The 144,179-nt window shown below is 50.3% G+C and overlaps 2 protein-coding genes across 2 annotated transcripts; one reads left to right on the forward strand and one right to left on the reverse strand.

The window, feature by feature from the left end:
• Positions 1-22,198: 22,198 nt before the first annotated feature.
• Positions 22,199-59,214, forward strand: LOC142312537 (sterile alpha motif domain-containing protein 9-like). The gene is given in 5 exon segments (XM_075351513.1): positions 22,199-22,264; positions 45,868-47,081; positions 47,084-48,156; positions 56,015-56,278; positions 56,280-59,214. Coding segments are annotated over 5 exon segments (4,725 nt in total). The 5' UTR covers positions 22,199-22,260; the 3' UTR covers positions 58,450-59,214.
• A 72,397-nt stretch (positions 59,215-131,611) lies between these two features.
• ZNF207 (zinc finger protein 207) lies at positions 131,612-136,685 on the reverse strand. The gene is made up of 7 exons (XM_075351514.1): positions 136,608-136,685; positions 136,448-136,521; positions 136,216-136,370; positions 135,840-135,932; positions 133,268-133,510; positions 132,970-133,129; positions 131,612-132,248 (listed from the first exon to the last, which is right to left on the reverse strand). Exons 1-7 carry the CDS (start codon positions 136,679-136,681, stop codon positions 132,088-132,090), a joined length of 960 nt encoding a protein of 319 aa, XP_075207629.1. The 5' UTR covers positions 136,682-136,685; the 3' UTR covers positions 131,612-132,087.
• Between the last annotated feature and the right edge of the window lie 7,494 nt (positions 136,686-144,179).

Here is a 144,179-nt window from a genome sequence, read left to right on the forward strand (position 1 = left end):
GAGGAAGGAGGACAGAAGAGCCTGGAGGAAGGAGGACAGAAGAGTCTGGAGGAAGGAGGACAGAAGAGCCTGGAGGAAGGAGGACAGAAGAGCCTGGAGGAAGGGGGACAGAAGAGCCTGGAGGAAGGGGGACAGAAGAGTCTGGAGGAAGGAGGACAGAAGAGCCTGGAGGAAGGAGGACAGAAGAGCCTGGAGGGAGGAGGACAGAAGAGCCTGGAGGGAGGAGGACAGAAGAGTCTGGAGGGAGGAGGACAGAAGAGTCTGGAGGGAGGAGGACAGAAGAGTCTGGAGGAAGGAGGACAGAAGAGCCTGGAGGAAGGAGGACAGAAGAGCCTGGAGGAAGGAGGACAGAAGAGCCTGGAGGAAGGAGGACAGAAGAGCCTGGAGAAGGAGGACAGAAGAGCCTGGAGGGAGGAGGACAGAAGAGCCTGGAGGGAGGAGGACAGAAGAGCCTGGAGGAAGGGGGACAGAAGAGCCTGGAGGAAGGGGGACAGAAGAGCCTGGAGGGAGGAGGACAGAAGAGTCTGGAGGAAGGAGGACAGAAGAGCCTGGAGGAAGGAGGACAGAAGAGCCTGGAGGAAGGAGGACAGAAGAGCCTGGAGGAAGGAGGACAGAAGAGCCTGGAGGAAGGAGGACAGAAGAGCCTGGAGGAAGGAGGACAGAAGAGCCTGGAGGAAGGAGGACAGAAGAGCCTGGAGGAAGGAGGACAGAAGAGCCTGGAGGAAGGAGGACAGAAGAGCCTGGAGGAAGGAGGACAGAAGAGCCTGGAGGAAGGAGGACAGAAGAGCCTGGAGGAAGGAGGACAGAAGAGCCTGGAGGAAGGAGGACAGAAGAGCCTGGAGGAAGGAGGACAGAAGAGCCTGGAGGAAGGAGGACAGAAGAGCCTGGAGGAAGGAGGACAGAAGAGCCTGGAGGAAGGAGGACAGAAGAGCCTGGAGGAAGGAGGACAGAAGAGCCTGGAGGAAGGAGGACAGAAGAGCCTGGAGGAAGGGGGACAGAAGAGCCTGGAGGAAGGGGGACAGAAGAGTCTGGAGGAAGGAGGACAGAAGAGCCTGGAGGAAGGAGGACAGAAGAGCCTGGAGGAAGGAGGACAGAAGAGCCTGGAGGAAGGAGGACAGAAGAGTCTGGAGGAAGGAGGACAGAAGAGTCTGGAGGAAGGAGGACAGAAGAGCCTGGAGGAAGGAGGACAGAAGAGCCTGGAGGAAGGGGGACAGAAGAGTCTGGAGGAAGGAGGACAGAAGAGCCTGGAGGAAGGAGGACAGAAGAGCCTGGAGGAAGGAGGACAGAAGAGCCTGGAGGGAGGAGGACAGAAGAGTCTGGAGGAAGGAGGACAGAAGAGTCTGGAGGAAGGAGGACAGAAGAGCCTGGAGGAAGGAGGACAGAAGAGCCTGGAGGGAGGAGGACAGAAGAGTCTGGAGGAAGGAGGACAGAAGAGTCTGGAGGAAGGAGGACAGAAGAGTCTGGAGGAAGGAGGACAGAAGAGCCTAGAGGAAGGAGGACAGAAGAGCCTGGAGGAAGGAGGACAGAAGAGCCTGGAGGGAGGAGGACAGAAGAGCCTGGAGGAAGGAGGACAGAAGAGTCTGGAGGAAGGAGGACAGAAGAGTCTGGAGGAAGGAGGACAGAAGAGCCTGGAGGAAGGAGGACAGAAGAGCCTGGAGGGAGGAGGACAGAAGAGCCTGGAGAAGGAGGACAGAAGAGTCTGGAGGAAGGAGGACAGAAGAGCCTGGAGGAAGGAGGACAGAAGAGCCTGGAGGAAGGAGGACAGAAGAGCCTGGAGGAAGGAGGACAGAAGAGCCTGGAGAAGGAGGACAGAAGAGTCTGGAGGAAGGGGGACAGAAGAGCCTGGAGGAAGGGGGACAGAAGAGTCTGGAGGAAGGAGGACAGAAGAGCCTGGAGGAAGGAGGACAGAAGAGCCTGGAGGAAGGAGGACAGAAGAGCCTGGAGGAAGGAGGACAGAAGAGCCTGGAGAAGGAGGACAGAAGAGTCTGGAGGAAGGAGGACAGAAGAGCCTGGAGAAGGAGGACAGAAGAGTCTGGAGGAAGGAGGACAGAAGAGCCTGGAGAAGGAGGACAGAAGAGTCTGGAGGAAGGAGGACAGAGAAGCCTGGAGGAAGGAGGACAGAAGAGTCTGGAGGAAGGAGGACAGAAGAGCCTGGAGAAAGGAGGACAGAAGAGTCTGGAGGAAGGAGGACAGAAGAGCCTGGAGGAAGGAGGACAGAAGAGCCTGGAGGAAGGAGGACAGAAGAGCCTGGAGAAGGAGGACAGAAGAGTCTGGAGGAGGATGAATACTACTTTGCATGGGCACATAGCTCCATTCTCTGGACCCTCAGGAGACCCGACTGGTGCGGTCACTGTGGAGGCCACAAATGTTGCTCACTGGATGTTCTGTAACATGCTTCATGAATCCAGCAGAGGGCCACGTGCGGGGATCACGTCCTGCTGAGACCAGGGATCCTCCCTGTGATCTGTGATCCTCAGCCATTCTGTACACTGCTGAGGTAAAGTGAAAGCAGCTGACTGCGCACTGAGGTAACATGAAAGCTGAGCTCTGGTTGGTCACTGAGGTAACATGAACGCTCTGGTTGGTCGATGAGCTGAGCTCTGGTTGCTATGGGTAAGGAAGACAGTGTTCCTGTAGAATGTATTGAGAAGGCCTCCCATGGTGAATGCGGATTCATGTCTTCATGTCTGAACAGCGTCCTACCAGGAAGATGCCGGTTTGTGCAGATCTACAGTAGGTAATATCATATAATCTCATGAATTACTGTAATAGTCACTTTTTGATGATATTGTGATTTCCTGAGCTGTGTGCTGATGGGGGATTACTGTGTGTATGCTATTGTGTCATGTGCCTCGTTATATACCATCACTATGAGGAGCGGTAACGCTGAGGGTGGGCGGCCATATTGGCAGTAGATATACTTTGTCTATGAGTAAGAACCTTCGGCTGTGAAACGCGTCAGTGTATTTTTAACCTACTGGATGTCCTGACCACGTGGATAGGCTTTTTAACCTACTGGATGTCCTGACCACGTGGATAGGCTTTTTATCCTACTGGATGTCCTGATCACGTGGATAGGCTTTTTACCTACTGGATGTCCTGGTCACGTGGATAGGCTTTTTAACCTACTGGATGTCCTGACCACGTGGATAGGCTTTTTAACCTACTGGATGTCCTGACCACGTGGATAGGCTTTTTATCCTACTGGATGTCCTGATCACGTGGATAGGCTTTTTACCTACTGGATGTCCTGGTCACGTGGATAGGCTTTTTAATCTACTGGATGTCCTGATCACGTGGATAGGCTTTTTAACCTACTGGATGTCCTGGTCACGTGGATAGGCTTTTTAACCTACTGGATGTCCTGATCACGTGGATAGGCTTTCTAACCTACTGGATGTCCTGATCACGTGGATAGGCTTTTTAACCTACTGGATGTCCTGATCACGTGGATAGGCTTTTTAATCTACTGGATGTCCTGATCACGTGGATAGGCTTTCTAACCTACTGGATGTCCTGATCACGTGGATAGGCTTTTTAATCTACTGGATGTCCTGATCACGTGGATAGGCTTTTTAATCTACTGGATGTCCTGACCACGTGGATAGGCTTTTTAATCTACTGGATGTCCTGACCACGTGGATAGGCTTTTTAATCTACTGGATGTCCTGATCACGTGGATAGGCTTTTTAATCTACTGGATGTCCTGATCACGTGGATAGGCTTTTTAACCTACTGGATGTCCTGATCACATGGATAGGCTTTTTAACCTACTGGATGTCCTGATCACGTGGATAGGCTTTTTAACCTACTGGATGTCCTGAACGCGTAGATAGGCTTTTTAACCTACTGGATGTCCTGATCACGTGGATAGGCTTTTTAACCTACTGGATGTCCTGAACGCGTGGATAGGCTTTTTAACCTACTGGATGTCCTGAACGCGTGGATAGGCTTTTTAACCTACTGGATGTCCTGATCACGTGGATAGGCTTTTTAACCTACTGGATGTCCTGAACGCGTGGATAGGCTTTTTAACCTACTGGATGTCCTGAACGCGTGGATAGGCTTTTTAACCTACTGGATGTCCTGATCACGTGGATAGGCTTTTTAACCTACTGGATGTCCTGATCACGTGGATAGGCTTTTTAACCTACTGGATGTCCTGATCACGTGGATAGGCTTTTTAACCTACTGGATGTCCTGATCACGTGGATAGGCTTTTTAACCTACTGGATGTCCTGATCACGTGGATAGGCTTTTTAACCTACTGGCTGTCCTGAACGCGTGGATAGGCTTTTTAATCTACTGGATGTCCTGATCACGTGGATAGGCTTTTTAACCTACTGGATGTCCTGATCGCGTGGATAGGCTTTTTAACCTACTGGATGTCCTGAACGCGTGGATAGGCTTTTTAACCTACTGGATGTCCTGAACGCGTGGATAGGCTTTTTAACCTACTGGATGTCCTGAACGCGTGGATAGGCTTTTTAACCTACTGGATGTCCTGAACGCGTGGATAGGCTTTTTAACCTACTGGATGTCCTGAACGCGTGGATAGGCTTTTTAACCTACTGGATGTCTTGATCACGTGGATAGGCTTTTTAACCTACTGGATGTCCTGATCACGTGGATAAGCTTTTTAACCTACTGGATGTCCTGATCACGTGGATAGGCTTTTTAACCTACTGGATGTCCTGACCACGTGGATAGGCTTTTTAACCTACTGGATGTCCTGACCACGTGGATAGGCTTTTTAACCTACTGGATGTCCTGACCACTTGGATAGGCTTTTTAACCTACTGGATGTCCTGACCACGTGGATAGGCTTTTTGACCTACTGATGTCCTGATCACGTGGATAGGCTTTTTAACCTACTGGATGTCCTGATCACGAGGATAGGCTTTTTAACCTACTGGATGTCCTGATCACGTGGATAGGCTTTTTAACCTACTGGATGTCCTGTCCATGTGAAATTAAGGCTGGTTTTCTGAAGACGAGTTGCTGGAACCCCATTCACTTTAGCAGGACGGGATAGAGAACGGTCCAGGTGGGATGGAGGTTGTGAGAATGTCTCACCTTCCGGAAATCTTATACCAGGTGACGTCCTACACTGGAAAGGGCGAGGGGCAGTCCGAACAGAGCCGCCTATGGGCAGGAATGTCGGGCGTGGATGATAACACCTGAGTCAGGTGAGAGGGGGGTAAGTCCAGCCCCATCTCCTCTACTATCACAGGAGAAACGAAACTAAAGAGGGAGAGAAGCCTTCAGAGGAGAGGAGCAGCCACCCAGAGACCTGAGGACACTGACCGGTGAGTGCCACAGACTGTGCACCGACTCTGCAGTCACCCCACAGTGTACGCTGCAGCCTCATTCACCAGTCGGGGGCTAGAGGCCATTTATGGCTTCTGTCCACGTTTACCAGTTGTTGCAATGGGTCCCAGTGGTGGATAGTTGCCGGGACACCCATCCTGACGTGGTCTATCACACGTATATGGCTGCATCGGAGCTGCATACACTACACAGCAGCTGATTTACACCAACAGCACTGCATTTTCACTGTAAATATGAAGCAGTTGATGAAATGTCCATAAAGGTGTCATCGTCCCCCCCGAACCGCCCCCCTCCGCTGCCGCACGCACAAAATAGCAGACTATATTATGTAGGGAATAAGTGACATCACAGAGACAATGCTTAGAAAAGACTCAAAAATAAACCGAAGAAACTGCACCCCACAAGGACTAATTCACTGTACCCCACCACTCGTGCAAAAGGACAATACTCTGCAATATATTGTCTAAATAACGAAAATGTATCATGGATACAGTATATGGAGGCTCAGTGGTCAGCACTATACTGTATATATAGAGCAGCACTGGAGCTCAGTGCGTAGCACTGTACTATATATGACAGCACAGTGGCTCAGTGGTTAGCACTGTACTATATAGAGAGCAGCACGGTGTCTCAGTGATCAGCACTGTATTATATGTATAGAGCAGCACGAGAGCTCAGTGGTCAGCACTATACTATATATAAGGCAGTACAGTGGCTCATTGGTTAGCACTATACCAGGGGCGTAACGACCGTGGTCGCAGAGGCCACCATCGCGACCGGGTCCTGCAGGTTAGGGGCCTGGCACCCGCCCTGCAAATCAGCAGCCAGCTCCTCTCCAGCTTTCCTCCATGCTTCATCATTCAACCCCTGTGTCTGCGCTCAACATTTGACGTCACTTCTGTACGACTGCTGCGCTGAGACTGCAGAGCACAGGATGGGAGGACGCTCTGACCGGAGCAGCAGGGCAACAAGGAGAGGTGAGGACGGCGCATCGGGGGGAATGAGGAGAGGTGAGGATGGAGCAGCAAGGGAATGATGAGAGGTGAGGACAGCAGCGGGGGAACAAGGAGAGGTGAGGACGGCGCATCGGGGGAATGAGGAGAGGTGAGGACGGAGCAGCAAGGGAATGATGAGAGGTGAGGACAGCAGCGTGGGAACAAGGAGAGGTGAGGACGGAGCATCGGGGGAACGAGGAAAGGTGAGGACGGCGCATCAAGGGAACGAGGAAAGGTGAGGACAGAGCAGCGAGGGAACAAGAAGAGGTGAGGATGGAGCAGCGGGGGAACGAGGAGAGGTGAGGATGGAGCAGCAAGGGAATGATGAGAGGTGAGGACGGCGGTGGGGGAACAAGTCGAGGTGAGGACGGAGCATCGGGGGAACGAGGAAAGGTGAGGACGGAGCATCGGGGGAACGAGGAAAGGTGAGGACAGAGCATCGGGGGAACGAAGAGAGATGAGGACAGAGCAGCGAGGGAACAAGGAAAGGTGAGGATGGAGCAGCGGGGGAACGAGGAGAGGTGAGTATGGAGCAGCGGAGGAACAAGGTGAGGACGGAGCAGTGGGGGAACCGAGGAGAGGTGAGGAGGGAGCAGCGGGGGAACGAGGAGAGGTGAGGACAGAGCAGCGAGGGAACAAGGAGAGGTGAGGACGGAGCAGCGGGGGAACGAGAAGAGGTGAGGATGGAGCAGCGGGGGAACGAGAAGAGGTGATGACAGAGCAGCGGGGGAACGAGAAGAGGTGAGGATGGAGCAGCGGGGGAACGAGAAGAGGTGATGACAGAGCAGCGGGGGAACGAGAAGAGGTGAGAACGGAGCAGCGGTGGAACTGAGGAGAAGTGAGGATGGAGCAGCGGGGAAAAGAAAGGTGAGGACAGAGCAGCAGGGAATGAGGAGACGCGAGTACTTTTTATTTTTATTTTAAATCAGTGAGAACACAGTGGCCAGAGGTCTATGGGGCTGCATAATACATGGAGGTCTATGGGGCTGCATTATACATGGAGGTCTATGGGTCTGCATTATATGTGGAGGTCATGGGGCTGCATAATACAATATGAAGGACACCTTATACATGACCATAGAGGTGCATTATACATGGATTATAGGGGTTCATTATTCTTGGAGGTCTATGGAGCTGCATAATACAATATGAAGGATACCTTATACATGGTCTATAGAGGTTCATTATACATGGAGGACTAAGGTGTTACGAGGGGGACCCGGGGAAGCGTGCCAAGATGGGAAATGGACAGCTTCCGCCGGTCAAGGTCCACTGTGCGGTGTAAGGGACCGCCGCTATGGTGGGTGAAGAGTGAGCGGGTTGCTGCTAGCGATCGTCTGGAATGTCACAGACGATCTATGTACACCGATCTGCCCTAACCCGTGAGGGTTGTATGGCACAGATCTCACGTCTCGGTGTACCTGTTGCACGGGGAAGCACAGAGGTGCCCACGCACGTGTGCCAGTGGAAGTCACGAGAATATGGCACGAGGGTAGCACAGAGGTGCCCACGCACGTGTGCTTTCAATAACCAGGTGAGTCCAATGGAGACTTGAGGAGCTCACCTGGGACAGGAACACGGCCTGTTGAAGGGGATACTGCCGGAGCAGCAAGGCAGGAACACGGCCTGCAAACGAGGTACTGCCGGAGCAGCAAGGGCCAAGCCCACAAGAGACAGTAATGCCTGAGCAGTGGCGTGGCAGCACGCTGCCAGACATCCAAACATAGAAGGACGGTCGCGCGCCGCCATGATGGCAGGGGGAGCTTTTAAGGAGGTGCAGCTCCACCCGAGGGCGGGCGCGAGGCGGAGATGACGGACTTGACCCAATCAGCGTCCACAACGTCCCAGCCTGGCCAGTCAGGATTCACCACGTCACCAGCCTTGTCATCAAGCCGTGTGACGTCAGTGAGCGAATCAGGACCCACCACGCATTGCACATGCTCACCCTCCTGCCTCTGGGAAATAGAGGCGGGATCCTCGGTCTCACAATGTGCAGAGATAACGGGAGTCTCACTGCTTCCCTGAGCAGTAAACCTCTGCACATTGCGCAGCCTCGCAGACCTTCGGGGCCGCTGAGCAGGAGGAGCTGCGGCAGGCCAGGAATGGGAGACCGCTTCACTCCTTGTAACAGGAGAACTACTACCGTAGGTGTCACCCTTCTGCTGCCTCTCTGAGAAGGTATCTCCTGCACACTGCGCAGTCTGGCAGACCTTCGGCGCTGCTGAGCAGGAGTGCTCGTGGCAGGCAAGGAATGGGAGACTGCCTCAGGAGAGCCACGAGATGTAACACTAAGGGGCTGCATAATACAATATGAAAATCTATGGGGCTGCATTAGAATACATATAGGACTGTGGGGACTACATTTTATATGGACTATGCGAGTGCATTATAAAACATGGAGGACTATGGGGGTGCATTATAATATATGAAGGACTATGGCATGCAGGATACTATATGGAATACTATGGGGTGTATTATAATATATGAAGGACTATGGGGTGAATTGTAATACATGGAGGACTATGAGAGTTGTTTTATAATAATTGGAGGGCTACGAGGGCTACTTTATACATGGAGGACTATGGGGGTGCATTCTAATATATGAAGGGTTATGTGGGACCCTTTATACTATATAGAAGGCTATGCGAGGGCCATTATTGTCTTTGGAGAACTATATATGAGGAGGGACAAAGATACAAGCATGAGATGGGAAAGTTTTGTGCTGAGGGAAAAAGGCTCTTCCCTCAGCACCCAGCTTTCCCATGCTCTGCTATACATCTCTCAGCACCCAGCTTTCCCATGCTCTGCTGTACATCTCTCAGCACCCAGATTTCCCATGCTCTGCTATACATCTCTCAGCACCCAGCTTTCCCATGCTCTGCTATACATCTCTCAGTACCCAGCTTTCTCATGCTCTGCTATACATCTCTCAGCACCCAGATTTCCCATGCTCTGCTGTACATCTCTCAGCACCCAGCTTTCCCATGCTCTGCTATACATCTCTCAGCACCCAGCTTTCCCATGCTCTGCTATACATCTCTCAGCACCCAGCTTTCCCATGCTCTGCTGTGCATCTCTCAGCACCCAGCTTTCCCATGATCTGCTATACATCTCTCAGCACCCAGCTTTCTCATGCTCTGCTATACATCTCTCAGTACCCAGCTTTCCCATGCTCTGCTATACATCTCTCAGCACCCAGCTTTCCCATGCTCTGCTATACATCTCTCAGTACCCAGCTTCCCCATGCTCTGCTATACATCTCTCAGTACCCAGCTTTCCCATTATCTGCTATACATCTCTCAGCACCCAGCTTTCCCATTATCTGCTATACATCTCTCAGCACCCAGCTTTCCCATGCTCTGCTATACATCTCTCAGCACCCAGCTTTCCCATGATCTGCTATACATCTCTCAGCACCCAGCTTTCCCATGCTCTGCTATACATCTCTCAGTACCCAGCTTTCCCATGCTCTGCTATACATCTCTCAGCACCCAGCTTTCCCATGCTCTGCTATACATCTCTCAGCACCCAGCTTTCCCATGCTCTGCTATACATTTCTCAGCACCCAGCTTTCCCATGCTCTGCTGTACATCTCTCAGCACCCAGCTTTTCCATGCTCTGATATGGGAAAGCTGGGTGCTGAGGAAAAGATGTATAGCAGAGCATGGGAAAGCTGGGTGCTGAGGACAAGATGGATATCAGAACATAGAAAAGCTGGGTGCTGATAGAAAGAGGGATTTCAGATCATGGGAAACCTGGGTGTTGAGGGAACCAAGTGTCAGCGTCATTATCCCATACCCCGAGTGTCAGTGTACGTGGAGGGGGAGCCCAGGTACAAACTTTGCATCGGGGCCCATCAAACTCTAGTTACACCACTATGCTGTACTATATATAGAGCAGAAGGAGGTTCAGTGGTTAGTACACTACTTTATTTAGAGCAGCACAGTGACTCAGTGGTCAGCACTGTACTGTGTATATATATATATATATATAGCAGCACGGGAGCTCAGTGGTCTACTATACTATATATAGAGCAGCACGGTGGCTCAGTGGTCAGCACTGTACTGTATATACAAGTGCATCTCAATAAATTAGAGTATCAAAACGTTAGCACAGAGTAATGTAGAAGACAGGACGGGTCTAGGAGGAGGAGCACAGAGTAATGTAGAGGGCAGAGGACAGGTCTAGGAGGAGGAGCACAGAGTAATGTAGAGGGCAGAGGACAGGTCCAGGAGGAGGAGCACAGAGTAATGTAGAAGGCAGGGGACAGGTCTAGGAGGAGGAGCACAGAGTAATGTAGAAGGCAGAGGACAGGTCTAGGAGGAGGAGCACAGAGTAATGTAGAGGGCAGAGGACAGGTCTAGAAGGAGGAGCACAGAGTAATGTAGAAGGCAGAGGACAGGTCTAGGAGGAGGAGCACAGAGTAATGTAGAAGGCAGAGGACAGGTCCAGCAGGAGGAGGAGCACAGAGTAATGTAGAAGACAGAGGACAGGTCTAGGAGGAGGAGCACAGAGTAATGTAGAAGGCAGAGGACAGGTCTAGAAGGAGGAGCACAGAGTAATGTAGAAGGCAGAGGACAGGTCTAGGAGGAGGAGCACAGAGTAATGTAGAAGGCAGAGGACAGGTCTAGGAGGAGGAGCACAGAGTAATGTAGAGGGCAGAGGACAGGTCTAGAAGGAGGAGCACAGAGTAATGTAGAAGGCAGAGGACAGGTCTAGGAGGAGGAGCACAGAGTAATGTAGAAGGCAGAGGACAGGTCCAGCAGGAGGAGGAGCACAGAGTAATGTAGAAGACAGAGGACAGGTCTAGGAGGAGGAGCACAGAGTAATGTAGAAGGCAGAGGACAGGTCTAGAAGGAGGAGCACAGAGTAATGTAGAAGACAGAGGACAGGTCTAGGAGGAGGAGCACAGAGTAATGTAGAAGGCAGAGGACAGGTCTAGGAGGAGGAGCACAGAGTAATGTAGAAGGCAGAGGACAGGTCTAGGAGGAGGAGCACAGAGTAGTGTAGAAGACAGAGGACAGGTCTAGGAGGAGGAGCACAGAGTAATGTAGAGGGCAGAGGACAGGTCTAGGAGGAGGAGCACAGAGTAATGTAGAAGACAGAGGACAGGTCTAGGAGGAGGAGCACAGAGTAATGTAGAAGGCAGAGGACAGGACTAGGAGGAGGAGCACAGAGTAATGTAGAAGACAGAGGACAGGTCTAGGAGGAGGAGCACAGAGTAATGTAGAAGGCAGAGGACAGGTCTAGAAGGAGGAGCACAGAGTAATGTAGAAGACAGAGGATGGGTCTAGGAGGAGGAGCACAGAGTAATGTAGAAGGCAGAGGACAGGTCTAGGAGGAGGAGCACAGAGTAATGTAGAGGGCAGAGGACAGGTCTAGGAGGAGGAGCACAGAGTAATGTAGAAGGCAGAGGACAGGTCTAGGAGGAGGAGCACAGAGTAATGTAGAAGGCAGAGGACAGGACTAGGAGGAGGAGCACAGAGTAATGTAGAAGGCAGAGGACAGGTCTAGGAGGAGGAGCACAGAGTAATGTAGAAGGCAGAGGACAGGTCTAGGAGGAGGAGCACAGAGTAATGTAGAAGGCAGAGGACAGGTCTAGGAGGAGGAGCACAGAGTAATGTAGAAGGCAGAGGACAGGTCTAGGAGGAGGAGCACAGAGTAATGTAGAAGGCAGAGGACAGGTCTAGAAGGAGGAGCACAGAGTAATGTAGAAGGCAGAGGACAGGTCTAGAAGGAGTAGCACAGAGTAATGTAGAAGGCAGAGGACAGCTCTAGGAGGAGGAGCACAGAGTAATGTAGAAGGCAGAGGACAGGTCTAGAAGGAGGAGCACAGAGTAATGTAGAAGGTAGAGGACAGGTCTAGGAGGAGGAGCACAGAGTAATGTAGAAGGAAGAGGACAGGTCTAGGAGGAGGAGCACAGCGTAATATAGAAGGAAGAGGACAGGTCTAGGAGGAGGAGCACAGAGTAATGTAGAAGGAAGAGGACAGGTCTAGGAGGAGGAGCACAGAGTAATGTAGAAGGAAGAGGACAGGTCTAGGAGGAGGAGCACAGAGTAATGTAGAAGGAAGAGGACAGGTCTAGGAGGAGCAGCACAGAGTAATGTAGAAGGCAGAGGACAGGTCTAAGAGGAGGAGCACAGAGTAATGTAGAAGGCAGAGGACAGGTCTAAGAGGAGGAGCACAGAGTAATATAGAAGGCAGAGGACAGGTCTAGGAGGAGGAGGACAGAGTAATGTAGAAGGCAGAGGACAGGTCTAGAAGGAGGAGCACAGAGTAATGTAGAAGACAGAGGACAGGTCTAGGAGGAGGAGCACAGAGTAATGTAGAAGGCAGAGGACGGGTCTAGGAGGAGGAGCACAAAGTAATGTAGAAGGCAGAGGACAGGTCTAGGAGGAGGAGCACAGAGTAATGTAGAAGACAGAGGACAGGTCTAGGAGGAGGAGCACAGAGTAATGTAGAAGACAGAGGACAGGTCTAGGAGGAGGAGCACAGAGTAATGTAGAAGGCAGAGGACAGGTCTAGGAGGAGGAGCACAGAGTAATGTAGAAGGCAGAGGACAGGTCTAGGAGGAGGAGCACAGAGTAATGTAGAAGGCAGAGGACAGGTCTAGGAGGAGGAGCACAGAGTAATGTAGAAGGAAGAGGACAGGTCTAGGAGGAGGAGCACAGCGTAATGTAGAAGGCAGAGGACAGGTCTAGGAGGAGGAGCACAGAGCAATGTAGAAGGCAGAGGACAGGTCTAGGAGGAGGAGCACAGAGTAATGTAGAAGGAAGAGGACAGGTCTAGGAGGAGTAGCACAGAGTAATGTAGAAGGCAGAGGACAGGTCTAAGAGGAGGAGCACAGAGTAATGTAGAAGGCAGAGGACAGGTCTAGGAGGAGGAGCACAGAGTAATGTAGAAGGCAGAGGACAGGTCTAGGAGGAGTAGCACAGAGTAATGTAGAAGGCAGAGGACAGGTCTAAGAGGAGGAGCACAGAGTAATATAGAAGGCAGAGGACAGGTCTAGGAGGAGTAGCACAGAGTAATGTAGAAGGCAGAGGACAGGTCTAAGAGGAGGAGCACAGAGTAATATAGAAGGCAGAGGACAGGTCTAGGAGGAGGAGGACAGAATAATGTAGAAGGCAGAGGACAGGTCTAAGAGGAGGAGCACAGAGTAATATAGAAGGCAGAGGACAGGTCTAGGAGGAGTAGCACAGAGTAATGTAGAAGGCAGAGGACAGGTCTAAGAGGAGGAGCACAGAGTAATGTAGAAGGAAGAGGACAGGTCTAGGAGGAGTAGCACAGAGTAATGTAGAAGGCAGAGGACAGGTCTAAGAGGAGGAGCACAGAGTAATATAGAAGGCAGAGGACAGGTCTAGGAGGAGGAGGACAGAGTAATGTAGAAGGCAGAGGACAGGTCTAGAAGGAGGAGCACAGAGTAATGTAGAAGGCAGAGGACAGGTCTAGGAGGAGGAGCACAGAGTAATGTAGAAGGCAGAGGACGGGTCTAGGAGGAGGAGCACAAAGTAATGTAGAAGGCAGAGGACAGGTCTAGGAGGAGGAGCACAGAGTAATGTAGAAGACAGAGGACAGGTCTAGGAGGAGGAGCACAGAGTAATGTAGAAGGCAGAGGACAGGTCTAGGAGGAGGAGCACAGAGTAATGTAGAAGGCAGAGGACAGGTCTAGGAGGAGGAGCACAGAGTAATGTAGAAGGCAGAGGACAGGTCTAGGAGGAGGAGCACAGAGTAATGTAGAAGGAAGAGGACAGGTCTAGGAGGAGGAGCACAGCGTAATGTAGAAGGCAGAGGACAGGTCTAGGAGGAGGAGCACAGAGCAATGTAGAAGGCAGAGGACAGGTCTAGGAGGAGGAGCACAGAGTAATGTAGAAGGAAGAGGACAGGTCTAGGAGGAGTAGCACAGAGTAATGTAGAAGGCAGAGGACAGGTCTAAGAGGAGGAGCACAGAGTAATGTAGAAGACAGAGGACAGGTCTAGGAGGAGGAGCACAGAGTAATGTAGAAGGCAGAGGACAGGTCTAGGAGGAGGAGCACAGAGTAATGTAGAAGGCAGAAGACAGGTCTAGGAGGAGGAGCACAGAGTAATGTAGAAGGCAGAGGACAGGTCTAGGAGGAGGAGCACAGAGTAATGTAGAAGGAAGAGGACAGGTCTAGGAGGAGGAGCACAGCGTAATGTAGAAGGCAGAGGACAGGTCTAGGAGGAGGAGCACAGAGCAATGTAGAAGGCAGAGGACAGGTCTAGGAGGAGGAGCACAGAGTAATGTAGAAGGAAGAGGACAGGTCTAGGAGGAGTAGCACAGAGTAATGTAGAAGGCAGAGGACAGGTCTAAGAGGAGGAGCACAGAGTAATGTAGAAGGCAGAGGACAGGTCTAGGAGGAGGAGCACAGAGTAATGTAGAAGGAAGAGGACAGGTCTAGGAGGAGTAGCACAGAGTAATGTAGAAGGCAGAGGACAGGTCTAAGAGGAGGAGCACAGAGTAATGTAGAAGGCAGAGGACAGGTCTAGGAGGAGGAGCACAGAGTAATGTAGAAGGAAGAGGACAGGTCTAGGAGGAGGAGCACAGAGTAATGTAGAAGGCAGAGGACAGGTCTAAGAGGAGGAGCACAGAGTAATGTAGAAGGCAGAGGACAGGTCTAGGAGGAGGAGCACAGAGTAATGTAGAAGGAAGAGGACAGGTCTAGGAGGAGTAGCACAGAGTAATGTAGAAGGCAGAGGACAGGTCTAAGAGGAGGAGCACAGAGTAATGTAGAAGGCAGAGGACAGGTCTAGGAGGAGGAGCACAGAGTAATGTAGAAGGCAGAAGACAGGTCTAGGAGGAGGAGCACAGAGTAATGTAGAAGGCAGAGGACAGGTCTAGGAGGAGGAGCACAGAGTAATGTAGAAGGAAGAGGACAGGTCTAGGAGGAGTAGCACAGAGTAATGTAGAAGGCAGAGGACAGGTCTAAGAGGAGGAGCACAGAGTAATGTAGAAGGCAGAGGACAGGTCTAGGAGGAGGAGCACAGAGTAATGTAGAAGGAAGAGGACAGGTCTAGGAGGAGTAGCACAGAGTAATATAGAAGGCAGAGGACAGGTCTAGGAGGAGGAGGACAGAGTAATGTAGAAGGCAGAGGACAGGTCTAGGAGGAGGAGCATAGAGTAATGTAGAAGGCAGAGGACCGGTCTAGGAGGAGGAGGACAGAGTAATGTAGAAGGCAGAGGACAGGTCTAGAAGGAGGAGCACAGAGTAATGTAGAAGGCAGAGGACAGGTCTAGGAGGAGGAGCACAGAGTAATGTAGAAGGCAGAGGACAGGTCTAGAAGGAGGAGGACAGAGTAATGTAGAAGGCAGAGGACAGGTCTAGAAGGAGGAGCACAGAGTAATGTAGAAGGCAGAGGACAGGTCTAAGAGGAGGAGCACAGAGTAATGTAGAAGGCAGAGGACAGGTCTAGGAGGAGGAGCACAGAGTAATGTAGAAGGCAGAGGACAGGTCTAGAAGGAGGAGGACAGAGTAATGTAGAAGGCAGAGGACAGGTCTAGAAGGAGGAGCACAGAGTAATGTAGAAGGCAGAGGACAGGTCTAGGAGGAGGAGCACAGAGTAATGTAGAAGGAAGAGGACAGGTCTAGGAGGAGGAGCACAAAGTAATGTAGAAGGTAGAGGACAGGTCTAGGAGGAGGAGCACAGAGTAATGTAGAAGACAGAGGACAGGTCTAGGAGGAGGAGCACAAAGTAATGTAGAAGGTAGAGGACAGGTCTAGGAGGAGGAGCACAGAGTAATGTAGAAGACAGAGGACAGGTCTAGGAGGAGGAGCACAGAGTAATGTAGAAGGCAGAGGACAGCTCTAGGAGGAGGAGCACAGAGTAATGTAGAAGGCAGAGGACAGGTCTAGGAGGAGGAGCACAGAGTAATGTAGAAGGCAGAGGATTGGTCTAGGAGGAGGAGCACAGAGTAATGTAGAAGGAAGAGGACAGGTCTAGGAGGAGGAGCACAGCGTAATGTAGAAGGCAGAGGACAGGTCTAGGAGGAGGAGCACAGAGCAATGTAGAAGGCAGAGGACAGGTCTAGGAGGAGGAGCACAGAGTAATGTAGAAGGAAGAGGACAGGTCTAGGAGGAGTAGCACAGAGTAATGTAGAAGGCAGAGGACAGGTCTAAGAGGAGGAGCACAGAGTAATGTAGAAGGCAGAGGACAGGTCTAGGAGGAGGAGCACAGAGTAATGTAGAAGGCAGAGGACAGGTCTAGGAGGAGGAGCACAGAGTAATGTAGAAGGCAGAAGACAGGTCTAGGAGGAGGAGCACAGAGTAATGTAGAAGGCAGAGGACAGGTCTAGGAGGAGGAGCACAGAGTAATGTAGAAGGCAGAGGACAGGTCTAAGAGGAGGAGCACAGAGTAATGTAGAAGGCAGAGGACGGGTCTAGGAGGAGGAGCACAGAGTAATGTAGAAGGAAGAGGACAGGTCTAGGAGGAGTAGCACAGAGTAATGTAGAAGGCAGAGGACAGGTCTAAGAGGAGGAGCACAGAGTAATGTAGAAGGCAGAGGACAGGTCTAGGAGGAGGAGCACAGAGTAATGTAGAAGGAAGAGGACAGGTCTAGGAGGAGTAGCACAGAGTAATATAGAAGGCAGAGGACAGGTCTAGGAGGAGGAGGATAGAGTAATGTAGAAGGCAGAGGACAGGTCTAGGAGGAGGAGCATAGAGTAATGTAGAAGGCAGAGGACAGGTCTAGGAGGAGGAGCACAGAGTAATGTAGAAGGCAGAGGACAGGTCTAGAAGGAGGAGCACAGAGTAATATAGAAGGCAGAGGACAGGACTAGAAGGAGGAGCACAGAGTAATGTAGAAGGCAGAGGACAGGTCTAAGAGGAGGAGCACAGAGTAATGTAGAAGGCAGAGGACAGGTCTAGGAGGAGGAGCACAGAGTAATGTAGAAGGAAGAGGACAGGTCTAGGAGGAGTAGCACAGAGTAATATAGAAGGCAGAGGACAGGTCTAGGAGGAGGAGGATAGAGTAATGTAGAAGGCAGAGGACAGGTCTAGGAGGAGGAGCATAGAGTAATGTAGAAGGCAGAGGACCGGTCTAGGAGGAGGAGGACAGAGTAATGTAGAAGGTAGAGGACAGGTCTAGAAGGAGGAGGACAGAGTAATGTAGAAGGCAGAGGACAGGTCTAGGAGGAGGAGCACAGAGTAATGTAGAAGGCAGAGGACAGGTCTAGAAGGAGGAGGACAGAGTAATGTAGAAGGCAGAGGACAGGTCTAGGAGGAGGAGCACAGAGTAATGTAGAAGGCAGAGGACAGGTCTAGAAGGAGGAGCACAGAGTAATGTAGAAGGCAGAGGACAGGTCTAGAAGGAGGAGCACAGAGTAATGTAGAAGGCAGAGGACAGGTCTAGGAGGAGGAGCACAGAGTAATGTAGAAGGCAGAGGACAGGTCTAGAAGGAGGAGCACAGAGTAATGTAGAAGGCAGAGGACAGGTCTAGAAGGAGGAGGACAGAGTAATGTAGAAGGCAGAGGACAGGTCTAGAAGGAGGAGCACAGAGTAATGTAGAAGGCAGAGGACAGGTCTAGGAGGAGGAGCACAGAGTAATGTAGAAGGCAGAGGACAGGTCTAGAAGGAGGAGCACAGAGTAATATAGAAGGCAGAGGACAGGACTAGAAGGAGGAGCACAGAGTAATGTAGAAGGCAGAGGACAGGTCTAGGAGGAGGAGCACAGAGTAATGTAGAAGGCAGAGGACAGGTCTAGGAGGAGGAGAACAGAGTAATGTAGAAGGCAGAAGACAGGTCTAGAAGGAGGAGCACAGAGTAATGTAGAAGGCAGAGGACAGGTCTAGAAGGAGGAGCACAGAGTAATGTAGAAGGCAGAGGACAGGACTAGAAGGAGGAGCACAGAGTAATGTAGAAGGCAGAAGACAGGTCTAGAAGGAGGAGCACAGAGTAATGTAGAAGGCAGAGGACAGGACTAGAAGGAGGAGCACAGAGTAATGTAGAAGGCAGAAGACAGGTCTAGAAGGAGGAGCACAGAGTAATGTAGAAGGCAGAGGACAGGTCTAGAAGGAGGAGCACAGAGTAATGTAGAAGGCAGAGGACAGGTCTAGGAGGAGGATTATTGACAATGGTCTGTTTGCTTTGGTGGTAAGTAGTCAGTAATTTTGGTCAGAGAGGGCAGAGGACAGGTCTAGGAGGGGGAAGTGTTCAACCTGTTTGTTTTGAGTATCAAGCACCCGAGCATGGTAGTGCTTGCTTATCACTAATAAAGAGTACTGTTAGGTGCATGTCGGGTGTAAACAGATGTTACAAGGGACCAGATTTGGAAGAAAATGTTGTAAAGGTAAAACAGGAATAGTTAGATAAGTGAGGTGAGGCGATAGTCCAGTCTAAAGAAATGTGTTTTTAGGGCACTCGTAAAACGGTGGGTATGGAGAATAACTGAATTGTCCTGGGTAGTGGGTTCCAGAGAATTGGCGGAGCTCGCGAAAAGTCTTGGAGACAGGAGTGGGATGTTTGGATCATTGAGCATTTCAGTCTGAGGTCATTGGCGGAATGCAAGGCGTGGGTGGGGTGGTAGAAAGACAATGGAGGACAGGTAAGGCGATTCAGAACTGTGAAGAGGATGGGTAGGGTGGTAGACAGAGATGAGGAGATGTAGGGTGGTGCAGAACTGTGGAGAGGATGGGTAGGGTGGTAGACAGAGATGAGGAGGAGATATAGGGTGGTGCAGAACTGTGGAGAGGACAGTTAGGGTGAGTAATACACAGAGATGAGGGAGATGCAGAACTGTGGAGAGGATTGGTTGAGTGATAGACAGAGATGAGGGAGGAGATGTAGGGCGGTGCAGAACTGTGGAAAGGCCAAGTAGGTTTTAGACAGATAAGGAGATGTAGGGGGATGCAGAACTGTGGAGAGGATGAGTAGCGTGGTAGACAGAGATGATTAAATGTAGGGATGTGCAGAACTGTGTAGAGGACAGGTAGATAGTAGACAGATGAGGAGATGTATGGAGGAGCAGAACTGTGGAGAGGATGGTTAGGGTGAGTAATAGACAGAGATGAGGGAGCTGTATGGCGATGCAGAACTGTGGAGAGGATGGGTAGTTAATAGAGATAAGGAGATGTAGGGTGGTGCAGAACTGTGTAGAGGACAGGTAGGGTGGTAGACAGAAATGAGGAAGAGATGTAGGGAGGTGCAGCACTGTGTAGAGGATGGATAGGGTGGTGGAGAGAGATGAGGGAGGAGATGTAGGGTGGTGCAGAACTGTGAAAAGATCCTAGGTGGTAGACAGAGAGGAGATCTAGGGAGTAGCAGAACTGAGGAGAGGACAGGTAGGTGGTAGAAAGAGATGGGGAGGAGATGTAGAGAGGTGTAGACCTATGGAGAGGACGGGTAGGTGATAGAAAGAGATGAGGAGAAGATATGGGGCGGTGCAGAACTGTGGAGAGGACAGTTGGGGGCAGTAATAGACAGAGAGGAGGAGGAGATGTAGGGAGGTGCAGAACTGTGGAGAGGACGGGTAGATGATAGACAGAGAGGAGGAGGAGATGTAGGGAGGTGCAGAACTGTGGAGAGGACGGGTAGATGATAGACAGAGAGGAGGAGGAGATGTAGGAAGGTGCAGAACTGTGCAGAGGGCGGGTAGATGATAGACTGAAATGAGGAGGAGCTGTAGGAAGGTGCAGCACTGTGGAGCGGACGGGTAAATGATAGACAGACAGGAGGAGGAGATGTAGGGTGGTGCAGAACTGTGGAGAGGACGGGTAGATGATAGACTAAGATGAGGAGGAACTGTAGGAAGGTGCAGCACTGTGGAGAGGACGGGTAAATGATAGACAGAGATGGGGAGGAGATGTAGGGGGGTGCAGAACTGTGGAGAGGACGGTTGGTGTGAGTAATGGACAGAGATGAGGAGGAGATGTAGGGCAGTGCAGCACTGTGGAGAGCCTTGTGGGTGAGAGTGATAAGTTTATATTTTACTCTGTAGCGGATGGGTAACCAGTGCAATGACTGGCACAGGATAGAAGCATCAGTGAAGCGGTTGGAGAGGAAAATGATCCTGGCTGCGGCATTCAGGATGGATTGGAGAGGGGAGAGTTTAGTAATAGTGAGACCAATGCTGGTTACACAGCAGGAGCGGGGCTGAAATTAGACACATACTAAAAATAGGAAGAGGTGAGCCTATAGATCTAGACGATTGGGGGATGTTGGGTTCACTAGTGCCAGACAGAAGCAGACATACCTGTAATATAATGTACAGTGCCTACAAGTAGTATTCAACCCCCTGCAGATTTAGCAGGTTTACACATTCGGAATAACTTGGCATTGTGACATTTGGACTGTAGATCAGCCTGGAAGTGTGAAATGCAGCAAAAAAGAATGTTATTTCTTTTTTTATTTTTTTTAAATTGTGAAAAGTTTATTCAGAGGTCATTTATTATTCAACCCCTGAATCCACCAGAATTCTGTTTGGTTCCCCTAAAGTATTAAGAAGTATTTCAGGCACAAAGAACAATGAGCTTCACATGTTTGGATTAATTATCTCTTTTTCCAGCCTTTTCTGACTAATTAAGACCCTCCCCAAACTTGTGAACAGCACTCATACTTGGTCAACATGGGAAAGACAAAGGAGCATTCCAAGGCCATCAGAGACAAGATCGTGGAGGGTCACAAGGCTGGCAAGGGGTACAAAACCCTTTCCAAGGAGTTGGGCCTACCTGTCTCCACTGTTGGGAGCATCATCCGGAAGTGGAAGGCTTATGGAACTACTGTTAGCCTTCCACGGCCTGGACAGCCTTTGAAAGTTTCCACCCGTGCCGAGGCCAGGCTTGTCCGAAGAGTCAAGGCTAACCCAAGGACAACAAGGAAGGAGCTCCGGGAAGATCTCATGGCAGTGGGAAATTGGTTTCAGTCAATACCATAAGTAACGTACTCCACCGCAATGGTCTCCATTCCAGACGAGCCCGTAAGGTACCTTTAATTTCAAAGCGTCATGTCAAGGCTCGTCTACAGTTTGCTCATGATCACTTGGAGGACTCTGAGACAGACTGGTTCAAGGTTCTCTTGTCTGATGAGACCAAGATCGAGATCTTTGGTGCCAACCACACACGTGACGTTTGGAGACTGGATGGCACTGCCTACGACCCCAAGAATACCATCCCTACAGTCAAGCATGGTGGTGGCAGCATCATGCTGTGGGGCTGTTACTCAGCTAAGGGGCCTGGCCATTTGGTCCGCATCCATGGGAAGATGGATAGCACGGCCTACCTGGAGATTTTGGCCAAGAACCTCCGCTCCTCCATCAAGGATCTTAAGTTGGGTCGTCATTTCATCTTCCAACAAGACAACGACCCAAAGCACACAGCCAAGAAAACCAAGGCCTGGTTCAAGAGGGAAAAAATCAAGGTGTTGCAGTGGCCTAGTCAGTCTCCTGACCTTAACCCAATTGAAAACTTGTGGAAGGAGCTCAAGATTAAAGTCCACATGAGACACCCAAAGAACCTAGATAACTTGGAGAAGATCTGCATGGAGGAGTGGGCCAAGATAACTCCAGAGACCTGTGCCGGCCTGATCAGGTCTTATAAAAGACGATTATTAGCTGTAATTGCAAACAAGGGTTATTCCACAAAATATTACACCTAGGGGTTGAATAATAATTGACCCACACTTTTATGTTGAAAATTTATTAAAATGTAACTGAGCAACAAAACTTGTTGGTTTGTAAGATTTATGCATCTGTTAATAAATACTGCTCTTGTTTGAAGTTTGCATCTTATCAAACCTGCTAAATCTGCAGGGGGTGAAGACTACTTGTAGGCACTGTATAATCTGCAGGGGGTTGAAGACTACTTGTAGGCACTGTATATATGTGCACCGCAGCCTGTATAGACAGAGGTGTATCTGTTAGTAATATCCCCTATCCTTCTCTTCCTAGGTTGCATCTAGCAGCACAGGACATTTTCAAGGCAAAAATGGGTAAGTAAAAGTCTTTCACTATATTAATAACACCCCATGAAGTTCTGTGGTAATAGTGATGGCAAACTGAAACAAAACCAACCCTTCAAAATTATCAGGACGACCCCACCGCCCGGTCCAATTGCCTGAAAACTGTCCTGGTCCTGTAACTGGTGCTTCCATCCGATGCCAGTGCTGTATAATTATATGTTCTGGATTTTAAAGATTATGATTACAGACTCTTAAACCTTACAATGGTAGCACCAAGAAGAAAAGGTTAGAAAGGTTCTGCCACTAAATGTACAGTAGCCATGGGAGACAAGTCCGGAGATGCTGCAGCCATGGGAGACAAGTCCGGAGATGCTGCAGCCAGGGGAGACAAGTCCGGAGATGCTGCAGCCAGGGGAGACAAGTCCGGAGATGCTGCAGCCAGGGGAGACAAGTCCAGAGATGCTGCAGCCATGGGAGACAAGTCCAGAGATGCTGCAGCTAGGGGAGACAAGTCCGGAGATGCTGCAGCCATGGAAGACAAGTCCAGAGATGCTGCAGCCATGGGAGACAAGTCCGGAGATGCTGCAGCCAGGGGAGACAAGTCTGAAGACGCTACAGCCACAGGAGACAAGTCCAGAGATGCTGCAGCCATGGAAGACAAGTCTGAAGACGCTACAGCCACAGGAGACAAGTCCAGAGACACTGCAGCCATGGGAGACAAGTCCAGAAATGCTGCAGCCATGGAAGACAAGTCTGAAGACGCTACAGCCATGGGAGACAAGTCCGGAGATGCTGCAGCCATGGGAGACAAGTCCGGAGATGCTGCAGCCATGGGAGACAAGTCCGGAGATGCTGCAGCCATGGAAGACAAGTCTGAAGACGCTACAGCCATGGGAGACAAGTCCGGAGATGCTGCAGCCATGGGAGACAAGTCCGGAGATGCTGCAGCCATGGGAGACAAGTCCGGAGATAATGCAGCCATGGGAGACAAGTCTGAAGACGCTACAGCCACAGGAGACAAGTCCAGAGATGCTGCAGCCATGGGAGACAAGTACAGAGATGCTACAGCCACAGGAGACAAGTCCAGAAATGCTGCAGCCATGGGAGACAAGTCTGAAGACACTACAGCCACAGGAGACAAGTACAGAAATGATGTAGCCATGGGAGAAAAGTCCGGAGATGCTGCAGCAACGGGAGACAAGTCCGAAGACTCTACAGCCATAGGAGCTACTACACCTATGGGAGCACGTTTACGCTACGCAGACTGCTCACAGTAGGTCACGGAACAGTCATCTTAGGGATGTCATGTGGAAAAATGACCATAATCCGAGGAGTAGAACTGGTGTGACATTCCCTCATGAAGGCCTCCTCATGGCATTACCCATGTGGTCGCAATATAAATATTGAATCCTGGAAAATGGAGGCTGGGATAGAGGTCTAACCTCTTCAGCGATGAGTCATGCTTTTGTTTTGGATGGAATGATACTCGGAAATTGGTATGGGGACCATGTGGGAATGCCTTGAAGAGGCCTTCACGAGGGAATGTCACACCTGTCCTACTAAAGGTATTATAGTGTGGGGTGGTATATTGTATAGTAGCCAGACCCTTCTAGTCTCCAGTCCAGGTACGCTAACCGCTCGGTGTTACATTGGCTTGGTCGTGTAACCAGTTTTGTGGCTGTTTTTCAATACCACACCCCCAGCCCCATGTTGATTGTAGCAATATAAGTAGCCTAAACGTGCTTCCATGGCTGCAGCATTTCTGGACTTGTCTCCCCTAGTTGCTACATCTCAAGACTTGTGTCTCATGGCTGCAGTGCATCTGGACTTGTCTCCCCTGGCTGCTGCATCTTTGGACTTTCATCCCATGGCTGCAGTGTCTCCATACTTGTCTCCCATGGCCGCAGCATCTCTGGACTTGTCTCCGATAACTGCAGGGTCTCCATACTTGTCTCCCATGGCTGCAGCATCTCTGGACTTGTCTCCGATAACTGCAGGGTCTCCATACTTGTCTCCCATGGCTGCAGCATCTCTGGACTTGTCTCCGATAACTGCAGGGTCTCCATACTTGTCTCCCATGGCTGCAGCATCTCTGGACTTGTCTCCGATAACTGCAGGGTCTCCATACTTGTCTCCCATGGCTGCAGCATCTCTGGACTTGTCTCCGATAACTGCAGGGTCTCCATACTTGTCTCCCATGGCCGCAGCATCTCTGGACTTGTCTCCGATAACTGCAGTGTCTCCGGACTTGTCTCTTGTGGCTTCAGCAAAGGGCTGAAAACAGTGAACACAGGCCACATCATGCACTCATGCACCGGCCGTCTGCCGCCATTCACTTCCCAATGTCACCACTATCTGCATCCACAGGATGAGGACAGCGGTGAACACATTGTTGGAGGAGGGGCCGTGGCTCCCTCTTCCCCCAATCAGCATGAGGCACTACAGACGCGATGACGTCACATCCTCTCGTGTACTGTGATTAGCGTCAGTGCACCGGAGGCAGAGCAGAGCGCCGGGGGAAGAGGAGCGAGGTGAGTATGTGGTGTTTTTTCCATATGTATGGAATGTTTGTATGTACGCATGTAGGGAGCTCAAAAATGTATTTAGGAGACCATATGGGGGTGCATACTGTATATCTACGGATTTGTGGAGGTTCATACTGTGTATAGGGAGGCCATATGGGGCCAAGATATGTATGTAGGAGGCTATGTGGGGGCTCATAATGTATATACCGTGTTTTTCCAAAAATAAGACACTGTCTTATATATTTTTTGCCCCCCAAAAAAGCACTATGGCTTATTTTTGGAGGAGGTCTTATTCTTGGAGAAACACGGTTGGGGGTAAGTTTACCCCCCAAAAAAGCAGACCCCCCCCCCACTTCCCAGGAGACTCATACTCACCAGACCAGGACGTCTGCGTGGCTCCCAGGTCCTCCTGTGATCTCCGGTCGGTGCTGCACGCCGTCCTACCCTGCTTCTAGCTGACACGCTGACACACACAGCAGATCACACACAGCAGATCACACACAGCAGATCACACACAGCAGATCACAGATATACACAGCAGATCACACACAGAAGATCCCAGACACACACAGCCGATCACAGATACACACATCCGATCGCAGGCACACACAGACGATCACAGATACACACAGCCGATCACAGGTAGACACAGCCGATCACAGATACACACAGCCGATCACAGATACACACAGCCGATCACAGATTCACACAGCCGATCACAGATACACACAGCCGATCACAGATTCACACAGCCGATCACAGGTACACACAGCCGATCACAGGTACACACAGCCGATCACAGATACACACAGCCGATCACAGATTCACACAGCCGATCACAGATACACACAGCCGATCACAGATACACACAGCCGATCACAGATACACACAGCCGATCACAGGTACACACAGCCAATCACAGGTACACACAGCCGATCACAGGTACACACAGCCGATCACAGATACACACAGCCGATCACAGGTACACACAGCCGATCACAGATACACACAGCCGATCACAGATACACACACAGCCGATCACAGGTACACACAGCCGATCACAGATACACACAGCCGATCACAGGTACACACAGCCGATCACAGATACACACAGCCGATCACAGATACACACACAGCCGATCACAGGTACACACAGCCGATCACAGATACACACAGCCGATCACAGATACACACAGCCGATCACAGGTACACACAGCCAATCACAGGTACACACAGCCGATCACAGGTACACACAGCCGATCACAGATACACACAGCCGATCACAGGTACACACAGCCGATCACAGATACACACAGCCGATCACAGATACACACACAGCCGATCACAGGTACACACAGCCGATCACAGATACACACAGCCGATCACAGGTACACACAGCCGATCACAGATACACACAGCCGATCACAGGTACACACATCCGATCACAGATACACACAGCCGATCACAGATACACACACAGCCGATCACAGGTACACACAGCCGATCACAGATACACACAGCCGATCACAGATACACACACAGCCGATCACAGGTACACACAGCCGATCACAGATACACACAGCCGATCACAGATTCACACAGCCGATCACAGATACACACAGCCGATCACAGATACACACAGCCGATCACAGATACACACAGCCGATCACAGGTACACACAGCCAATCACAGGTACACACAGCCGATCACAGGTACACACAGCCGATCACAGGCACACACAGCCGATCACAGATACACACAGCCGATCACAGGTACACACAGCCGATCACAGATACACACAGCCGATCACAGATACACACAGCCGATCACAGATTCACACAGCCGATCACACACAGAAGATCCCAGACACACACAGCAGATCTCACACACAGCAGATCTCACACACAGCAGATCTCACACACACACAAACACACACACACACACACAGCAGATCACACACAGCAGATCGCACACAGCAGATCGCACACAGCAGATCACACACACACAGCAGATCACACAGCAGATCACACACACACAGCTGATCGCAGATATACACAGCAGATCACACAGCAGAACGCAGGCACACACAGCCGATCACAGATACACAAATCCGATCGCAGGTACACACAGCCGATCACAGATACACACAGCCGATCGCAGATACACAAATCCGATCGCAGGTACACACAGCCGATCACGGGCACACACACCCGATCACAGATACACAAATCCGATCGCAGGCACACACAGCCGATCACAGATACACACAGCGGATCACAGATACACAAATCCGATCGCAGGCACACACAGCCGATCACAGATACACACAGCCGATCACAGGTACACACAGCCGATCACAGGTACACACAGCCGATCACAGATACACAAATCCGATCGCAGGCACACACAGCCGATCACAGATACACACAGCCGATCACAGATACACAAATCCGATCGCAGGCACACACAGCCGATCACAGATACACACAGCCGATCACAGGTACACACAGCCGATCACAGGTACACACAGCCGATCACAGATACACAAATCCGATCGCAGGCACACACAGCCGATCACAGATACACACAGCCGATCACAGATACACACAGCCGATCACAGGTACACACAGCCGATCACAGGTACACACAGCCGATCACAGGTACACAAATCCGATCGCAGGCACACACAGCCGATCACAGATACACACATCCGATCACAGATACACACATCCGATCGCAGGCACACACACCCGATCGCAGGCACACACAGCCGATCACAGACACACACAGCCGATCACAGATACACACATCCGATCACAGGTACACACAGCCGATCACAGGCACACACACCCGATCGCAGGCACACACAGCCGATCACAGGTACACACAGCCGATCACAGGTACACAAATCCGATCGCAGGCACACACAGCCGATCACAGATACACACATCCGATCACAGATACACACATCCGATCGCAGGCACACACACCCGATCGCAGGCACACACAGCCGATCACAGATACACACACCCGAACGCAGACACACACAGCCGATCACAGATACACACACCCGAACGCAGACACCCACACAGCCGATCACAGATACACACACCCGAACGCAGACACACACAGCAGATCACAGAAAAACACAGCCGATTGCAGACACACACATCCGATCACAGATACACACATCCGATCACAGGCACACACAGCCGATCACAGATACACACAGCCGATCACAGGTACACACAGCCGATCACAGATACACACATCCGATCACAGATACACACATCCGATCACAGGCACACACAGCAGATCACAGATACACACATCCGATCGCAGACACACACAGCCGATCACAGGTACACACAGCCGATCACAGATACACACATCCGATCACAGGCACACACAGCAGATCACAGATACACACATCAGATCACAGGCACACACAGCCGATCACAGATACACACAGCCGATCACAGGTACACACAGCCGAACGCAGACACACACAGCCGATCACAGATACACACAGCCGATCACAGATACACACAGCCGATCACAGATACACACAGCCGATCACAGGTACACACATCCGATCACAGATACACACATCCGATCACAGGTACACACACCCGATCGCAGGCACACACAGCCGAACGCAGGCACACACAGCCGATCACAGATACACACACCCGAACGCAGACACACACAGCAGATCACAGATACACACATCCGATCACAGATACACACATCCGATCACAGGCACACACAGCCGATCACAGATACACATATCACATCACATCACATTCAGCACTTACGGCAGCAGGGAATGAAGCAAGTCACGTGTCCGGCCGCAGGTCCTGTTTGTTGCGCTGCACCGCACTGCCTCTCAGGATTCTGCGGCGAGAAGAGATCGGTGTCGCTGGATGAGGTGAGTGTGTGTGTGATCTGATGTGTGTGTGATCCGATGTTTGTGTGTGTGATTTGATGTTTGTGTGTGATCCGATGTTTGTGTGTGCAATCTGTTTATGTGTGCGATCCGATGTGTGTGTGTGTGAGCTGATGTGTGCGGGTGTGTGATCACTGCAGGTCCTGCCGCTCAGTGTCGGGTGAGTGTAATTGCCGGGTGCCGCTGTGTATAATGAAGTGTCTGCAGTATCTGTATCTTTTTTAGCTGCACGGACACTTCATTATTGATTCGTGACTAGGGCTTATTTTCGGGGGAGGGCTTATATTTAAGCCTTTCTCCGAAAATGCTGAAAATCCCTGCTAGGGCTTATTTTTGGGGGAGGTCTTATTTTTGGAAAAACACGGTAGGAGGTTATGTGAGGCTTCATGACTAGGGATGTGAACCCGAACTGTAAATCAGCTTTGTGTAGCGGTACAAAACAGCAGTGTACAGGCGGTGTAATCTATTAGCTCAGTCTAGCCAAAAACAGAGTGTTTTCCAGCATGCCTTGCTACGCCAGCAGCTCTACAACCTCATACTGCAGTACAAAACAGCTGCATTCAGGCTTTGTTATAATCGATCTCTGTATACAGCCGTGTATTAATCTAAACTAGTTTTGTGCAAAACAACGAGGAGAACCTGTAATAGGGGCCTTTGTGGTGGTGCTGTTGGTGGTGGAGCTGCTTCAGGGCAAGGGCGCGATAGATCTGTGCCTGCTACACTCCAAACCCGAAGCATCTTCCTCCTCTGCAGGCAGGTCTTAGGCTGGTCTTTGTCATGTCTTAGGCCCGAGTACCACTGTACGATGGTGAGAATAGAACATGTTGAGGCAGTTTTAGATTATATGGATATCAGTGCCTCCAGTTCCTTTGCATGGTCTTCCACCCGGTCCACACCTGAAAGCTCAGAGTTGTCTCCTAGGTTCCATGGTCATTCCCTTCCACCTCAACCAATTCCAAATCAGCCAAGCAGTGTGAGCCACAAGTCATGCAACAGCTACTTCTACTTTTAGATTACTTTGCTGGCTGCGGTCCTGTGGCCCATTCACCTGGCCCTAAGGTGGAAGAGACCTGAGTGCACTGACGCCCAACCACTTAACGTGTGGGAGGATGAGTCCGTGGGAAGGCTGGTGGACACAGTCTGTGGATCACCGTACCACAACTCAGAAGATGATGGAACACAGGTGTCAACTGCTGCGGCTTTCATCATTCTGCAGACTGGGAAAGAGGGCAGGGCTTCGGAGTGGGTGGAAGACAATGCATGGGATGACAACGAGGTGCTTGACCTCACCTGAAGCGGAAGCCATGATAGTGACGTGTGCAGTTCCGACAAAGAGGAGGTGGTCAGCCAGCCAAACCAGCAGCATAGCAAAAGTGGGAGGATGGGGCAAAACTACTGTGGACATCCCAGAGCCAGTTGCCACCGCTGGTTGCAACAGTGAACACCTCCCAGCAAAGCCAGCTCTAAAGAGCTTCCTGGCATGGCATTTCTTCCAGGAATGGGCTGATAAGATAGTGGTGGTTTGCAAAATGTGGCTTTAGAGCCTGAAGCTAGGGACAAATCTTCTCAACCTGAGCACCACCTCCATGATGCGTCACCCGTCTTCCAGGCACAAGGTGCAGTGGAGATGTTTCCTGGGAAATCAATAAAGCCCTACGTCTCCTCCTGCTCCCTCTTCTACTGTGATGTCAGCGTCTTCTGCTGCAGTATTGCCCTCTTCTGCTGCAGTATCGGCATCTTCAGCAGCAGTGTCGGCATCTTGCATCCTCCCACAACCACCAGGGGCACCTTCCTCCCTGCAACCACATGATGTGGCAACAACAGCACCACCACCACTAACATCACCTTCTATATCCATACCGTCCCATGGAAGTCTACAGCTCTCCATCCCCCATATCTTCAATAGAAAGAGGAAATACCCCCCCAGCCACCCACGAGACCTGGTCCTGAATGACAACATGTCTGAAATGCTTACCTTTGAAATGCTGCCATTCAGGTTGGTGGAGACGGACAGTTTCCAGCAAATGAAGTTTGCGTCAGTCCTGCAGTACCTTGTTCCCAGTCGCCACTATTTTCCAGGCGAGCTATCCCTGCCCTGCACACACATGTGGCAGAACAAATCTGTTTTTCACTCCGCAACGCCATAAGTGGAGAGGTTCACTTAACTAAGGATATGTAAGCACAGGCAGGGACATTATATCTCCCTAACTGCACACTGGGTAAACATAGTGGCAGCTGGGCCAGTGGGGGAAGACGTTCAAGTGCATGTTCTACCACCACCTCGGATTGCTGGACGTGTGTCTGTCAGTGTTACTTCCTCCTCCAACTCCCCTTCCTCCACTGTGACCTCAACTGGTCAGAGTATGACCAGCTGCACCAACTTCAGCACAGCACAGCCAAGAGTAAACGACAGCCGGACGTTCTTAAGGTCATCTGCCTGGAGGACAAATCTCAAACCGCGCAGGAGCTGTGGAACCGGATTAAACAACAGACAAGTGGCTGGTGACGGTGGACCTACAGCCCGGCCTGGTAGTGTGCGATTACGGCAGAAATCGCATTGCATCTCTGGGCCTAGGCGGCTTTGCACACATCCCTTGCCTGTGCTGAATTTGGTGGTGCAGACTTCCTCAAAAAAATGACCCACATATGTCAGAGCTTCTGCTGAAAGTGCAGGCAGTACGTGCGCTTTTTTGGCGCTCTCACTCTGATACTGCTCGCCTGTATACTCTGCAGAGTCACTTCGGCCTTCCTGCTCACCGCCTCACATGTGACGTGCCAACAAGATGGAACTCCACGTTGCACATGGTGGAGAGACTGTGTGAGCAACCAAAAGTGGAGTTTCAGCTGCAGCATGTACGGCAGAATCGCTTTATGGAGCAACACCACTGTACGACTGGCCTCCATGCATGCAGGACCTTGGTGGCGTGTTGTGCTGCTTTCAATACTCCACCAACATAGATAGCGCTGATGATGCCATAATCAGCAGCATTATACCGATTTTATGCCTCTGGAAAAACTGCTGGAGGCCATGATGGACAAGGTGGTTGCACTGGAGGAAGAAGAGCAAGAGGAAACATTGATTCATTTATCTGGGCTGTCATCCACATAGGGTTCTGAGGTAGGTTTTCTGAGCTGAAAGTGGCCATGTCCCCAACTTTCCAGCCAGGAGACAGTTTCAGAGGAGGAGGAACTATCTGCCCAACAAGGCCGTCGTGAAGTTAGGTCAGGAGCATCACTACAGCAGAGGAGCCAGTTTACACATACAGTGCCTACAAGTAGTATTCAACCCCCTGCAGATTTAGCAGGTTTACACATTCGGAATAACTTGGCATTGTGACATTTGGACTGTAGATCAGCCTGGAAGTGTGAAATGCAGCAAAAAAGAATGTTATTTCTTTTTTTATTTTTTTTTTAAATTGTGAAAAGTTTATTCAGAGGGTCATTTATTATTCAACCCCTCAAACCACCAGAATTCTGTTTGGTTCCCCTAAAGTATTAAGAAGTATTTCAGGCACAAAGAACAATGAGCTTCACATGTTTGGATTAATTATCTCTTTTTCCAGCCTTTTCTGACTAATTAAGACCCTCCCCAAACTTGTGAACAGCACTCATACTTGGTCAACATGGGAAAGACAAAGGAGCATTCCAAGGCCATCAGAGACAAGATCGTGGAGGGTCACAAGGCTGGCAAGGGGTACAAAACCCTTTCCAAGGAGTTGGGCCTACATGTCTCCACTGTTGGGAGCATCATCCGGAAGTGGAAGGCTTATGGAACTACTGTTAGCCTTCCACGGCCTGGACAGCCTTTGAAAGTTTCCACCCGTGCCCAGGCCAGGCTTGTCCGAAGAGTCAAGGCTAACCCAAGGACAACAAGGAAGACGCTCCGGGAAGATCTCATGGCAGTGGGGACATTGGTTTCAGTCAATACCATAAGTAACGTATTCCATCGCAATGGTCTCCATTCCAGACGAGCCCGTAAGGTACCTTTACTTTCAAAGCGTCATGTCAAGGCTTGTCTACAGTTTGCTCATGATCACTTGGAGGACTCTGAGACAGACTGGTTCAAGGTTCTCTGGTCTGATGAGACCAAGATCGAGATCTTTGGTGCCAACCACACACGTGACGTTTGGAGACTGGATGGCACTGCATACGACCCCAAGAATACCATCCCTACAGTCAAGCATGGTGGTGGCAGCATCATGCTGTGGGGCTGTTTCTCAGCCAAGGGGCCTGGCCATCTGGTCCGCATCCATGGGAAGATGGATAGCACGGCCTACCTGGAGATTTTGGCCAAGAACCTCCGCTCCTCCATCAAGGATCTTAAGATGGGTCGTCATTTCATCTTCCAACAAGACAACGACCCAAAGCACACAGCCAAGAAAACCAAGGCCTGGTTCAAGAGGGAAAAAATCAAGGTGTTGCAGTGGCCTAGTCAGTCTCCTGACCTTAACCTAATTGAAAACTTGTGGAAGGAGCTCAAGATTAAAGTCCACATGAGACACCCAAAGAACCTAGATAACTTGGAGAAGATCTGCATGGAGGAGTGGGCCAAGATAACTCCAGAGACCTGTGCCGGCCTGATCAGGTCTTATAAAAGACGATTATTAGCTGTAATTGCAAACAAGGGGTATTCCACAAAATATTACACCTAGGGGTTGAATAATAATTGACCCACACTTTTATGTTGAAAATTTATTAAAATTTAACTGAGCAACATAACTTGTTGGTTTGTAAGATTTATGCATCTGTTACTAAATCCTGCTCTTGTTTGAAGTTTGCATCTTATCAAACCTGCTAAATCTGCAGGGGGTTGAAGACTACTTGTAGGCACTGTACAATCTGCAGGGGGTTGAAGACTACTTGTAGGCACTGTACAATCTGCAGGGGGTTGAAGACTACTTGTAGGCACTGTACAATCTGCAGGGGGTTGAAGACTACTTGTAGGCACTGTACAATCTGCAGGGGGTTGAAGACTACTTGTAGGCACTGTACAATCTGCAGGGGGTTGAAGACTACTTGTAGGCACTGTATGAGCGAATACATGCTGTTGTGCGCAACAACCCTTGAGTTGCAAAGATTCTTTCCAGTGGTGATTACAGGGTTGTGACCCTACTGGATACACGCTACGAAGACCACGTAGCAGCGCTACTTTTACCACTGGAGCGGGATAAAACCATGTGTGACTATAAGGCTAAGTTGTGTCATGCTGTATTTATGGCATTCCCACCAGACCTCGAGCGGTCGGTGGAACAACAAGGTGGCGAAGGAGGAGGAGAAAGTAAACAATGCAGCGGTTGCACAGTCCACAGCTCTGGAAGGGTCATCATGGCCGCAATGTGCCAACAAGTCATTTGCAGCCCTCCACCCCATCCAGCTACATAATCTGCTACGGTGTTTATTTCCAGTCAGCATTTATGCAATATGGTGGAAGATTGCATGTCCACATGTATCTCCGTGCTTACTGATGGGTTTTCACCATTTATTTTCTGGGTGGCAAAACGTCGTGGGTTACACCAGACCTGTTCATACCTTTGGCTGAATAGCTAACTAGAACAGACATTGGTATACTCTATCTACCATGCCCAGTATATTGGAGACTCCAGAAATAGTTGTTTTCACGCCAACCAGAAAACATATTTTTCTACTCCTGTAGGCCTTAAGGAGGACCTTTCCAAAACTTTCACATTTTGGACTATACATTCTTGCTCATAGCTGCAGGAATATAGATCATAATGTTTACTGGTGCCTTATGGGTTACATTTCTTTATTAGTCAGCTAGGCGGTATAGTTTGGTTAACTTTGTGGGTGTGTATTTTTAACCCACTATCGTGATGCAAAATTAACCACCCAGTTGAATGATAAAAAAAAATAATGTAAGGCTAGGTTCACATTTCCGTTGTTTTGCATCAGTCACCTGTGTTGCTTGACGCTTGTGACTGATGCGTTGTACAACGGGTGACAAGAATTTTAATTCATTGTCATGAAAAAGCGAATTCCGTTGTAAAACAAGAGAGAGAATGATCAGCTGATCATTCACCAGAGCCGGCCACTGGCTTTTGAGAGCGATCAGCTGATCTCCTGGCCGCTGGCTTTTGAGAGCGATCAGATGATCTCCTGGCGGCCGGCTATTGTGAACGATCAGCTGATTGCTCTCATAAGCCGGCCGCTGGAAGATCAGCTGATCGCTCTCATAAGCCAGCCGCCAGGAAATCAGCTGATCGCTCTCAAAAGCCGGCGGCCGGGATATCAGTTGATCGCTCACAGCAGCCGGCCGCCGGGCGATCAGCTGATCGTTCGGCCGCCGAGAGAGAGCATGCGCAGCGAAATCAAAAGGATTCCGCTACTCAAAAAAAATTTACATGCTGCATTCCTGCCGCCCAACGGTCAGTTGTTCCACAACTGATCAGTCGGGCGGCAGATGCAACGTAAGGGCATCAGTCACAAGCCGCCGCTCATACAAGTCTATGGGAAACAACGGAATCCGCCAAACGGATTGCATTGTTTATTAGAGCGGCAAATTGTGACTGATCATAAACAATGGAAATGTGAACCTAGCCTAACCCATAAAGGACGAGTAAACATTATTATCTACTTTCCTCCAGCCATGTGCAGGAATGTACAATGCATAATGTAAAAGTTTGAGAAGGATCGTCTATAAAAGCATATGGTCTACTAGAAACAAAAATATTGTCAGTAACTCCTTCAGAAAAAAAACAGAAAGCAATGAAGATCCCATGTAAGCAAGTAACCAAGTCAACAGCTGTAAAGGACTGGAATTTGGTTGTATAAATCCCGATTGTAGAGCTTGTCCAATACAGAATCTAGAAATCCAAATCCCCTGGTATTTCTTTGATTTTCCGAAGTACTCTTGGAAACTGTTGAATAGGTACCCGTCTGCTAGCCTCACCTGGTGAGGTGGAATTATGGCCGCAGGTCAGGGAGGACCGACGGGGCACTGATGAAGGCAAAGCAGCCTGTCAGGTATGTGGATCAATAAAGACCTGGACAACAGGTTTTGCTGTACGGCAGTCAAGGCATGGCACACGAGAAGCCTCAGATCCAGGAAAGCAGATGAAGCAGAAAAGATGTGAGACAGCACTCAGATGTAGTTAGCAGAATCTAAAGCTGAAGATTGCAATAAAATGTGAACAGACTGATAGTTTGTGATGCTTACAGCAAACAAGAGGTTGTGCTGTAAGGGAAACAGTCAAGGCATGGCACACCAGAAGACTCAGATCCAGAAAAGCAGATGAAGATGAAAAGAAAAGATCTGACACAGCACTCCGATGTAGTTTGCAGAATCTAAAGCTGAAGATTGCAATATAATGTGAACAGCCTAATAGGTTTGTGATGCTTATAGCACACAACAGGTTGTGCTGTACGGGAAACAGTCAAGGCATGGCACACCAGAAGCCTCAGATCCAGAAAAGCAGATGAAGAGGAAAAGAAAAGATCTGACACAGCACTCCGATGTAGTTTGCAGAATCTAAAGCTGAAGATTGCAATATAATGTGAACAGCCTAATAGGTTTGTGATGCTTATAGCAAACAACAGGTTGTGCTGTACGGGAAACAGTCAAGGCACGGCTTACCAGAAGCCTCAGATCCAGAAAAGCAGATGAAGCAGAAAAGAAAAGATGTGAAACAGCACTCAGATGTAGTTAGCAGAATCTAACGTTAAAGATTGCAATGTAATGTGAACAGACTAATAGTTTATGATGCTTACAGCAAACAATGGGTTAATCAGCAGGTGAGAGTCTATTTAGAAAATAGAAGAAATCACAGGAGTCTGATGATGGCAACACAAAAGAAAACGGCAGCTACATATACCAACACCAGGTCACAGTATTATTGTACTTTATAATGCAGCAGGCCCCCATAATGGTGGAGACCGCACAGCACAATCTACTAATAAAACTACCAATCTCACGCCTACCATTCATGGAGGAGGGTGGCTGCAATCCTCCTATAGCGATTTTGTAGGGATTTGTAGATCTGCACTATGGAGGTTTACTGGTGATCTAATAATCTGTGGATCTAAATTAGTGCTAGTGAAGCGCAAAATTGAAACCCTAGATTAAAAAAAGAAGGTGCTTTGTCCTTTATCTATTAATTCAACCACTAGCGGAAGACTCACAGGATTAATTACAAGTTGACCAGACAAGAAATCATTTATTTATTTTAATTCCTCCTCCCGTCCCTGGGACTCAAGCGGACATCCTTCAAACATTTCAGCAGGAGCTATGGCTTTGAGTCACAAGCTCTGGAGGATTCCCAGGCAGTCTCCCATGCTAGTACCTGCCAAGTCTCTGTGTAACGTCTGCGATCCGATGAGGGAAGGCACATTGAGTTCAGCATGGCCGTCAACGCTATCTTGTAATTTCTTGAGATAACTGACAGCATCCAGGAGTCCGTTGATGTCCGGTTGGTTTCTCTTCCACCTGGCATCACAAGACCTGGTTCTTGGTACCTGATTGAATTTTTTTTAATTCAGATTTTTGTTGACCACTTCTGGGCTTCAGTTACTTTAATTTTACAAACTTACCACCTCTTTTGGGTCTCTGAGTTTCGAGGACAGAATCTGAACTTTTGGGTTGCGAAAAAAAAGGATTCCTTTACCCTATTGTAGATACTTCAATATATTTTTCAAGCTAAAGATCAGACAACTATCATGTTGAAGTTGAAGAGACCAAATGGGGTTTTGTTTTAGGCTTTACCTTCCTGGTTTTTGTTAGGAAATCCATATGTACGTGACAAACAGTAGATGGACTACATAACATGGGGTCTGAGTCTACTCCTATACAGAGGTGTACCACTGGAGGTGTAGCAACCTCCACACACAGACCATGTGTGAGACAAACATTCTCCATTTTAACATGTACCATACTCATGGGTGGGAGGTATGTGAGCAGCCAGACCCATCCATCTCTATAGCTGCTGGTAAAACCCAGCTCTAATGCTCCTTAAGAACTCTTAGTACTAACTGTACTAGAGCTTACACCAGGGCTTACATCACAGAGGATAACCACCTCTGCGATACATACCTCCCATCCACTAGACGTCCTACTGCCATCTTACAAAAGCGTTACCTGCAGCTGGCTGAAAACTCTTCTCAAAAGGACAAAGTATAAAAGTAAAGTAGCCCCAGGGCTCTTCTGAATATGCAAAATAATGGTTTAGAATTTTAACAAACATAAGAAAATAAAAAAAAAGGTAAATTTCTACAGCCATTCCCCTTAAACAAGACAAAAAAAGATTATGACTTCGGAATTACTCTACATGGCGCCTCAATAACAAAATCTGCGCATTCATCGCAAGTCACCTACATGCTGTACGAGACATTCCCTGAAAATTCTGCCCAGGAATCTTAAAGAAAATATAAGGTGGAATCAACATGTCACACCTGTGAACAGCAATACTGCCACAAAAATACACTCATCATTAAAACTGCAACACAAAGGAAAAGTTATGGATTTGTAGAAAGAAGATCAATATATGTGTAAATGATGGAAAAAAAATTGAACACTGGCTACTTCTTGGATTAAATATATAAAATGTAATAGCTCTGTTCCTCTTGCTCTATAAATCGCATCCCTGAAGTCTTGTGAGGCCAAATGTTACAAGTAACGGGTGTCCAAACAACCTGTATAAACAATTGGTTGGGGCAGTTTTTATTGGGTTATTGTGGAGATTTGATGGTGATCTACCAATTTGGTATGAAAAAGTGTTTGCCCCCTTCCTGATCGCTGATTCTTTTGCAGGTTTGTCACCCTTAAATCCCGCACACACAGTTCACAGAGGCATAGGTAACGTCCCAGTCCTTAGAACAGACTATTTAATGCTGAAGAGCTCACCCAGATTTTGAGATTAATCGATTAGAAAGAGTAAGGCAATTGTAAGAATAAGCTTCTTACCGTTTTGCTGCAGCTTTTAGCATTACTGTTTCTGAAAGACTGATTCTCAGTCAACATCTGAGTACTGTCTGCGTCTTCGAGACTTTTCTACCTGAATACACCTGATTGTATCACAACACTAATGGATCTCTTCTTGTCTCGGGTCCATAATCTATCACCAGGAGGCCTTTAACAAGATTTCCCTTACACATGGGTCCGATTACCTTCAGTAACACAGAGTAGCACTTTTGCGGCTTCAAATACCAACAAATAAGACAATACCAGTTACCTACAAGTGTATGTTATCCTTAAGTCACACTTAAACTCTTAAAATAATTGATTGGTTCAGGTCAGATAATGTTTTTCCCACCATGAGCCCTTATTTGTGTAATGTTCCTGTACCCATTGTTCCCTTATCATGGTTATTTCCCATGTATCATCTCCAATCTAGAAATTCTTCATAAGGTTCTATGTGAGATAATCCAGCACTATGTGTGTTGTGACCCTCATTATGCTAGTACGATGGACTCTTTACAGCGGCTGCTGTCTCCAGATGGGTTTTCCCTCAAGCTTCATGGAAGTTGCTGTGGTTGGGATAAGCTGGATCGGTCCACCTGATTCTGACTCTGGGATCATTCTGACTTGTCTTTTTAGGATCACCCGGTCTCCTGGCTGGAGACCACGTGCTCCTGACACTGATTTAGGATCTGGAATTGGAGGATACACATGTTTAACACACTATACAGGCAGTTGTATACGGCTCGTACATCACTGGTCAGGATATCACACTGTATCTGCAGTATGTGTGAGAAATATAATCACATTGTAGGTACTAAACCAAAAATATCTTATGTAAAGATCTAATTATTAAGGAGAGCGAACATTTGTTACATGATTTGCAGCGTTCACCATTATCTTGTGGATCGTTACATGTTTATGTTATAATCATTAAAATTCCAAACATCATCCACCCATGTGACTATAGACACAATTACATATTCCAATACAGGAGGGGGCAGGGATTGGGGCAATAGCCCTAAACTCTCCCTACCTCGCAGCGGAGGTCGGCACCCTATAAGGCGAATTGGTGCCCCCGCTCACCGACGGCTCACCCTCCCTATCCCTACACTGCTAAGCTAATACGTGCTGCTAATGTCAGTGAGGGAATATAGAAACCGTGAGATACCGGGGATAAAGAGGCGTCAATATGCAATTATATATATCCAATTCATTCCCAAAGATTACATATTCACACTCTGTATTTACATAGCTGTTTGTAGCTTAAATCAATATGATACAGCAAATTCAAGAACCAAACCCTAAAATAAATTAAATAGTTCACATGTATAACATGTACCCACTGTGTGTGTATGATATATATATATATATATATATATATAAAATAAAATAATAATTTTATTTATATGGCGCTATTAATTCCACAGCACTTTACATACATTGGCAATTCTGTCCCCATTGGGGCTCACAATCTAGAGTCCCTAACTGTATGTCTTTGGAGTGTAGAAGGAAACCGGAGAACCCGGAGGAAACCCACGCAAACACGGGGAGAACATACAGACTCCTTGCAGATGGTTTCCTTGGTGGCATTTGAACCCAGGACCCCAGCACTGCAAGGCTGCAGTGCTAACCACTGAGCCACCATGCCGTGTATGTATGTATATTATATATATATATATATATATATATAGACCCTCCATTGTCCAATTGTCACCCAGGCTAATAAAAATAAACGCATATTTGTCAAACACTTAGATTGAAAGAATCCCAACGCGTTTCTCCCCTCTTCACAATGGCAGACAGGGGTTCATCAGATAAGTAATAACGTTTGGAACACCATTCTAAGTCTGAACTGGGTGCAAAAACCTAAAAAAACATCACTATGGGGAGATAAGGTATGCACACCAGTGACTATGTAAGGGGAATACATGTAATAGCAGAAACTGCTGTGTGAATACGGACATGAAAAATCCAATAGCTATATGCAAGAATGAAAATGTGAAAAATGGACCCTGCATTACTGCCATGAATATATGAATAAAGAGAAATTTAGCTACTGAATTGATCATTGCAATAGAGCCCCAACACTACGCCAAAGTATTTGCATTGATCAATTCAGTAGCTAAATTTCTCTTTATTCATATATTCATGGCAGTAATGCAGGTTCCATTTTTCACATTTTCACTCCTACATATAGCTATTGGATTTGTCATGTCAGTATTCACACAGCAGTTTCTGCTATTACATGTATTCCCCTTGCATAGTCACTGGTGTGCATACCTTATATATAGGGGTTAATCAGAGGCATCCCCAGGTACTGTAAGATCTTTATAATGACCTGTGCTATAGGATATGTACTTTTACCACTTTTTAGGAACTCCATCTTTACATACCACCAGCATCATGAGTTTTTCAGCAGTAACGTTTTCCATACTGGATATGTTTCAGAGCAGGCCTGAAAAGAAATTCACACAACACGCACAAAACTCATGTAAACCTACTCATGGTAGATGTATATGACTAATCTGCAATCACTGGAGCAGTAGAGCGGATGAGGGGGGGTTTCTACGAGGTCTTTACAGTTTTTCTACCTTAATAGGCACGCATCTTATAAGACTGGATGTGTCTGGCCACCTGGGTACTGAGCACTGGTGCTGCCCATATCTTGTCCACCACCACACTTATAACGGACTTTGTCACGTTTTCATAGTTACCTGGGCTATTACTGAGTAGAGCGCTCATGGCAGAGAAAGCTTACCGCCCTTTATCCACATACCTTCCTCAGTCACTGGCTCTCTGCGTCTCACACTCCGTTCCTTGCTGAATCATTTGTTTCTGTAGGGATTTAAAAACACAAGTAGTGACCAATGTCACGGACGTGACAGGAGCCACTGAGGTATGGTACTGGTCTGCGTTGGTAAAGGACTCTCAACTCTAGGCCAGTTCACTGGTTCTTTGTTGTCTGCTCCTGTGCGAGCATCTCCTCCAGCTCCATCAGTCACCGGCTCATTTGATAACAGGAGAGCGTCTCCACCTGGGCTCACACCCACTCTACGGTCTTTATAGGTTTATCACGTCACAATCCACATTTGCCTATCTTACCCCCCTCCGCTCTACGAACCACAGTGATCACAAATCTTCATCTCGTTCTCCTATTCCAATGGGAGAGGAGCGAGTGGTTCGATTTTTATTACCTCATGTTGCGTAACCTCAGCATATCCAGTGCAGAATCAACCAGCATCTTGATATCTGGATCCATCTATGGAAAAATTCAAAATCTGCATTAGCAATGGCCTCATCTGAGACATGTTCAAAACCTGACAATTCTTGTTACATCAGAGCAATCATGAGATATATGTAAATCTGCTGTATCCTCCTTACAGATAAAAATATAAAGAAAACTTAATAGCAAAACTCAATTGATGAACAAATTAAAACCTTAAATAATGTGTGTGATTTTCCACATCATCTTTACCCCCCCTTTTTGAATCTATTATCCAAAACATAATTAGATTCAAAAAGTTTATGGCCCCAAAGCACATGAATTCATTCTCTTTGTTGGGATTGTAACATCATGGGGGGGGGGGGGGGGGGAAGGTAAACTGATTTTTTTTCTTTTGCTCAACTATTTCCCCCCTATATTCTATAGTCTGTGCTTTATACACACACACACACACACACACAGTCCTGGTCCAACTACAGTTAAAAACACTACTTTTACTGTTCAGGTATGTAGTACTCCATCCAATCCATTGTTCAGACAATTCAAACAACCTATGGTCTTCTGGTTACTTTACACATGCTCTGTCTTAAAATGGCTGCCCCACATCCCAACAAAGTCCAGTCTCATCCGGATTTTTCCTTTCCCCTTCTACCCAATTCTCTATATATAGACACTATATAAACTTTCAGAAACCCTAACCCATGCATAAGCTGCAAATAACAATTCATTGTCTTCCAAAACACATTTTTTCATCAAAACAATTTCTTACACACTGTAACCTCCCCCCTTCTGCCATTTCACATTACTAAGCACCAACAAACAAAAGACAGGGGAGATGACTCAACTGAAACACGAAAGAAAACTTCTGGTTTGCAGCACACACTTCCAAATCCTTCCTTATACTGACACGTGGTCCCTGTCTGATTTCTGCATACCGTAATTTACAAAAACACCTCCAGAGATACCCCTGGCTTCTAATTGCCTCAATCTAGCCCCGTACCCGGCCTCTATGTATCCCTGAACCCAGCTTCTATGTGGCCCTGTACTCGGCCTCTATAACACCCAGGCTCCTCTAATAAACCCCATTTGGATGTCTTCTACCCAGCCTTTTTAACCCAGGCTCCTGTTAACAAGCCTCTCTTGGAGGACTTGTAACTAGCCTCTCTAACCAGCTTTGAGAGCCCATGGAAAACATGTGCCTAACCTGACCAATTAAAACCAGTGCTTTATCTCTAGGCCTCTTGCCGAGTCATTCACTCTAGGCCTGAAGCCAAAACTATTTACTACACCTCAAGCCGAGTCATTCATTCTAGGCTTCGAGCCAAGAACTCAATTTACTAGGCCCCGTGTCTAGTCATTCACTCTAGACCACGTGGTAACAACTTAATGTACTCAGCCGAGTCACTCACTCTAGGCTTTGTACCAAACCTTATTAACCACTTAAGTCTCCACTAGAACCACAAACCATATTACAGGCAACAACCACGTACCATACCACATGGAGCGTCCTCCACATTTCCAAACACAGCTCAAAAACCCACTTGCTGTCCTAACTACCAGTCAATCTCCCCTGAAGACAAACAGACAACAGGCAGCAGGCAACTGAATATGTGACGGTTCTTCCGCAATTAATATGGCCAGCAGCGGAGAAACTCTTCTGTCGTCACATAGATCACAAAAACCAGGCACAGTCAGGCAATCAGTGCCACACACCCTGAGACACACAAGTAAGACTTCAGATGATAAAAATCAGACTTACCGTGTTCTCGTATAAAGAGTTGATCAGACTCTTGGCTCAGAGTATTTAGCACCTCCTGCCATTCCAATCGTCGGTCCTCAAGATTGTAGAGTTTCTCCTATTCTAGCCCCACGTTTTGGGCACCATTAATGTTAGGGTGAACTCTTAACCAGAGATCACTTTTTGCCTACTGCCTAGCCTAATTGGTGTGGATCGAGTGCATGTTTGAAAAATGAGATCAGACACAGTCGGATATTCATCTTTCCTTGACCAAAGTCGGTCTGGGCTCTGCTTTATTTCAACTGAAGCATGCTCTGATATAACCTTGGAAAGGGCATGTCCGGATGTGTTCATTGGTCAGTGGATTGAACAATGTGTTAGTCTATGAGCTGATTGGTGGGCGTCATCGTAGGCGGGTCTATGTCATTGGATGGATCCATGGTGATGGTGATGGGAGTGACGTCATCTGGTGGATCCATGCTGATGGTAGGGTCTGTGATGTCATCGGGGGCCATCTTGGGTTCCTCTGAAGACTTACTGGCTTATGTATAATTGATTTAATTGAACACACTTCTCACAGTGCTCTATGTCCAGAGGTCAATTATTTCATCTTAAGGCTCTCCTCAACATCTGTGCAAGCACCAATGGTAGATAGGTTACTAGCTATCCTTTCCTCCCATGCCTGACCAGCTGAGTGTGGTAAAGCCAGAAAGAACGATGCAGTGATTGAATTTTAACTTATTTATTCACAATACCTAGGCTTGATGAGGTAGGAATTCAGTAAGGATGAATGACGGTTACAAGATGGCGCATGTAGCAAAGAGGTAAAAGTAGAATCCTCTCTTCAGTCTTGATGCACAGGCAACCAAGCTGGCGCTTATGAGAAAGAAAGGATGTGAGGAAAAGATTATTATAGCGCCATTTATTTCATGGCGCTTTACATGTGAAAAGGGATATACATAATAGGGAAAAGTACAATATTTATAAACAATACAAGACACAAACAGGTACAGGAGGAGAGAGGACCCTGCCCACGAGGGCTCCCAGTCTACAGGAGGAGAGAGGACCCTGCCCGCAAGGGCTCACAGTCTACAAGGGATAGGTGAGGGTACAGTAGGTGAGGGTGGAGATGGTCGCTCGGCACTATGGAGGACTGAGGGTTATTGCAGGTTGTAGGCTTATCGGAAGAGGTAGGTCTTTGGGTTCCTATTGAAGGTTTCCATCTTAGGTGAGAGTCAGATATGTTGTGCTAGAGCATTCCAGAGTATGGGGGAGGCACGGGAGAAATCTTGGTTTGCTATTGTGGGAAGAGGAGATATGAGGGGAATAGAAGAGATCTTGTGAAAATCGGTGGTTACGTGTTGATAAGTACCGGGAGACTAGGTCACAGATGTATGGAGGAGACAGGTTGTGGATGTCTTTGAATGTCATGGTTACGGTTTTGAACTGGAGTCGTTGGGCAAAGGGAAACCAGTGAAGGGATTGGCAGATGGGAGAGGTCAGGGAATAGTGGGGGGACAGGTGGATTAATCAGGCGGCAAAGTTTGGAATAGATTGTAGGTGGGCGAGAATGTTAGAAGGGAGGCCACAGAGCAGGGGGTTGCAGTGGTCCAGGCGGGAGATGATGAGGGCATGCATTTGTGTTTTTGCAACTCCTTGGGAAAGGAATGTACAAATCCGGGAAATATTTTTGAGTTGTAGTCGGCAGGAGATGAAGAGGGCTCGGATGTGTGGCTTGAAAGAGAGAGCAGAGTCTAGAGTTACTCTGAGGCAAGGAGCTTGTGAGACTGGAGAGAGTGAACAGCCACTGACTTTGATGGATAGGTCAGGTGGGGGGCATTGAGTGAGGAGGAGGAAAGACAATGAATTCTGTTTTGTCCATGTTCAGTTTTAGAAATTGCACAGAGAAGGATGAAATAGCAGAGAGACATTGAGGGATTGTGTTTAGTAAGGAGGAGATGTCAGGTCCAGAGAGGTAGATCTGAGTATCATCAGCGTAGAGGTGATACTGAAAGCCATGGGACTCTATGAGCTGGGCCAGGAGGCGTTGCAGAGAGAGGCATTATGGGAAAATGACAATGTAATACATGAAAAACATGATATTAAAGGCCAGTAGATGGCAGCAAAGTACAAGAAGAACTGTACACTATATTATCTGTATAGAATGAATTGAAGAAACAGATTAAATATATGTCCTTTTATGAAAAGAATGGCTGGCAGCACAGAATGTGTTAATAATGGCAAAAGGTGTTAAATGACTAGTGACTGACTGAATGTTCTTCTCACAGATTACAAAACAAGACCCCTGGATGACTGGACAGAAGATCATGTTCGGGAGTGGCTGCGTTCCATACGTATCAAGACGTCCTACATTCATAAACTGTTTGATGAAGAAGTAACAGGACCAGTTCTGAAAAAAATTAATGAGGCGTTTTTGAAAGGCCTTGGTATGAAACAAGGACAAATACAATTGCTTATTGAAGAAAGAAATGAGTTAGTAAGAAATCAAAAAGTCAGTCAATCTCAACCATGTAACAGTACAAATCCAGATAAGATGCCACTCCAAAGCATGCCAGCACATGAAGCAGCAAGCTACCAAGCTGCACACGAGTTGGGAGCAAATAGTCATCCTGAAAAATCAAGAACCAAAGTCGAACCTGGAGAAAGTCCACATAAAACTGATCAAGAAGATAATTCAAAGGCAATATCCTTGGTCAAGACTCAAAATGATGGGGATTTAGAAAGTGCACACGAATCAGACAAATCACACAATTCAGGGTCAAATTTCAGACCCTTTGATAAAGAAGTTGAGAACTTTGCTTATGTGAAGGGCTGTGTCCTTCCTCCAGAATCCGGAGTAGAAGACCTCATCACTCCGTGTCATGAGTATAAGTCCCTCATTACTGCCTCTAAGCTGGACCGTACAAGACTCCAGGCAAAATTTGCCTCAGAAGTGATTAAATTTGCTTGTGCTTGTATGAACGTGAGGACTAATGGAACAATACATTTTGGGGTAATGGATAGCAAGGAAGACAAGCGCTGTACACATGGGCAGATAACGGGGATCCTAGTGAAGGAGCAGGACATTTATGTCGATGCACTGGACTATATCGAGAGATGCATCAAAGGAGAACCCGATGCAGCCAGAGTGTGTATTCGCACCCCTAAATTCATTGAGGTTGTAGATAAAGATTGTAAAGATCAGCGCTTTGTGGTTGAGGTGGACGTGGTGCCAGATTCAGATTCTGTGAAAGGACGAGCTTTTCATGCAAGTTTACCAAAGTACAGTGAAAAGAGCAACAAAGTAAGTTTGGACAAGAAAACCTATTTCCGCAGAATTGGCGCAAAATCCGAACCAGTTCCCGAAGATGATGTGGTTCAGTTTTTTCAGAAACTTAAAAATTTGGATAAAGCGAGGAAAAAGGCAGAACAGAAAACTACCTTTGATAAACCCACCATAGAAGATCTAGGGACAAAAATCTCAATTTTGCTAACTGACGGTAAAAAAAATACATCAATAATTCCCTCAGGTATATACTTGTTACAAATCGGTGCACAGAAAATAATCTGAATTATGTGAATTTTTTGATGCGCATGAATATTTTGTGTGTTTTTGACTTTGATCCAAACTCAGACAGTAAAGGACTGTGCTCTAAATATAAAGAGCATCATGCCATTAATATTCATTCCTTAAAGAACTACTCAAATGAAAGCAGGGTAAGTACAGGAGACCTTAAGAAGAATCTGTCCCTGTTTAATCAAACCAGTTGGATATTCTGTAATGGTCGCATTAATTATCTGGGTGATGATGAACCATGTGATGAAAGCACCTGGGTCCGAACAAAAAGGAAACTTTTAAAAAAGGCCATTACTTTTCTTTGTGATGAACTCCTTCCAAAGGGATATTTCATTGTGCTGTTTCTTTTGCTGTCTAATGTAGAGGAACCAATTATCGACACTTTCCATGAATTTTATACAGAATTAAATGGCATGGAGTATATAATGTGCATTGCAGAGAATAAAGAAGACTACGAGAAGTGGGCAAACCACGCAAAGGCTTCCTGCAAAGTGATGGAGATCCTAGATCAGAGGAGCATTGTGGGCATGCAGCTCAATCATATCGATGCAACAGTCCAAAGTCTCATGCCTCTATCTTCTTCCATCAGAAAGTTATCAGTTTCCACAAAAGGCGTGTGCGTCCTCACCACCCCAGATGAAGAGAGAATGCATTCCTTTGAAATTCTGTGTGCCAATGAATGTGATAACACAAATTTGGAAGATCTGACAAAAGAGCAAATTGAAGAGATTGAAACAACGTTCTACAGAGGTGGGAAGGTCAGCTGGAAGCACTTTTGGCTCGCAGATCAAGGGAAATGTGAAGCCTTTATTGAGCGAGAAGCTTGTATGGAAGTTCAAAAGATTTTAAATGACATCCAATATGGAAATCGGGTGAGTCTTCCAGTCACAAGGATAAAAATCGTCCACCAACCAGGTAGTGGAGGAAGTACAGTTGCCCGACAAATTCTCTGGAAAAAACGGAAAGAATTAAGATGCGCTTGTCACAAACCACCGGGGGGGTCACTCAGAAATCCCCCGCGCTGGCTACCAGTACGTCACAATCGGGGGGTAACAAGTGGGGGTCACCCCTCCTTTATACCTCCCGACCGACAGACAGAGCACGTGACGCGCTCTCTAGCGCCCCTCTTATAGTCAGGCCAATTATGGAATTGCCCGACAATAAGCAAGGAGGCCGCTATACTACTTATGCAGATTATTGAAGGGTCCCCGGTGAGAGTAGGGTATATATTCCCCCGACCTCCGCGGGCGGAATATATAAAACCTCCCCGAATCTCACTGGCCTCCCCACAATAATCCTTGGCACAACTCGCTGCCACCAACCGCTTCACGGTAACTATTAGCCGAACACACAGACGTGGGATTCAAGATCGAGATAACAGAACAGCCCAAGATTAATTATATAATTTAATCAGCCTAAAGCACACTAGAAACTACAATATATACAATAGGGAATCTACAGAATATATATATGTCAGAGTACAGTTACAGATAAAGCATGGTTTACAAACAGGTATGCAATTCAATCAGTTACCTTGTGCGTCTGGCCACAGGGGGGCGCTGTAGACCAGGTTTCTAGGAACTCCCACAGATGTTTCCTGCACGTGACCCCCAGCGAAAGAACCCTGGAAAATGGCCGAAGTAGGGTTATCAACCTGGGCAAATCCAGGTCCCCTCCTACCTTAGTGACCTCAGAGGGAGCACTGCTCCACCCCTGGCTGGAGTTATGGACAATCCACAACATGGAATATGGGCCATAACTTTGCCTGGGAGCGTCGTAGGCGGACGCCGACGCTCTCATTGTGACAGCTATGAATTTAGCTACAGAACGAGAGGTTTCATGACTTGTCTACTAGTTCCCCATTGGCTGATATCACGCCTGGGGTATTTCCCAAGCTCCCGCTCCCATAAAAAGGGTGTGCCAGCATCGTCCGCATGCGGAGACACCATTTTTATGGTTGCCATGTTTATCGGAAATATGGCTTGCGAGATATGAACCATTTTTTACTGGAGTCGTTCTGTCTGGATACTTCCAAGCTTGCTAATTAGATAGCAGCTCCTACCACAGGGTCACGGCAGGGAGTCATCCTGTGTCCATTGTTCCCACATCACCTAATTTCCATATCATAGGAGATGGCCATGGGATGTGACACCTTCACAGATGCTGGACATTGAGGACAAGAAGGGAGGGGGGCACTGCCAGGGAGTGATGAGCGATTATGACTGGAAGTCATAATTCATCTTCATATCCCGGGATTTGCCTCACACCTCCCCCCTTTTGAGGGCGCTAGGGGGCAGCACACTCCGGTGTTCCCCCGTGCGCCCGTCCGCGACCTCTCCTTGTCGGGACAGCCCGTCTGCGTTACCGTGGTCACGGCCCCTTTTGTGGCGAATGGTGAAGTTGTATTGCTGGAGCGCAAGGCTCCATCGCAACAATCGCCCATTCGTCCCAGAGACGGTGTGCAACCAGCTGAGGGGATTGTGGTCCGTCTCCACGATGAAGTGGCGCCCGTATAGATAGGGTTGCAGACGCTGCAGGGCCCACACTATGGCCAGGCACTCCTTCTCCATCGTGGAATAGGCCACTTCCCTTGGTAACAGCTTCCTGCTCAGGTACAAGACTGGGTGCTCTTGGCTCGCAGAGTCCACCTGGCTGAGCACCGCACCGAGGCCGAAGTCACTGGCGTCGGTCTGTACTACAAACGGCCGCGTGAAGTCGGCTGCCTGTAGCACGGGCGGGCTGGACAGGGCGTCCTTTAGGGCCTGGAAGGCTGTCTCGCAGTCCATTGTCCAATCGACTGCAGAGGGCAGCTTCTTCTTGGTGAGGTCCGTCAAGGGCTTTGCCAGGCTACTATAGCGTGGAACAAACCTCCTATAGTACCCGGCGGTCCCTAAGAAGGACATCACCTGCTTCTTGGTCCTGGGGGTGGGCCAGGATGCGATGGCCTCCACTTTCTCAGGCTCGGGCTTCAGTGTTCTCCCGCCTACCCGGTGACCGAGGTACTGGACCTCGCTCATGGCCAGCTGACACTTTCCCGGCTTGATGGTCAAACCTGCCCGGTGGATCCGCCTGAGCACCTGTGCTAGATGCTCTAGGTGGTCCTCCCAGGTGGGACTGAAGACGGCAATGTCATCCAGGTACGCGGCCGCGTACCCTTCAAGTCCCTTGAGCAGGGTGTTGACCAACCGCTGGAAAGTGGCAGGGGCATTCCTCATCCCGAATGGCATCACCGTGGACTCGTATAGTCCAAATGGGGTAATAAAGGCAGAGCGTTCCCTGGCCTTGCGAGTCAGGGGGATCTGCCAATATCCCCGGCTCAGGTCCATGATGGTCAGGTACTGAGCCCCGGCCAACTGATCGAGCAGGTCATCGATGCGTGGCATTGGGTACGCATCGGCGACCGTGACAGCATTGAGCCCCCTGTAGTCCACGCAGAACCGAGTGGTTCGGTCCTTCTTAGGGACGAGGACTACAGGCGAGGCCCAAGCGCTGTTGGATGCCTGGATCACCCCCAGCTTCAGCATCTCGTCAATCTCCTGGCGCATGTGTTGCTGCACCTCCAGGGAGACCCGATATGCTGAACGCCGGATCGGGGGATGATTCCCAGTGTCCACGTGATGGACAGCCAAGTCAGTCCTTCCGGGCTGGTTGGTAAACAACCCCCGGAAGGGGAGGAGGGTGGCCCACAGCTGGGACCGTTGGTCCTCCAAGAGCTGGTGGCCAACCTCCACATCCTCAATGGATCCGCCTGCCCTAACCTGGGCTAGCATATCCAAGAGGGTTTCCGCTTCTCCCTCCTCGGGCAGGTTGCACACGGGGAGCGCACATGCCTCCCGCTCATGATGTGCCTTCATCATGTTCACATGGAAGGGCTTCCGCCTTCCACGGGCAGGGTCCAGGGTGACCAGGTACGTCACAGGGTTGAGCTGCTGGTACACGAGGTATGGGCCTTCCCAGGCTGCCTGAAGCTTGTCCTGTGGTACGGGGACCAGTACCCACACCTTTTGACCCACTTGGTAGGTCCTCTCACAAGCGTTCTGGTCGTACCAACGCTTCTGATCGGCCTGGGCTTGAGCCATATTGTCGTGTACCAGTTGCGTCAAGGCCTGCATTTTGTCCCGGAAGCGCATGACATACTCGATAACCGACACTCCAGGGGTGGCCAAATCCCCTTCCCAAGCCTCTTTCACCAGAGCCAGGGGGCCCCGCACACGTCGCCCGTACAGGAGCTCAAACGGTGAGAATCCTGTTGAGGCCTGTGGAACCTCCCGGTAAGCAAATAACAGGTGTGGGAGATACCGCTCCCAGTCACGCCCATGGGAGTCGACCAACATCTTAAGCATCTGCTTTAAGGTGCCATTAAACCGCTCGCACAGGCCATTAGTCTGTGGATGGTACGGGCTGGCCACCAGATGTCGCACCTGGACTTGCTTACAGAGGGCCTCCATCAGCTGGGACATGAATTGGGTCCCCCGGTCAGTGAGCATTTCCTGGGGAAAACCCACTCGGGAGAAAATCTCCAGCAATGCGGTGGCCACCTTGTCAGCCCGAATGGACGACAAGGCCACTGCTTCTGGGTACCGGGTGGCATAGTCCACTACCGTCAGTATGAAGCGTTTCCCGGAGCTGCTGGGGATGGCCAGCGGGCCGACCAGATCCACAGCCACCCTCCTGAAAGGCTCATCGATGATGGGCAGAGATACCAGTGGGGCTTTGGGGCGTGGCCCCGCCTTCCCCACTCTCTGACAGGTTTCACACGAACGGCAGTAGGCAGCCACATCGGCCCCCATTTTTGGCCAGTAGAAATGCTGGTTTAACCTGGCCTTGGTCTTAGCGATCCCTAGGTGTCCGGCCATCGGAATCTCATGTGCGATCCGCAACAACTCCGTCCGGAACGGATAGGGTACCACCAACTGTCGGTCCCTGGGCCACGCCTCCGGTGAACCCTGCTGGACCGTGGCCCGGTACAGCCGTCCTTGGTCCCAGACCACTCGCTCCGGGTCCGAGTCCGAGGGAGGCTGTGCCGCCTGCTCCTTTAGAGCTTTCAGGCTGTCGTCAGCTTCTAACGCTGCCTGAAACCCCTGACTAGATGTGGCCAGAATCGACGAGACTGTCACATCTTCGGTCAGTACCCCGGGACCTGTGTCCTGGCCTCCACCTGACTCGGCGGCCACTTGGTCAGGAGGGGAAGAGCTATCGGACCTCCGGGAGGCCCCTTGGCTTCCAGCACTCCCACTGCGGGTGACAGTGGCCACAGCCGCTGCGACCGTGGGTCGTGCCTGCTCCTCCTCCGTTCCTGACCAAGTCGCCGGTTCAGGCAGACCTACCTGGCTTCCTGACACCCCGGTTGTGGGGGAACCATGCACCGAGATCTTACCTGGGAGCACTTCCGCTCCTGGACCGGCCCCAATCTCACCTGCCTGTTCCCCTCCTGCAGCAACAGAACCCCGCTGTGAAATCTCTGGGGACCCCACATTTGCTGTGGTAGCCCCCACCCCACACACTGGTCCTCCCCCTGCAGCACCCTGCTCTCTGCTTATCCCTGCAGAGGGCAACAGATCCCAGCTCACAGGCTGATTACTTGTAGAGGCATTGTCACACCTTTCTCTGACCCCCTCCCCTGTCACAGCTGCAGCTGTGTGTGTGTCTATGGTGTCTATGCAAGCAGAAGTATCAGAGTTCACTCCCTCCTCCCTTACATCATTCATAGATAACACATTAACATTGTCCGGAGGCCTGTCAGTACTGGCTGAAGGTTCAGCCCTTGGTTGGGGCCCAAACTGGGAGGTTATCTGCCCCAAATCTGTCCCAAGTAGCACGTTTGCGGGGATCCGATCAGTTACCCCCACCTCCCTCACCCCTCGCCCTGCGCCCCAGTCCACATAAATGTCAGCAACAGGCAGCGCCGGGTCAATGCCTCCAATCCCGGAGACAGCGAGGGTTTTTCCAGGGATCAAGTCTTGGGGGGACACCATCTCAGGCCGCACCAGAGTCACCTCCGAGGCGCTGTCTCGCAGTCCTATGGTCACAGACCGGCCGACGGTGACAGGTTGGAAGCTATCCAGGGACCTACCACCACCCCCACCCACACAATACACCTTGGGCGGCCCTTGGGACGGGGACGGAGCCGGGGCCTTGGGACGCTGAGGGCACATGGCCTTGAAGTGTCCAGGTAAGTTGCACTGGTGGCACCGTCTTGGTTCTGCCACGGGCCTGGAGAGGGGAGTTGAGGGGGACACCCCCTGCAGTCTAGGGGCAGGTGGGGCAGTCGCAGAGTTCATCTTACCCCCTCTCCAGGTGCTGCTGGTGGCTGCTCTCCTGGCCTCAGGAGCCCGATTGTTGGTGTAGTCATCGGCCAGGGCAGCTGTAGCCGTGGACCCCTTTGGCTTCTGGTCTCGGATGAACTGGCGGAGATCCTCACGGCAGTTCCACAAGAGTTGCTCCGTGATGAACAAGTCCAGGATCTCCGGTCCGGTGGAAAGCTGCAGGCCTTGGGTCCAGTGGTCGGCAGCTCAGGCAAGTGCCCGCCGGTGGTCAGCCCAGGAGTCCTTTGGTCCCTTTTGCAGGGTCCGGAACTTCTTGCGGTAGGACTCTGGAGTGAGGTTGTACTGTTGGATCAGGGCCCGCTTGATGGTGTCGTAGCCCTGATCTGCCTCAGCAGGCAAGTCCCCAAGGATATCCAGGGCCTTACCCCTTAGACGGGGGGTCAGGTATTTGGCCCACTGATCCTTGTCCAGATGGTGCTGCAAGCAAGTCCGTTCAAAAGCAGTCAGGAAAGAGTCCAAGTCTCCATCCTTCTCCAGCACTGGGAAGTCCTCAACACGGACCTTTGGAAGTTTGGTGTTTTGAAGGTCACATGTGGCTGATGAGGGCCGGAGCTGAGCTAGCTGCAGCTGGTAGTCACGGTCTGCCTGTCGCTCTCGCTCTTCACGCGCTGCCTGCCGCTCCGCAGCCTCACGCGCTGCTTGCCGCTCCGCAGCCTCAGCGTCACGCGCTGCCTGTCGCCCACGCTCGGCCATGAGTATCTCGTAGGTATCCCGGTCTCCAGCCATAAGCCTGGCCAAGGCAGCTTGAAGGAGGGCCTCTGCACCTCTCAGGCCGGAGGGATTGGCAAGTGGTGATCTGCGGCACGCTGCAGAGCCAGGTGATTCACTGTCCATTTCAGAGCGGAGGGCTGGCATCTGGCTCGTTGAGGACCCTTGGGCGAGCTCCTCCTCATTTTGTCCAGCAGTGCCAGGTTGTGCGATGTCCTCTGCAGAGCTGTTCTCTGGCGTCTGGCTCCTGGAGGACTCGTGGACAACCTCCTCATCGTCTCTGGCCTTAGCATCGGCCATTCCTTTGGCTTTGCTCCTGGTGCTCTCAGCCATTCTTGCAGACTTTTGGTCACTGACACAGAACTGACACCTGATGCCTCCACACACCTTACAGTATCTGCACTCTGACACTCTAGTGTTGAGCTAGTCTGAAGACCCCAGCAGCCACAGCTGCTGCAGGCAGTCTTTAGTGTCTGGGAGTATGGGTCTCACACTCACACACACTATTATCTCGATCCCACCGCTATGCCACCAATATGTCACAAACCACCGGGGGGGTCACTCAGAAATCCCCCGCGCTGGCTACCAGTACGTCACAATCGGGGGGTAACAAGTGGGGGTCACCCCTCCTTTATACCTCCCGACCGACAGACAGAGCACGTGACGCGCTCTCTAGCGCCCCTCTTATAGTCAGGCCAATTATGGAATTGCCCGACAATAAGCAAGGAGGCCGCTATACTACTTATGCCGATTATTGAAGGGTCCCCAGTGAGAGTAGGGTATATATTCCCCCGACCTCCGCGGGCGGAATATATAAAACCTCCCCGAATCTCACTGGCCTCCCCACAATAATCCTTGGCACAACTCGCTGCCACCAACCGCTTCACGGTAACTATTAGCCGAACACACAGACGTGGGATTCAAGATCGAGATAACAGAACAGCCCAAGATTAATTATATAATTTAATCAGCCTAAAGCACACTAGAAACTACAATATATACAATAGGGAATCTACAGAATATACATATGTCAGAGTACAGTTACAGATAAAGCATGGTTTACAAACAGGTATGCAATTCAATCAGTTACCTTGTGCGTCTGGCCACAGGGGGGCGCTGTAGACCAGGTTTCTAGGAACTCCCACAGATGTTTCCTGCACGTGACCCCCAGCGAAAGAACCCTGGAAAATGGCCGAAGTAGGGTTATCAACCTGAGCAAATCCAGGTCCCCTCCTACCTTAGTGACCTCAGAGGGAGCACTGCTCCACCCCTGGCTGGAGTTATGGACAATCCACAACATGGAATATGGGCCATAACTTTGCCTGGGAGCGTCGTAGGCGGACGCCGACGCTCTCATTGTGACAGCTATGAATTTAGCTACAGAACGAGAGGTTTCATGACTTGTCTACTAGTTCCCCATTGGCTGATATCACGCCTGGGGTATTTCCCAAGCTCCCGCTCCCATAAAAACGGTGTGCCAGCATCGTCCGCATGCGGAGACACCATTTTTATGGTTGCCATATTTATCGGAAATATGGCTTGCGAGATATGAACCATTTTTTACTGGAGTCGTTCTGTCTGGATACTTCCAAGCTTGCTAATTAGATAGCAGCTCCTACCACAGGGTCACGGCAGGGAGTCATCCTGTGTCCATTGTTCCCACATCACCTAATTTCCATATCATAGGAGATGGCCATGGGATGTGACACCTTCACAGATGCTGGACATTGAGGACAAGAAGGGAGGGGGGCACTGCCAGGGAGTGATGAGCGATTATGACTGGAAGTCATAATTCATCTTCATATCCCGGGATTTGCCTCACAGCGCTGTTCTGAAATCCTCATTCCCCGTCACAACTGTGTGTGGACATGCTGTGAATTTCAGAGAATATGAAGAGAAAGACATCCACCTCTGCCTCCCGGTACTGCTGCTTATTGAAGACTGTGATGATGAGTACATCGATGACCTAAGGGATGAATTAACCAAAGTAATGGTCTCTAAGAGGACTGCACCTGCAAAATTATGCTTCATCCTTCTAAGCTGTAAAAGAGTAAATGCCCCTGAAAAGCAATATAGATTTTCAGCTTTAGACTGTTGCAATTTCTCACAAACTTACTAAGGATGAAAAAATAAAGTTCACTACAAAAGCAGAGAAACTTCAGAAGCAATTCTCCCCAGAGTCAATCATAACATTCATTTTAATGAGTCAAGAGTTTGTAGAAGAGTATGTGACAAAGTTCGTCCATAATGTCATGGAGAATGTTGACGACTCGTCCAATGTTACCCGACTGATGAGATACGTGGCCCTACTTAACTGCTATGTCCAAAACTCTTACCTCTCCGTTTCTCACTGTGAGGCATTCATGGGTCTCGATCCACAAACAGAAGATAACAGTGAACTTAGGCAATACAATTTCGATAGTTGCCTCAGTGAACAAGCTAAACTAATCTTCATTGAAAGAGTGGATCCGATAACTTGTATAACCTGCATTCATATCATACATCCGTATGTGGCAAAGGAAATCTTAAAGCAGCTTCCTGATAATCCACAAAGTCAAATTGCTATGGACCTGCTTAAAGAAGATGTACTGTTCCAGCACAGATTTGGTAGAGATGAGTTTCTTGGCTTTGTCAGAGACTTGATTTTTCGACGGCGTAAAATTAGCAGGGGTGACGCTGTTGATTCCTTCCTGTCTCCTTTAATTGAACACGTATGTGAAACTGAAAAGAACCAAGAAAAAGCCATCGACTTGTTGAAAGTGGCCTATGAACGATTTGATAAAGATCCTTTTCTGGCCCAGCAGCTTGCTAGACTGCATTATAAGTATGAGAAGTTTGAGGCCGCGGTACACTGGGCAGAGACCGCTAGATCACAGCTGCCTAACGACTCCTTTATTTTGGACACTGAAGGACAAGTGTATAAAAACCAATTCAATGTTTTACTGGACAAGACTAACAATGTTGTGTCACTAGAGGAGGTGCCCATGTTGATTGAACTTGCACTAAAGGCCATGCAGTGTTTTCGTGCAGCGCAAAAGGTTGCCAAGGCTGAAACAGACACCATGAACAATTCCGGATATTATGGGGAAGTGGAAGTTGGATGCCGTTTGTTAAAGCTGTTGTCAACACTTGAAATTTTCCCTCAAAATGAAGATGGCAAAAGTCATGAACTGCTGCACTATCTCTTAACGGATTACATTCCAGAAGCTATAAAGAAACCCTGGTCCAAGTTTCACAATAACTTAAAAGGACTACACCGAAATATCTATAACGCACTGGAATGGATCTCGGAGGAACTGAGTTACTTCCAAACTGATAAAATAAATGACAAAGAACAGAATAGTAATGTGGAAGAACAAGTCTACTCTCCTCGAACATGGCTGCTACACAAAATTAAGGTGTTTGCAAATTTTTTTAGCTCACAATTTTTGCCTCCAAGTGAAAATGGCTAAGAGAATGATGTTAAAAGTTCCATTAATAAACTGACTCAGAAGATGAACATTTACAGACTGGGAGGTGGTAGCACCACGACAATCCTGTCATTGCTGTCAGACTCCAATGGTTCCACAAAAAAACTTTCCAACATAGTCGATCTTTACACAAACACAGCTGGTGAAAACCTTGATGATATTGACCTGATCAATTACATCATGAGCCACATAGCGTTGGCCTGCGTAGCTCCCAGTTCTCTAAAGCTTCTAACTTTTCAGAAATTACGGGAACTTAGCACAGCCTTCCAAAACCCAAGAAAGTCTTTTCCTCCGAGCGCTTATCTACTGCTCATGCTGCTGTACTGGAAGGATGATGTTGTGGACAAGGAGCTTGATGTAAAAAAAGACAAGATTCTGAGCTCTGCTCTTCAGAGCGCCCGTCGCTTGCATGAAATCCGGTTAAAGAATGTCCCTGTTCGAAAAAAACGAAGTAATGTCCTTTTCTTTTTGGGGCATAGTTATGGCCTTCATAAGTTTCTCCACAAAAGCACAGTGGAAAAACACATGAAAGGCCCAATGAATGAGTGGATATTAAAGCTGGATGACGGAGATGTGGGAAAACTAGAGAGCAGGCAAAAACTCCTTCGGACCGTGCCAGGATTTACGGAGTATGGGAAGATTTACACAACAGGACACAGCAAGAAAGAAAGGATTGAAATTATCCCCATAAATAACTCATCGGTGCCTTACGGGAATGAGAATGTGACTTTTTACCTGGGATTTACATACAGTGGACTTGTAGCTTACAACATAAAGGTGCAGCAGTGAAATAGTCCAATAATCATAAGGGTCTTATTAGGCCAATTACTAGAGATGAGCAAATCAAAGCTTCATGTGGAGCTTTTTCTATTTAGTAGAGATGAGTTAATCAAATCAATACAAATTGAATTCATGTGGAATTTATACATTTTTCTAAACCTTCACTGGACTCTGTGAACAGTTTGCGATACGAAACAAAATTCGTATGAAACAATTTTACACAAAGCAGAGCATTGCAGAAGCCAGAGGAGGCGCTTGTGAGCTGGGGTGCGGCCAGGCAAGTTTCCCACATTGCCTTGCAGTTACCACATCGCATAGCACAGGCAGTCAAGAGGGACTATCATAGCCAATATAAAAGCACAGGCAGGAAATAAAGCAGACATTTTTGTATTGAATCTAGGTAATGACTGCAGGTTTGAAGCTTAGAAAGAGTGCTGGGGAAAGGTCAGAAAACATTGCCAAAACTGTACCAAAAGTGTGTCACAGCTCAGCAGAGCAGTGCCTTGCGAAAGTATTCGGCCCCCTTGAATTTTTCAACCTTTTCCCACATTTCAGGCTTCAAATATAAAGATAAAAATTTTAATGTTATGGTGAAGAATCAACAACAAGTGGGACACAATTGTGAAGATGAACAAAATTTATTGTTCTTCATAAAAAATAATAAACTGAAAATTGGGGCGTGCAATATTATTCATCCCCTTTACTCTCAGTGCAGTAAACTCACTCCAGAAGTTGATTGAGGATCTCTGAATGATAAAATGTTGTCCTAAATGACTGATGTGAGGTAAATCCTGGGATATGAAGAGGAATTATGACTAGAAGTCATAATTGCTCTCATCACTCCCTGGCAGTGCCCCCCCTCCCTTCTTGTGCTCAAATGTCCAGCATCTGTGAAGGTGTCACATCCCACTTACACCTCCAACAGCCATCTCCTCTGATATGGAGATGAGATGTTGTGCGGACAATGGACACAGGATGGCTCCCTGCCGTCACCCTGTAACAAGAGTTGTATCTCATTAGCAAGGCTTGGAAGTAGCCAGACAGAACGACTCCAGTAAAAAATGGTTCATATCTCGCAAGCCATATCTCCGATAAATATGGCAACCATAAAAATGGTGTTTGCGCAGGCGGACGATGCTGGCACACCTTTTTTATGGAAGGGGGAGCTTGGGAAATACCCCAGGCGTGATATCAGCCATATGGGAACTCGTAGACAGGTCATGAGTCCCCTCGTTCTGTAGCTAAATTCATAACTGTCACAATGAGAGCATTGGCGTCCGCCTACGACGCTCCCAGGCAAAGTTATGGCCAATATCCCCTTTGCTGGATAATTCTGATCCATGCAGGGGGAGTGGCAGTGCTTCCCTGTGAGGTCACTAAGGTAGGAGGGGACCTGGATTTGCCCAGGTTGATAACCCTACTTCGGCCATTTTCCAGGGTTCTTCTCGCTGGGGGCACGTGCAGGAAACATCTGTGGGAGTTCCTAGAAACCTGGTCTACAGCGCCCCCCTGTGGCCAGACGCACAAGGTAACTGATTGAATTTGCATACCTGTTTGTAAACCATGCTTTATCTGTAACTGTACTCTGACCTAACTGTATATTCTGTAGATTCCCTATTGTATATATTGTAGTTTCTAGTGTGCTTTAGGCGATTAAATTATATAATTAATCTTGGGCTGTTCTGTTATCTCGATCTTGAATCCCACGTCTGTGTGTTCGGCTAATAGTTACCGTGAAGCGGTTGGTGGCAGCGAGTTGTGCCAAGGATTATTGTGGGGAGGCCAGTGAGATTCGGGAAGATATTATATATTCCGCCCGCGGAGGTCGGGGGAATATATACCTTACTCTCACCGGGGACCCTTCAATAATCGGCATAAGTAGTATAGCGGCCTCCTTGCTTATTGTCGGGCAATTCCATAATTGGCCTGACTATAAGAGGGGCGCTAGAGAGCGCGTCACGTGCTCTGTCTGTCGGTCGGGAGGTATAAAGTAGGGGTGACCCCCACTTGTTACCCCCCGATTGTGACGTACTGGTAGCCAGCGCGGGGGATTTCTGAGTGACCCCCCCGGTGGTTTGTGACATATTGGTGGCAAGCGGTGGGATCGAGATAATAGTGTGTGTGAGTGTGAGACCCATACTCCCAGACACTAAAGACTGCCTGCAGCAGCTGTGGCTGCTGGGGTCTTCAGACTAGCTCAACACTAGAGTGTCAGAGTGCAGATACTGTAAGGTGTGTGGAGGCATCAGGTGTCAGTTCTGTGTCAGTGACCAAAAGTCTGCAAGAATGGCTGAGAGCACCAGGAGCAAAGCCAAAGGAATGGCCGATGCTAAGGCCAGAGACGATGAGGAGGTTGTCCACGAGTCCTCCAGGAGCTCGACGCCAGAAAACAGCTCTGCAGAGGACATTGCACAACCGGGCACTGCTGGACAAGATGAGGAGCAGCTCGCCCAAGGGTCCTCAACGAGCCAGATGCCAGCCCTCCGCTCTGCAATGGACAGTGAATCACCAGGCTCCGCAGCGGGCCGCAGATCACCACGTGCCATTCCACCGAGCCTGGGAGGCTCGGATAGCCTTCTTCAAATGGCTATGGCCCTACGCCAGGCTGGAGACCGGGAGGGCTACAAGGAACTCATGGCCGAGCGTGAGCGGCAAGCAGCGCGTGAAGAGCGCCAGGCAGAGCGTAACTACCAGCTGCAGCTAGCTCAGCTCCGGCCCTCATCAGCCACCCGTGACCTTCCAGACACCAAACTTCCAAAGGTCCGTGTTGAGGACTTCCCAGTGCTGGAGAAGGATGGAGACTTGGACTCTTTCTTGACTGCTTTTGAACGGACTTGCTTGCAGCATCATCTGAACAAGGACCAGTGGGCCAAATACCTGACCCCCCGTTTAAGGGGTAAGGCCCTGGATATCCTTGGGGACTTGCCTGCTGAGGCGGATCAGGGCTACGACACCATCAAGCGGGCCCTGATCCAACAGTACAACCTCACCCCGGAGTCCTACCGCAAGAAGTTCCGGACGCTGCAGAAGGGACCAAAGGACTCCTGGGCTGACCACCGGCGGGCACTTGCCCGAGCTGCCGACCACTGGACCCAAGGCCTGCAGCTTTCCACCGGACCGGAGATCCTGGACTTGTTCATCACGGAGCAACTCTTGTGGAACTGCCCTGAGGATCTCCGTCAGTTCATCCGAGACCAGAAGCCAAAGGGATCCACGGCTACAGCTGCCCTGGCAGATGACTACACCAACAATCGGGCTCCTGAAGCCAGGAGAGCAGCCACCAGCAGCACCTGGAGAGGGGGTAAGATGAACTCTGCGACTGCCCCACCTGCCCCTAGGCTGCAGGGGGTGTCCCCCTCAACTCCCCTCTCCAGGCCCGTGGCAGAACCAAGACGGTGCCACCAGTGTAACCTACCTGGACACTTCAAGGCCATGTGCCCTCAGCGTCCCAAGACCCCGGCTCCGTCCCCGTCCCAAGGGCCGCCCAAGGTGTATTGTGTGGGTGGGGGTGGTGGTAGGTCCCTGGACAGCTTCCAACCTGTCACCGTCGGCCAGTCTGTGACCATAGGACTGCGAGACAGCGCCTCGGAGGTGACTCTGGTGCGGCCTGAGATGGTGTCCCCCCAAGACTTGATCCCTGGAAAAACCCTCGCTGTCTCCGGGATTGGAGGCATTGACCCGGCGCTGCCTGTTGCTGACATTTATGTGGACTGGGGCGCAGGGCGAGGGGTGAGGGAGGTGGGGGTAACTGATCGGATCCCTGCAAACGTGCTACTTGGGACAGATTTGGGGCAAATAACCTCCCAGTTTGGCCCCGCCCCAAAGGCTGAACCTTCAGCCAGTGCTGACGTGCCTCCGGACAATGTTAATGTGTTATCTATGAATGATGTAAGGGAGGAGGGAGTGAACTCTGATATTTCTGCTTGCATAGACACCATAGACACACACTCAGCTGCAGCTGTGACAGGGGAGGGGGTCAGAGAAAGGTGTGACAATGCCTCTACAAGTAACCAGCCTGTGAGCTGGGATCTGCTGCCCTCTGCAGGGATAAGCAGAGAGCAGGGTGCTGCAGGGGGAGGACCAGTGTGTGGGGTGGGGGCTACCACAGCAAATGTGGGGTCCCCAGAGATTTCACAGCGGGGTTCTGTTGCTGCAGAGGGGGAACAGGCAGGTGAGATTGGGGCCGGTCCAGGAGCGGAAGTGCTCCCAGGTAAGATCTCGGTGCAGGGTTCCCCCACAACCGGGGTGTCAGGAAGCCAGGTAGGTCTGCCTGAACCGGCGACTTGGTCAGGAACGGAGGAGGAGCAGGCACGACCCACGGTCGCAGCGGCTGTGGCCGCTGTCACCCGCAGTGGGAGTGCTGGAAGCCAAGGGGCCTCCCGGAGGTCCGATAGCTCTTCCCCTTCTGACCAAGTGGCAGCCGAGTCAGGTGGAGGCCAGGACACAGGTCCCGGGGTACTGACCGAAGATGTGACAGTCTCGTCGATTCTGGCCACATCTGGTCAGGGGTTTCAGGCAGCGTTAGAAGCTGACGACAGCCTGAAAGCTCTAAAGGAGCAGGCGGCACAGCCTCCCTCGGACTCGGACCCGGAGCGAGTGGTCTGGGACCAAGGACGGCTGTACCGGGCCACGGTCCAGCAGGGTTCACCGGAGGCGTGGCCCAGGGACCGACAGTTGGTGGTACCCTATCCGTTCCGGACGGAGTTGTTGCGGATCGCACATGAGATTCCGATGGCCGGACACCTAGGGATCGCTAAGACCAAGGCCAGGTTAAACCAGCATTTCTACTGGCCAAAAATGGGGGCCGATGTGGCTGCCTACTGCCGTTCGTGTGAAACCTGTCAGAGAGTGGGGAAGGCGGGGCCACGCCCCAAAGCCCCACTGGTATCTCTGCCCATCATCGATGAGCCTTTCAGGAGGGTGGCTGTGGATCTGGTCGGCCCGCTGGCCATCCCCAGCAGCTCCGGGAAACGCTTCATACTGACGGTAGTGGACTATGCCACCCGGTACCCAGAAGCAGTGGCCTTGTCGTCCATTCGGGCTGACAAGGTGGCCACCGCATTGCTGGAGATTTTCTCCCGAGTGGGTTTTCCCCAGGAAATGCTCACCGACCGGGGGACCCAATTCATGTCCCAGCTGATGGAGACCCTCTGTAAGCAAGTCCAGGTGCGACATCTGGTGGCCAGCCCGTACCATCCACAGACTAATGGCCTGTGCGAGCGGTTCAATGGCACCTTAAAGCAGATGCTTAAGATGTTGGTCGACTCCCATGGGCGTGACTGGGAGCGGTATCTCCCACACCTGTTATTTGCTTACCGGGAGGTTCCACAGGCCTCAACAGGATTCTCACCGTTTGAGCTCCTGTACGGGCGACGTGTGCGGGGCCCCCTGGCTCTGGTGAAAGAGGCTTGGGAAGGGGATTTGGCCACCCCTGGAGTGTCGGTTATCGAGTATGTCATGCGCTTCCGGGACAAAATGCAGGCCTTGACGCAACGGGTACACGACAATATGGCTCAAGCCCAGGCTGATCAGAAGCGTTGGTACGACCAGAACGCTTGTGAGAGGACCTACCAAGTGGGTCAAGAGGTGTGGGTACTGGTCCCCGTACCACAGGACAAGCTTCAGGCAGCCTGGGAAGGCCCATACCTCGTGTACCAGCAGCTCAACCCTGTGACGTACCTGGTCACCCTGGACCCTGCCCGTGGAAGGCGGAAGCCCTTCCATGTGAACATGATGAAGGCACATCATGAGCGGGAGGCATGTGCGCTCCCCGTGTGCAACCTGCCCGAGGAGGGAGAAGCGGAAACCCTCTTGGATATGCTAGCCCAGGTTAGGGCAGGCGGATCCATTGAGGATGTGGAGGTTGGCCACCAGCTCTTGGAGGACCAACGGTCCCAGCTGTGGGCCACCCTACACCCCTTCCGGGGGTTGTTTACCAACCAGCCCGGAAGGACTGACTTGGCTGTCCATCACGTGGACACTGGGGATCATCCCCCGATCCGGCGTTCAGCATATCGGGTCTCCCTGGAGGTGCAGCAACACATGCGCCAGGAGATTGACGAGATGCTGGAGCTGGGGGTGATCCAGGCATCCAACAGCGCTTGGGCCTCGCCTGTAGTCCTCGTCCCTAAGAAGGACCGAACCACTCGGTTCTGCGTGGACTACAGGGGGCTCAATGCGGTCACGGTCGCCGATGCGTACCCAATGCCACGCATCGATGACCTGCTCGATCAGTTGGCCGGGGCTCAGTACCTGACCATCATGGATCTGAGCCGGGGATATTGGCAGATCCCCCTGACTCGCAAGGCCAGGGAACGCTCTGCCTTTATTACCCCATTTGGACTGTACGAGTCCACGGTGATGCCATTCGGGATGAGGAATGCCCCTGCCACTTTCCAGCGGATGGTCAACACCCTGCTCAAGGGACTTGAAGGGTACGCGGCCGCGTACCTAGATGACATTGCCGTCTTCAGTCCCACCTGGGAGGACCACCTAGAGCATCTAGCACAGGTGCTCAGGCGGATCCACCGGGCAGGTTTGACCATCAAGCCGGGAAAGTGTCAGCTGGCCATGAGCGAGGTCCAGTACCTCGGTCACCGGGTAGGTGGGGGAACGCTGAAGCCCGAGCCTGAGAAAGTGGAGGCCATCGCATCCTGGCCCACCCCCAGGACCAAGAAGCAGGTGATGTCCTTCTTGGGGACCGCTGGGTACTATAGGAGGTTTGTTCCATGCTATAGTAGCCTGGCAAAGCCCTTGACGGACCTCACCAAGAAGAAGCTGCCCTCTGCAGTCGATTGGACAGTGGACTGCGAGACAGCCTTCCGGGCCCTAAAGGACGCCCTGTCCAGCCCGCCCGTGCTACAGGCAGCCGACTTCACGCGGCCGTTTGTAGTACAGACCGACGCCAGTGACTTCGGCCTCGGTGCGGTGCTCAGCCAGGTGGACTCTGCGAGCCAAGAGCACCCAGTCTTGTACCTGAGCAGGAAGCTGTTACCAAGGGAAGTGGCCTATTCTACAATGGAGAAGGAGTGCCTGGCCATAGTGTGGGCCCTGCAGCGTCTGCAACCCTATCTATACGGGCGCCACTTCATCGTGGAGACGGACCACAATCCCCTCAGCTGGTTGCACACCGTCTCTGGGACGAATGGGCGATTGTTGCGATGGAGCCTTGCGCTCCAGCAATACGACTTCACCATTCGCCACAAAAGGGGCCGTGACCACGGTAACGCAGACGGGCTGTCCCGACAAGGAGAGGTCGCGGACGGGCGCACGGGGGAACACCGGAGTGTGCTGCCCCCTAGCGCCCTCAAAAGGGGGGAGGTGTGAGGTAAATCCTGGGATACGAAGAGGAATTATGACTAGAAGTCATAATTGCTCTCATCACTCCCTGGCAGTGCCCCCCCTCCCTTCTTGTGCTCAAATGTCCAGCATCTGTGAAGGTGTCACATCCCACTTACACCTCCAACAGCCATCTCCTCTGATATGGAGATGAGATGTTGTGCGGACAATGGACACAGGATGGCTCCCTGCCGTCACCCTGTAACAAGAGTTGTATCTCATTAGCAAGGCTTGGAAGTAGCCAGACAGAACGACTCCAGTAAAAAATGGTTCATATCTCGCAAGCCATATCTCCGATAAATATGGCAACCATAAAAATGGTGTTTGCGCAGGCGGACGATGCTGGCACACCTTTTTTATGGAAGGGGGAGCTTGGGAAATACCCCAGGCGTGATATCAGCCATATGGGAACTCGTAGACAGGTCATGAGTCCCCTCGTTCTGTAGCTAAATTCATAACTGTCACAATGAGAGCATTGGCGTCCGCCTACGACGCTCCCAGGCAAAGTTATGGCCAATATCCCCTTTGCTGGATAATTCTGATCCATGCAGGGGGAGTGGCAGTGCTTCCCTGTGAGGTCACTAAGGTAGGAGGGGACCTGGATCTGCCCAGGTTGATAACCCTACTTCGGCCATTTTCCAGGGTTCTTCTCGCTGGGGGCACGTGCAGGAAACATCTGTGGGAGTTCCTAGAAACCTGGTCTACAGCGCCCCCCTGTGGCCAGACGCACAAGGTAACTGCTGGAACTGTGTATGCCTGTTTGTAAACCATGCTTTGTCTGTAACTGTACTCTGACATATGTATATTCTGTAGATTCCCTATTGTATATATTGTAGTTCTAGTGTGCTTTAGGCGATTAAATTATATAATTAATCTTGGGCTGTTCTGTTATCTCGATCTTGAATCCCACGTCTGTGTGTTCGGCTAATAGTTACCGTGAAGCGGTTGGTGGCAGCGAGTTGTGCCAAGGATTATTGTGGGGAGGCCAGTGAGATTCGGGAAGATATTATATATTCCGCCCGCGGAGGTCGGGGGAATATATACCTTACTCTCACCGGGGACCCTTCAATAATCGGCATAAGTAGTATAGCGGCCTCCTTGCTTATTGTCGGGCAATTCCATAATTGGCCTGACTATAAGAGGGGCGCTAGAGAGCGCGTCACGTGCTCTGTCTGTCGGTCGGGAGGTATAAAGTAGGGGTGACCCCCACTTGTTACCCCCCGATTGTGACGTACTGGTAGCCAGCGCGGGGGATTTCTGAGTGACCCCCCCGGTGGTTTGTGACAACTGATGATAATAAATATAAGCCCCTGTGTTGAATCAAGTCTCGGTATAAATGAACCTGCTCTGTGATAGTCTCAGGGTTCTGTTTAAAGCACAAAGAGCATCATGAAGACCAAGGAACACAACAGGCAGGTCCGTGATACTGTTGTGGAGAAGTTTAAAGCCGGATTTGGTTACAAAAAGATTTCCAAAACTTTAAACATCCCAAGAAGCACTGTGCAAGCGATCATATAGAAATGGAAGGAGTATCTGTGAGGGTTATGCTGAAATGATTTTAACATCCCCATTGACACTTCCCACTCATCTGTCTCTAAACTTCTAACAATCATTTCCTCCTTTGGTCTCGCCCAATGGTCCTCTGCAGCTACTCACAAAGATGGCACACGCTAGACCTCATCTTCACTCACCTCTGTTCCCTATCTAACCTCTCTAACGCGCCTCTCCCCCTGTCTGACCACAACCTACAGTCATGGCCAAAAGTTTTGAGAATGACACCAAAACTATATTTTCACATGATCTGTTGCCCTCTGGTTTTTAATTGTGTTTGTCTGATGTTTACATCACATACAGAAATATAATTGCAATCATATTATGAGACCAGAAGGTTCTATTGACAGTTAGAATGAGTTAATGCAGCAAGTCAATATTTGCAGTGTTGACCCTTCTTCTTCAGGACCTCTGCAATTCTCCCTGGCATGCTCTCAATCAACTTCTGGACCAAATCCTGACTGATCACTGTCCATTCTTGCATAAGCAATGCTTGCATTTTGCCAGAATTTTTTGTTTTTTGTTTGTCCACCCGTCTCTTGATGATCGCCCACAAGTTCTCAATGGGATTAAGATCTGGGGAGTTTCCAGGCCATGGACCCAAAATCTCTATGTTTTGTTCCATGAGCCATTTAGTGATCCCCTTTGCTTTATGGCAAGGTGCTCCATCATGCTGGAAAAGGCATTGTTGGGCGCCAAACTGCTCTTGGACAGTTGAGAGAAGTTGCTCTTGGAGGACATTCTGGTACATTCTTTATTCATGGCTGTGTTTTTAGGCCAGACTGTGAGTGGTGCGATTCCCTTGGCTGAGAAGCAACCCCACACATGAATGGTTTCAGGATGCTTAACAGTTGGCATGAGACAAGACTGGTGGTAGCGCTCACCTCTTCTTCTCATAATAAGCTGTTTCCAGATGTCCCAAACAATCGAAAAGGGGATTCATCTGAGAAAATGACTTTACCCCAGTCCTCAGCAGTCCACTCCCTGCACCTTCTGCAGAATATCAGTCGCTCCCTGATGTTTTTTCTGGAGAGAAGTGGCTTCTTTGCTGCCCTCCTTGAAACCAGGCCTTGCTCAAAGAGTCTCCGCCTCACAGTGCGTGCAGAAGCACTCACACCAGCCTGCTGCCATTGCTTAGCTAGCTTGGCACTGCTGGTAGTCCGATTCCGCAGCTCAAACAGTTTTAAGATACGGTCCTGGCGTTTGCTGGTCCTTCTTGGGCGCCCTGGAGCCTTTTTGGCAACAATGGAAGCTCTCTCCTTGAAGATGCGATAGATTGTTGACTGAGGTGCAATCTTTGTAGCTGCGATACTCTTCCCTGTTAGGCCATTTTTGTGCAGAGCAATGATGGCTGCACGTGTTTCTTTAGAGATAACCATGGTTAACTGAAGAGAAACAATGATACCAAGCACCAGCTTCCTTTTAAAGTGTCCAGTGGTGTCATTCTTACTTAATCATGACTGATTGATGGCCAGCCCTGTCCTCATCAACACCCACACCTGTGTTAATGGAACAATCACTAAAACAATGTTTGCTGCTCCTTTTAAGGCAGGAATGCAATGATGTTGAAATGTATTTTGGGGGTTAGCCAATATTGACTTTGCAAGTAATTGCTGTTAAGCTGATCACTCTTTATGACATTCTGGAGTATATGCAAATTGCCATTAGAAAAACTTAAGCAGTAGACTTTGTAAAAATTAATATTTGTAGCATTCTCAAAACTTTTGGCCATGACTGTACTCTCATTCTCATCCCTCTCTTCTCCAAGTACACAACCCCCCCTCCACAAACTTTCACACCCCCGCAGAAATCTCAATCACCTTGACTTACACGCACTTTCTCAGTCTCTTTTCCCTCTTGCAGACATTGCTTCTTCACACGATGCAGATGCTGCTGCCACTTTATACAACACCACCATCTCTGCAGCTCTCGAATCAGCTGCCCCCCTCACACACACCAAAACCCGCACAATCAAGAGGCAACCCTGGCACACGAGGCAGACTAAAGAATTGAAACGGGCTTCCAGAATCACTAAGCGCAGATGGAAGAAGTCTCATTCCACTGAGCACTTCGTTACATACAAACAAGCTCTCACCACTTTCAAGTCTGCACTCACTGCTGCAAAACAAACCTACTTCTCATCCCTCATATCCTCTCTATCCCACAACCCTAAACAGCTATTCAACACTTTCAACTCTCTCCTCCGTCCCCCAGCACCACCTCCCTCTCCTCTCAGCTGAAGACTTTGCCTCTTTCTTCAAGCAGAAGATTGACAACATCAGAGCAAGCTTTGGCCCACAATCACCACAGCCACTCCTCACAACTACTCAGCCTTCTTCCTCCAAATCCAGTTTCTCCACCATGACAGAACATCTTTCCACTCTACTCTCAAGATCACATCTCACAACCTGCCTGCTTGATCCACTCCCATCCCACCTCATCCCCAATCTCACCACAGTCCTCCTCCTGACCCTAACCCATCTCTTCAACCTATCACTAACAACTGGTGTATTTCCTTCATGCTTTAAACATGCCTCAATCACACCCATCCTCAAAAAGTCCTCCCTTGACCCTTCCTCTGTGTCAAACTATCGCCCCATATCACTTCTCCCCTATGCCTCAAAACTACTGGAACATGTCCATCTTGAACTGTCCTCATACCTCTCTTCCTGCTCTCTCTTTGACCGGTTACAATCTGGCTTCTGACCCGATCATTCCACTGAAACTGCCCTGACCAAAGTCACCAACGACCTACTAACCGCCAAAGACAAGCGACACTACTCTATCCTCCTCCTCCTGTCCTCTGCCTTCGACACAGTAGACCACTCCCTCTTACTACAGATTCTCTCATCTCTCGGCATCACAGACTTGGCGCTATCTTGGATCTCCTCATACTTATCCAACCGAACTTTCAACGTCTCCCACTCTCACACCACTTCCTCATCTCGCCCCCTATCTGTCGGGTCCCCCAAGGTTCAGTTCTTGGACCCCTGCTGTTCTCCATTTACACCTTTGGCCTGGGACAGCTCATAGAGTCCCATGGCTTTCAGTATCATCTCTATGCTAATGATACGCAGATCTACCTCTCTGGACCTGACATCACCTCCCTACTAACCAGAATCCCACAATGTCTGTCTGCTATTTCATCCTTTTTCTCTGCTTGATTCCTAAAACTGAACATGGACAAAACAGAATTCATTGTCTTTCCTCCTCCTCACTCATAGTTACATAGTTACATAGTTACTTAGGTTGAAAAAAGACCTAGGTCCATCTAGTTCAACCTTCCTCCACCAGTTGTACATTTAGTCACTAAGTCATTTATAACCAACAATGTTTTGTGTACTGAGGAAATCATCCAGCCCTTTTTTAAAAGCTGTTATAGTATCTGCCATTACTACCTCTTGTGGTAGGGCATTCCACAGTCTGACCGCTCTAACTGTAAAGAACCCTTTCCTATTTAGGTGTCGGAATCGCTTTTCTTCCACTCGCAGTGAGTGCCCCCTGGTCCTTAGTATTGTTTTCGGAAGAAATAAGTTATGTGCCAGTCCTTTATATTGACCACACATGTATTTATACATATAAATGAGATCTCCTCTGAGACGTCTTTTTTCTAAGCTAAACATATCTAACTTTTTCAATCTGTCATCATATGGGCGGCCTCCATTCCTTGTAATAGTCTAGTTGCCCGCCTTTGAACTGACTCTAACTTCTGAATGTCCTTTTTAAAATGTGGAGCCCAAAACTGGATCCCGTATTCCAGATGTGGCCTTACAAGTGATTTATAGATGGGTAACAATACGTTGGGATCACGGGATCTAATCTCTCTTTTTATACACCCTAGAATCTTGTTTGCTTTAGCAGCTGCTGCCTGACATTGAGTGCTGCTGCTCAGCTTATTTGTAATGAGAATACCCAAGTCCTTCTCCTGTTCTGTAGTCCCGAGTTTACTTCCATTTAATGTATACGCAGCTATAGGATTACTCCGTCCTAGGTGCATTACTTTACATTTATCAACATTAAATCTCATTTGCCAAGTATCTGCCCATTCTGACATCTTATCCAGATCTTTTTGTAATATTGTACTATCCAGGTCAGTTTTTAATATCCTACATAGTTTGGTGTCATCGGCAAAGACTGACACTGTACTATCAATCCCATCCACAAGGTCATTAATATAGAGAGTAAAAAGAATTGGTCCTAGCACAGATCCCTGCGGCACCCCACTGCTGACTATAGCCCATTTAGAGAATGTAGCATTTATGACTACTCTTTGTTTCCTATCTTTTAGCCAATTCCTTACCCAGTTGCATATTGTGTCCCCTAGTCCTTGCTTCTGGAGCTTTAGTATAAGGCTATTATGTGGTACAGTATCAAATGCCTTTGCAAAGTCCAAATAAATCACATCAGCTGCATTACCAATATCCAGGTTTGCACTTACCCCCTCATAGAACCCCAACAGGTTGGTTAGACACGACTTATCTTTCATGAATCCATGCTGTTTGTCAGTTATCATATTATTTTCTGCAATATATTTTTGCATGTCATCCCTTAAAATGCCCTCAAAAACTTTGCATACTACTGATGTCAGGCTTACTGGACGGTAGTTGCCTGGATCTACCCTCTTACCTTTCTTAAATATCGGTACCACATCAGCAATCCTCCAATCCTGAGGCACCAACCCTGTTACAAGTGAGTCTAAAAAGATGAGATACAGCGGTCTGTCGATTACGGAGCTCAATTCCCTCAATATTCGTGGATGAATGCCATCTGGCCCTGGGGATTTGTCAATGTTTAATTTACTCAGACGTAGGCGTACTTCATCTTGTGTTAAATTAATTATATCGGGTGGTGGACTTTGATTTTTCACTTGTTGAATGATCCCTGGTACAGTCAGTTCCTTGGTGAATACAGATGAGAAATGCCTATTTAATATCTCCCCACCTGACATATCCATCAATGTCAATGGCTGCTCACTTTCCCCAGTGCCACGCGCACGCTGCCTAGAAGTAACCCTAGACTCTGATCTCTCTTTCAAGCCACACATCCAAGCCCATTTCACCTCCTGCCGCCTCCAACTCAAAAATATTTCCCGGATCCGTACATTCCTTTGCCAAGAATCTGCAAAAACCCTAGTACATGCCCTTATTATCTCCCGTCTAGATTATTGCAACCTCCTGCTCTGTGGCCTCCCTTCTAACAGTCTCGCACCCCTACAATCTATTCTAAACTATAGTGCCCGGCTAATCCACCTGTCCCCCCGCTACTCCCCGACCTCTCCTCTCTGCCAATCCCTTCATTGGCTTCCCATTGCCCAACGACTCCAGTTCAAAACACTAACCATGACATACAAAGCCATCCACAACCTGTCTCCTCCCTACATCTGTGACCTAGTCTGCCGGTACTTACCTGCACGTAACCTTCGATCCTCACAAGATCTCCTTCTCTACTCCCCTCTCATCTCCTCTTCCCACCATCGCATCCAAGATTTCTCCCGTGCCTCCCCCATACTCTGGAATGCTCTGCCACAACACATCAGACTCTCGCCTACCTTGGCAAGCTTGAAAAGGAACCTGAAGACCCACCTCTTCCGACAAGCCTACAACCTGCCATAACCCTCAGTCTGATACAGCGCCGCACTATCAGCTCTACCCTCACCTACTGTATCCTCACCTATCCCTTGTAGACTGCGAGCCCTCGTGGGCAGGGACCTCTCTCCTCCTGTACCTGTTTGTGTTTTGTATTGTTTATGATTATTGTACTTGTCCCTATTATGTACACCCCTTTCACATGTAAAGCGCCATGGAATTGATGGCGCTATAATAATAATGATGATGAGAATTATGACAGTTATTCATATCAGTCAGCTACTCCGTGATGTCGCCCCCTCCCTTCCTGCTGCTTAGAGACCCAGCAAATGTAAAACTCAAGGTGTCAAAATCCAATTAGGCCAGGTCTTGATCCAGCACCCCCCTGCAGAGTGAATTGTCCTACATAGGAGGTGGGAGGGGAGCCCCATGTTTATAACCTAACTTCAGTCAAAATCCCGCAGCCTTTCGGTGCCGTTAGAAAAGTTTCATTATTGGGGAGTGCATCGCCCAAACAAATTAGATAGAAACATTTTCATATTCAGAGGGCCAGACGCACGTAACACACATTTCGGCAAAATTGTATGATGTGCGTAGCCCTCCATAATTAATAACTGGCCACAGGAAGCCCGCAGTACTCTCATATTTCCTATCTAAACGGAGATCAATTCACAACAACAAAAATAAGGGTCATATCTTCCATGTGAGAAGCTCAGAGGCAGAGTTATGAACAAAAATTGGAAATCCATACTTTCCCTGGGTAGGTAGAAGGCCAGCCCAGTGAGGTCACCAGGTGGGAGGATACATGGATTGTAGCCAGTTTGATAACCACAATACAGACATTTTTGGATGTTCTTCTACGTGCGGTCTCGTGTGGTGCACATGGGGGAAGATCCAGGAACAGTGTAGCCACACAGCACCCCCCTGTGTCCGCTAGGGAATAAGGTAATTGATACAACTGATATCTGCTTGTAATCCAGAACTTCCCTGTAAATGTAGTCTGACATATATATATATATAATATATATATATATATATATTCTGTAAATTCCATCTTGTATATATTGTAGTATCTAGTGTGCCCTTAAGGCGATTAAATATATATAATTTAATCTTGGGCTGTTCTGTTATCTTGATCCTGAATTCCACGTCTGGGAGCTCGGCGTAATAGTTATCGTAATTGATTAATGGCAGCGAGTTTATGCCAAGGATCATTGTGGGGCAACCAGTGAGATCCTGGGAGGATTAGATATATTCCGCCCGCAGGAGTCAGGGGAATATATAACTTACTCTCACCAGGAACCCTTCAATCATCGGCATAGTAGAATAGCGGCCCCCTTGCTTATTGCCGAGCATTTCCATAATTGGCCTGACTATAACAGGGGCACTAGAGAGCGAGTCACGTGCTCTGTCTGGTGGAGAGGGGGGTAACTTCCACTTCCTCCCCCTTTTCCTGACAGTATCATACCACTGCAAATCTACCAAGACCCGGCTGTCCATCCAAACTGTCATCTCACACAAGGAAAAGACTGATCAGAGACGCAGCCAAGAGGCCCATGATCACTCTGGATGACCTGCAGAGATCTACAGCTGAGGTGGGAGAGTCTGTCCATAGCACAACAATCAGTCGTACACTAAACAAATCTGGCCTTCATGGAAGAGTGGCAAGAAGAAAGCCATTTCTCAAAGATATCCATAAAAAGTATTGTTTAAAGCTTGTCACAAGCCACCTGGGAGAAACACCAAAAATGTGCAAGAAGGTGCTCTGGTCAGATGAAACCAAAATCAAACTTTTTTGGGCACAATGCCAAACGATATGTTTGGCGTAAAAACAACACAGCTCATCACCCTGAACACCCCATCCCCACTGTCAAACATGGTGGTAGCATCATAGTTTGGGCCTGCTTTTCTTCAGCAGGGACAGGAAAGCAGGTTAAAATTGATGGGAAGATGGATGGAGCCAAATACAGGACCATTCTTGAAGAAAACCTGTTGGAGTCTGCAAAAGACCTGAGACTGGGATGGAGATTTGTCTTCCAACAAGACAATGATCCAAAACATAATGCAAAATTTACAACGAAATGGTTCACAAATAACCGTATCCAGGTGTTAGAATGGCCAAGTCACAGCCCAGACCTGAACCCAACCGAGAATCTGTGGAAAGAACTGAAAACTGCTGTTCACAAACGCCTCCATCCAACCTCACTCAGCTCCAGCTGTTTACAAAGGAAGAATGGGCGAGAATTTCAGCCTTTCCATGTGCAAAACTGATAGACACATACCCCAAGAGACTGCAGCTGTAATCGCAGCAAAAGGGGGCGCTACAAAGTATTAACTTAAAGGGGATGAATATTATTGCACGCCCCAATTTTCAGTTATTTTTTTTATAAAAGTTTAAAATAAGCAATAAATTTCCTTCCTCTTCACAATTGTGTCACTTGTTGTTGATTCTTCACCAGAACATTCACATTTTATCTTTATGTTTGAAGCCTGAAATGTGGGAAAAGGTTGAAAAATTCAAGGGGGCCAAATACTTTCGCAAGGCATGGATATGACTATAAGGGGTTGCATGCACCCTAGGTGACCTAACAGTTCTACATAAGTCTTTTCAGGGCAATTAGAGCCTTTGTAGTAGTCACAATGAATCAAATCCCTGCATAATTGAGCTTTTGGAAATAATTCAGCCAAGTTGGTGAATTCGAGTTTCAAGTGTTTGGTTCCTCTCTACCATTTACATTTTGTACATGATGTCCAGAGTTTATGAAATGCTGTGATATTACATTAACCATTGTCTGGTACCACAAAAAAAAACCAACAAAAAAACACGCTAGTGGTACCAAGGGAGTCAATATGACACAACCCATGGGAGTCAATATGACCCAACCCATGGGAGTCAATATGACCCAACCCATGGGAGTCAATATGACCCAACCACCACATTTAGTATTTCTATAAATGTATTATGTTGAGGATTTATGAAAATTAACGAAATCTACCTCTCCAGTTGGCCTTTTTTTTAATTGTAACAGGTGGATTGACATTTCCCTCAAATATAATCATGTGTGGAGTAATAGAAATGCTTATTTTTATCTTTGGAATTATCTGCAGTGAACTATTGTTTTTTTCTCAGCCTTTGTTTATTCCTCATTCCTGCTTTCTGTAACGCCACTCTACCAGAGCAGCAATGATGTCTGCTTCAGTACTCAGCTTTGTCTTTGCAAGTTTGGTCTCTTAAAATAAAAAAACTAAAATAGAATTTCTGCCTCATTACACAAACAGTACCATGGGGTCAGTGACCCCACAGTTCTTTATGGTTATATAGTGCTTAAAAAAAACCCAAAAAACAAAACCCTGAAAATATCATGTGCAATATGTCCGTGGAATTTTCATAAGAAAATACATAAAAGATGCCATCCATAATCGTGTGGAATATCGGTTGCTAAATCACAACATGCAGGGAATTCTTAACTACTTTACAAAAATTTTCAAAAAATTAACATTGGCCTGTTTAAAAAATAGCAGTGTCTGTCTGCATTTGTCTTTACATATTCACAATCTGTCTTTTTATATTGGATTTTGTGAATCACTAACCTCATATTTCATTGTATATCTGCAGTTTTGTAGATGGGCTTCACATCAATATTGCTTGGAGTCTCCACCTTCTGGCTCCCGTCAGCTGTTATTCCAGCCCAGGACGCTTTGACTACATCCCATAATATATTTGCATTTGTTGGCTTTGCCTCAGAAACGGCATTTTTGATGTCACCCCACAAGTGTTCTATCAGATTATGGTCCAGGGATTGAGCTGGCCACTCCATAACCTCAATTATTTTGCTGGTTTACTGGTGTGTTTAGGGTCATTGTCTTGTTGAAACACCCATTTCAAGGGCATTTCCTCTTCAGCGTAAGGCAACATGACCTCTTCTAGTATTCTGATATATGCAAACTGGTCTATGATCCCTAGTATGCAGTTAATAGGTCAGCACCATAGTAAGAGACAGCCCGTATCATGGTCTTGAGTGTCCTGTGGCTTGAATTCAGGGTTTGGGGGTCGTCTGACGAACTGTCTGCAGCCCTTGGACCCAAAAAGAACAATTTTACTTTAATCGGTCCACAAAATGTTTCTCCAGGACTCTTTAGGTCGATTGAGGTGTTCTTCTTCAGTATGTATTTTTTTCAGTGGTACTTTGCAGGGACAGCCGTCTTCTGTCACAGCACTCACAGATAAAATATATCTTTGTACCGTGTTAGCCAGTAGAGATAAAAAAAATTGTTCAAAAGAACTGAAGTCCTCAGTGGTTGATACCTTTTAATGGCTAACTGAAGAGATGGTAATAATAGCAGCTTTCCAGAATCCTCAGGTCTCTTCATCAGGCATGGTATAACACAAAATCTGAAGGGTCACATATTTATACACAACAGGACATAGTATGGAGCAGTAAAGAAGACAAGTTATGTGAAGCAGAACGATCAGTATGACAAGAGGACAAACTGTTGTGGCCATAAATATTGCAGCAGTTCATAGATAAGCAGTGTGAAAGTTTTATTGTCATCTGATTGGGGTTTGGTCCAGAGCTGGGATGCCCCCAGATGCTCTGAGGAACACATTTCTTAATTAGCCATTAAAAGGTATCAACCACTGAGGACTCTCACTTCTTTTAAACAATTTTTTTTATCTCTACTGGCTAACACGGTACAAAGATATATTTTACCTGTATCATATTGGAGGATATCAGAATGTACCGCATGTTTATGGAACTAAAGACCGTTCTGAAGAAACGTGCACAACTGGACAGCGACATTTTTCTTATCCAAATACAAAAAGGACAATCTGATCCCCAAAGGACTCTGGATTACAAACCCAATTCTACATACCTACAATACCCATTATGCACAAAACCTTTGTCACAAGACTTCCGAGAGACTAAGGAACCACCTTTTGCATGTCTTCTACAGCATCAAGAGGAAAATCCAGAGGGAATTTGAAACACAAAGGAAGACACTTCCAGAAAGCACAGAATAAAGATTACAACAATACTATTATAGACTACGAACCCTTCTGATCCACAACAAGGAAATGAAGCTACATAGACTGTGCCTCAATTCGGGACTTAATACAAACAGGTTGAAAACAAAGCCAAACCCTGACAACTTGGACAACCACTCCATTCAAGACACAAATGCATCTGTGTTATCAATCTCTCGGATTATAAACCCAACTGGAACTTGCTGTGCTTTCTAGGGGACTCTCATTTTGTTCCACTAAAGCTCTAGACAAAACTGAACTCTGTAGCGACATGGACGATTACGTCAGGAGACTACTTTGCAGTTAGCCATTAAAAGGTATCAACCACTGAGGACTCTCAGTTCTTTTAAACATTTTTTTTTTTTACAGCACTCACAGGTAACTTGAGACATCTTTGAGCCTCCTGGAGCTGATCATTGGCTGAGCCTTTGCCATTCTGGTTATTCTTCTATCCATTTGAGTGGTCTTCTATTTTCTTCCACGTCTTTTGATTTTTCATTTTAAAGCACTGGAGATCATTTTAGCTGAACAGCTGATCATTGTCTGTACTTCTTTATAAGTTTTACCCTCTACAATCAACTTTTTAATCAAAGTATGCTGTTCTTCTGAACAATGTCTCAAATGACCCATATTTCTCAGGCTTTTAAGGAGAAATGCATGTATATGTACCAACTTCACGCTTAAATAAGGGCTACCTGAGTCCCACCTATTTCTGCACAGAATGATTGACCTCACTAATGTAACTCCAAACTGTGATTCTGAACATTTAATTATTCAAAATACACAAAACCCTGCAGATCATGAAACCGAGTCAGGGGGCTTTCTAAGACGCTACTCCTCCAACTGGTAAATTGTCTGACAAGAGGTAATATCATTTATTCCAAAAACATTGAATTATCTGGTCAGTCATATTGCACGGCTATTATTTTGAACACTAATGTACATACATTGAAGGAAATAAGTATTTGATCCCTTGCTGATTTTGTACGTTTGCCCACTGACAAAGACGAAGGGAATTTTGTTACTTACCGTAAATTCCTTTTCTTCTAGCTCTTATTGGGAGACCCAGACGATTGGGGTATAGCTACTGCCCTCTGGAGGCCACACAAAGCACTACATCAAAAGTGCAAGGCCCCTCCCCCTCTGGCTATACCCCCCCCGTGATATCACGGGTTCTCCAGTTTTAGTGCCAAAGCAAGAAGGAGGAAGCCAATAACTGGTTTAAACAAATTAACTCCGAATAACATCGGAGAACTGAAAAAACCGTTCAACATGAACAACATGTGTACCCGCAAACAACAAAAAAACATCCCGAAGGACAACAGGGCGGGTGCTGGGTCTCCCAATAAGAGCTAGAAGAAAAGGAATTTACGGTAAGTAACAAAATTCCCTTCTTCTTCAGCGCTCTATTGGGAGACCCAGACGATTGGGACGTCCAAAAGCTGTCCCTGGGTGGGTAAAGAAATACCTCATGTTAGAGCTGCAAAACAGCCCTCCCCTACGGGGGTGTCACTGCCGCCTGCAGGACTCTTCTACCTAAGCTGGCATCCGCCGAAGCATAGGTATGCACCTGATAATGCTTGGTGAAAGTGTGCAGACTGGACCAGGTAGCTGCCTGGCACACCTGTTGAGCCGAAGCCTGGTGACGAAATGCCCAGGACGCACCCACGGCTCTGGTTGAGTGGGCTTTTAGCCCTGAAGGAACCGGAAGCCCCGCAGAACGGTAGGCCTCTAGAATTGGTTCTTTGATCCATCGAGCCAGGGTGGCTTTAGAAGCCTGCAACCCCTTGCGCGGACCAGCGACAAGGACAAAAAGTGCATCGGCACGGCGCATGGGCGCCGTGCGGGAAATGTAGATTCTGAGTGCTCTCACCAGATCTAGCAAACGTAAGTCCTTTTCATACCGGTGAACCGGATGAGGACAAAAGGAAGGCAAGGATATATCCTGATTAAGATGAAACGAGGATACGACCTTAGGGAGAAACTCCGGAATGGGGCGCAGCACTACCTTGTCCTGGTGGAACACCAGGAAGGGAGCCTTGGATGACAGAGCTGCCAGCTCCGACACTCGCCGAAGCGATGTGATCGCAACAAGAAACGCCACTTTCTGTGACAGGCGAGAAAAGGAAACTTCCTTCAGAGGCTCGAAAGGCGGCTTCTGGAGAGCAACTAGTACCCTGTTCAGATCCCATGGATCTAACGGCCGCCTGTACGGGGGCACAATATGACAGACCCCCTGCAGGAACGTGCGCACCTTAGGAAGACGTGCTAAACGCTTCTGAAAAAACACGGATAGTGCCGAAACTTGCCCTTTAAGGGAGCTGAGCGACAAGCCCTTTTCTAACCCCGATTGCAGGAAGGAAAGAAACTTGGGCAATGCAAATGGCCAGGGAGACACTCCCTGAGCAGAACACCAGGATAAGAAAATCTTCCACGTTCTGTGGTAGATCTTAGCCGAATTCGACTTTCTAGCTTGTCTCATTGTGGCAACGACTCCTTGAGATAATCCTGCAGATGCTAGGATCCAGGACTCAATGGCCACACAGTCAGGTTCAGGGCCGCAGAATTCTGATGGAAAAACGGCCCTTGGGACAGTAAGTCTGGTCGGTCTGGCAGTGACCACGGTCGACCGATCGTGAGATGCCACAGATCCGGATACCACGACCTCCTCGGCCAGTCTGGAGCGACGAGTATGATGCGGCTGCACTCGGATCTGATCTTGCGTAGCACTCTGGGCAAGAGCGCCAGAGGCGGAAACACGTATGGGAGCTGAAACTGCGACCAATCTTGAACCAAGGCGTCTGCCGCCAGAGCTCTTTGATCGCGCGACCTCGCCATGAATGCCGGGACCTTGTTGTTGTGCCGGGATGCCATTAGGTCGACGTCCGGCACTCCCCAGCGGCGACAGATTTCCTGAAACACGTCCGGGTGAAGGGACCATTCCCCTGCGTCCATGCCCTGGCGACTGAGGAAGTCTGCTTCCCAGTTTTCTACGCCTGGGATGTGAACCGCGGATATGGTGGATGCTGTGTCCTCCACCCACATTAGAATGCGCCGGACTTCTTGGAAGGCTTGCCGACTGCGCGTCCCTCCTTGGTGGTTGATGTATGCCACCGCTGTGGAGTTGTCCGATTGGATTCGGATCTGCTTCCCTTCCAGCCACTGTTGGAAGGCCAGTAGAGCAAGATACACTGCTCTGATCTCCAGAACATTGATCTGAAGGGTGGACTCCTGCGGAGTCCACGTCCCCTGAGCCCTGTGGTGGAGAAATACCGCTCCCCACCCTGACAGACTCGCATCTGTCGTGACTACTGCCCAGGATGGGGGCAGGAAGGATCTTCCCTGAGACAATGAGGTGGGAAGGAGCCACCATTGTAGGGAGTCCTTGGCCGTCTGGGAAAGCGAGACTTTCCTGTCCAGTGACGTTGACTTCCCGTCCCATTGGCGGAGAATGTCCCATTGAAGTGGGCGCAGATGAAATTGCGCAAAGGGAACTGCTTCCATGGCTGCCACCATCTTCCCTAGGAAATGCATGAGGCGCCGCAAGGGATGCAACTGGCCCTGCAGAAGAGATTGCACCCCTGTCTGTAGTGACCGCTGCTTGTTCAGCGGAAGCTTCACTATCGCTGCTAGAGTATGAAACTCCATGCCAAGATACGTTAGTGATTGAGTCGGTGATAGGATCGACTTTGGAAAGTTGATGATCCATCCGAAAGACTGTAGGGTCTCCAGCGTAGCATTCAGGCTGTGCTGACATGCCTCTTGAGAGGGAGCTTTGACCAATAAATCGTCTAGGTAAGGGATCACCGAGTGTCCCTGAGAGTGCAAGACTGCTACCACCGCCGCCATGACCTTGGTGAAGACCCGTGGGGCTGTCGCCAGACCAAATGGCAGAGCTACGAACTGAAAATGGTCGTCTTCTATCACAAAACGTAGAAAACGTTGATGTTCTGTAGCAATTGGCACGTGGAGATAAGCATCTTTGATGTCTATTGAGGCAAGGAAGTCTCCTCTGGACATTGAGGCAATGACAGAACGCAGGGTTTCCATCCGGAACTTCCTGGCGTGCACATGTTTGTTGAGCCGTTTTAGGTCCAGAACAGGACGGAACGAGCCGTCCTTTTTTGGAACCACAAAGAGATTGGAGTAAAACCCTTGCCCTTGTTCCTGAGGAGGGACTGGGATCACCACTCCTTCCGCTCTTAGGGAGCCCACCGCCTGCAGCAGAGCATCTGCTCGGTCTGGATGTGGGGAGGTTCTGAAGAACCGAGCTGGAGGACGAGAATTGAACTCGATTCTGTACCCGCGAGACAAAATGTCCGTCACCCACCGGTCTTTGACCTGTGACATCCAAATGCCGGAAAAGCGGGAGAGCCTGCCCCCGACCGGCGATGCGGAGGGAGGGGGCTGGAAGTCATGAGGTAGCCGCTTTGGAAGCGGTTCCTCCATTTGCTTTCTTGGGGCGCGTGTGAGCCCGCCACGAATCTGAGTTTCTTTGCGTCCTCTGAGTCCCTTTGGACGAGGTAAATGGTGTCTTGCCCGAACCTCGAAAGGACTGAAACCTCTGCTGCCACTTTTTCTGCTGAGGTTTGGTTGTTCTGGGTTGTGGTAAAGAGGAGTCTTTACCCTTGGACTGCTTAATGATATCAGCCAATGGCTCGCCAAACAGTCTATCTCTAGATAAAGGCAAACTGGTTAAACATTTTTTGGAACCAGCATCTGCTTTCCAGTCCTTTAACCACAAGGCTCTGCGCAAAACTACCGAATTAGCGGACGCCATTGAGGTGCGACTGGTAGATTCTAGGACCGCATTGATAGCGTAAGACGCAAACGCCGACATCTGCGTGGTAAGATGCGCCACTTGCGGCACTGCTGGATGTATGATAGCATCCACTTTTGCTAAGCCAGCTGAAATAGCCTGGAGTGCCCATACGGCTGCGAATGCCGGAGCAAACGACGCGCCGATAGCTTCATAGACAGATTTTAACCAAAGGTCCATCTGTCTGTCATTGGCATCTTTAAGTGAAGCGCCATCCTCCACTGCAACTATGGACCTAGCTGCGAGTTTGGAAATCGGGGGGTCTACCTTTGGACACTGTGTCCAGCGCTTGACCACCTCAGGGGGGAAAGGGAAACGCGTATCTTTAGATCGTTTAGAGAAACGCCTTTCTGGGTGAGCGTCGTGCTTCTGGATTGATTCTCTGAAGTCAGAGTGATCCAAGAAAGCACTCAATTTACGCTTGGGATAAAGGAAACGAAACTTCTCCTGCTCTGCCGCTGCCTCTTCTGCTGAAGGGGCTGGGGGAGAAATATCCAACAGCCTATTGATGGCTGAGATAAGGTCGTTTACCATGGCGTCCCCATCAGGGGTATCCAGGTTGAGAGGGGTTCCAGGAATGGATTCCTGATCACTCTCATCAGACACATCACCGGGAGACTGATTGCGCTGAGACCCTGAGCAATGTGATGACGTCGAGGGTCTTTCCCAGCGAGCTCGCTTAGGGTGGCTGGGGCTATCATCTGAGTCATAATCCTCGGCCTGTGAAGCCGGGGACCCCCCTGTGGGCTGGATTAATTCCAAGTGAGGGGGACCTGAGGACAGAGGCCTCGCCGTGCCCAAAGACTGAGCCCCATGCATAGATTGCAAGGTTTCAAGGATTTTTGCCATAGACAGAGACATATTATCAGCAAAAACTGCAAAGTCTGTCCCTGTCACCGGGGCAGAACTTACAAGCGTCTCAGCCTGGGTCACTACCTCTCCTGACTCCGGCTGGCGAAGCAGCACCGGGTCGGAGCATTGCACACAATGGGAGCCTGCTGGTAGATCAGCCCCACATGCAGCACACGCAGTACACACAGCCCTGGCCTTGGCAGCCTTGCGTTTTGAGGATGGCATGTTGCTGCTTCCACAGAGTGATCTGGGAGAGCAGCCAGAAGCGACCTCACAGTGCAAGAAAAACAATATCTATATATCTGTACACAGTACACCGATACACCGTGAGGCACTAGAGGGACCAGCACAGAAAAATCGCTTACCGCCCGCTTAAAAAGCGGGTGTGTGGTCGCCAGATAGCCCCTAGTCCAGGTCTCCCAGAGCCTTGCGTCCTTCCTCCAGCCAGACTGCATGTAATGGCTGCCGGCGTCCTGAGAGGAAGGGGGGCGGGCCCTGGGCGTTCCTGGCTAAGAGCGGGAAGCCTGCTTCCCTCTGTGCATAGTGTGAGGGCTGGAGCATGTAAATCAGGCTCCAGCCCTCGTCGCTGCTAGCGAACAGCGTCTCTCCCCTACCCTGAATGACAGGGTGGGGGCGGGAACGAATCGGAGCTGCCGGCTTCCTAGGCCCAAAAAGCCGGGGACTCAATTTATAACCGCCGCCGCCGTAAAAGCGCGGACGGCGGATCCCCGGCGCACCACAAGTCACAGCAGCGCCGCCCGGTCCAGAGGGGGTCGGCGCTGCGTTCCCATACACAAAAAATCCCCCAGTAATCTGTAGGGACACTAACTCCAACGTTGCGGTCCCCGGCGCACTACAACACCCAGCCAGCCCGGAGTGTGTCTGTGCCTGCCGGGGACACAGAGTACCTGTATGATGCAGGGCCTGTCCCTGATCGTACTCCTGCTCCGAATCCATCAGGTTCTAATGGGTCTGTGGATGGAGCCCGGCGTCAGAGCTGAGAGGCCGGCAGGATCCCACTTCCACAGAGCCCTACAAGGGGATGTGGAAGGAAAACAGCATGTCAGGCTCCAGCCCTGTACCAGCAATAGGTACCTCAACCTTACAACACCATCCAGGGGTGAGAAGGGAGCATGCTGGGGACACTATATGTGTCCTCTTTTCTTCCATCCGAAATAGTCAGCAGCTACTGCTGACTAAAATCTGTGGAGCTATGCATGGAATGTCTGACCTCCTTCGCACACAAAGCTAAAACTGGAGAACCCGTGATATCACGGGGGGGGTATAGCCAGAGGGGGAGGGGCCTTGCACTTTTGATGTAGTGCTTTGTGTGGCCTCCAGAGGGCAGTAGCTATACCCCAATCGTCTGGGTCTCCCAATAGAGCGCTGAAGAAATGAACAGTCTATAATTTTAAGGGTCGGTTAATTTTAACAGCGAGAGATAGAATATCCAAAATAAAATCCAGAAAATCCCATTGTATAAATTTAATTCCATTTTGCAGCGAGAAATAAGTATTTGATCCCTCTGGCAAACAAAATGTAATACTTGGTAGCAAAACCCTTGTTGGCAGCCCAGCAATCAGATTGGTCCACTCCTCTTTGCAGATCATCTCTAAATCATTAAGATTTTGCCGCTGTCGCTTGGCAGCTCGGAGGTTCAGCTCCTCCATAAGTTTCTATGGGATTAAGGTCTGGAGACCAGCTAGACCACTCCATGACCTTAACGTGCTTCTTTTTGAGCCACTCCTTTGTTGCCTTGGCTGTATGTTTTGGGTCATTGTCGTGCTGCCACAACACATTTTTAATGTCCTATTCAGCCTTTCCACTGTTAAGTGGAGGGTGAGGAGTGTGGAAAGCTGCTAATTCCCAGATACGGTAAGATCTCTATAATGACCTCTGCTATAAAATATGCACTTTTACCATTTCCAGAACTCCATGTTTACATACCACCACCATCATTAGATTTTTTTTAGCAGTAACTTAGTTTTCTGCACTGGATATGCCTCAAATCAATCCTGAAAAGAAATTCACACAACACGCACAAACTCATATGAACCTACACATGGTAGGTATATATAATCAATCTGCAATCTCTGGAGCATTAGAGCGGATGAAGGGTGTTTCTGCGAGGTCTTTACAGTTTTCTACATTGTATTAGGCACACGTCGAAGAGAGCTCATGGCAGAGAAAGCTTACCACTCTTTATCCACAGACCTTCCTCAGTCAGCTGGCCCCTGCGTCTCACAATCCGTTCCTTGTTGAACAGCTTGTTCCTGTAGGGATTTAAGAACACGAGGAGTGACAGATGTCATGGAAGTGACAGGTGCCACCGAGGTACTGGTCTGCATTAGTAAAAGACTCAACTGTAGGACTCTTCACCGCTTCCTTGTTGGCTGCATCTGTGTGAGCATGTAATAGGAGAGCCTCTATTCAGGTTTATATGCACTCTACGGTCTTGATAGGTTTCTCATGATTAGAAAAGATCTGTTGCCTATATACACATTTGACCATCTTACCCATTTCTGCTCTACAATCATTGAAAAGCTTTATTTCTTCGGCGCTCCATTGGGAGACCCAGACGATTGGGTGTATAGCTACTGCCTCCGGAGGCCACACAAAGCATTACACTAAAAAGTGTAAGGCCCCTCCCCTTCTGGCTATACACCCCCCGTGGGATCACGGGCTGCTCAGTTTTCAAGCTTTGTGCGAAGGAGGTCAGACATCCACGCATAGCTCCACTGTTTAGTCAGCAGTAGCTGCTGACTATATCGGATGGAAGAAAAGAGGGCCCATGCTAAAGGGCCCCCAGCATGCTCCCTTCTCACCCCACTCTTGTTGGCGGTGTTTGTTAAGGTTGAGGTACCCATTGCGGGTACGGAGGCTGGAGCCCACATGCTGTTTTCCTTCCCCATCCCCCTGAGGGCTCTGGTGAAGTGGGATCTTACCGGCCTCCAGGCTCTGAGGCCGGGCTCCATCCACAGACCCGGAGATCCTGCTGGATACGGAGCTGGGTACCGTCAGGGACAAGGCCCTGCAACATTCAGGTACTCTGTGTCCCCGTACAGACAGGCACAGACACACTCCAGCGTTGCTGGGTGTTCTAGTGCGCCGGGGACAGTAGCGCTGCGCGCTTGGGTTATACTCACTGCAGCTTAGCTGAGTGAGTTTATGTGTGGGGAACTACCGCGCCGGCCGCCCCCGGAGACTGCGGCGCGGCTGAGACTTGTGGTGCGCCGGGGACTTCGCGCCGACCGTGCTTTTACGACGGCAGCGCTTATAAATCTAGTCCCCGGCTTCTGCGGCCTAGTTACGTTTCGTTCCCCGCCCCCAGCCCTGTCAGTCAGGGAAGGGGAGAGACGCTGTACAATAGTCAGCGCCGAGGGCTGGAGTCTTATTTACATACTCCAGCCCTCTCACTGGGCACAGTGGGACGCCAGTTTCCCGCTCTTTGTCTGCAGCAAGACTGGCCGAGGAGGTCGTGGTATCCGGATCTGTGGCATCTCACGGTCGGCCAACCGTGGGCGCTACCAGACCGGCCAGACTTACTGTCACAAGGGCCGTTTTTCCATCTGAATTCTACGGCCCTGAACCTGACTGTGTGGCCATTGAGTCCTGGATACTAGCATCTTCAGGATTATCTCAAGGGGTCGTGGCCACCATGAGACAGGCTAGGAAGCCCACGTCTGCTAAGATCTACCACAGAACGTGGAAGATTTTCTTATCCTGGTGCTCGGCACAGGGAGTGTCCCCCTGGCCATTTGCATTGCCTACTTTTCTTTCCTTCCTGCAATCTGGTTTGGAAAAAGGCTTATCGCTCGGCTCCCTTAAAGGGCAAGTCTCAGCGCTATCGGTATTTTTTCAAAAGCGTCTAGCACGACTTCCTCAGGTACGCACGTTCCTGCAGGGGGTTTGTCACATCGTCCCTCCGTACAAACGGCCGTTAGATCCATGGGATCTGAACAGGGTACTAGTTGCTCTCCAGAAGCCGCCCTTCGAGCCTCTGAGGGATGTTTCACTTTCTCGACTCTCACAGAAAGTGGCTTTTCTGGTAGCGATCACGTCTCTTCGGAGGGTGTCCGAGCTGGCAGCGCTGTCATCCAAAGCTCCCTTCCTGGTTTTTCACCAGGACAAGGTAGTGCTGCGTCCGATTCAGGAGTTTCTCCCTAAGGTGGTATCCTCTTTTCATCTCAATCAGGATATCTCCTTACCTTCCTTTTGTCCTCATCCAGTTCATCGGTATGAAAAGGATTTGCATTTGTTGGATCTGGTGAGAGCACTCAGAATCTACATTTCCCGCACGGCGCCCCTGCGCCGCTCGGATGCACTCTTTGTCCTTGTCGCTGGTAAGCGCAAAGGATCGCAGGCTTCCAAATCCACCCTGGCTCGATGGATCAAGGAACCAATTCTTGAAGCCTACCGTTCTGCTGGGCTTCCGGTTCCATCAGGGCTGAAGGCCCATTCTACCAGAGCCGTGGGTGCGTCCTGGCCATTACGACACCAGGCTACGGCTCAACAGGTGTGCCAGGCAGCTACCTGGTCGAGTCTGCACACTTTCACCAAACATTATCAGGTGCATACCTACGCTTCGGCGGACGCCAGCCTAGGTAGAAGAGTCCTGCAGGCGGCGGTTGCCTCCTCGTAGGGGAGGGCTGTTTTGCAGCTCTAACTTGAGGTATTAATTTACCCACCCAGGGACTGCTTTTGGACGTCCCAATCGTCTGGGTCTCCCAATGGAGCGCCGAAGAAGAAGGGAATTTTGTTACTTACCGTAAATTCCTTTTCTTCTAGCTCCAATTGGGAGACCCAGCACCCGCCCTGTTTCCTTCGGGATTTTTGTTTTTTTCGGGTACACATGTTGTTCATGTTGAACGTTTTCAGTTCTCCGATGTTACTTCGGATTGAATTTGTTTAAACCAGTTATTGGCTTTCCTCCTTCTTGCTTTAGCACTAAAACTGAGCAGCCCGTGATCCCACGGGGGGTGTATAGCCAGAAGGGGAGGGGCCTTACACTTTTTAGTGTAATGCTTTGTGTGGCCTCCGGAGGCAGTAGCTATACACCCAATCGTCTGGGTCTCCCAATAGGAGCTAGAAGAAAAGGAATTTACGGTAAGTAACAAAATTCCCTTCCTTTCTCCTATTCTGATGGAAGAGGATGGAGTGGTTCAGCTTTTATTACCTCATGTTGTGTAACCTCAGCATATCTACTGCAGAATCAACCAGCATTTTGGTATCTGTATCCATCTACGGAAAAACTCAAAATCTGCATTAGCAATGGACTCATCTGAGACTTGTTCAAACCCTGCCCTTTCTTGTTACATCAGAGCAATCATGAGATATATGTATGTCTGCTGTATCCTCCGTTAGAGATAAAAATATAAAGAAAACTTGGAAAAACTTAAAAAAAATTAAAATAGGTGATTTTTCACATTTTTTCCCCCCTTTTTGAATATACTATCAAAAGCATAATTGCACTGAATACGGTGTGGCACTGGAGTTCTACATTTAGGGTATAAGAAAATCACATTATGTCTAGATTTTAAATGAGAACACCATAAATCTCATGTTATCTGTAACGTTGGAATCAGGAACCATTTATGTGGTCTTTTCAACCACGGATTGAACCACAGAAATGGCTCCGATACAAGAGATGCATCTCTGGTGACAGGTCCAGACTACCGGGATAAGCCTCAGGTCTTTGCTGTAAGTCATGATGTTGGACAAATTTAGGCTTCTGGATCGTAATCTTTGTTTCTACAAAAAGAAAATAGATAATTCAAGACATTAAATTGTCAAATATAGAACGCCAAAATTATCCACATACTTTAAACTCAATTTTTAATAATCATAAACTATATTAATAATAAAGATTATTATAAGTAACACAACCTCTGGATCTGTAGACTGTGAGCCCTCGCGGGCAGGGTCCTCTCCTCCTATACCAGTCTGTTTTGTACTGTTAATGATTGTTGTATGTATACCCTCTTTCACTTGTAAAGCGCCATGGAATAAATGGCGCTATAATAATAAATAATAATAATAATCTGTAAGAGTCCATATTGCAAAATTGAGGACATTATCAGTGAATTGTAGGCACTTTGTTAACCGTGTTCATGTATACTACAACCTCTATGTCCATGAAGGGAGAATAAAAACAAACAAATTCATGGAATAAAAATGAATTTTCCAAGTAAATGACCATAAAATACTGTGTTTTCCATTGAAAACTATTTGAATAAAACAGACTTCCCTGCTCCAGTATCTATCAAGAAACTTAAGCTGGTGTCACACATAACAACGACGTCGCTGCTACGTCACCATATTCTGTGACGTAGCAGCGACCTCAACAGCGACGTCGCTGTGTGTGACACATAACAACAATCAGACCCCTGCTGCGAAATCTTTGCTCGCTCCTGAATGTTCCAGGTCATTTTTTTTATCGCTGCTATCCCGCTGCGCCATGCTGATAAGCGCTGCATCCTTGTGTTTGACACCGCAGCAGCGACGATCGCTACGACGCTGAAAACAGTGACGTAGGACTGAAGGCAGGACAAGGGCGTGTTTTTGCGGTGTATTTTGCAACGCCCCTACGACTCCGATCAGGCGACGCTGTAGTGATCACCAATCGGAACAGAGGGGCGTGAAAAGAGGCAACACAAAGCGCTGTAGCGATCACCAATAGGAACAGAGGGGTGTGAAAAGAGGCAACGCAAACCATGTCTAGGGGTTAAAACCACGCTTCTATCCAAGTCTGACTTGTCTGAAACCACACGACCGTCGACGTCGCTATGATCGCTGCTCCGTCGCTGCTTTATATAACGTGTTTGACAGCTTACTAATGATCATCTATGGTCGCTGCTACGTCACAGAATATGGTGACGTAGCAGCGACGTCGTTGTCGTTATGTGTGACACCAGCTTTAAACTTGTTCAGTTAATTCATTCATTGCTGTAGAATTAGGAAAATAAACGATTCTTAGTTACTTTTCTTTCAATAGCCTAAGCGGAGGAACAAAAAATTACAATGAATTGTTAAATGTAGGGAAACTATTTAAAGGGCATTTTTTTTCTTTTGTTGGCCTGTAGATTATAACAGACAATAGAACCGTGTGCTTTCAGCCATTTTGATGGGGGCTGCTTTTTTTTTTCTTACTGGATCCTGCTCCTCCCCTTAGCCAATTGCAAGAAAGGGTTTATTTTTAAAGGCACTCACTTTCTTTTTAGTTTCAAAGGCTGTTATATAACATGCATCTCTCAGATCCACTCACCCCATCCACAAATGCAATGAAGGGAATTTTGTTACTTACCGTAAATTCCTTTTCTTCTAGCTCTTATTGGGAGACCCAGACGATTGGGGTATAGCTACTGCCTCCGGAGGCCACACAAAGCACTACACTAAAAAGTGCAAGGCCCCTCCCCTTCTGGCTATACCCCCCCGTGGTGTCACGGGTTCTCCAGTTTTAGTGCCAAAGCAAGAAGGAGGAAAGCCAATAACTGGTTTAAACAAATTAACTCCGAGTAACATCGGAGAACTGAAAAACCGTTCAACATGAACAACATGTGTACCCGCAAACAACAAAAAAATCCCGAAGGACAACAGGGCGGGTGCTGGGTCTCCCAATAAGAGCTAGAAGAAAAGGAATTTACGGTAAGTAACAAAATTCCCTTCTTCTTCAGCGCTCTATTGGGAGACCCAGACGATTGGGACGTCCAAAAGCTGTCCCTGGGTGGGTAAATAAATACCTCATGTTAGAGCTGCAAAACAGCCCTCCCCTACGGGGAAATCACTGCCGCCTGCAGGACTCTTCTACCTAAGCTGGCATCCGCCGAAGCATAGGTATGCACCTGAGAATGTTTGGTGAAAGTGTGCAGACTCAACCAGGTAGCTGCCTGGCACACCTGTTGAGCCGAAGCCTGGTGTCGTAGTGCCCAGGACGCACCCACGGCTCTGGTTGAATGGGCTTTCAGCCCTGAAAGAACCGGAAGCCCTGCAGAACGGTAGGCTTCCAGAATTGGTTCTTTGATCCATCGAGCCAGGGTGGCTTTAGAAGCCTGCAACCTCTTGCGCGTACCAGCGACAAGGGCATCGGAACGGCGTATGGGCGCCGTGCGGGAAATGTAGATTCTGAGTGCTCTCACCAGATCTAGCAAACGTAAATCATTCTCATACCGGTGAACCGGATGAGTGCAAAAGGACGGTAAGGAGATATCCTGATTAAGATGAAACGAGGATACGACCTTAGGGAGAAACTCCGGAATGGGGCGCAGCACTACCTTGTCCTGGTGAAACACCAGGAAGGGAGCCTTGGATGACAGAGCTGCCATCTCAGACACTCGCCGAAGCGATGTGATCGCAACGAGAAACGCCACCTTCTGTGACAGGCGAGAAAAGGAAACTTCCTTCAGAGGCTCGAAAGGCGGCTTCTGGAGAACAACTAGAACCCTGTTCAGATCTCATGGATCTAACGGCCGCTTGTACGGGGGTACGATATGACAAACCCCCTGCGGGAACGTGCGCACCTTAGAAAGACGTGCTAGACGCTTCTGAAAAAAACACGGACAGTGCTGAGACTTGCCCTTTGAGGGAGTCGAGCGACAAGCCCTTTTCTAACTCCTATTGTAGGAAGGAAAGAAAAGTAGGCAATGCAAATGGCCAGGGAGACACTCCCTGAGTAGAGCACCAGATTAAGAAAATCTTCCACGTTCTGTGGTAGATCTTAGCAGACGTGGGCTTCCTAGCCTGTCTCATGGTGGCAACGACCCCTTGGGATAATCCTGAAGACGCTAGGATCCAGGACACAAAGGCCACACAGTCAGGTTCAGGGCCGCAGAATTCCGATGGAGAAAACGGCCCTTGGGACAGTAAGTCTGGTCGGTCTGGTAGTGACCACGGTCGGCCGACCGTGAGATGCCACAGATCCGGGTACCACGATCTCCTCGGCCAGTCTGGTGCGACGAGTATGACGCGGCTGCAATCGGATCTGATTTTTGCGCAGTACTCTGGGCAAGAGTGCCAGAGGTGGAAACACATATGTGAGCCGGAACTGCGACCAATCTTGCACTAAGGCGTCTGCCGCCAGAGCTCTGTGATCGCGCGATCGTGCCATAAATGCCGGGACCTTGTTGGTGTGCCGAGACGCCATTAGGTCGACGTCCGGCACCCCCCAGCGGCAACAGATTTCCTGAAACACGTCCGGGTGAAGTGACCATTCCCCCGCGTCCATACCCTGGCGACTGAGGAAGTCTGCTTCCCAGTTTTCTACGCCCGGGATGTGAACTGCGGATATGGTGGATGCTGTGTCCTCCACCCACATGAGGATTCGCCGGACTTCCTGGAAGGCTTGCTGACTGCGCGTCCCTTCTTGGTGGTTGATGTATGCCACCGCTGTGGAGATGTCCGACTGGATTCGGATCTGCTCTCTTTCTAGCCACTTCTGGAAAGCTAATAGGGTAAGATACCCTGCCCCGATTTCCAGAACATCGATCTGAAGGGTGGACTCCTGCTGAGTCCACGTCCCCTGAGCCATGTGGCGGAGACAAACTGCTCCCCACCCTGACAGACTCGTATCTGTCGTGACCACTGCCCAGGATGGGGGCTATGACAATGAGGTGGGAATAAGCCACTATTGCAGAGAGTCCTCGGCCGTCAGGGAAAGGGAGACTTCCCTGTCCAGGGAGGTTGACTGCCCGTCCCATTGGCGGAGAATGTCCCATTGCCGTTGGCGCAGATGAAACTGCGCAAAGAGAACTGCCTCGATGGCTGCCACCATCTTCCTTAGGAAGTGCATGAGGCGCCTTAAGGGGTGCGACTGGCCTTGAAGGAGAGACTGCACCTCTGTCTGCAGTGAACGCTGCTTGTTCAGCGGAAGCTTCACTATCGCTGATAGAGTGTGAACTCCATGCCGAGATACGTTAGTGATTGAGTCGGAGACAGATTTGACCTTGCCAAATTGATGATCCACCCGAAAGTCTGGAGAGTCTCCAGCGTAACATTCAGGCTGCGTTGGCATGCCTCGAGGGAGGGTGCGTTGACGAGTAGATCGTCCAAGTACGGGATCACCGGGTGTCCCTGAGAGTGCAAGACTGCTACCACTGCTGCCATGACCTTGGTGAACACCCGTGGGGCTGTCGCCAGACTGAATGGCAGAGCTACGAACTGAAGATGTTCGTCTCCTATCACAAAACGTAGAAAACGTTGGTGCTCCGTAGCAATTGGCACGTGGAGATAGGCATCTTTGATGTCTGTTGAGGCAAGGAAGTCTCCTCGAGACATTGAGGCAATGACGGATCGGAGGGATCCCATCCGGAACCGCCTGGCGTTCGCATGCTCGTTGAGCAGTTTCAGGACCAGAACAGGACGGAAGGAACCGTCCTTTTTTGGAGCCACAAAGAGATTGGAGTACAAACCCTCGCCCTCGTTCCTGAGGGGGGACAGGGATCACCACTCCTTCTGCTCTTAGAGCGTCCACCGCCTGCAGCAGGGCATCTGCTCGGTGGGGGGTGGGGCCGTTCTGAAGAATGGAGTCGGAGGACGAGAACAGAACACTGTCCTGTGCACGTGAGCACAATGTCCGTCACCCACCGGTCTGTGACCTGTGGCAGCTAAATGTCGCCAAAGGCGGGGGAGTCTGCCATCAACCGCGGATGCGGAGAGAGAGAGAGAGAGCAAGAACAGCTGAAAAGGTTAGGTTGCCTATACGGCTGTGGATGCCGGAGCAACCGACACGCCGATAGCTTCCTAGACAGATTTCAACCAGAGTCCATCTGTGAATGGCATCTTTAAGTGAAGCCCCATCTCCAGTGCAACTATGGCTCTAGATGCAAGCCTGGAGATTGGAGAATCCACCTTTGGACCCTGGGTCCAGCGCTGACCACGTCAGGGGAAAAGGGATAACGTGTATCCTAAAAACGTTTGGAGAAGACGCTTATCTGGTAAGCGTGGTGTTCCTGGACTGCTTCTCTGAAGTCAGCGTGGCCAGAAAAATACTCAATATCTGTGTGAGATACTGAAAAGGGACTTCTCCTGTTCGTCTCCTATCTCCACTGGGGGAGCTGAGGGAGAAAGATCCAACCTTCCATTGATGGACGGTATAGGATCATTCCGTATGGCGTTACCACCCGGTGTATCCGGATTGAGAGCGATGTCAGTATCAAAGCCCTGAAGAGCTGCCTTTTGGTCAAGTAGATTGCCCATGGCCTGTCTGGACTGCAAGTCTCTATATTATGACTACTCCGTCCCTGTCCATGGACAGGGTTGACAGGTGGTTTCTTTGGCCACAACTAGTAGAGACCCCGGCAGACGAAGTGCTAGAGACCCCGGCAGACGACTTGCTACAGGGGAGCATGCACACAATGGGACGGTGTCATGAACAGCATCCCATGTAGTATGCATACAGGCATAAAGTACAAATGACCACTGCAGCACAAGCAATACAAGCAGCATAGAAGCCTGTGCCCTGGCACCCCTGCTCTTCTGCTGCTGTATACTAGTCATCTAGGGGAATATAGCCCAGAAGAGTGACCCTACAGTGCAATGTATAGCATACAAGCACAAGTACAAATGAACACTGCAGCACATGCAATACAAGCAGCATAGAAGCCTGTGCCCTGGCACCCCAGCTCTTCTGCTGCTGTAGACTAGTCATCTAGGGGAATATGACCCAGAAGAGTGACCATACAGTGCAATGTATAGCATACAAGCACAAGTACAAATGCACACTGCAGCCCATGCAATACAAGCAGCATAGAAAAAAACCTGTGCCCCAGCACCCTTGGTTTTCTGCTGCTGTAGTCTAGCCATTCCAGGAGAATATAGCTAAGACTAGCGACTGTACAGTGCAATGTATAGCATATAAGCATAAACACAAATGAACACCTCAGTCGTGCAATACAAGCAGCATAGAAAGCCTGTGCTTTAGCACACCTGCTTTCCTGCTGCTGATGTGTCGCTCCCCAAGCGGGCATATAGCGACCTATGCAGTTAAAAACAACACATGTACACACTGCAGTTATATTGTGGTCAGCACTATGTGTGCCGCTTACCGCCCGCCTATAAGCGGGTGTATGATCGCCACCGTCCTGCCTTGGTGCCGAAAGTCCGAGCTCGGACTGCAGTAATGGCTGCCGGCTTCTTCCCCAGCTCATGTGAGGAGGGGCGGGCCGTGGGCGTGCCCCCAAGGCAGAGCGGGAATCCGGCGTCCGACAGTGTGCAGTGAGAGGGCTGGAGCATGTAAATAAGGCTCCAGCCCTCGGCGCTGCTGATTGCTCAGCGTCTGTCCCCTTCCCTGAGTGACAGGGAGGGGGCGGGAACGAAGCGGCACTAGGCCGCAGAAGCCGGGGACTGGATTTATAAGCGCCGCCGCCGTAAAAGCGCGGTCGGCGCCCAGTCCCCGGCGAACTACAAGTCCCAGCCGCGCCGCCGCTCCCGGAGCGTCCGGCGCGGTAGTTCCCAAAACACAAAGTCACTCAGCAAAGCTGCAGTGACTGTAACCCATTACTGTCCCCGGCGCACTAGCACACCCAGCAAGTCTGGAGTGTGCTGTGCCTGTGTGTACGGGGACACAGAGTACCTGTAATGGTGCAGGGCCATGTCCCTGAACGGTACTCCAGCTCCGTATCCAGCAGGTTCAAATGGGTCTGTGGATGGAGCCCGGCGTCAGAGCTTTGAGGCCGGCAGGATCCCACTTCCTCAGAGCCCCTCAGGGGGATGGGGAAGGAAAGCAGCATGTCAGGCTCCAGCCTCCGTACCAGCAATAGGTACCTCAACCTTACAACACCATCAACGGGTGAGAAGGGAGCATGCTGGGGGCCCTATATGGGCCCTCTTTTCTTCCATCCGAAATAGTCAGCAGCTACTGCTGACTAAAATCTGTGGAGCTATGCATGGATGTCTGACCTCCTTCGCACAAAGCTTGAAAACTGGAGAACCCGTGACACCACGGGGGGGTATAGCCAGAAGGGGAGGGGCCTTGCACTTTTTAGTGTAGTGCTTTGTGTGGCCTCCGGAGGCAGTAGCTATACCCCAATCGTCTGGGTCTCCCAATAGAGCGCTGAAGAAATTCTTTTTTTATCATGAGATCTTCCTCTAAAGGTACATTTATTTAAGGTTTTTTTCTTTTTCTTTGCCCTCTCTAATCTATCATATCCAGTGCTGCAATGGACTTTAAAATATTGATCCCCGAGTCTCACATCTGCAAATACTCATTTTACCTAATTAGATATTGTTTAGGACTGTCCAGGCCCCCAAATATCACATTATTAATATGTGCAGTCACCTCTCACATGTTTACCCTACTGTACAGTTGTATCTGACCTGCATATTGGATTTGTCCGAATAAAGGAACATCTCTTTAGTAAGCAGTTCCACTTGTAGTACTACAAACTTCATGTCTACAGGAGGAGATGGTATCAGCTACCACGTTTCTTTGCTAGAGGATGATTGGAGCATGTGGTCAAATTACAAATTAAACAATTACCGTATTTTTCGCTTTATAAGATGCACTTTTCCTCCCAAAAATTTGGGAGGAAAATGGGGGGTGCGTCTTATATAGCGGTACCTGGGGGGGGGGGTTCCTGTCTGAGGCGATCGGGCGGCCGGGTGCCTGTATGCAAGCGGCCGGGTACCTGTGCTTGCGTGCAGTGGCAGCCGGGTACACGTGGCTGTGTGCGGGCGGCAGCCGGGTACCCGTGCTTGCATGCAGTGGCAGCCAGGTACCCATGGCTGTGTGCGGGCGGCAGCCGATGGCCGCCCTCACACAGGCACCCGGCTGCTGCCCTCACACAGGAACCCAGGTGCCGCCCGCACACAGCTGCCGCCCGCACACAGCCACGGGTACCCGGCTGCCACCACACGCAAGCACAGGTACCCGGCTGCTTGCACGCAGGGTGAGCAGGCAGCCTGCTGGCTGCCACTCTGTGCGTGCGGGGCGGGCGGCTGTGCAGCAAGTTACCAGTTGTCCGCGGTCCCACTTTCAAATGATGGCGCCGGTGGAGCCCTTGGATGAGAGCTCCATCTGCGCATGCGTAACTCCGGGCGCCATTACTTGAAACGGGACCGCGGACACACTGCCACCACTGAGCAGTCGCCACCGCTGCCACCACTGAACCGGGACCGCGGACACTCACTGCACCAGCCTGCTGCACGGCTCACCCGCCGCCGCTGCCACCACCGCGCCTGCAACCACGGACCCCGCTGCCACTGACCTACCGTGCCTCCTGTGACCCCCCTTCACCACCACTGCTGCCCCCTTCCGGTAAGAGAACACCGGAGTATAAGACGGACCCCAGTTTTCTTTTTTTTATGTCTAAATTTGGGGTGCGTCTTATAATCTGGTGCATCTTATAAAGCGAAAAATACGGTATCTTTCCCTTCTATATTCTGTAGTCTGAACATGTCCATAGTCCGAGTTCCTTATACATAAAAAGTACTAATATTTCGTTTTTTTTTAAAAAACATTACATTTTATTAGAACATAAAATCGTATTACAACATATATATTTGAACAGTGAAAATACTTATCACAACGAAGGGAATTTTGTTACTTACCGTAAATTCCTTTTCTTCTAGCTCTTATTGGGAGACCCAGACGATTGGGGTATAGCTACTGCCCTCTGGAGGCCACACAAAGCACTACACTAAAAGTGCAAGGCCCCTCCCCCTCTGGCTATACCCCCCCGTGGTATCACGGGTTCTCCAGTTTTAGTGCCAAAGCAAGAAGGAGGAAGCCATTAACTGGTTTAAACAAATTAACTCCGAATAACATCGGAGAACTGAAAAACCGTTCAACATGAACAACATGTGTACCCGCAAACAACAAAAAAACATCCCGAAGGACAACAGGGCGGGTGCTGGGTCTCCCAATAAGAGCTAGAAGAAAAGGAATTTACGGTAAGTAACAAAATTCCCTTCTTCTTCAGCGCTCTATTGGGAGACCCAGACGATTGGGACGTCCAAAAGCTGTCCCTGGGTGGGTAAATAAATACCTCATGTTAGAGCTGCAAAACAGCCCTCCCCTACGGGGGTGTCACTGCCGCCTGCAGGACTCTTCTACCTAAGCTGGCATCCGCCGAAGCATAGGTATGCACCTGATAATGCTTGGTGAAAGTGTGCAGACTGGACCAGGTAGCTGCCTGGCACACCTGTTGAGCCGAAGCCTGGTGACGTAATGCCCAGGACGCACCCACGGCTCTGGTTGAGTGGGCTTTTAGCCCTGAAGGAACCGGAAGCCCCGCAGAACGGTAGGCCTCTAGAATTGGTTCTTTGATCCATCGAGCCAGGGTGGCTTTAGAAGCCTGCAACCCCTTGCGCGGACCAGCGACAAGGACAAAAAGTGCATCGGCACGGCGTATGGGCGCCGTGCGGGAAATGTAGATTCTGAGTGCTCTCACCAGATCTAGCAAACGTAAGTCCTTTTCATACCGGTGAACCGGATGAGGGCAAAAAGAAGGCAAGGAAATATCCTGATTAAGATGAAAAGAGGATACGACCTTAGGAAGAAACTCCGGAATGGGGCGCAGCACAACCTTGTCCTGGTGGAACACCAGGAAGGGAGCCTTGGATGACAGAGCTGCCAGCTCAGACACTCGCCGAAGCGATGTGATCGCAACAAGAAACGCCACTTTCTGCGACAGCCGAGAAAAGGAAACTTCCTTCAGAGGCTCGAAGGGCGGCTTCTGGAGAGCAACTAGTACCCTGTTCAGATCCCATGGATCTAACGGTCGCTTGTACGGGGGCACAATATGACAGACCCCCTGCAGGAACGTGCGCACCTTAGGAAGACGTGCTAGACGCTTCTGAAAAAACACGGATAGTGCCGAAACTTGCCCTTTAAGGGAGCTGAGCGACAAGCCCTTTTCTAACCCCGATTGCAGGAAGGAAAGAAACTTGGGTAATGCAAATGGCCAGGGAGACACTCCCTGAGTAGAGCACCAGGATAAGAAAATCTTCCACGTCCTGTGGTAGATCTTAGCAGAATTCGACTTTCTAGCTTGTCTCATTGTGGCAACCACTCCTTGAGATAATCCTGCAGATGCTAGGATCCAGGACTCAATGGCCACACAGTCAGGTTCAGGGCCGCAGAATTCTGATGGAAAAACGGTCCTTGGGACAGTAAGTCTGGTCGGTCTGGCAGTGACCACGGTCGACCGATCGTGAGATGCCACAGATCCGGATACCACGACCTCCTCGGCCAGTTTGGAGCGACGAGTATGATGCGGCTGCACTCGGATCTGATCTTGCGTAGCACTCTGGGCAAGAGCGCCAGAGGCGGAAACACGTAAGGGAGCTGAAACTGCGACCAATCTTGAACCAAGGCGTCTGCCGCCAGAGCTCTTTGATCGCGCGACCTCGCCATGAATGCCGGGACCTTGTTGTTGTGCCGGGATGCCATTAGGTCGACGTCCGGCACTCCCCAGCGGCGACAGATTTCCTGAAACACGTCCGGGTGAAGGGACCATTCCCCTGCGTCCATGCCCTGGCGACTGAGGAAGTCTGCTTCCCAGTTTTCTACGCCTGGGATGTGAACCGCGGATATGGTGGATGCTCTGTCCTCCACCCACATTAGAATGCGCCGGACTTCTTGGAAGGCTTGCCGACTGCGCGTCCCTCCTTGGTGGTTGATGTATGCCACCGCTGTGGAGTTGTCCGATTGGATTCGGATCTGCTTTCCTTCCAGCCACTGCTGGAAGGCTAGTAGGGCAAGATACACTGCTCTGATTTCCAGAACATTGATCTGAAGGGTGGACTCCTGCGGAGTCCACGTCCCCTGAGCCCTGTGGTGGAGAAACACTGCTCCCCACCCCGACAGACTCGCATCTGTCGTAACTACTGCCCAGGATGGGGGCAGGAAGGATCTTCCCTGAGACAATGAGGTGGGAAGGAGCCACCATTGTAGAGAGTCCTTGGCCGTCTGGGAAAGCGAGACTTTCCTGTCCAGGGACGTTGACTTCCCGTCCCATTGGCGGAGAATGTCCCATTGAAGTGGGCGCAGATGAAACTGCGCAAAGGGAACTGCTTCCATGGCTGCCACCATCTTCCCTAGGAAATGCATGAGACGCCGCAAGGGATGCAACTGGCCCTGCAGGAGAGATTGCACCCCTGTCTGTAGTGACCGCTGCTTGTTCAGCGGCAGCTTCACTATCGCTGCTAGAGTATGAAACTCCATGCCAAGATACGTTAGTGACTGAGTCGGTGATAGGATCGACTTTGGAAAGTTGATGATCCATCCGAAAGACTGTAGAGTCTCCAGCGTAGCATTCAGGCTGTGCTGACATGCCTCCTGAGAGGGAGCTTTGACCAATAAGTCGTCTAGGTAAGGGATCACCGAGTGTCCCTGAGAGTGCAAGACTGCTACCACCGCCGCCATGACCTTGGTGAAGACCCGTGGGGCTGTCGCCAGACCAAATGGAAGAGCTACGAACTGAAAATGGTCGTCTCCTATCACAAAACGTAGAAAACGTTGATGTTCTGTAGCAATTGGCACGTGGAGATAAGCATCTTTGATGTCTATTGAGGCAAGGAAGTCTCCTCTGGACATTGAGGCAATGACAGAGCGGAGGGTTTCCATCCGGAACCTCCTGGCGTGCACATGTTTGTTGAGCCGTTTTAGGTCCAGAACAGGACGGAACGAGCCGTCCTTTTTTGGAACCACAAAGAGATTGGAGTAAAACCCTTGCCCTTGTTCCTGAGGAGGGACTGGGATCACCACTCCTTCCGCTTTTAGGGAATCCACCGCCTGCAGCAGAGCATCTGCTCGGTCTGGATGTGGGGAGGTTCTGAAGAACCGAGCTGGAGGACGAGAATTGAACTCGATTCTGTACCCGCGAGACAAAATGTCCGTCACCCACCGGTCTTTGACCTGTGACATCCAAATGCCGGAAAAGCGGGAGAGCCTGCCCCCGACCGGCGATGCGGAGGGGGGGGGCTGGAAGTCATGAGGTAGCCGCTTTGGAAGCGGTACCTCCATTTGCTTTCTTGGGGCGTGTGTGAGTCCGCCACGAATCTGAGTTTCTTTGCGTCCTCTGAGTCCCTTTGGACGAGGTAAATGGTGTCTTGCCCGAACCTCGAAAGGACTGAAACCTCTGCTGCCACTTTTTCTGCTGAGGTTTGGATGTTCTGGGTTGTGGTAAAGAGGAGTCTTTACCCTTGGACTGCTTAATGATGTCAGCCAATGGCTCGCCAAACAGTCTATCTCTAGACAAAGGCAAACTGGTTAAACATTTTTTGGAACCAGCATCTGCTTTCCAGTCCTTTAACCACAAGGCTCTGCGCAAAACTACCGAATTGGCGGACGCCATTGAGGTGCGACTGGTAGATTCTAGGACCGCATTGATAGCGTAAGACGCAAACGCCGACATCTGCGTGGTAAGGTGCGCCACTTGCGGCACTGCTGGATGTATGATAGCATCCACTTTTGCTAAGCCAGCTGAAATAGCCTGGAGTGCCCATACGGCTGCGAATGCCGGAGCAAACGACGCGCCGATAGCTTCATAGACAGATTTTAACCAAAGGTCCATCTGTCTGTCATTGGCATCTTTAAGTGAAGCGCCATCCTCCACTGCAACTATGGATCTAGCTGCAAGTTTGGAAATCGGGGGGTCTACCTTTGGACACTGTGTCCAGCGCTTGACCACCTCAGGGGGGAAAGGGAAACGCGTATCTTTAGATCGTTTAGAGAAACGCCTTTCTGGGTGAGCGTCGTGCTTCTGGATTGATTCTCTGAAGTCAGAGTGATCTAACAAGGCACTCAATTTACGCTTGGGATAAAGGAAACGAAACTTCTCCTGCTCCGCAGCCGCCTCTTCTGCTGAAGGGGCTGGGGGAGAAATATCCAACAGCCTATTGATGGCTGAGATAAGGTCGTTTACCATGGCATCCCCATCCGGGGTATCCAGGTTGAGAGGGGTTCCAGGAGTGGATTCCTGATCACTCTCATCAGACACATCACAGGGAGACTGATTGCGCTGAGACCCTGAGCAGTGTGAAGACGTCGAGGGTCTTTCCCAGCGAGCTCGCTTAGGGTGGCTGGGGCCATCATCTGAGTCATAATCCTCGGCCTGTGAAGCCGGGGACCCCCCTGTGGGCTGGATACATTCCAAGTAAGGGGGACCTGAGGACAGAGGCCTCGCCGTGCCCAGAGACTGAGCCCCATGCATAGATTGCAAGGTTTCAAGGATTTTTGCCATAGACACAGACATATTATCTGCAAAAACTGCAAAGTCTGTCCCTGTCACCGGGGCAGAACTTACAAGCGTCTCAGCCTGGGTCGCTACCTCTCCTGACTCCGGCTGGCGAAGCAGCACCGGGTCGGAGCATTGCACACAATGGGGGTCATCGGAGCCTGCTGGTAGATTAGCCCCACATGCAGCACACGCAGTATACACAGCCCTTTTTTCCTTGGCCGCCTTGCGTTTTGAGGATGACATGTTGCTGCTTCCACAGAGCGATCTGGGATATGCAGCCAGAAGCGACCTCACAGTGCAAGAAATACAATATCTATATATCTGTACACAGTACACCGATACACCGTGAGGCACTAGAGGGACCAGCACAGAAAAATCGCTTACCGCCCGCTTAAAAAAGCGGGTGTGTGGTCGCCAGATAGCCCCTAGTCCAGGTCTCCCAGAGCCTTGCGTCCTTCCTCCAGCCAGGCATGCATGTAATGGCTGCCGGCGTCTCGAGAGAGGAAGGGGGGCGGGCCCTGGGCGTTCCTGGCCAAGAGCGGGAAGCCTGCTTCCCTCTGTGCCAAGTGAGAGGGCTGGAGCATGTAAATCAGGCTCCAGCCCTCGTCGCTGCTAGCGAACAGCGTCTCTCCCCTACCCTGAATGACAGGGTGGGGGCGGGAACGAATCGGAGCTGCCGGCGTCCTAGGCCCAAAAAGCCGGGGACTAAATTTATAACCGCCGCCGCCGTAAAAGCGCGGACGGCGGATCCCCGGCGCACCACAAGTCACAGCAGCGCCGCCCGGTCCAGAGGGGGTCGGCGCTGCGTTCCCATACACAAAAAAGTCCCCCAGTAATCTGTAGGGACACCAACTCCACGTTGCGGTCCCCGGCGCACTACAACACCCAGCCAGCCCGGAGTGTGTCTGTGCCTGCCGGGGACACAGAGTACCTGTATGATGCAGGGCCTGTCCCTGATCGTACTCCTGCTCCGTCTCCATCAGGTTCTAATGGGTCTGTGGATGGAGCCCGGCGTCAGAGCTGAGAGGCCGGCAGGATCCCACTTCCACAGAGCCCTACAAGGGGATGTGGAAGGAAAACAGCATGTCAGGCTCCAGCCCTGTACCAGCAATAGGTACCTCAACCTTACAACACCATCCAGGGGTGAGAAGGGAGCATGCTGGGGACACTATATGTGTCCTCTTTTCTTCCATCCGAAACAGTCAGCAGCTACTGCTGACTAAAATCTGTGGAGCTATGCATGGAATGTCTGACCTCCTTCGCACACAAAGCTAAAACTGGAGAACCCGTGATACCACGGGGGGGTATAGCCAGAGGGGGAGGGGCCTTGCACTTTTAGTGTAGTGCTTTGTGTGGCCTCCAGAGGGCAGTAGCTATACCCCAATCGTCTGGGTCTCCCAATAGAGCGCTGAAGAAAAGTTATTTGGAAAGGATGGGGCAGGGGGAGGAGTGATGACATTTGATTGTACCCGTGTGTTACCCGTAACGTTACATCTCTACATTCACAGTGTTTAATCTGAAGGATAGCCAGCTATCCCATTTTTTGAGGAATAGTGAAGTCTTGTTAGTAAAAGAGGCACTTATTTTCTCGGACAGACCGTTGTCATTGACCAGTGCCGTAATTTCGGTTAATGACGGACACTCTGGATTACTCCAATAACTTGCTATTTTGCTTTTGGTAGCTGTGAGGACGTGCACCATCACTGTCCAAAACTCGTATGGGCCAAGTCCAGGTCAATGGCGAGAAGCGCCTGTTCTTTAGTGATTTCCATTGGAATATTGCTAATTTGGGACATTAAATCATTAATTGCATTTCACAATAATTTTACCTTACCACAAATCCACCAGATGTGCATCATGTCTGCGTTAGTGTCTCCACAGTATTTCGGTCTGTTTAACTCTGAACAAGTCCAAACATTCACACCTCCCCCACTCACATTCTGTGTCCTCCACCATGCTTGTTCCACAGACCGCATCCATTTTAATTGAAAACATAACATTCTTTTGCAATCAATTTCTTTACATTACACTCCTTCTATGCCTCTAAAACTTCTAATTAGTAAGATTTGTTTTACAAGCGCTCAAGAAGTCAATAAAGCACACGAAATTCTGCTTTATTAGTACATGTAACCTGATTATATAAGCTCACCGGCAAAGGCCTTGTCCATCCGAACTATGCACCAATAATGTACAGAAATGTGAGACTTCCCGCCCATCAGTGTTAGCTGAGCCCGCTGACATCATCCGCTATAGGACAAGATGGAAACTAGAACAAAATGGATTCTGTTTGCTCACTTTCATACACTGCGATTTTCTGGATTTTATATTGGATATTCTTTGTTAAAAGTAACCAACCCATAAAATTAGACCGTTCATGTCTTGGTCAGTGGGCAAATGTACAAAATCAGCAAGGGATCAAATACAGTGGTACCTCGCCTAACGAGTAACCCACATAACGAGATTTTCGCTATACAAGCAAAGCTTTCTGTAAATTTGTAACCCGCTTTACGAGAAAGCTTTGCTGTACGAGCAAAATCCTCACCGCACACACTTCCGGTTTCATCCATCCACCGCGCTCTGACCCACACTTGCAGTCCACACAAGCACACACATGTACGCACAAACACACGCACGCACGCACATACAGTATAATGCTCACCTTACCTTCCGTTCCACCACCGGTCTCATGGATCTTGTAGTTCCCGGGTACATCGCGACGAACTACAAGACCCAGGAGGCCGGGGATGGAACGGAAGGTAAGGTGAGCATATAACAGTGTACCTTACGTTTCATCGCCGGCCTCCTGGGTGCTGTAGTGCGCCGCTCCGTTCCACGCTGTGATTCTGCCTCCATAGCGACGAGGAAGGAACTTCCTGTCACCGCTGCTGAGTGGCAGAGCGCTGGCCAATCAGAGGCAAGCAGCTCTGCCTTGACGTCAGCACTCTGGCAGGGAAGTTCCTGCCTTGTCGTTATGGAAACGCGATACACAGCCCGGCCCCGTACTGGTGAACAGCAAGTCCCAGGAGACCGGCGATGGAGCGGAAGGTAAGGTATGTAGTATGTGCGTGTGCATGCGTGTTTGTGTGAGTTTGTGTGTGTTTGTGCATGTGTTAGTGGACCAGGATGGGACATTTAACCCATTGTGGAACAGATCGTCAGCACTGCAATGATTTCCTATGGGAAATCTTGCTTTGCTGAACGAGTACCTTGTTTAACAAGCACAATCCCAGAACGGATTGTTCTCGTTAAGCAAGGTTCCACTGTACTTATTTCCTTCCCTGTATACAATCTTCATGTTGTCACATTAACCCGTGTCTGGTCCAATGGGGTCAAAGCTCATCCTGTAATGTCCCGAGATGTAATAAAACCCTTATAAAGCTGGGTCTTGTTCTTTCGGAGTCTGTTTACGATGGTCAGGATAAGACACTGGACAAAAATAACCACCAGGAGACAAGAACCGGATTTCACACATTTTTAATTCTTTACAAGAAACATTTATTTACAGAATGATCAAGTTTACATTATAAAATTCAGAAAACAGGAACAAAGGTGCATGTCCCCATCCAGGAGGCACAGGGTTATCAGAACCTTAACGTTCACTGTAATCGAGTCCAACAAACCCCCCCCCCCTTTATTCAGAACAGGGCTCCCCATAATGTGTACAGCACCTCTGTGGATCATGTATTCCATGCTTCTGAACAGCACCGGGTCGTTACGAGCTGTAGGGAGCAAAAAAGGGGGGAATCCAAATTCTATGGATCAGATCTCATTGTGATCCGACAGTTGGGAGGCTCCAGGGTACAGAACCGGTGTCGCCGCCGGCACACATCCGAGCATGTACGGCAGGGACACCCACCACTATGAGGCACAGTAAGGGGTCGGGAGGGGCATTATACAGGAAATATTTTATCATCCTCTGGTTTTTTGCTTTAAAACCTGCATCAAACCATTCTATGCGATGATTCTCCCCGGCTGTGGGGAGGGGGGGGGGGGGAGTGTATCATGTCCTTTTATCTTTATAGAGCTGCCTCTATCCATAGTGTAGAGAAATGTGAATAGGCAGAGATTATAGGGGTATTCACATCTCCAAGATCCTATCCCAATATGTAGTAGGTGTAATAATAATATTAGTAAATACCTCCAATTAGAAATGTAGTATAGTTCTCCTCATTCACTACGTATATGTAGCTTACCTCATGTGCAGGGCATTTCAGGACCTTAGATATCCATAGTTATGAACGCTCAGAGCAGTGGTGCGTACGCCTGGAAGTGGCGCAGCAGCAGTCATGCGTACGCCTGGAAGTGGCGCAGCAGCAGTCGTGCGTACGCCTGGAAGTGGCGCAGCAGCAGTCGTGCGTACGCCTGGAAGTGGCGCAGCAGCAGTGGTAGTGCGTACGCCTGGAAGTGGCGCAGCAGCAGTCATGCGTACGCCTGGAAGTGGCGCAGCAGCAGTGGTGTGTACGCCTGGAAGTGGCGCAGCAGCAGTCATGCGTACGCCTGGAAGTGGCGCAGCAGCAGTCGTGCGTACGCCTGGAAGTGGCGCAGCAGCAGTGGTAGTGCGTACGCCTGGAAGTGGCGCAGCAGCAGTCATGCGTACGCCTGGAAGTGGTGCAGCAGCAGTGGCACAGAATAGTAACACACTGCAGCTGCTGAGAAAGCCCAAGGGAATGAATCGGTGGTTACCAAGAAGTGATCTGTGCCGGACGGTGCCTCAGCGCTGCTCACCTCCATGCACCGGTCATCTAGACACTCCTATATCCATATACAATTGGTGTTGGAGGAGTACATGTATGACCCTCCACCACATATAGCGCCCCCCCTGCAATCTTGATGTAGAAGCGAGGCTGTGTGGTGCGGACCTCAGAACAATAGTCTGCAGCAATTCCTGGTCCCGATGTCTCCGCGGATCCGACCCCTCGATACGTCACAGCAGGGAAGCATGGTACTTACCAGGCCTGGAGGGGCAGCAGTCACCCTGCAGGGGACGGGACGCTCAACCTTAGGAATAAAAGTCTCAAAATACACAAAACACAGGAAGAGAATTGAGAAAAGGCCTGAGGCGAACACACGGGAAGGGCACAGGACGGGACAGGGGCACAGGACGGGGCAGCAGCTGGAATGACACAGGGGGACAGACGGATGAGATGGGTACATTCACCTGACACGCTACCTCATGGAGATGGAGGAGAAGATCTGACCTCATGGCTCATAGGACCCAAGAGGAGCGCAGCAGCTGGGGCACCAGTGATCTGCTGCACCTGGGCAGTAGCAACTCTATATAGGTCGGGTACACAGCACAGGATCGCAGAGGAGAAGACAGAAGCACAGGGAACATGCACACAGGTTAGCAAAGCAGTGGCAGCAGAAGTGGTCACACGTCTATGGCCTACGGGGCAGTATACAGATTATATATACCCAGAGGCTGCACCCGCACCCCAGCTACAGAGTGCATGTTAGAAGAAAGAAATGTACAAACACAGAGTACTTACAGGAGACGACTAACCTGTACTGGCAGTGCTGCACGTACTCACTCTTCTCTACCAGTAAGGGGCTGAATCAACAGAAACAGAGACATTAACGGCAGATCTGTGCCCTGTACACTACCCACCCCTCCTCCACTCACAGGACTCATCAACGCTGCCGGCACACACAGAGTACGTCTCCAGGGGCAGACGTCTGCGTACATAGTCATGTACCATGAAAGACTGCAGCCACCACTAGAGGGAGCTCCCTGCATACAGATGTATTCACTGAGCAGCCACCACTAGGGGGAGCTCCCTGCATACAGATGTATTCAGTGCACAGCCACCACTAGGGGGAGCTCCCTGCATACAGATGTATTCAGTGCACAGCCACCACTAGGGGGAGCTCCCTGCATACAGATGTATTCAGTGCACAGCCACCACTAGGGGGAGCTCCCTGCATACAGATGTATTCACTGAGCAGCCACCACTAGGGGGAGCTCCCTGCATACAGGATGTATTCAGTGCACAGCCACCACTAGGGGGAGCTCCCTGCATACAGGATGTATTCAGTGCACAGCCACCACTAGGGGGAGCTCCCTGCATACAGATGTAGTCAGTGTGCAGCCACCACTAGGGGGAGCTCCCTGCATACAGATGTAGTCAGTGTGCAGCCACCACTAGGGGGAGCTCCCTGCATACAGATATAGTCACTGAGCAGCCACCACTAGGGGGAGCTCCCTGCATACAGATGTATTCACTGAGCAGCCACCACTAGGGGGAGCTCCCTGCATACAGATGTATTCACTGAGCAGCCACCACTAGGGGGAGCTCCCTGCATACAGATGTATTCAGACAGTGACCAGCCACCACTAGGGGGAGTTCCCTGCATACAGATGTATTCAGTGCACAGCCACCACTAGGGGGAGCTCCCTGCATACAGATGTATTCACTGAGCAGCCACCACTAGGGGGAGCTCCCTGCATACAGATGTATTCAGTGCACAGCCACCACTAGGGGGAGTTCCCTGCATACAGATGTATTCAGTGCACAGCCACCACTAGGGGGAGCTCCCTGCATACAGATGTATTCACTGAGCAGCCACCACTAGGGGGAGCTCCCTGCATACAGATGTATTCACTGAGCAGCCACCACTAGGGGGAGCTCCCTGCATACAGATGTATTCAGTGCACAGCCACCACTAGGGGGAGTTCCCTGCATACAGATGTATTCAGTGCACAGCCACCACTAGGGGGAGCTCCCTGCATACAGATGTATTCAGACAGTGACCAGCCACCATTAGGGGGAGCTCCCTGCATACAGATGTAGTCAGTGACCAGCCACCACTAGGGGGAGCTCCCTGCATACAGATGTATTCAGTGCGCAGCCACCACTAGGGGGAGCTCCCTCCATACAGATGTAGTCAGTGACCAGCCACCACTAGGGGGAGCTCCCTGCATACAGATGTAGTCAGTGAGCAGCCACCACTAGGGGGAGCTCCCTGCATACAGATGTAGTCAGTGAGCAGCCACCACTAGGGGGAGCTCCCTGCATACAAATATATTCAGTGAACAGCCCACACCACCTAGTGGTGGAAGATAGAGGTCTGTGTGACAAACAGGGTGTGGAACTTGGACCTCACAAAGACAATCAGTATAGGACATGTAGCCTAAAGGTGAGATATAGGGTGGAACAAGTCTTAGTGTCCCCACATGGGCAGCTACAGAGGATGGCTGAGTGTATAGGACAGTGTAGGAACAGGCAGTGGTCGATTCCTCCAATATTTCCCATCTCAGCCATCCATCTATGTGGAGGCAGCGGCATGATACCTGTTCACACATTGCAGTTATATAACCACTGTCCGAATATGTATCGAGGTGGGCTGCAACCTACCCTTAATGACCGTCTCCTTACTAACTTGAGATAAGAGAATGTTATCCCCCCCATGGGCATAAATCCAGCATCTTTCAGCTGTACACCATAGTCGACCGGGCCCTTTAACCCCTTAGATGCTGCCAATAGATCTAGATGGTTAATATAGTGTGGGAGCTTCCTCTAACCCAATCAGCACCCCGATATCACCATTGTGTGGTCCTGACGATAGTCATGGCCAGATAATGGCCAGATAACGGCCATGGCGATTTGTTCAGAAGTTAGCAATGTGTATGTGGCACCTCAAGGGTTAATACTGGACCGCAGTTCTGAATAATTTTGCCAATTTCACCCAACTCGAAAGCTGCGGATTCCAGGTGTGAAGCCAAAAAATATGCATCAAATATGTACACAAGACAGATATCGGGGCAATCAGAAATTCTGCAGAAGCGATAGCACGAGAAATATTGGATTCATGCAAAGAACGTAACTAAGAGCACAAGTGGTGAGATTCTGTGGAAGAGCTCTGATCAGGGCCGTCACGCTGTACACACCCGCAGTAGCCGGCCATCGTGTCTTCATAGCTAGGTTCATACCCTTGTGTCATTGGCACGGTTTTGAGACTGTCTCCGACCCTTACTCCACGGTCGTCCCCTCCTCACTTTATGTGGTGCCCAAGATTGTCCCTGCTCACCCAGTCTAATCCCGAAATATAAATGATAAACATTACGCACAGTCACATGTGTGCTTTGTTGGCTCTTGTGAAACCACAAATGTAACAATGTATCAGGATCTTTTCTCACCGTCCACAGCGTTGGACGACATTCAACAAAAACCTTTTTATCAGAGTTACAATTTGCTGCGGCTTGTAAGCCCCTTGAACGCCTGATTGATACCATCGGTTTTCACATTGCATCTATGGCCATAAAAGTCAGACGTTGGGCACAATTAAGCAATCTTCCAATAAGTGTTACTGATTATATGATCTAGAAATGCTGAATATGCAACGTGTCGAAGCTTTCCAGAGGTATTGCCATAAAAACTGACAAGTCCGATTCGAAAAATGTTGTCTGGCAAGAAATGGGCAACTGCGGACGATAGACGCAGCGGTCAGAGAGGGAAACAGGACTGTGTCCAGCAGAGCCATCAGCTCAGTACGGACAGCGACCAGAGGGACCAGATGCACCATCGACAGCGGAGGAGTCCGGCCAGAAGTCCTCTTCATGGAAGCCGAAATCCAAACCTGTCACATGGAAGCAGGAATACAAGGGACCAGAATAATGGCAGCAGGTCTCCAGAATGAGGAGTAAATGTGGAATATTGGGAGGTGACAGAAGCAGATTGTTCCCAGAGAGTCACAATAATGAGTCTGCAGGAGCCGCTGTGGGTTGGGGGTCTGGCATGGCCGGGGCTGGGGGTCTGGCATGGTCGGGGCTGCATTACAGCACAAGGAGTTGTGGATTTGGTCAGGATTACTGGTATCTTCAATGCTATGATATCCCGGCAGATACTCCATCATGTGATACCAACAGATGGGCGTTAGATTGGCTCCGGAGTGAGATTGCCACCCACCAAGCTCTCCACAGCGCTGCACAACCATACATCCCATCTCCTCTACCACTATAGATCATCTCCTCTACCAGACTGCAGGTCCTCTCCACAGCGCTGCAGCGCCCTGCATCTCATCCAGATACCACCCTACACATCCTCTCCACAGTGCTGCACCTCCCTACATCTCATCCAGCCACCCCCCTACCCGTCCTCTCCACAGTGCTGCACCTCTCTACATCTCATCCAACTACCACCCTACCCGTCCTCTCCACAGTGCTGCACCTCCCTATCTCATCTAGCTATCACCCTACCTGTCCTCTCCACAGTGCTGCACCTCCCTATATCTCATCCAGCTACCACCCTACCCGTCCTCTCCACAGTGCTGCACCTCTCTACATCTCATCTAGCTATCACCCTACCTGTCCTCTCCACAGCGCTGCACCTCCCTACATCTCATCCAGCCACCACCCTACCCGTCCTCTCCACAGTGCTGCACCTCCCTACATCTCATCCAGCTACCACCCTACCCGTCCTCTCCACAGTGCTGCACCTCCCTACATCTCATCCAGCCACCACCCTACCCGTCCTCTCCACAGTACTGCACCTCCCTATATCTCATCTAGCTATCACCCTACCTGTCCTCTCTACAGCACTGCAGCACCATACATCCCATCTCCTCTACCACTATAGATCATCTCCTCTCCCAGACTGCAGGTCCTCCCCACAAAGCTGCATCGCCCTACATCTCATCCAGCTACCAGCCTACCCGTCCTCTCCACAGTACTGCATCACCCTACATCTCATCCAGCTACCACCCTACCCGTCCTCTCCACAGCGCTGCACCTCCCTACATCTCATCCAGCTACCACCCTACCCGTCCTCTCCACAGCGCTGCACCTCCCTACATCTCATCCAGCTACCAGCCTACCCGTCCTCTCCACAGCGCTGCACCTCCCTACATCTCATCCAGCTACCAGCCTACCCGTCCTCTCCACAGTACTTTACTTCCCTATATCTCATCCAGCCACCAGCCTACCCGTCCTCTCCACAGTGCTACACCTCTCTACATCTCATCCAGCCATCACCCTACCCGTCCTCTCCACAGTGCTGCACCTCCCTACATCTCATCCAGCTACCAGCCTACACGTCCTCTCCACAGTGCTGCACCTCCCTATATCTCATCCAGCTACCACCCCTACCCGTCCTCTCCACAGTGCTGCACCTCCCTATATCTCATCCAGCTACCACCCTACCCACCCTCTCCACAGTGCTGCACCTACCTACATCTCATCCAGCTACCACCCTACCCGTCCTCTCCACAGTGCTGCACCTCCCTATATCTCATCCAGCTACCACCCTACCCGTCCTCTCCACAGCGCTGCACCTCCCTACATCTCATCCAGCCACCACCCTACCCGTCCTCTCCACAGTGCTGCACCTCCCTACATCTCATCCAGCCACCACCCTACCCGTCCTCTCCACAGTGCTGCACCTCCCTACATCTCATCCAGCCACCACCCTACCCGTCCTCTCCACAGTACTGCACCTCCCTATATCTCATCTAGCTATCACCCTACCTGTCCTCTCTACAGCACTGCAGCACCATACATCCCATCTCCTCTACCACTATAGATCATCTCCTCTCCCAGACTGCAGGTCCTCCCCACAAAGCTGCATCGCCCTACATCTCATCCAGCTACCAGCCTACCCGTCCTCTCCACAGTACTGCATCACCCTACATCTCATCCAGCTACCACCCTACCCGTCCTCTCCACAGCGCTGCACCTCCCTACATCTCATCCAGCTACCACCCTACCCGTCCTCTCCACAGCGCTGCACCTCCCTACATCTCATCCAGCTACCAGCCTACCCGTCCTCTCCACAGTACTGCACCTCCCTATATCTCATCCAGCCACCAGCCTACCCGTCCTCTCCACAGTGCTACACCTCTCTACATCTCATCCAGCCATCACCCTACCCGTCCTCTCCACAGTGCTGCACCTCCCTACATCTCATCCAGCTACCAGCCTACACGTCCTCTCCACAGTGCTGCACCTCCCTATATCTCATCCAGCTACCACCCCTACCCGTCCTCTCCACAGTGCTGCACCTCCCTATATCTCATCCAGCTACCACCCTACCCATCCTCTCCACAGTGCTGCACCTCCCTATATCTCATCCAGCTACCACCCTACCCGTCCTCTCCACAGTGCTGCACCTCCCTATATCTCATCCAGCTACCAGCCTACCCGTCCTCTCCACAGTGCTGCACCTCTCTACATCTCATCCAGCTACCACCCTACACGTCCCCTGCACAGTGCTGCACTGACCTACATCTCTCTACCTATCCTCGCCACGGTTCTGTAGCACTAACATCTCTTCCTCATACATTTACCACCCTACCAGTCCTTTCCACAGTGCGGCATTACCCTATATCTCATCCGTCTACCACATTACACATCCTCTCCACAGTGCTGCCCTGCATCTTATCTGTTCATCAAACTTCCCTTCTCCAGTTCTGTATCATCCTACATCACCTCATCTCTGTCTATCACCTACCCGTCCTCTCCACAGTTCTGCACTGCCCTACATCTCCATCACCTACCCATCCTCCCACAGTGCTGCACCAGCCTCTCTCCATCTACCACATACCAGTCCTCGCCACAGTTCTGCACCACTCTACTTCTCATCTCTGTCTATCACACTACCCGTCCTCACCACAGTGCTGCACCACCCTACCTATCTTCTGTTCTGGTAATGATCCATTACCAACATCCTCTATAATCTGAATCTCACAATCCCCGTCTTCAGGATTTTTCTTGCGCTGCTCCAGATCTCTGGAATGCATTACCCCAAACAATCAGGTAAAATCCCAGTATCCATAGTTTTCAATGTGCTTGAATCAGTTTTCTCTCCCTCCATTCACTCAGGAGAAGTTTATTTCTGCACTAATGATGGGCGAGCGTGCTCAGCACTGGTTGATACTCAGGGTGCTCGGCCAAGTATCAATGGTCATTGGATGTTTTGTATGTGAAACAATGAACACAGACACCTCAGAGCCACTTGCAATCTCTGAATGGCTCTCACTTAGGGTTAAGGCAACATTTTTGGATGTAGTGTCCAAAAAAAAAAAAAAAATCCGGCCCTCCCTTCCCTGAAATTGCTCTGTATATTTTGGGCTGTATGTGGGCAGAGCGCAAGACTGGCCAATCATTTCACTGCCATTACACTTGTTACTGGAGTTGAGAACTGCCTTGACTACTGTGCGAGCAACATTTTAGGACGGAGGCGACAGGCGGTCACCGGCTACCGAGGAGACGGGCGATCGCTCCAATCAGTGCTGCAGGGGCTGGTGGGCGCCATGTCTGAGCTCCAGCTATGATCTGCTGCAGCTGCTGCAGCACCTCATAGCAGCATCACACAGGATTGAGGCATTGTTTTAGGCAAAACCATTGCGATCGATGTGGTTGGCAGTTCAGACTTTAACAGCCAATCACAATGATTGTTGATAGGGGTGGCGATGCCACTGCCCCTAGGGTCAAGCAAAGGTCTCCTGCGGTAAGAAACAGCAGGGGGCATCATTTGAATGCCATTGCTATGGCCACGGCAAGCAAATTCATTTTAGGTAGTAACGTTATGTCCCTGGTTGTTAAGTCACGTAAAAATAGGACGTAACTTTACTGCCCGTGGTCGTGAAGGGGTTAATTACAAATTAAAAGGTTTTTTTATTTTTTTTCTTCATTAGTTAATTTTTTTTTTACAGACTATTAAAGTTTTTTAAAAAAAAAGTGTGAATTTTGTCCTGGTGTGACTTTACATTTATCATCAGATCTCGGGCTAGAAGATAAAGAGGTGGCATCATCATTCTCAGAACGGCACCGGCTTTCATTTGATACGTCACGAGACGGTTTCTTTATATTTTGTTTGGAGAAATCAAATTCAAAATTTTGATGCGCAATTGTGGAAAAAAAAACGTAGGTTTTAAAATTGTTAAAAGAATTGCATGTGTGTTACTTGTGTTCTTAGGCTAGAGTCAGACTTGCGAGTCTCGCACGAGTCTCGCATTGCAACACCTGGCACAGCCACACTCTAACAGGAGCGGGTTGCAAGTGACTCCAGCCTTAGTTATAATTGTGCAGGGATCCAACTCGGGACCCATCAGATTTTATTTATTTTAAGCCTTGAATCCTCTGATTTTATGTTTCTGTGAGCGTCTTCCTTTTCAAATTACAACTTACTGAATACTACGTTTAAATGCCACAATAAAGAAACACAAATCCCGTAAGTGCCAGAATAAATACATCTTAATCATCAGAACTAGGGATGATCGAATACTTCGATTATTCGGCTTCACGAATATTTTCCGAATGCCTCGCCGCTATTCGACTTTTTGCGAATATTCGATGTGCAATGTAAGTCTATGGGGAAAGCCAAATAACTATTCGGTACTATTTGGGCTTCCCATAGACTTACATTGCGCATCGAATAGCGGAGAATATTCGCGAAGCCGAATATTCCAGGTATTTGATCATCCCTAATTCTAACACAAAACTTGCTCAGCATTTTGAACCTGAATGCATTCATCAAACCAAAAAGAAAAAAGCTGGTGATATCCTCAAGGGGAACAGTCTCACCATAAGTATGTTAACAACAAGATTAAAAAGAACCAATATGTTTATCGCACATTTATACATGCAACAATTTGTTTTATTATATCTCTAAACATGTCATTTATGAAGTGTTTAAGAAGAATAGTACAGTTGAAATCAATGGGGGGGGGGGGTTTCTGAATGATCACTCAGAATAGCGGTGTGCGTGCATGTGCCTGTGCGCGCGTGCGTGTGCCTGTCCTCTGCAGTCACATCTGCACTTCCTCCTCTGTCCTCTCCTGCTTCTAAGCTGTAAGATAATACAGTAATATGTAACGAAGGGAATTTTGTTACTTACCGTAAATTCCTTTTCTTCTAGCTCTTATTGGGAGACCCAGACGATTGGGGTATAGCTACTGCCCTCCGGAGGCCACACAAAGCACTACACTAAAAAGTGCAAGGCCCCTCCCCCTCTGGCTATACCCCCCCGTGGTATCACGGGTTCTCCAGTTTTAGTGCCAAAGCAAGAAGGAGGAAGCCAATAACTGGTTTAAACAAATTAACTCCGAATAACGTCGGAGAACTGAAAAACCGTTCAACATGAACAACATGTGTACCCGCAAACAACCAAGAAATCCCGAAGGACAACAGGGCGGGTGCTGGGTCTCCCAATAAGAGCTAGAAGAAAAGGAATTTACGGTAAGTAACAAAATTCCCTTCTTCTTCAGCGCTCTATTGGGAGACCCAGACGATTGGGACGTCCAAAAGCTGTCCCTGGGTGGGTAAAGAGATACCTCATGTTAGAGCTGCAAAACAGCCCTCCCCTACGGGGATGTCACTGCCGCCTGCAGGACTCTTCTACCTAAGCTGGCATCCGCCGAAGCATAGGTATGCACCTGATAATGCTTGGTGAAAGTGTGCAGACTCGACCAGGTAGCTGCCTGGCACACCTGTTGAGCCGAAGCCTGGTGTCGTAGCGCCCAGGACGCACCCACGGCTCTGGGTGAATGGGCTTTCAGCCCTGAAAGAACCGGAAGCCCTGCAGAACGGTAGGCTTCCAGAATTGGTTCTTTGATCCATCGAGCCAGGGTGGCTTTAGAAGCCTGCAACCTCTTGCGCGTACCAGCGACAAGGGCATCGGAACGGCGTACGGGCGCCGTGCGTGAAATGTAGATTCTGAGTGCTCTCACCAGATCTAGCAAACGTAAATCATTCTCATACCGGTGAACCGGATGAGTGCAAAAGGACGGTAAGGAGATATCCTGATTAAGATGAAACGAGGATACTACCTTAGGGAGAAACTCCGGAATGATGCGCAGCACTACCTTGTCCTGGTGAAACACCAGGAAGGGAGCCTTGGATGACAGAGCTGCCAGCTCAGACACTCGCCGAAGCGATGTGATCGCAACGAGAAACGCCACCTTCTGTGACAGGCGAGAAAAGGAAACTTCCTTCAGAGGCTCGAAAGGCGGCTTCTGGAAAGCAACTAGAACCCTGTTCAGATCCCATGGATCCAACGGCCGCTTGTACGGGGGTACGATATGACAAACCCCCTGCGGGAACGTGCGCACCTTAGAAAGACGTGCTAGACGCTTCTGAAAAAACACGGATAGTGCTGAGACTTGCCCTTTGAGGGAGTCTAGCGACAAGCCCTTTTCTAACTCCTATTGTAGGAAGGAAAGAAAGATAGGCAATGCAAATGGCCAGGGAGACACTCCCTGAGTAGAGCACCAGCTTAAGAAAACCTTCCACGTTCTGTGGTAGATCTTAGCAGACGTGGGCTTCCTAGCCTGTCTCATGGTGGCAACGACCCCTTGGGATAATCCTGAAGACGCTAGGATCCAGGACACACAAGCCACACAGTCAGGTTCAGGGCCGCAGAATTCCGATGGAGAAAACGGCCCTTGAGACAGTAAGTCTGGTCGGTCTGGTAGTGACCCCGGTCGGGCGACCGTGAGATGCCACAGATCCGGGTACCACGATCTCCTCGGCCAGTCTGGTGCGACGAGTATGACGCGGCTGCAATCGGATCTGATTTTTGCGCAGTACTCTGGGCAAGAGTGCCAGAGGTGGAAACACATATGTGAGCCGGAACTGCGACCAATCTTGCACTAAGGCGTCTGCCGCCAGAGCTCTGTGATCGCGCGATCGTGCCATAAATGCCGGGACCTTGTTGGTGTGCCGAGACGCCATTAGGTCGACGTCCGGCCCCCCCCCCAGCGGCAACAGATTTCCTGAAACACGTCCGGGTGAAGGGACCATTCCCCCGCGTCCATGCCCTGGCGACTGAGGAAGCCTGCTTCCCAGTTTTCTACGCCCGGGATGTGAACTGCGGATATGGTGGATGCTGTGTCCTCCACCCACATGAGGATTCGCCGGACTTCCTGGAAGGCTTGCTGACTGCGTGTCCCTCCTTGGTGGTTGATGTATGCCACCGCTGTGGAGATGTCCGACTGGATTCGGATCTGCTCCCTTCTAGCCACTTTTGGAAAGCTAATAGGGTAAGATACCCTGCCCCGATTTCCAGCACATCGAACTGAAGGGTGGACTCCTGCTGAGTCCACGTCCCCTGAGCCATGTGGCGGAGACAAACTGCTCCCCACCCTGACAGACTCGTATCTGTCGTGACCACTGCCCAGGATGGGGGCTATGGCAATGAGGTGGGAATAAGCCACTATTGCAGAGAGTCCTCGGCCGTCAGGGAAAGGGAGACTTCCCGTCCAGGGAGGTTGACTGCCCATCCCATTGGCGGAGAATGTCCCATTGCCGTTGGCGCAGATGAAACTGCGCAAAGAGAACTGCCTCGATGGCTGCCACCATCTTCCTTAGGAAGTGCATGAGGCGCCTTAAGGGGTGCGACTGGCCTTGAAGGAGAGACTGCACCTCTGTCCGCAGTGAACGCTGCTGGTTCAGCGGAAGCTTCACTATGGCTGATAGAGTATGAAACTCCATGCCGAGATACGTTAGTGATTGAGTCGGAGACAGATTTGACCTTGCCAAATTGATGATCCACCCGAAAGTCTGGAGAGTCTCCAGCGTAACATTCAGGCTGCGTTGGCATGCCTCGAGGGAGGGTGCGTTGACGAGTAGATCGTCCAAGTACGGAATCACCGGGTGTCCGTGAGAGTGCAAGACTGCTACCACTGCTGCCATGACCTTGGTGCCCACCCGTGGGGCTGTCGCCAGACTGAATGGCAGAGCTACGAACAGAAGATGTTCGTCTCCTATCACAAAACGTAGAAAACGTTGGTGCTCCGTAGCAATTGGCACGTGGAGATAGGCATCTTTGATGTCTGTTGAGGCAAGGAAGTCTCCTCGAGACATTGAGGCAATGACGGATCGGAGGGATCCCATCCGGAACCGCCTGGCGTTCGCATGCTCGTTGAGCAGTTTCAGAACCAGAACAGGACGGAAGGAACCGTCCATTTTTGGAGCCACAAAGAGATTGGAGTACAAACCCTCGCCCTCGTTCCTGAGGGGGGACAGGGATCACCACTCCTTCTGCTCTTAGAGCGTCCACCGCCTGCAGCAGGGCATCTGCTCGGTGGAGAGGTGGGGCCGTTCTGAAGAATGGAGTCGGAGGACGAGAACAGAACACTGTCCTGTGCACGTGAGCACGATGTCCGTCACCCACCGGTCTGTGACCTGTGGCAGCTAAATGTCGCCAAAGGCGGGGGAGTCTGCCATCAACCGCGGATGCGGAGAGAGAGAGAGAGAGCTGAGAGTCCTGAGGAGACCGCCTTGGTAGCGGTTCCTCCGACTGCCTTCCTTGGGCGAGATTGAGCCCGGCCGGAATCTGAGCCCGTCTGAGGTTTTGTAGCCCTTTTGCACGAGGACAATTGGGACCTGCCGGAGCTTGGGAAGGACCGAAACCTCGACTGTACTTTTAGGACAGCATTAACAGGGTAAGTCGCAGTGCAGACATTGCGGGGTTACGGACGCCTCTGCGGTACAGATGTCCCTGCTCAAGGTCAGCTGCGCAAGAACAGCAGAAAAGGTTAGGTTGCCAATACGGCTGTGGATGCCGGAGCAACCGACACGCCGATAGCCTCCTAGACAGATTTCAACCAGAGTCCATCTGTCTGTGAATGGCATCTTGAAGTGAAGCCCCATCTCCAGTGCAACTATGGCTCTATATGCAAGCCTGGAGATTGGAGAATCCACTTTTGGACCCTGGGTCCAGCGCTGACCACGTCAGGGGAAAAAAGGGATAACGTGTATCCTAAAAACGTTTGGAGAAGACGCTTATCTGGTAAGCGTGGTGTTCCTGGACTGCTTCTCTGAAGTCAGCGTGGCCAGAAAAATACTCAATATCTGCGTGAGACACTGAAAAGGAACTTCTCCTGTTCGTCTCCTATCTCCACTGGGGGAGCTGAGGGAGAAAGATCCAACCTTCCATTGGTGGACGGTATAGGATCATTCCGTATGGCGTTACCACCCGGTGTATCCGGATTGAGAGCGATGTCAGTATCAAAGCCCTGAAGAGCTGCCTTTTGTTCAAGTAGATTGCCCATGGGTGCAAGTCTCTATATTATGACTACTCCGTCCCTGTCCATGGACAGGGTTGACAGGAGGTTTCTTTGGCCACAACTAGTAGAGCCCCGGCAGACGAAGTGCTAGAGACCCCGGCAGACGACGTGCTACAGGGGAGCATGCACACAATGGGACGGTGTCATGAACAGCATCCCATGTAGTAAAAACAGCACTGAAAACTGTGTTGCTTTTTTGCCGCTGCCGACTAGCTATCTAGAAGTATATAGCCAAGATTGGTGACCGTACATTGCAATGTATAGCATACAGGCATAAAGTACAAATGACCACTGCAGCACAAGCAATACAAGCAGCATAGAAGCCTGTGCCCTGGCACCCCTGCTCTTCTGCTGCTGTATACTAGTCATCTAGGGGAATATAGCCCAGAAGAGTGACCCTACAGTGCAATGTATAGCATACAAGCACAAGTACAAATGACCACTGCAGCACAAGCAATACAAGCAGCATAGAAGCCTGTGCCCTGGCACCCCTGCTCTTCTGCTGCTGTATACTAGTCATCTAGGGAAATATAGCCCAGAAGAAGGGAATTTTGTTACTTACCGTAAATTCCTTTTCTTCTAGCTCTTATTGGGAGACCCAGACGATTGGGGTATAGCTACTGCCCTCCGGAGGCCACACAAAGCACTACACTAAAAAGTGCAAGGCCCCTCCCCTTCTGGCTATACCCCCCCGTGACATCACGGGTTCTCCAGTTTTAGTGCCAAAGCAAGAAGGGGGAAAGCCAATAACTGGTTTAAACAAATTAACTCCGAGTAACATCGGAGAACTGAAAAACCGTTCAACATGAACAACATGTGTACCCGCAAACAACAAAAAAATCCCGAAGGACAACAGGGCGGGTGCTGGGTCTCCCAATAAGAGCTAGAAGAAAAGGAATTTACGGTAAGTAACAAAATTCCCTTCTTCTTCAGCGCTCTATTGGGAGACCCAGACGATTGGGACGTCCAAAAGCTGTCCCTGGGTGGGTAAAGAAATACCTCATGTTAGAGCTGCAAGACAGCCCTCCCCTATGGGGAAGCCACTGCCGCCTGCAGGGCTCTTCTACCTAGGCTGGCGTCCGCCGAAGCATAGGTATGCACCTGATAATGTTTGGTGAAAAAATGTGCAGGCTCGACCAGGTAGCTGCCTGGCACACCTGTTGAGCCGTAGCCTGGTGTCGTAATGCCCAGGACGCACCTACGGCTCTGGTAGAATGGGCCTTCAGCCCTGAAGGAACCGGAAGCCCCGCAGAACGGTAGTCTTCAAGAATTGGTTCTTTGATCCATCGAGCCATGGTGGCTTTAGAAACCTGCAACCCCTTGCGCGTACCAGCGACAAGGACAAAAAATGCATCAGAGCGGCGCATGGGCGCCGTGCGGGAAATGTAGATTCTGAGTGCTCTCCCCAGAACTAACAACTGTAAATCCTTTTCATACCGGAGAACCGGATGAGAACAAAAGGAAGGTAAGGATATATCCTGATTAAGAAGAACCGCGGATACAACCTTAGGGAGAAACTCCTGAATAGGGCGCAGCACCACCTTGTCCTGGTGGAATACTAGGAAGGGAGCCTTGAATGACAGAGCCGCCAGCTTAGACACTCGCCGAAGCGACGTGATCGCAACCAGAAAGGCCACTTTCTGTGACAGGCGCGAAAGGGAAACTTCCCTCAGAGGCTCGAAAGGCGGCTTCTGGAGAGCAACTAGTACCCTGTTCAGATCCCATGGATCTAACGGCCGCTTGTACGGGGGCACAATATGACAAACCCCCTGTAGTAACGTGCGCACCTTAGGAAGACGTGCTAGACGCTTCTGAAAAGAACACGGATAGTGCCGAGACTTGCCCTTAAAGGGAGCCGAGCGACCAACCTCTTTCCCAACCAGATTGCAGGAGAGAAGGCAAAGTAGGCAATGCCGATGGCCAGGGAGACACTCCCTGAGCAGAACACTAAGATAAGAATATCTTCCACGAGTTGTGGTAGATCTTGGCAGACCGCGGCTGGCTAGCCCGTCTCATGGTGGCAATGACTTCGTGCTCACGGTCGACCGACGGTGAGGTGCCACAGATCTCGGTACCACGACCTCCCCGGCCAGTTTGGGGCGACGAGGATGGTGTGGCAGCAATCGGTAGCTGGAACTGTGACCAATCCTGAGCCAAGGCGCCTGTCGCCAGAGCTCTTTGATCGTAAGACCGCGTCATGAAAATCGGGACCTTGTTGTTGCCGAGAAGCCATGACGTCGACGTCCGTCTTCATCCTGCGGCTACAGATTTCTTGAAAACAAACGGGTGCAGAGCCCATTCCCCTGCGTCCACGCCCTGGCGACTGAGGAAGTCTGCTTCCTAGTGTTGTACGCCCGGGATATGAACAGCTGATATGGTGTATGCTCTGTCTTCTACCCATAGCAGAATCCGCCGGACCTCTTGGGAGGCTTGTCGACTGCGTAGTCCGCCTTGGTGGTTGGTGTATGCCACCGCTGTGGATAGTCCGACTGAATTCGGATCTATTTGCATTCCAGCCACTGCAGGAAGGCTTGCAGTGCAAGATACACTGCCCAGAGCTCCAGACCACTGAGTTGAAGAGTGGACTCCTCTGAAGACGGTCTTTGACCGTCTGGAAAAGTGACACGTTCCTGTGTAGGGACATCGACTTCCCTCCCATAAGCGAAGAATGTGCTATTGAGGCGGACGCAGATGAAACTGCGTGAAAAAAGCTCGCCTCTGGATGAGGCGCCTCCTTGAAGGAGAGACTGCCCCCTCGTCTGTAGTGAACGCTGTTTGTCCAGCGGAAGCTTCACTATCGCTGAGAGAGTGTGAAAACTCTCCAGGAGATGCCAGCGATTGGGTTCAACCTTGAAAAGTTGAAGACCCACCCGAAACTCTGGGAAGGGTCCAGCGCCCTGTTCAGGTTGTGTTGGCATGCTTCTAAAGGAGAGTGCCTTGACCAGTAGATTGCCCAAGTAAAGGATCACAGAGTGACCGTGAGAGCGCGGGACTGCTCCCTCTGCTGCCACGAACTTGGTGAACACCCGTGGGGCTGTCGCCAGCCAAAGGGTATGGCTACGAAACGAAATATTCTCGTCTTTAATAACGAATCGTAGCCAACGCCGGTGCCTCGGAGCAATCGGCACGTGTAGATAAGCATCCTGATGTCTATTGATGTTAGGAAAAACTCCTTGAGACAGAGAGGCAATGACGGAGCGGAGTGATGCCATCCGGAACCGCCTGGTTTTCACGTGCTTGTTAAGCAGTATAAATGCCAGAACGGGACGGAAGGAGCCGTCCTATTTTGGCACCACGACCAGGTCGGAGCAAAATGCGTATCTGGTTCCTGAAGAGGAACAGGGATTACCGCTCTTTCCGCCTGCAGAAGAGCCTCGGCTCGGTCGGTGCGGTAGTTTGAAAACAAACTGACTCTCACTCACAGGCCCTTGACCTGCGGTAGGTAAATGCCGCTAAAGCGGGGGAGTCTGCCCCCCCGCGGTTGCGGAGTGAGAGAGCTGAAAATTATGAGGAAAAACACTTTGGTAGCGGGTCCTCCGGCTGCCTTCCCCGGGCGTGATTGAGCCCGCTAGGAATCTATGCCCTTCTGGGCTTTTTGAGTCGTCTTGGATAGTTGAATGATTTCATTCAACCCTTACCAACAGACTATCACTAGATAAAGGCAACCTGGTTAAGCACTTCGTTGGAAGCAGCCTCTGTTCCAATCTCTCAACTACTAGCCTCTGCGTAAAAACACGGAGTTGGCGGGTGCCACTGACGTCCGGCTCGTAGAGTCTCGGACAGCAATAACAGCATGATTCGCCATGCCGACATTGCGAGTTAAAGACGCTGCTGGGACCGAGAGTACCTGTGACAGCGACCCCCTGCGCAATACTAGCTGAAATAGCTTGGAGTGCCTTCACGGCTGCGACTGCCGGAGCAACCGACCTGCCGATAGCTTCATAGACAGATTGCAACCAGAGGCCAATCTGCCTGTCAATGGCATTTTGAAGTGAAGTCCTATCCACCACTACAACTATAGATCTAGCTGCAAGCATGGAGATTGGGGGATCCATATTTGGATACTGGGTCTAGCGCTTGACCACGTCAGGGGGGAGCGACACGTGTCTCATTAATACGGTCGGAGAAACGCTTATCGTGATAAGCGTGTCGTTTCTGGACTGCGTCTCTGGAGTCAGAGTGCTAAACAAGTACTCAATATATAGAGATTTCTCTTGCTGTGAAGCTGACCCCTCCACTGGAGGAGTTGAGGGAGAAATACCCAACCTTTCGTTGATGGACGCAATAAGATTATTCACTATAGCGTCACCATCCGGTGTATCCGGATTGAGAGCGGTCTCAGGATCAGAGTCCTGAACAGCTACGTCTGCCTCAACGTACAGAGAGTACTCCAGCTGGGACCTTGACCAGTGATGGAGTCGAGGGCTAATCCCAGCGAGCCCGCTTAGGCCATCTGGGACTGTCGACCGTGTCGGATGCCTGCTCTCTGGGATGCCTGGAATCACTCTGGCGCCTTGAGATGCTCCAAATCAGGGCGGCCAGGGTCATTGCAACCATATTGCCCACGGTCTGCTTGAGGTGCAAAGTCTGTAAGATGTCAGTCATAGTCACAGACAATATATCAGCGGAAAAACTGCAACTTCGTCCCTGTCTCTGGACAGAGATCACAGGTGGTTCTTTTGGCCACATATAGCAGAGACCCCGGTTGAGCAATTGCACGCACTGGGGGTCCTGGAACCGTATGACATGCAGTACAAGCAGCATAGAAAGCCCGTGCATTGGCAACTTGTCTTTTTCTGCTGTTGTTGTCTAGCTATCTAAGAGCATAGCCGAGGATAGCGACCGTACAGTGAATAGTCATACAAGCATGAAGTACAAATAAACACTTCAGTACATGTAGTAAACGCAGCATTGAAAACTTGTGCTTGGCACATTTGCTCTTCTGCTGCTGTTGTCTATTTATCTAGGAGCATGAGACAAGGATAGCGACATACAGTGAATGTATAGCATACAGCATGACAGTAAACACTGCAGCCCATGCAATCCAAGCAGCATTGAAAGCTTGCGCGTTAGCACCCTAGCCTTTCTGCTGCTGTTGTCTATTTATCCAGGAACATTAGCCAAGGATAGCGACATACAGTGAATGTATAGCATACAAGCATGACAGTAAACACTGCAGCCCATGCAAGTCAAGCAGCATTGAAAACTTGTGCCGTAGCACCATTGCTCTACTGCTGCTTTTGTCTGTTTATCTGGGCGCATTAGCCAAGAATAGCGACATACAGTGAATGTATAGCATAACAATAAACCGTGCAGCACATGCAAGCGAAGCAGCATTGAAAGCTTGTGCCTTAGCACAAATTGCTCTACTGCTGCTGTTGCCCAATCTGACAGTAAACACTGCAGCACATGCAAACGACGAAGCATTGAAAGCTTGTGCCTCAGCAGCATTGCTTATTTGCTGCTGTTGCCCAGAATAGCGACAGTACAGTACAGTGCATAGCATATCAGCACACAGTCCAAAAGCCCACTTCAGCATTAGTGGTGTCAGTACTGCTTACCGCCCGCACAAGAGCGGGTGTGAGGTCGCCCAAAAACCTGTGACTGGTTCCGTTCTCCCAGAGTGGAAACCATAATGGCTGCCGGCTTCTCTTCCCCGTCCTGTGCAGAGGGGCGGGCCGTGGGCGAGCCCCAGCCAAGAGCGGGAACCCGGCGTCTCACTGTGTTCAGTGAGAGGGGGCTGGAGAATGCAAAGCAGACTCCAGCTCCCTGCGCTGAGCTTCTGTACAGCGTCCCGCCCCTCCTCTGACTGGCAGGGCTGGGGCGGGAACGAAACGAAAGCTAGGCCGCAAAGCCGGGGACTCGAGTAATAAGCGCGGCCGTCCTATGTGCACGGCCGACGCCGAAGTCCCCCGGCGCACCACAAGTCCCAGCCGCGCCACAATGTAAAAAACAATCAGCAGCGGCCGGCGCGGCCGTTTTCAATACATAAATTCACTCAGCAAAGCTGCAGTGAATAATAGCACCAGCGCTCCGCGCTGTTGTCCCCGGCGCACTAACACTCCCAGCAATGCTGGTGTGTGTGTGCGCGCTTGCCCGGGGACACAGAGTACCTTGATGTAGCAGGGCCCTGTCCCTGACGATACTCAGCTCCATATCCAGCAGGTTCTTTTGGGTCTGTGGATGGAGCTCGGTCTCTGTGCCTGGAGACCAGTAAGATCCCACTTCACCCAGAGCCCCTCATGGGGATGGGGAAGGAAAACAGCATGTGGGCTCCGGCCTCTGTACTAGCAATAAGTACCTCAACCTTACAACACCATCCACGGGTGAGAAGGGAGCATGCTGGGGGCCCTATATGGGCCCTCTTTTCTTCCATCCGACATAGTCAGCAGCTACTGCTGACTAAAATCTGTGGAGCTATGCGTGGATGTCTGACCTCCTTCGCACACAAAGCTAAAACTGGAGAACCCGTGATGTCACGGGGGGGTATAGCCAGAAGGGGAGGGGCCTTGCACTTTTTAGTGTAGTGCTTTGTGTGGCCTCCGGAGGGCAGTAGCTATACCCCAATCGTCTGGGTCTCCCAATAGAGCGCTGAAGAAGAGTGACCGTACAGTGCAATGTATAGCATACAAGCACAAGTACAAATGAACACTGCAGCACATGCAATCCAAGCAGCATAGAAGCCTGTGCCCTGGCACCTTTGCTCTTCTGCTGCTGTAGACTGGTCATCTAGGGGAATATAGCCCAGAAGAGTGACCATACAGTGCAATGTATAGCATACAAGCACAAGTACAAATGCACACTGCAGCCCATGCAATACAAGCAGCATAGAAAAAAACCTGTGCCCCAGCACCCTTGGTTGTCTGCTGCTGTAGTCTAGCCATTCCAGGAGAATATAGCTAAGACTAGCGACTGTACAGTGCAATGTATAGCATATCAGCATAAACACAAATGAACACCTCAGTCGTGCAAAACAAGCAGCCTAGAAAGCCTGTGCTTTAGCACACCTGCTTTCCTGCTGCTGATGTGTCGCTCCCCAAGCGGGCATATAGCGACCTATGTAGTTAAAAACACCACATGTATACACTGCAGTTATATCGTGGTCAGCACTATGTGTGCCTCTTACCGCCCGCCTATAAGCGGGTGTATGATCGCCACTGTCCTGCCTTGGTGCCCCGAGCTCTGCAGTAATGGCTGCCGGCTTCTTCCCCAGCTCGTGTGAGTAGGGGCGGGCCGTGGGCGTGCCCCCAAGGCAGAGCGGGAATCCGGCGTCCGACAGAGTGCAGTGAGAGGGCTGGAGCATGTAAAAAGGCTCCAGCCCTCGGCGCTGCTGATTGCTCAGCGCCTGTCCCCTTCCCTGAGTGACAGGGAGGGGGCGGGAACGAAGCGGCACTAGGCCGCAGAAGCCGGGGACTGGAGTTATAAGCGCCGCCGCCGTAAAAGCGCGGTCGGCGCCCAGTCCCCGGCGAACTACAAGTCCCAGCCGTGCCGCCGCTCCCGGAGCGTCCGGCGCGGTAGTTCCCAAAACACAAAGTCACTCAGCAAAGCTGCAGTGACTGTAACCCTTTACTGTCCCCGGCGCACTAGCACACCCAGCAAGTCTGGAGTGTGCTGTGTCTGTGTGTACGGGGACACAGAGTACCTGTAATGGTGCAGGGCCATGTCCCTGAACGGTACTCCAGCTCCGTATCCAGCAGGTTCAAATGGGTCTGTGGATGGAGCCCGGCGTCAGAGCTTTGAGGCCGGCAGGATCCCACTTCCTCAGAGCCCCTCAGGGGGATGTGGAAGGAAAGCAGCATGTGGGCTCCAGCCTCCGTACCAGCAATAGGTACCTCAACCTTACAACACCATCCAGGGGTGAGAAGGGAGCATGCTGGGGGCCCTATATGGGCCCTCTTTTCTTCCATCCGAAATAGTCAGCAGCTACTGCTGACTAAAATCTGTGGAGCTATGCATGGATGTCTGACCTCCTTCGCACAAAGCCGAAAACTGGAGAACCCGTGATACCACGGGGGGGTATAGCCAGAGGGGGAGGGGCCTTGCACTTTTTAGTGTAGTGCTTTGTGTGGCCTCCGGAGGGCAGTAGCTATACCCCAATCGTCTGGGTCTCCCAATAGAGCGCTGAAGAAAATCATGGATTATTTGGTGAGTATAGACCCCACACTTAGACCACAGGCTGGACACATCTCAATTCAAGATTTTCGAATGGACCCTGTAATATTTATATTTTTATATATGATCCCATCGCGATCCCAACTTGATTTTGACAGATGTGACCAGGAACATAGCAGGCACATTCGCATTTTTTGACCTTTTTAAATTATTTTTTTTTTTTTAAATTTGTTTTTAAACTTTGCGTTTGCACGGGTAAAATATTAAAGCTCCTCTTGTGACATGTCCGGTGACCGCCTGCATAGTTCTGACTACATGGGGTTTATTTTGGTTTCGCTTATGAGTAATGAGTAGAGATGTAAAGGCAACACTGAAATTCACACTTCTTCCAAATTTTTTTTTTTTACATTTTCAAAATCTATATTTTTTTGTTACATTTTGCATTGTCTGCCACACTATTACCAAATTACAAAATCTCAAAAATATCGAGGTAAAGATCATTACTTCACGTGACATGGAATGAGCCGACACTTAGCTCTTATATACAGGCATCTTGTGACTGCTGCCCTTTTCACCCCACACCTGTACCAGCCGTATACCCACCGGAGGTTCACAACAAGGACTGGGGAAGGGGGGGGGGAACCAAGCTTGCGCACCCTGCCTGTCACACAGTGAGTGCACCACCACACCACATGGTCTTACAGTGAGAGTGCGTCTCCAGCGCCCAACATAAAAACTGCCCACTCACTATTAATGTACGGAGCAGTCAGCGCGGAGCGTCTATGGGGCGGTCCAGTGCGGGATGTCAGCGGTACAGAAGCCGGTCCTGGTCACATACAGGAGATATCAGGATCAGCACATGACTTGTCATAGATGGCCCAGTGTCTGGAGACTCCGAGTTATAGACATTCCTGTCCACAGCACCTCAGATGTCCGGACTGCACAAACACTGAGGACTGGGCGAGGACTGCTGGATGTAAAATGTGCTGATACATAGTAAGGTGGACACCCCCCCCCCCCCCACAGTGTACAGAGGAGTACACCCCCCCCCCCCCTCACAGTGTACAGAGGAGTACACCCCCCCCCCCCACAGTGTACACAGGAGGACCCCTCCCACCACCCCAGGGTGCAGTGGAGGACCCCTCCCACCACCCCAGGGTGCAGTGGAGGACCCCTCCCACCACCCCAGGGTGCACAGGAGGACCCCTCCCACCACCCCAGGGTGCACAGGAGGACCCCTCCCACCACCCCAGGGTGCACAGGAGGACCCCTCCCACCACCCCAGGGTGCACAGGAGGACCCCTCCCACCACCCCAGGGTGCACAGGAGGACCCCTCCCACCACCATCATAGTGCACAGGAGGACCCCTCCCACCACCATCATAGTGCACAGGAGGACCCCTCCCCACCACCATCATAGTGCACAGGAGGACCCCTCCCCACCACCATCATGCTGTGCGGAGGAGGACCCCTCATTGTGTGCAGAGGAGGACCCCTCCCACCACCACAGTGTGCAGAGTACCCCTCCCACCACCACCATCATGGTGTACAGAGGAGTACCCCTCCCACCACCACAGTGTGCAGAGTACCCCTCCCACCATCATGGTGTGCAGAGGAGTACCCCTCATCGTGTGCAGAGTACCCCTCCCACCACCACCATCATGGTGTACAGAGTACCCCTCCCACCACCACAGTGTGCAGAGTACCCCTCCCACCACCACAGTGTGCAGAGTACCCCTCCCACCATCAGTGTGCAGAGTACCCCTCCCACCATCACAGTGTGCAGAGTACCCCTCCCACCACCATCATCATGGTGTACAGAGGAGTACCCCTCCCACCACCACAGTGTGCAGAGTACCCCTCCCACCACCACAGTGTGCAGAGTACCCCTCCCACCATCACAGTGTGCAGAGTACCCCTCCCACCATCACAGTGTGCAGAGTACCCCTCCCACCATCACAGTGTGAAGAGTACCCCTCCCACCACCATCATCATGGTGTGCAGAGGAGTACCCCTCATCGTGTGCAGAGGAGAACAGGTCAGTGTCCCCGGTCAGGCGTCTGTGTGCTACTGAATGTGACGGGCACCGGCCACACCGAGCCATGTGCACAGCCCCTCTGTCGTCCGCTGACGTGGCAGTGCATGGGGGGGGGGGTTTAATGCAGCAAAATTTGTTAAACAGCAATGAACCAGCAGAATCCCTAATGACAGAAAACAGCAGGGGCCTTCACCAAACTTGCTGCAAGTTTGGGGACATATATATCCAACAGCTAAGGCTGTGAGGACCCCTGAAGAAAATAAATGCCACTTGCCTCAGACAGAATAGGGATACACTGAGACTCAGCCTGTGCTAGGGCCGTGCTATGGGGAGAAGAGAAAGGCTCGTTTTAGAACAGGATTCAGTAACGGAGGCGAAACACATGCATCATTGTACAGATCCACGGCTCTACGGTATACACAATCAGCGGACCCAATCACCGGCATCCTTTGCACACATTTACCCGCTGGGTAGGAGACCTGTACCGATGGCTGCCAGCGGCCTCCCCGCAGAGCGGCCCTGGCCACCGGCGAGTACAGGTCGCCTACAGACACATCATGCAATAACGTTCTACAAGAGGAGCAGCATCGGAGGAGAAGCCGAGGAGCCTCCCATCACAGGCGACTGTACAAACCTTGCAGCGGCCCGGCAGCTGGCAATTAATAAGAAGTCGGAAGATTTTCTCTGGTTTTATTATATAATGCGCAGGTGAACAATACAGAGGTGAGAGGACATTAGATACAATGACGTTACTGCCCTCACCAACCACAGTTGGGGACCAGGAGTCCAACAGCCCCAGAGGAGCTGTGAAGGCGAAACCTTACATACAGCAAAGTAATGGGACAGGACTTGCCTTGTGGAGGTATTGGGCGCCTCCTTCACAATTTAACGAACCAAATTTACTATACGCCACTTCTAAAAACCTAGATGGGAAAGAAGCCATACAGTATAAATTGTAACATCATCAGGAAAGTGTCCGCTCAAGTCCCTGAACTCTCCCTCCCCGAAATAAAAAAACAAAAAACCCCTCCCCAGTGTAAAAGAAATGTCCGACAGTTCCTGGTATCGGGGGAGAGATGGAGCGCGGCTATGTACACAGCACAAGGTGAGAAAGGATTAATCTCCAAACCTATTTATAGTGCAGCACGGTCAGTAGCGGCCGCCTGGAGACATGACAGGAGGTCGCATTCCCATCAGTGGTCGAGGGGGTCCACCTTGGTATTGTGGGACCATAGGTGGCGCTTGTCCAAATGGAGGCATTGCCCCAGGGTGAAATCCAGGCATGCCCTGGTGCGGACTGCCATACTGGCCTGGGGAGAGAAGAAGGAGAAAGGTGTTACGAGATCTGACGAGCGATCGGCAGCCAAGATGGGAGATGACAGGCGTTTCTGACCCCAAACAGAGACTGTGTGCAGCCAGTATCAAGGTTGGGAATTTAGGGGAGACCACAAATGGGGTCCCTCGTTTGGGTCACAGAGTTGGAGTCCAAATCAAATCTGCACAGATATTAATGAATCAGACAATGAAACGTGTTCATCGTTTGAGCAGGAGACTTCTGACTCTTGTATTAAAAAACGTGATTATACAATATTCAACTTCGACCTTGGAGCAAGAACAAGGAGTGAACATCCCACATCTCACATCCCTGATTTCAGCTGGTGAGAAAACCATGATCAATTTCTCTCAGTATATCATGAATACGTCTTTGGTCATTGTTCATTTTGGCTTTGTTATCTCCGTTAACATCTTACCGTACACAGCTTAGAATCATATTATGGCGTCTGTGCGATGGTCACATAGACACACAGATAATTATGCAACGACATCTATATTTTGATTATTTACATACACAGATAATCTTATTACATCTGGACAAACGGCCTATAGCCCAGGCTACCTTCACACCAGTACATACACAAGCAAAAAAGATCAACCCTAGCGTCCAGACACCTTCCATCATGAATGCGAATAACGCTGCACTGCTGACTTACCGAAGACCAGCAGCAGTGCACTACACTGTCCTGAACTCACCATGAGGGGGCATAGCATGCCTCATGCCAGGCTGCTGAGGTGGGATGCCAGGTTGTGGTGCCATCATAGCGCCTAGAGGGTTTGCAAGACTCCCCATGGGGGCCTGGCCTGGCCGAGGCAGGTTACGCTGGTATTTCGGAAGCTGGGCACGTTTCTCTTCCTGAAAAACGGCAACAAAAACAAACAGATACAGGACTCGATTAGAGTAAGCTAAGCATGTAACACTGAAGACATAAGAATGAATGCTGGTAGCAGAGGACATGGCTCCTAGAGATGTGCGGGCGAGTCAGCCACTTACCAGTGAAATATCCTCATCTGGATGGATCAACTTACTAGTAGCACTAGTAGTACTCAGGGTAGCGGGCTTACTTGTTATGGAAGCAGCCGGTTTAGCAGCAGTGCTATTTGTGGTGCTAGTGGTAGACATGGTTGATTGGGTGTAAGCGGGAAACGTTGGTTTAGGAAGTTCAGCTGTGGTATTGGTTGCACTGTTCAAGGGCTTAAAGTCTGTGCCCACAGGTCCGGCCACTGTTGCTGGTGCCTGAAGGGAGAACGTTAGACGCTGTTACTTTAATGACTAAAAGATTAAGGCCGTACAACAAAGAGCGAAGAACAGAGCAAAGTCGCATCACTCACACCAGCGAGAGTGTAAGCTACAAGACTAGGGTAAAGATGGAGGCAAGATGAGCATTCACCAGTATGTGCTGTAACCGGCACATGCGGGAGACCCCTCATCACCCCCGATCATAACCAGACGTTACACATGCTCAGAACGCCCACACCCTGGAGAGTCCTCATCACCCCTGATCCACCGAGGACGACCATTACTGATCAGACAATACGCATGCTCAGAACATCCACACCAGTGAGTATCCTCATCACCCCCACTCCACCGAGTATGACCATTACTGATCAGACAATACGCATGCTCAGAACACCCAACATCACCCCCACTCCACCGAGGACGACCATTACTGATCAGACAATACGCATGCTCAGAACACCCAACATCACCCCCACTCCACCGAGGACGACCATTACTGATCAGACAATACGCATGCTCAGAACACCCAACATCACCCCCACTCCACCGAGGACGACCATTACTGATCAGACAATACGCATGCTCAGAACACCCACAACAGTGAGCATCCTCATCACCCCCACTCCACCGGGTATGACCATTACTGATCAGACAATACGTATGCTCAGAACACCCACACCCTGGAGAGTCCTCATCACCCCCGATCCACCGAGGACGACCATTACTGATCAGACAATACGCATGCTCAGAACACCCAACAACACCCCCACTCCACCGAGGACGACCATTACTGATCAGACAATACGTATGCTCAGAACACCCACACCCTGGAGAGTCCTCATCACCCCCGATCCACCGAGGACGACCATTACTGATCAGACAATACGCATGCTCAGAACACCCAACAACACCCCCACTCCACCGAGGACGACCATTACTGATCAGACAATACGCATGCTCAGAACACCCAACATCACCCCCACTCCACCGAGGACGACCATTACTGATCAGACAATACGCATGCTCAGAACACCCACAACAGTGAGCATCCTCATCACCCCCACTCCACCGAGTATGACCATTACTGATCAGACAATACGTATGCTCAGAACACCCACACCCTGGAGAGTCCTCATCACCCCCGATCCACCGAGGACGACCATTACTGATCAGACAATACGCATGCTCAGAACACCCACACCAGTGAGTATCCTCATCACCCCCACTCCACCGAGGACGACCATTACTGATCAGACAATACGCATGCTCAGAACACCCAACAACACCCCCACTCCACCGAGGACGACCATTACTGATCAGACAATACGCATGCTCAGAACACCCACACCAGTGAGCATCCTCATCACCCCCACTCCACCGAGTATGACCATTACTGATCACACAATACGTATGCTCAGAGTGTCCACACCAGTGAGCATCCTCTACCTCCGAGGACGACCATCATAACCAGACATTACGTATGCCCAGAACGTCCACACCCTGGAGAGTCCTCATCACCCCCGATCCAAAGGACGACCATTACTGATCAGACATTATGTATGCTCAGAAAACCCACACCAGTGAGCACCCTCCACCTCCGAGGACGACCATAATAACCATACATTACACATGCCCGGAATGTCCACACCAGTGAGCATCCTCCACCTCCGAGGATGACCATCATAATCAGACATTACACATGCTCAGAACATCCACACCCTTGAGAGTCTTCATCACCCCCGATCCACAGAGGATGACCATTACACACGCACAGGATTCCCACACCCTGGAGAGCCCTCCCATCACTCCCGATCCCGACCAGACTATTACACATGCCCAGAACGTCCACCCATCACTCCCGATCCACCGAGGACGACCATCACATGTGCACAGGACTCCAACACCCCCGATCCACCCAAGGTTGATCATCATAATCAGACATTACACATGCTCAGAACGCCCACACCCTGGAGCATCCTCAGAACAGCAGACCACCCTCCCTTATCTGCTTTATTACACTCCTTTCTGTATTCGACGCCACATGATGCTGACAATCCTTTTTGGGTTGACCAAAGTAGGCTATACCCAACTCTAGGGTAGAAGATTTGAGGGTTGTATGCTAGTGATGCACAGATCAGGGGGCACACATTCATGCACTAAGCCAACAACGCCCAAGAAATGCAATGCATGCATTAACCCTTTAGACCAGTGTAAGAAATTCACTATTTATTGTTTGCTATAATTCGTATAAATGTATATGTGGACAGAAGTCCAAAGGGTTAATATCTGAAGCAAAAACTACTAAATACTGCCATATCCTGCATACTTGTGCAGCACTAGGAAACAGAACTTTAGCAGGTGCAGAAAGGCTCTCTGAACTGGAAGATGACGGAGCTGAACTGGTGACGGGTGGTCCCATCTGTGGCACAAAGAGAGGAAGCATTGAGAAGAGACCGCAAGGCGACCGAGCCCCCAATATACAGACGATTGCCCCCTGCTGTCCCAACACACAGCCCAGAGGTGAACGAGCCCCCAATATTCAGACGATTGCCCCCTGCTGTCCCAACACACAGCCCAGAGGTGAACGAGCCCCCAATATACAGACGATTGATTTCCGCAGGACGACCACGAGCTGGCACACATAAAAGTGCTGGCGTTTATCCATCACTAGGAATATAATGTCTCAGCTCAGAAACGCTTACCTGCCCAGCGCTGGGGAATAGTGGCTTGGGCACAGATGGCACGGCGGAGGCAGATGTACTGGGAGATGGAAGTCTGCCAACACCAGGAGCGGAGAGGGGCTGAGCCTGTGTGACAGCTGGGATACCTGGACGAGGACCCACCGGTGGCAGCACACCTTAAAGGGAAACGCAGAGCATCATGGAGGGTATAATACATGTGTCCCTGGCTGCTCACATCTGTCAGACAACACACCTGGAGGTAATCCGGCCAACATGGGGGGGATGCCAGGCGCATGGTGATGCATCATGCTGCCCATCGGTAACATCCTGAAAGAAAAAGGAAAAAAGTGAGAAGCCTCAAACCTTGGAGAACGGCTGCAAAACAACAAAAATAAGATGCCTCAGATACTGACCCATGTGGCATTCCAGGCATAACCGGGGGAATCCCAGGCATCATGGTTGGCACAGTGGGCAATAGATTAGGCATTCCTGAAAGAGACGGGTTATATGATAGTGGACTCATGTGACGACATGACTGTCAGTGCCTAGCATGGGTTAAGTTTCTTAAAATTCAGCCAGCCATGATGATAGTTTGTTTATAGACGGGGGGATAAGCCCCTCATTGTTTCTACAAAACTCTTAAGGCCCCGTCACACACAATGAGATGGTTGCCGAGTCACAGTTTTGGTGACGCAGCAGCGATCTCGTGTGACACCTACCAGCGATCAGGCCCCTGATGTGAGATCGCCGGTCGCTGCCGTATGGTCCGGACCATTTTCTTCAAAGGCGATGTCCTGCTGGGCAGGACACATCGCTGTGTTTGACGCCTACCAACAACCTCCTAACAGGGTCCCGCCGCAGCCGAGATCGTTATACAGGTCGCTCATCATTACTACATCGTTGGTAAGGTCTGACTGGGTGACATCTCACCAGCGATCCTTATCAGGTCGCATCGTTGTCGGGATCGCTGGCGAGTCGTCGTGTGTGACTGAGCCTTTAGGAGTCTAGGGTTACAGTTCTTGTGGACTCGTGTAATTGCCTTGGCCAGTGAAGGTCAGATACCCAGACAAATCAATTGTGTGAACCTCCATTGTATTACTATGTGAATTGCTAGATGTGATGTAACTTAGCTGTCTCTCCCTCGTCTCTGGATATTTGTATACGGCTTGAAATCTAGGCAATAAGAGCCCAGTCTTTTCCACCAATTATGAAGACCACAATGGTCTGAATGGAGAGCTCAGGGGTATAAGAAGGACTGTCCATTGCCCGGGTAGACTCTTGCTACATGATACAATCTAGGACCTGCGGATCAGATTGGCAAGCCATAACTAAACCTGCATTATAACACTACATGGGCTTCAGCATTGAATGCAAGGATTCGGCTGAGATACCAAAGACTACCTAAGGAAGGAATCCAGCTTGGGACAATTTGGTCACCTGTTACAGACTTTGCAGACTTCAGCCAGCTTCCTAAATCTGGCGTTATTCCATTCTCGGTGGGTGCCTGGTGAAAGCGGGGTGCTGCTGGATTGGAGTAAGTAGCTGTGAGGTAAATCCTGGGATATGAAGAGGAATTATGACTAGAAGTCATAATTGCTCTCATCACTCCCTGGCAGTGCCCCCCCCCCCTCCCTTCTTGTTCTCAAATGTCCAGCATCTGTGAAGGTGTCACATCCCACTTACACCTCCAACAGCCATCTCCTCTGATATGGAGATGAGATGATGTGAGGACAATGGACCCAGGATGACTCCCTGCCGTCACCCTGTAACAAGAGTTGTATCTCATTAGCAAGGCTTGGAAGTAGCCAGACAGAACGACTCCAGTAAAAAATGGTTCATATCTCGCAAGCCATATCTCCGATAAATATGGCAACCATAAAAATGGTGTTTGCGCAGGCGGACGATGCTGGCACACCTTTTTTATGGAAGGGGGAGCTTGGGAAATACCCCAGGCGTGATATCAGCCATATGGGAACTCGTAGACAGGTCATGAGTCCCCTCGTTCTGTAGCTAAATTCATAACTGTCACAATGAGAGCATTGGCGTCTGCCTACGACGCTCCCAGGCAAAGTTATGGCCAATATCCCCTTTGCTGGATAATTCTGATCCATGCAGGGGGAGTGGCAGTGCTTCCCTGTGAGGTCACTAAGGTAGGAGGGGACCTGGATCTGCCCAGGTTGATAACCCTACTTCGGCCATTTTCCAGTGTTCTTCTGCTCGGGGGCCTGGTTGGGAAACATCTGTGAGGAAGAATCCTAGAAACCTGGTCTACAGCGCCCCCCTGTGGCCAGACACACAAGGTAACTGATGTAATTGTATACCTGTTTGTAACCCATGCTTTATCTGTAACTGTACTCTGACCTATGTATATTCTGTAGATTCCCTATTGTATATATTGTAGTTCTAGTGTGCTTTAGGCTGATTAAATTATATAATTAATCTTGGGCTGTTCTGTTATCTCGATCTTGAATCCCACGTCTGTGTGTTCGGCTAATAGTTACCGTGAAGCGGTTGGTGGCAGCGAGTTGTGCCAAGGATTATTGTGGGGAGGCCAGTGAGATTCGGGAAGATATTATATATTCCGCCCGCGGAGGTCGGGGGAATATATACCCTACTCTCACCGGGGACCCTTCAATAATCGGCATAAGTAGTATAGCGGCCTCCTTGCTTATTGTCGGGCAATTCCATAATTGGCCTGACTATAAGAGGGGCGCTAGAGAGCGCGTCACGTGCTCTGTCTGTCGGTCGGGAGGTATAAAGGAGGGGTGACCCCCACTTGTTACCCCCCGATTGTGACGTACTGGTAGCCAGCGCGGGGGATTTCTGAGTGACCCCCCCGGTGGTTTGTGACATATTGGTGGCAAGCGGTGGGATCGAGATAATAGTGTGTGTGAGTGTGAGACCCATACTCCCAGACACTAAAGACTGCCTGCAGCAGCTGTGGCTGCTGGGGTCTTCAGACTAGCTCAACACTAGAGTGTCAGAGTGCAGATACTGTAAGGTGTGTGGAGGCATCAGGTGTCAGTTCTGTGTCAGTGACCAAAAGTCTGCAAGAATGGCTGATGGCACCAGGAGCAGAGCTATGCAACTGGCCAATGCTAAAGCAGGAGCCGAAGAGAGGGAGGACGGTGCTGTGGGCAGTAATGAGGAGGTTGCCCACGAGTCCTCCAGGAGCTCGACGCCAGAAAACAGCTCCGCAGAGGACATTGCACAACCGGGCACTGCTGGACAAGAGGAGGAGCAGCTCACCCAAGGGTCCTCAACGAGCCAGATGCCAGCCCTCCGCTCTGCAATGGACAGTGAATCACCAGGCTCCGCAGCGGGCCGCAGATCACCACGTGCCATTCCACCGAGCCTGGGAGGCTCGGATAGCCTTCTTCAAATGGCTATGGCCCTTCTCCAGGCTGGAGACCAGGAGGGCTACAAGGGACTCCTGGCAGAGCACAGGGCAGAGCGGCAGGCAGCGCGTGATGCTGAGGCTGCGGAGCGGCAAGCAGTGCGTGAGGCTGCGGAGCGGCAAGCAGCGCGTGAAGAGCGAGAGCGAGAGCGACAGGCAGAGCGTGACTACCAGCTGCAGCTAGCTCAGCTCCGGCCCTCATCAGCCACACGTGACCTTCAAGACACCAAACTTCCAAAGGTCCGTGTTGAGGACTTCCCAGTGCTGGAGAAGGATGGAGACTTGAACTCTTTCTTGACTGCTTTTGAACGGACTTGCTTGCAGCACCATCTGGACAAGGACCAGTGGGCCAAATACCTGACCCCCCGTTTAAGGGGTAAGGCCCTGGATGTCCTTGGGGACTTGCCTGCTGAGGCAGATCAGGGCTACGACACCATCAAGCGGGCCCTGATCCAACAGTACAACCTCACTCCAGAGTCCTACCGCAAGAAGTTCCGGAGCCTACAGAAGGGACCAAAGGACTCCTGGGCTGACCACAGGCGGGCACTTGCCCGAGCTGCCGACCACTGGACCCAAGGCCTGCAGCTTTCCACCGGACCGGAGATCCTGGACTTGTTCATCACGGAGCAACTCTTGTGGAACTGCCCTGAGGATCTCCGCCAGTTCATCCGAGACCAGAAGCCAAAGGGGTCCACGGCTACAGCTGCCCTTGCCGATGACTACACCAACAACCGGGCCCCTGAGGCCAGGAGAGCGGCCACCAGCAGCACCTGGAGAGGGGGTAAGATGAATTCTGCGACTGCCCCACCTGCCCCTAGACTGCAGGGGGTGTCCCCCTCAACTCCCCTCTCCAGGCCCGTGGCGGAACCAAGACGGTGCCACCAGTGCAACCTACCTGGACACTTCAAGGCCATGTGCCCTCAGCGTCCCAAGGCCCCGGCTCCGTCCCCGTCCCAAGGGCCGCCCAAGGTGTATTGTGTGGGTGGGGGTGGTGGTAGGTCCCTGGACAGCTTCCAACCTGTCACCGTCGGCCAGTCTGTGACCATAGGACTGCGAGACAGCGCCTCGGAGGTGACTCTGGTGCGGCCTGAGATGGTGTCCCCCCAAGACTTGATCCCTGGAAAAACCCTCGCTGTCTCCGGGATTGGAGGCATTGACCCGGCGCTGCCTGTTGCTGACATTTATGTGGACTGGGGCGCAGGGCGAGGGGTGAGGGAGGTGGGGGTAACTGATCGGATCCCTGCAAACGTGCTACTTGGGACAGATTTGGGGCAAATAACCTCCCAGTTTGGCCCCGCCCCAAAGGCTGAACCTTCAGCCAGTGCTGACGTGCCTCTGGACAATGTTAATGTGTTATCTATGAATGATGTAAGGGAGGAGGGAGTGAACTCTGATATTTCTGCTTGCATAGACGCCATAGACACACACTCAGCTGCAGCTGTGACAGGGGAGGGGGTCAGAGAAAGGTGTGACCATGCCTCTACAAGTAACCAGCCTGTGAGCTGGGATCTGTTGCCCTCTGCAGGGATAAGCAGAGAGCAGGGTGCTGCAGGGGGAGGACCAGTGTGTGGGGTGGGGGCTACCACAGCAAATGTGGGGTCCCCAGAGATTTCACAGCGGGGTTCTGTTGCTGCAGAGGGGGAACAGGCAGGTGAGATTGGGGCCGGTCCAGGAGCGGAAGTGCTCCCAGGTAAGATCTCGGTGCAGGGTTCCCCCACAACCGGGGTGTCAGGAAGCCAGGTAGGTCTGCCTGAACCGGCGACTTGGTCAGGAACGGAGGAGGAGCAGGCACGACCCACGGTCGCAGCGGCTGTGGCCGCTGTCACCCGCAGTGGGAGTGCTGGAAGCCAAGGGGCCTCCCGGAGGTCCGATAGCTCTTCCCCTTCTGACCAAGTGGCAGCCGAGTCAGGTGGAGGCCAGGACACAGGTCCCGGGGTACTGACCGAAGATGTGACAGTCTCGTCGATTCTGGCCACATCTAGTCAGGGGTTTCAGGCAGCGTTAGAAGCTGACGACAGCCTGAAAGCTCTAAAGGAGCAGGCGGCACAGCCTCCCTCGGACTCGGACCCGGAGCGAGTGGTCTGGGACCAAGGACGGCTGTACCGGGCCACGGTCCAGCAGGGTTCACCGGAGGCGTGGCCCAGGGACCGACAGTTGGTGGTACCCTATCCGTTCCGGACGGAGTTGTTGCGGATCGCACATGAGATTCCGATGGCCGGACACCTAGGGATCGCTAAGACCAAGGCCAGGTTAAACCAGCATTTCTACTGGCCAAAAATGGGGGCCGATGTGGCTGCCTACTGCCGTTCGTGTGAAACCTGTCAGAGAGTGGGGAAGGCGGGGCCACACCCCAAAGCCCCACTAGTATCTCTGCCAATCATCGATGAGCCTTTCAGGAGGGTGGCTGTGGATCTGGTCGGCCCGCTGGCCATCCCCAGCAGCTCCGGGAAACGCTTCATACTGACGGTAGTTGACTATGCCACCCGGTACCCAGAAGCAGTGGCCTTGTCGTCCATTCGGGCTGACAAGGTGGCCACCGCATTGCTGGAGATTTTCTCCCGAGTGGGTTTTCCCCAGGAAATGCTCACTGACCGGGGGACCCAATTCATGTCCCAGCTGATGGAGGCCCTCTGTAAGCAAGTCCAGGTGCGACATCTGGTGGCCAGCCCGTACCATCCACAGACTAATGGCCTGTGCGAGCGGTTCAATGGCACCTTAAAGCAGATGCTTAAGATGTTGGTCGACTCCCATGGGCGTGACTGGGAGCGGTATCTCCCACACCTGTTATTTGCTTACCGGGAGGTTCCACAGGCCTCAACAGGATTCTCACCGTTTGAGCTCCTGTACGGGCGACGTGTGCGGGGCCCCCTGGCTCTGGTGAAAGAGGCTTGGGAAGGGGATTTGGCCACCCCTGGAGTGTCGGTTATCGAGTATGTCATGCGCTTCCGGGACAAAATGCAGGACTTGACGCAACTGGTACACGACAATATGGCTCAAGCCCAGGCCGATCAGAAGCGTTGGTACGACCAGAACGCTTGTGAGAGGACCTACCAAGTGGGTCAAAAGGTGTGGGTACTGGTCCCCGTACCACAGGACAAGCTTCAGGCAGCCTGGGAAGGCCCATACCTCGTGTACCAGCAGCTCAACCCTGTAACGTACCTGGTCACCCTGGACCCCGCCCGTGGAAGGCGAAAGCCCTTCCATGTGAACATGATGAAGGCACATCATGAGCGGGAGGCATGTGCGCTCCCCGTGTGCAACCTGCCCGAGGAGGGAGAAGCGGAAACCCTCTTGGATATGCTAGCCCAGGTTAGGGCAGGCGGATCCATTGAGGATGTGGAGGTTGGCCACCAGCTCTTGGAGGACCAACGGTCCCAGCTGTGGGCCACCCTCCTCCCCTTCCGGGGGTTGTTTACCAACCAGCCCGGAAGGACTGACTTGGCTGTCCATCACGTGGACACTGGGGATCATCCCCCGATCCGGCGTTCAGCATATCGGGTCTCCCTGGAGGTGCAGCAACACATGCGCCAGGAGATTGACGAGATGCTGGAGCTGGGGGTGATCCAGGCATCCAACAGCGCTTGGGCCTCGCCTGTAGTCCTCGTCCCTAAGAAGGACCGAACCACTCGGTTCTGCGTGGACTACAGGGGGCTCAATGCTGTCACGGTCGCCGATGCGTACCCAATGCCACGCATCGATGACCTGCTCGATCAGTTGGCCGGGGCTCAGTACCTGACCATCATGGATCTGAGCCGGGGATATTGGCAGATCCCCCTGACTCGCAAGGCCAGGGAACGCTCTGCCTTTATTACCCCATTTGGACTGTACGAGTCCACGGTGATGCCATTCGGGATGAGGAATGCCCCTGCCACTTTCCAGCGGATGGTCAACACCCTGCTCAAGGGACTTGAAGGGTACGCGGCCGCGTACCTGGATGACATTGCCGTCTTCAGTCCCACCTGGGAGGACCACCTAGAGCATCTAGCACAGGTGCTCAGGCGGATCCACCGGGCAGGTTTGACCATCAAGCCGGGAAAGTGTCAGCTGGCCATGAGCGAGGTCCAGTACCTCGGTCACCGGGTAGGTGGGGGAACGCTGAAGCCCGAGCCTGAGAAAGTGGAGGCCATCGCATCCTGGCCCACCCCCAGGACGAAGAAGCAGGTGATGTCCTTCTTGGGGACCGCTGGGTACTATAGGAGGTTTGTTCCATGCTATAGTAGCCTGGCAAAGCCCTTGACGGACCTCACCAAGAAGAAGCTGCCCTCTGCAGTCGATTGGACAGTGGACTGCGAGACAGCCTTCCGGGCCCTAAAGGACGCCCTGTCCAGCCCGCCCGTGCTACAGGCAGCCGACTTCACGCGGCCGTTTGTAGTACAGACCGACGCCAGTGACTTCGGCCTCGGTGCGGTGCTCAGCCAGGTGGACTCTGCGAGCCAAGAGCACCCAGTCTTGTACCTGAGCAGGAAGCTGTTACCAAGGGAAGTGGCCTATTCCACGATGGAAAAGGAGTGCCTGGCCATAGTGTGGGCCCTGCAGTGTCTGCAACCCTATCTATACGGGCGCCACTTCATCGTGGAGACGGACCACA

This window comes from Anomaloglossus baeobatrachus, chromosome 5, assembly GCF_048569485.1.
Source record: "Anomaloglossus baeobatrachus isolate aAnoBae1 chromosome 5, aAnoBae1.hap1, whole genome shotgun sequence".
In the NCBI taxonomy this organism is placed as follows: domain Eukaryota; kingdom Metazoa; phylum Chordata; class Amphibia; order Anura; family Aromobatidae; genus Anomaloglossus; species Anomaloglossus baeobatrachus.

Coding starts and splice junctions, on each gene's coding strand:
- ZNF207 (XM_075351514.1), bottom strand. CDS start 136,681: ATGCCTAATCTATTGCCCACTGTGCCAACCATGATGCCTGGGATTCCC. Junction 135,933..136,215: donor TATTCCCCAGCGCTGGGCAG/GTAAGCGTTTCT, acceptor TTTGTGCCACAG/ATGGGACCACCCGTCACCAG. Junction 133,130..133,267: donor CAGATGAGGATATTTCACTG/GTAAGTGGCTGA, acceptor GCCGTTTTTCAG/GAAGAGAAACGTGCCCAGCT.